General features: G+C 34.7%; 6 protein-coding genes across 9 annotated transcripts in view; 4 read left to right on the top strand and 2 right to left on the bottom strand.

Moving 5' to 3' along the window:
- NDC80_1 (kinetochore-associated Ndc80 complex subunit ndc80) overlaps window positions 1–8533 on the top strand; it is a gene marked incomplete at both ends in the record, with an annotated part of 17144 nt that extends 8611 nt beyond the window's left edge. The window contains 5 exons of one of the 2 annotated variants that reach the window (XM_051216948.1): window positions 1853–2027; window positions 3058–3267; window positions 3849–4046; window positions 6543–6638; window positions 8287–8533. In XM_051216948.1, the coding sequence (XP_051065583.1) occupies window positions 1853–2027; window positions 3058–3267; window positions 3849–4046; window positions 6543–6638; window positions 8287–8427 (820 nt within the window). The remainder of the gene's footprint in view (window positions 1–1852; window positions 2028–3057; window positions 3268–3848; window positions 4047–6542; window positions 6639–8286) is intronic. The other variant, XM_012937815.3, reaches the window with a different exon arrangement.
- Window positions 8534–16677: 8144 nt separating this feature from the next.
- Window positions 16678–27064, top strand: DUSP22 (Dual specificity protein phosphatase 22; the record flags this gene model as incomplete). Its single annotated transcript, XM_012937816.2, has 5 exons — window positions 16678–16719; window positions 21594–21725; window positions 21761–21891; window positions 24967–25099; window positions 26678–27064. 5 exons carry the CDS (start codon window positions 16678–16680, stop codon window positions 27062–27064), a joined length of 825 nt encoding a protein of 274 aa, XP_012793270.2.
- Window positions 27065–40344: 13280 nt separating this feature from the next.
- MS3_00008616 (uncharacterized protein) lies at window positions 40345–50419 on the bottom strand (the record flags this gene model as incomplete). 2 transcript variants are annotated; one of them, XM_012937826.3, is made up of 9 exons in its annotated part: window positions 40345–41052; window positions 42082–42291; window positions 43786–44110; window positions 46426–46556; window positions 48051–48226; window positions 49511–49987; window positions 50028–50095; window positions 50132–50348; window positions 50383–50419. In XM_012937826.3, the coding sequence occupies 9 exons, from the start codon at window positions 50417–50419 to the stop codon at window positions 40741–40743; spliced, it is 1953 nt and encodes a 650-aa protein (XP_012793280.2). In that variant the 3' UTR covers window positions 40345–40740. The 2 variants fall into 2 exon arrangements, with proteins under 2 accessions (XP_012793280.2, XP_051065582.1); XM_051216947.1 differs by lacking the exons at window positions 49511–49987; window positions 50028–50095; window positions 50132–50348; window positions 50383–50419 and having other exon boundaries at window positions 46426–48817.
- A 1916-nt stretch (window positions 50420–52335) lies between these two features.
- PMM2_1 (Phosphomannomutase 2) lies at window positions 52336–67053 on the top strand. 2 transcript variants are annotated; one of them, XM_051216945.1, is made up of 9 exons: window positions 52336–53779; window positions 53822–53898; window positions 53938–54129; window positions 55018–55093; window positions 55739–55848; window positions 56647–59646; window positions 66402–66481; window positions 66518–66621; window positions 66662–67053. In XM_051216945.1, the coding sequence occupies exons 1-6, from the start codon at window positions 53608–53610 to the stop codon at window positions 56755–56757; spliced, it is 738 nt and encodes a 245-aa protein (XP_051065580.1). In that variant the 5' UTR covers window positions 52336–53607; the 3' UTR covers window positions 56758–59646; window positions 66402–66481; window positions 66518–66621; window positions 66662–67053. The 2 variants fall into 2 exon arrangements, with proteins under 2 accessions (XP_051065580.1, XP_051065581.1); XM_051216946.1 differs by lacking the exons at window positions 66402–66481; window positions 66518–66621; window positions 66662–67053 and having other exon boundaries at window positions 53822–54129; window positions 56647–57007.
- Window positions 66285–113715, bottom strand: CSNK1D (Casein kinase I isoform delta). The gene is made up of 8 exons (XM_012937823.3): window positions 113520–113715; window positions 110391–110469; window positions 101166–101276; window positions 96316–96508; window positions 78392–78576; window positions 72003–72173; window positions 69732–70043; window positions 66285–68623 (listed from the first exon to the last, which is right to left on the bottom strand). Exons 2-8 carry the CDS (start codon window positions 110464–110466, stop codon window positions 67647–67649), a joined length of 2025 nt encoding a protein of 674 aa, XP_012793277.1. The 5' UTR covers window positions 110467–110469; window positions 113520–113715; the 3' UTR covers window positions 66285–67646.
- A 12117-nt stretch (window positions 113716–125832) lies between these two features.
- Window positions 125833–144179, top strand: part of KLHDC3_1 (kelch domain-containing protein 3) — a 21292-nt gene continuing 2945 nt past the window's right edge. The window contains exons 1-9 of the mRNA XM_051216943.1: window positions 125833–126143; window positions 126179–126270; window positions 128583–128918; window positions 131426–131946; window positions 134941–135260; window positions 138215–138631; window positions 139618–140323; window positions 141407–142173; window positions 143045–143394. Coding sequence (XP_051065579.1) covers window positions 125984–126143; window positions 126179–126270; window positions 128583–128918; window positions 131426–131946; window positions 134941–135260; window positions 138215–138631; window positions 139618–140323; window positions 141407–142173; window positions 143045–143370 — 3645 coding nt within the window. The 5' untranslated portion in view covers window positions 125833–125983 and the 3' untranslated portion in view covers window positions 143371–143394. The remainder of the gene's footprint in view (window positions 126144–126178; window positions 126271–128582; window positions 128919–131425; window positions 131947–134940; window positions 135261–138214; window positions 138632–139617; window positions 140324–141406; window positions 142174–143044; window positions 143395–144179) is intronic.

Here is a 144179-nt window from a genome sequence, read left to right as displayed (position 1 = left end):
AATGGGTTAGTGTCTGACGAAATCTCAGCACAGATTCAGGTAGCTCGTTTGGCTTTTGCCAACTTGCGTCACCTATGGCGAAGGCGAGATATCCGTCTATCGATGAAAGGACGAGTATATTGCGCGGTAGACCGTTCTGGTTTAATTTACGGCAGCGAAACATGTCCATTAAGAGTAGAAGATACTCGTAAGCTACTAGTATTTGACCACAGATGCCTTAGAAATATTGCTGGCGTCTGCTGGGATCAACGGGTAAGTAATAGTGAGGTTAGACACAGGGTATTAGGGAATGATGGCAAATCAGTTGATGAGGTTGTGAATCTTCATCGACTGAGATGGTTGGGGCACGTGTTACGTATGCCTGACTACCGATTACCACAACGCGCAATGCTGCTGACTAGTGTTGGTGATGGTTGGAAGAAAGTTAGGGTTGGCCAAACCAAAACGTGACATCAGTCTTTGGAGTCACTAACTTCTAGTCCTAGCAATGTTGATAGATGCAGACTGCTTTTTTGGGGTCAACGCGACTATTGTGACCAATGGTTGGAGACTGTGGGTGACATAGCTGAGAATCGATCACAATGGCGTCGGTGTATACACTCTCTGTCTTCCCTTAAACTAAGAGATTAAAATCGCTTTATATCTTTCTTTCTACGAACTAATTCTTTCCTCCTGTACTATATCCTTATATCCAATCTTTCTTTTATATATTGCCACCTCTGAATTAACTACTTTTGTGAATCTGGTGTTCATCTTGTCGTGTTAATGAGGTATGGAAACTTGGACCGATGCATATATGTGCCTGGTCGTACGTTGAAGCTGACTGACTGATATATATATATATATATATATATATATATATATATATATATATATATATATATATATATATATATGCTTGAGTTGTGCTTGTCGTTCTTGCTTCTGGCTGCTTGTGGAATACATTTCCCTCTTGTGCACCTGGACTCCTCTCTCTAGTTAGCGGGGCTGAGACACATCGGTACAGTTGTAGCTTACTGACTGCTAACATCTTATGATAACTTCGTGGGTCGGTACACGTTTTTCTAGGCTCTACGTTGATCATGTCTGACTAGTCGTGGAACGAATAAAATTCAAAAAGCTTTAAACAGGTATTTGATTATCCTTTAAAATTAATCAGCAGTCCATATCCACGAAAACATAAATGATTGGATTTTAAAATATCAAATATCATATTCTATTGAGTCCCATTCCAATCGTTCACAATCCAACCTAGTTAAGAACGATGAAGTGTTTACCACAGACACTAATATTTTTTAGGTATGTTATATTATGAATTAATTGAATTATTAAGATGTTTTATTGCTGTGCTGAAAGCTAACTTCATCAGACTCAAGCAATTAATATGCATAACTCGTAGTTGAAATATGATAGTAAATTTCTTATGAAAAATCATCAGGTTCGTTAAATACATGTATTTAATCACTGTTTACAAATGTCAATATCTCTAAAGAACTTGTTAACCAAGTACAAGTATATGTACTTGTCTTTGAGTCTCAGTGTTTTTGTGAGGTGGCAGTAATAATAACAGGATACCCGAACTGAAATAATTGTTTAGGTTTTGTAGAACTCACCTACTAATTAAAAACTGCGCGTTCTAACTACTAACAATATGTATTGAACGAACTTCACCTTCACTAATTTTCAACACAAAATTTTTAAAATAGTGAAAGAGAAACGATAGAACTTAACCATTAAAATATAAGCGTAAATTTTATTACACAAGTATCCAAAGTAATACGGATGAGAAACCAAGTGTTATTGTATTTCCTATTTGTCCAGTTTTTCTCCTAAAGTAGTATTTCTTTTCTAGTTATGGACGACTAGCTCAAGAATATATTATGCTTCGGGAACGTGTCGATGCTCGATTGCATGCTAAAGATGATTTAATTAAAGAAGTTGAACAAAAAGAATTGGATTATACACGTTCAGAAGGCACCATCGCCCCTACTTTGGACGCTTATAATCGTCTTGTCGGATCACTAAGGGTCTGTACTTATTTATTTATTGTTAAAAAAAGTATGCATATGTTCTAGAAAGACAGTACCTATCACTCCAACTTATTTCATCTGAGAGCGGTGTGTAAAGATTAAATAGTTAAGGCACTTTCATAATGTAGCGAATAGATTGCAGCATAAATCCATCGGACAAATATTCATTCATGTAATTTTTGATATTCAGTTAAGTTATCAGTGTACGTAATCTTTTAGTAGCTTAAATAAATTAACAATGGCATCTCTGATCGTAGAGCTGTGTGATTATTATTATTATGATTATTATTGTTATTATTATTATTATCATTATTATTATTATTATTATTATTATTATTTATTGTTTCATGACTTACTAGTTTCTGTGATGTCCACCAATTGTATTTTAATTTAATTGTATGATCGTTTTGTATTCGTTCCTGGTACCTATTTTACTGTCAGTTTCTAGATTGATATTTGTATGTGAGGATAAAGATTTTATATTGTATATTTACTCTGGTCTTATATGTTTAGTGATGAATATTTCAGTGCCTTGTAGCCGCTGCTTTTTCAATGGGTTTGTTGTTACTGTATGCCTAAGCGATGATTCCACATCTTATTTCTGTACGCACAATCTAATAATAATCTTCTTAGTATGTTGGTTTGTGAAAATTATTGAATTTCACAGTTCATAACACAGTCTGACCTTAGTTAGATAACTTTCGAAACCAGAAGACACTGAGCAGCCTTTTCGTCCTACTGTGTGTTTAATCACTAGTGGGATCGTAGACCAACATTGCCGAAGAGTCCTTTTTAGTAGGAAGCAGATTTTGTTTTTCTGCATAAATATCCTCGTTTTCCAATAACACTGCTACTATTTATCATAGTAATTTTAACTCGTTCTGAAGTAGTCTGTTAACTTGAACGGATGTACCAGGTTATACTTTACGTATAATTATAACCACAATATCGTTAACTTTTTGTCATTGAACTTTTTCGTTTCCAATACATCGGTCGTAAATTCTGCACACTTATTGATCCTTTACAGAAACCACCGTTTTCACAGATCACCAAAAACTGTAATTTGGAAGTTTGCACATATCGCAAAGGATTTGATATTGCTAAGCAATTACCATTGCTAGTTCAAAATGTGAAGGCTTGTGTTGAACAGTTGACTTTGGCTTTGACTTCTAAAGAACAACGACTAAGTGAATTGGTTGAACGTCTCGAAACTCTTCAATCGTCAATCGATAGTTCAGTAAGTTTTGTAAATTCCCATATATATATATATATATATATATATATATATATATATATAGTGAGATTTTATGCTTGTGTTGCCCTTCATCACTTCAGTAGGTTCGACTTTTCTCGTTTCCATGATGACTACTCTATCCAACAAATGCGCAAACTAAGGTTATAAAAAATATTTTGCGAATTTTAAACTACCTCAATTATATTCGTTTTCGAGTACTCTTTATCTTTGTTTTCATTGTTCGAAATATTTCTGAAAGTCCCCGGAATCTGGGACCTTCAATAGTCTCGTTTTGTGTACCAGAAAAATCGTATACACCGATTATTTTCCGAAATTTGTTCTATCGACAGTGAGTCAACGAATTTCAGTCATAAAAAACCGAATATGTTCGATATTTTCATCAACGCAAAAGGTCGACGGTCATTTTAACCTTTCCTTCTTCATTGTCCTCACAGAATTTTTTGATTCACTTGAGAAGAGGTCTTTCTTCAGCACATTAATAATAATAAACATATGTATTAAAATTTATTTACATTGGCAATTCTTAACAGATTTTTGTCTGAATATTATTTTTCACTTATCAGGAATTGCCAGATGTACAAGCTAAGCTGGATGAGGTAAAAATAGATTTGGCTAAACTAGATGAACTTTTGGCGGAAGAATACAGTGCGCATACAAAAGCAGAAGAAGAATATGTTAGTTTATGTTCTCACAGAGCCAAAGAATTAGAACAGTTAAAAAAACAGTTAATTGATGATGAACAACGTCAGACGGAGTTAAGCGTATGTTGTGTACTTGTAACTTTACTTGATGACAACTATGTTAATTTTTATAGCTTGTGTAATAGATTTAACCCTATTTGGATAGCCGCTTAAAACTGGAGATCATTGAACAGGTCTTTCGTCTTAGTAAGGGACCTCTCAACGGTATGCATTCACAATCTCATGATAGTTTAAACTCAAGCTCGAGATCTTGTGACTTGGTCTTGACATCTAGACTACGGAGCCGGTATCCAATAGTTTACTTGTCTAACTCCAGTGAATTCACGATATTGTGCAACTACGTCTAATGTTACTGGTGGGTGACTGTTTCACACTTGACATGGTTAAACTCCACTGGTCATGGCTTTTTACTAGAACTGTCAGTTCATTTTTATTAAATATGAGTTTACTGTATCTATAAAATACGCTGACTGCAGTGTTCTATTTTTTCCTTGTAACCTTAAAATGCTTATATTTGCGTATTTAACTAAAATCCTAAAACACGGTATTAATAACACATAAACCAAACGACAGATGGACACTGTTGGCCAAGATTTTACTTTCTAAAGAAAGAGAGAAGAATTATAACTTTTTAAGGGGAAGTGATAAGTATTTATGCGTTGCGCGTAAATTCTCGATTAGGTTTTGTCAATAAAAGCTTCTTACTCTTGGTTTTCTCGCTCAGTTAGCTGGTTTGGACTCGTATGTAGGAAGTTTGTATATCTATATCAGATTCTAGCGACAACACAGCATAACAAATTCACTTGTGATACCTCCTAATTTTAATTAACGAATTTTGAATCCTATAGTAGATAAAACATTTTCACTTGTGTTATGTTCCCTTAGGTACCTGAATGATTTAGTCGTGTGAAGCTTTCATTGTCTTTCTAAAAGACATCAGTAGCAGCGCATATTTCACAAAAAGTGCCAACTAATTGGGATTTCCTCCCAACTGACTAATAGCTTGTTCTGTTGACCTGGATGGAATTCGATGGGTCGTTGTTATTGTTCGTGATTCTGTGGCTGTTGTTTGTATGTTTGTTTTGATGGTGGGGAACTCTAAAAACATATACTATCCACTTGTCAATTTTTTCTGTTGATTTAATACATGGTGAGACGTTAGATCACCATTCCATGGTGAAATCTTCTGGGTGGCTACTTTCTATAATAAGTCCATTAGATATGTCTTCCCATTTCTCTGTGTAGTATGTGTAATTAAATGGATCTGAATACAGCTTAATATAGTAGTCGATCGGTTGTTGCTGTTTTAATCAAGGATCGAAAAAACATTCACACAATTATGGACAAAAAACCATTTATGATATATTTCAACAGAACTGGTTGTTAGTGAACTATGGTGAGATCCTAGTAACTCTTCTTTCTGAAGTATGTGCTGATAATGATGTTCGCTAGAAAAGCACTGAGAGCTTCACGACCCAACCATCCAGCTCAAAGTTCTGAACATACCGTCAATAACCTCATCCTTAGCTATAGATATTCTCCGTCATTTTAGTGAATAACGGTGGATTTCATAATCTTTTAGTTATCACAACTAGTTAAATAATAATAAGGATAGGAACTACAGTTAAATCTGAATACAAATTTTTTGTGTGTTATTAATAATATGTAGTTAATAAAACTGAGGGAATACAAATTAGATAATCAGATTACTGGAAAAAAGATTAAAGCTAGAAACTAAAGTTAAACAAAATTTCTCAGTAAGTTTAGAAGATGTCCTACTCTACTTGTAATGTAAAAGTGCCTTAAACAGCATCGAAGTTCCAAATCATAACAACTGATTTCAATCTTCAATTAATCCTACAAAATGTACTGAATTCAATGTGTTTTAGATTTGAATGATATTTGGTCTACTCTTTTGATCTATCGACAACAATTGTACCAGCTACGCCTGTTAGTTATATTAGGAATGTTTTGTTTAATCCCTCAATGTAGAATATAGCTAGGAAATATGTCTAATTCAAATATTTTCTTTCTAAATATTGAGCTGATAGAGTTTTGAAAATCAACCCATATGAAATCAGCTTGTAATTATCTTCATTACAGGTTTTTATAAGATCTACATATATGACGTTGTGAAAGATGGTTTGAATTTTCTTAAGGAGATTCTCATTGAAAGTAAGTATTTTAGTAAACTTCATCTCGAAACTATTAGCTTGAAACCCGGCGAATTTCTTTCACTGTTGACACTTCATGTACTTTGCAGTTCTGTACATATTTATTTACAAAAGTCGACTGCCCTATTTCCGTAGATGGAGTTTTTGCCCAGCTAAGCTCTGAATAATTTATTCACTTTAAGCGTGTAATATGCTGTCCTTTTTTATTCATCTACCAGTTCACTTACTGTTTTATGTTATTTACATTTATTTACTTTGCTTAATGTTGACCTATTTTGGTTATTAAAAGGATAGGATAGTTCCGTTGATTAACTTTTACGTGCATTATCGATATTGTTACTGATGATCATTTTGTAAAATGAAGTATTATTTGTTTTTGTAGGGTAAACTTGAAGAAATAATTCAAGAAAGAGTTAAAATCACCTCTTATATTGAAAATATTAGTCAACAATTATCAGTGTTTGTTCCTTACATTGAGGTAATTTTAAAGTATTAACCGTAGAAATCTTTTTATGTGCAATGCAACTTTGCAGTTATGGTTCAGATGCCGATGTATCTACTTCGGTTTTACCATCCAAATGATATCTTCAATGTTCTCATACAAAAATGCCGTTTGATACTCAGTACATTTGATTATTAAGTTATGTTTATCGACATTTTAGTCTCATTTCGTGTGTAAACGTTTCTGTCGATATAAATATTATATCCACTTTTTCTAGACCGAAATAAATCGTGACATTGCACCCCTTAAACTTGTATTACATTGATTTTGAAATTTAGAACGGTGGTTTTTAAGATGTGATACATTTCTGAGGCCTTCTTTATTAAGCACTTAGTACACTCAGTCGTAAGCACTATTTCTTATCCTATGACGCGAACCGTAGTATAGTATAAATGTATATGGGGATGTACCACTATTTCGCGTAACACTTTTTTCAATTTAGATATAACTTCAAGGGAATTAAGATGGTATTTTATTTGGTTAGGCGAAGTGATCGGTCGGCTAGCGTATATAGTCAGTGTTTACTTGGTTCTTAATTGAGTTATTATATTTGAACAATATGAAACTCAGAGTGTATAATATGATAGTGTACAGAAGTAATGTTGACATCTCTTTATTGTTAAGAATTTTAATCATAAAATCTAAGTTCCAATAAAAAATGTAGACTCAGATCTTGCCAATATCTGAAAATTCAAGTTCTCTTCATTACTAAACTGTTGTTCAATGTGATAGTTCCGAGCATTAGCGCTATAACATTCGAGTAACAGCTGGTGATCGCTTGGATTATTGAGTTCATTTTAGAAGGCATTCAGTGACAATTTTCCAATTATATGTTGGTTTTTCTATCTTATCACATGTAAGTTTTATGTGTTATACTCTTTCTCACAAAGAGAAACGTTTTAAAAATATTTTAGGACAATTTTCTGCTTTGTCTTTTTTAAAAATTTTATTCATCAGCTACTATGCGCATTTCGTTTACTGTATTCTATTGAACTCGGTCAGTATAATCAATACAAGACTTGAAATCATAAAGCTTTTGTTTTGCAACAACTATGGTTGATCTCTGTTTTGACTATTGAAAACATCCCTAAAGTCAGGCCCTTCTGCTTGCTTACTTACGCCTGTTACCTCCAATGGAGTATAGACCGACGACTAGCGTTCTTCAACCCAATCTGTCCTGGGCCTTCGTTTCTAGTTCTATCCAGTCGTTCATTCTTCTCATGTTTGTCTCCATTGCTCGACCCTTCTGCGGCCTTATCGGTTTCTCATTTTGTCATCGTATAATTTTCTTCATACCCTCTTGCATTTTCGGAACTACATCTAGTATATATAAAAAGAATGGTTTAATGTGATAACTGAATTACAAACCAAGGACTTTCGAACATTCACTAGTCAACATTTATTGTCTGCCTCTGGAAAGTATTTATGGCAGATAACACCTTTGACGTCGAAAGATGTAGTAGCTCAATCCTTTGGTGTATTGAATATACTGTAAATAAAATACCTATTTATTGATGTACTTAACTTCTATGCACTCTTAATCTACTTACTATTTGTAAGTTTTAATAATACTTTATTTTTGAATATACTGGGAAATCGGTCATATATCATTTTTCTCTTTTAGTCATATTTCAAAACTAAGGAGTCTGCTAATCGTACCTGGCAGATGCATATAAACATACTGCGCGAAGAAGTTCAAAGTGCAGCTCGTCGTATTGAAAACAAAGTTAGAAAAGCACTTGAAGAGAATTCTTTATCTGAATAGCATTTCTCCAAGAGATTAACTTTTTCTTGCAACTAACTTCAATTGATTTTTGTTAATATTGCATTTTATTAAAATGTTATTGTCGTGAGAGTTTTCCAATAAACCGTTCACAATAATGTCTTGTAGCTTATTACAGACAAATCTAAACCTATTAGACACTAGAGCTGAACAGTTTTCAGTCTTCTTTTGTAAGTCTGGTCGCTTCTCACAAAGTAGTACTTATGAAACTGTACTTTCTCTTTTTGAGATTTAACTGGTTTTTGCAATGTAACCTTCACTACTACGAAACTAGTAAATTTGTCACCATAATTAAACCACCGAAGCAACTCCAGCTTGCAAAATGTTTTTTTCGTCATATTTTTTCCCCGTAATCGGCTACGTGACTACAGCTGATTCATACGTATATCCCATAGTAGGATATTTATTTTGAAGGACCCTATGAGATATGCTACACGCATAGTACGGCACGAAGGGACAGACGATGATCAGTAGTGTCTCGATTTCGTCTGTACACGACGTGTCCTTATAGGATCCAACCTGTTTATCTTGAAGCTGGACGTCTACTGAATCTTTCATCCAGTTCGGTAACACTCAGTTGAAAACGTTTCTTGGTACCGATAGTACTGGGATGCCTCTGTAGTTCTAATATCTGCTTAGATCTCCCTTCTTTGGTGTCTTGATGAAGTATCCTTCTTTCCAGTCTGTCGACACTTGTTCTTCCTTCCAAATATTCCTGAGCAGGACATGGAACACCTTTACAATTACCTCTATGTCTGACTTCAGTTGGTATATTGTCTGATCCTTCTGCTTTCCCGCGTCTTGATTTGTCTGATAGCCATCCTGATTTATTTCATCGTTGGTGGAGTGACATCTATACGAAGGTCTGTGTGTTGCTTCGATGTTCGGTGGATTCATGGAGCTGGTCTATTCAAGAGTTCCTCGACGTGTTCTGACCATCTGTCTCTGTCCATGAATTTCAGTGATTGGCTTGCCTTCTTTTCCTTGACCGGTCTCTCTGGCTTACTATATTTCCCTGCCATCTTCCTTGTGTCATACAACTGTCTCATATTTCCTTTTCTTGCAGCTTTTCCCGCTGTTGTTCTAGCCCTTCCATGTCTTCATGCCTGTCGACTCTAACACTTCTCTTTACTTGCCTGTTGCTTCTGCGTATTCAGCTTGTGCCTTGACTTTCTCTGTTCTTGTTCGGCTGTTGTAAATCGCCGTTCTTTTGTTCTTTATTTCTTGAGTCTTGTACAGAGTTTCGATGGAGATCCATTTTTTATGACGATGCTCGTTGCGACCCAGAACCTGACACGAAGTTAGAGCTCCTTTGATCCCTTTCCAGTTGTCCTTCATGGTGATTTATTCTTCTCTCCGTATACCATGTGAGGATTGGAAGCTGTTGTTGATAGTTATAATGAATTGTTTGAGTTTGTCAGGTTGTCGATGGAAGCCTGTATTGAACCTCTGAAATGCTGTTTGTCCAGTTTTCAAATGCTTCTTTATTTTCAATTTCAACTTGGCAACCACCAGGTTGTGATCAGGAAGTTGTAGTTGCGTTTGTGAATAACCTTGTTCAGCAGCAGTAAATTTGCGTGGAACAGAATACTGGTCTACTTACCTGTTCCAAAACTGCACCAATACTCACTAGATGTATCTGTGATTTACAAACTGTAAAGTAGGAGAGTAAGTTCCAATAACAGCATCACTTGGAAGAACTCTTTGTACACATTGAAAGCATGACTCTTCTCCACTCCATATAAATGTTTTATGTATTGCTCTTCTGGAAGACCATAGGGATTTATTCGCCTCTTGAGGATGACTGGATCACCTTGTACTTGGAGTTTTATAGACGGAATTCTCATCCCTCCACTGCACTTAGGACAATTAACAATGTGTGGAATTAATATACAAAGACTTTCCGAAAAAGTCATATTTAAGGCAGTCAAATGGACGTATTGTATTTGCAATTCGTAATCGGCGCGCAATCAGGTACGAAGAAATCATGTTAGTGCAATTACCACAGCTACACAACCGAGCAACTCCTACACTTCGCCGACCCTACCTATTGGTGAAAACTTTACAAGCACGCTTTATGCTGCCCGCATTTACCAGTAAACACGTTGTAAACAAATGTGGATTGTTTTAAAATTATATTATAAGACGTTAATTCACATTTGTACAACATTAGAATCACGTTGTTCAATGTTCTTTTCTCATATTTTACTTCGTTACCTGCCATCCTACCCCTATCAAACGAGAATAAATAGAAAATACAAATAAGCATCATACTTAAATTGCATCACTACGTCCATTTACATCATACTAATCAGCATCATAAATGGAGTGGACGAGAACACAAGTGAGGACAATCGAATGTATTTAAACACGAAATTACAGAACATTTCACTAAAATATGAGAACCATAGAGTAAAGTTAATTTGAAAAAATATCAATCAATTGTCTCAAACTTGACTGCTACGTTTGCAAATATCAATCCATCGTCTCAGATTTCATTGTTCGTGCATTTTCATACCAGTTGCTTTCTGTTTCCGTTCTTTCCTCGTTTTTCTACTGAAATACATTCCATTTTTTTACCATCGTTATATACTACTTGTGTGGATATAAGTAGCTCACACCACATTAACCGACAAAACAGATAACATGCATCAGATATTATTGTGGTAACTATAATCCTAATTATTATAACCACCATCGTGATAGTTAAAATACTAGGCAGCTAATCATAGACATGATGATCGTAACAATATATAGTGAAATAGTTATCAGAAAATTTAACACAATATATGACAATTTCACGATGACAGTAGTCATCAATATACTTAGGGAAATAGGCAACATGATATTCCGCACAATAATCGGAATACTTGTTCGCATTACCGAAAGTAGAATGAAAACAATAGTGGTGAGTAAGATCGGGGCCATAATTGTAATATTTGTACTGATGATAAGGACAGAAATTCGCAGCGGTAAAATATACAACCGTTCACTGAGTTACTGACTTTCAACTGATTTTTCTAACCGTCGCATGCTAATCAGTACATGAAACTTACATTTGAATTAACACGATCGATACCAATCAGGTGACTGCCAATCAGTTAACTGTATATTCAAATTTGTTTGAGTCTGTAAATATGATAAAAATAATGCGACGAACCTTTGTCAGACGTGTAATTAAAGTTAATTTCTCTGAGACTCTTGGTTTCTGTTGTTCACCAAAAATCTCTACTGTTCATATTGGTAAACAATCTGACTCAGCTTGTCTATCTGTGAATGTGCAGGGTATTCAGAACTTTACGCTGTTTCCCCAGCTGTTCAGTATTTTTTTAGCTTCCGTATCATCTTGGCAATCACCAGGTGGTGGTCTCAAGCTATGTTAGTTCTCCTTGTCCTCCATCTATCTGGTTCTCTGTGTTGTGGTCCGGTTAGGCCCATGTAACTTTGTGTATGCGTTTGTGTGGGAATATTGTGCGGCCTATAACCATTTTGTTGAATGCACATAGATTTACAAATCTCTCTCGATTTTCGTTCTTTTCTCCAAGTTCATGTTTTCCCATGATATCTTCATAACGGTTGTCGTCCATTCCGACTTGGGCGTTTAGGTCTGCCATTAGGATGGTCAGGTCCTTTCCTAAGCACTTCGCTATGATCGATTGCGGCTTCCCATAAAACTGATCTTTATCATCATCCTTGTTATCATTGGTTGGTGCATAACATTCATTGTGTATTCCCTCCTTTGTTTTGAAGGATGCTTTGATGATCCTAGGCCCATGAGATCCCCATCCGATAATGGCATTTCATGCTTCTTTGGACAGTTTCAGAACAACTCCCCCCCAGTGTGTGGAGCATTTTCCTCTTTGTGGCCGGAGTACAGCGGCATCTCCCCCGTACCTATCTTTTATTTTCCATCTTGTATCCAATGGGTTTCGCTGATTCCAAATAGTGCCAAGTTGTATCTTTTCATTTCCGTTGCTAATTGACCAGTCTTCCCGGTCTCCCACATTGCCTGGACATTCTACGTATTTATGTTAATTGTTGCTCTGGTTGTTAGAAGGGTCATCGGCCTCGTGACTTCTGAAGACCCTCGGCTTTCATCATGAGGCTTCATAATTCTCCCTTCCCAGGACAGAGTTTAAGTAGTTTAAATTGTTTAATCTGGTTGGCGTTTTTTATCAAGGTTGTTTTCTGCTGGATGTGTTTGCCGACCTCATGCCTAACCCTTCTCCTTTTTTCGTAATTGGAGCATGCAGTGGTACTAGAAAATCTATAATCTTGCTTATGATATCTTTGCACGAACCTTGAATTTTAACAGGTTGATATCGGATAATTATGGACAAACAATGTATCACCATTGTGTTAACCTTATACTGGATGAATCTTTCAATGGCACGATTCTGGAACATGTGGAATTATGGTCACACTCCTCGTACAATTATTCCATTTAGCTAGTTTTATTTAGCAAACCACTTAACTGTTTAGATTCTGCTTGTTTTTTGAATGGATAAGAAGAAAAGGTTTTGCTGAATATTTTCGTATGTTATGCCATGGCTGATTTGAATTTCAAATAAAATACTCTTTGTTGTATTCACAATAATCTCTTTGACTCTGATATTGGCGTAGACAGGACTCATAGAGTATTTATTAGGTATTTCTTGTTGTTACCGGACAGCATACCGAATTTCATTTTATCCACTTATCACAGACAGGACGACCACCAATACGCCAGTCCAGGAAAACCTTCAATATTGCTCTCAACTTAAGATCATCCTGGGGATATGGGGAAATTGATAATAATACTGAGAGAACTTTTTATTTCTTCTCTCAAAACAGTTACTTATATGGTGAACGAGAGCAGGAGTGGGGACGATAGAATGTATTTGAACACAAAGTTACAAAACATCTTAGTATAATCTGAGAACCATACATTAAATACCTAACCTGCAAAATATCAATCGATTGTCTCAAACATTACTGATCATTTTGCAAATTTCACTCAATCGTCTCAGACTTCATTGTTCTTTCGTTTCCATTACAATCATTCTGTTTTCTCGTTCTATTCTATTCGATCTTCTTAACCTTCTGCCGTCAGACATGTCACCTACGATTGATGATATATACTACTTGAATCTGTCGACTTCAGTAGTACACAAGACACTGAGGCTAATCACAAACTTAACCTCCCTTAAATTGCACTATTTTGGAAACTGTTGGTTAGTACAATTATTTAATGTTTTAAATTATCATGTCAACAGTTCCTCAAATTGTCAGTTTTTTGTTTCTCTTTGTCACATGTAATGTTACTCCTACTGTCCTCTGTATCTAAATATGTTTTCATTTATCTTTCATCTGCTCACAGTTATTTTCATCACATCGTGAAAAGCTAATAAACTGAGATCAACTCATCGAAATTATTAAGGTTTATGCTTACTTTTGAAATGGTTACTGTTTTGTGTATCAGTGTGATATTCGAAATCTTGCGCTATCAACTACCAGATTCGATTATCTGGTTGTCTTAATCTCACCCTTATGTTGCCACCGATTACCGTCGATGATTATTTTTACTAAATATAGGTGTATTCCGTGCTTATTAAGTTGTGGATCTACTTTCCCTTGTTATTTTCTCTTTTGGATTCTGTCACATACTCCTTTCACACTCCTCCTAGATTTAAAGTATATTTCAGCCAAATGTGAACCTATCAAAGGCCTAACGTTACAAATGTTTGAAGATTGTACATATGTGAATTATTTCACTTTGTTCTGTATTACTGAGAATGAAACGCATTCATATATGGAACATTTATTGTTGATAAGCCGTTATAAGTCACATGATTTTTATACCATCTCTGTTTTATATTTTCGTAGCTCATTATTCACTTCCAAAGTGAGCGTAATAAACTTTTTCATTGAGTAGAAAGATGTTTCTCAGCACAGTTTAACCGAAAGTCGTTGTTATTGGAGTTTATGCCTGCTAAATATTGCACCGTTCTGGTATTTTTTGTATGCATAGCATGTGGAAGTATTTACTTTATTTTGATTTCACAATTTCACGATAATTATTTTTAAATGTCATACAAAAAGTACGTTGACTACTATTTTGTGATATGTTTGAAACAGTATTCCACACTGAATCATTCTTTAGTTATGGTTTCATGACACTATGATGAACTCTGAATTTTAGGTCCAGTGACTTTTGAGAAAGTTATACTTCTGTTAGCATTATGATCAACACCGTAGAGCTCGTAGATGTATTTCGGAGTGTCGCTAGTTAACTTACTAGCTCGCTCATATTATAATGAAAGTACATGGTCATATATCTCATCACATGGTGCTGCTGTGTCAAATTCTGACTGTATAAACCTAGATGGATGATAATTCTGAGTAGTTCCTAAGATTGTTTTGTAGGAGTTGACCCTAACAGCTCCTAATTTTGACGAGTTATGTTTCTTTGTCTCATTCGAAGTTGAATTTCTTTTCATAGCATATAGCACAATATAACGATATATTCTCAGATAACAATATGTTGCATGACTCATGCCAGTTTACAGACAAGACCAACTTGTTACAAATGCTACCGGCTTTACTTCATTAGGTCACTCAATTTTGTTGATAAATTAGGACGCACTTATGTAATACAAACAGGAGGTAAATTTTAATATATATAAGAATATGATGTTTGTATGACTCTAATGTCCGATATTAGAGTTGGTGCACTTTATGGGGATTGCGTTGCAAAAATCAGTTACCGTTCGAGAATGACTGGAATTAAAGACCAGAGCAGTCAGTCGACTTGAACGCATTAGTTTATGCTTCTCAACAGTGATCTCAGTTGAATTCCGGAGGTATAAGTTATGGCGCAGTACAAAGTCGTATGTTCCACAAATAGTTCAGAGGGTATATAATGTGGGTCCTGAAAGGAGAGAACGAATGTAAGATCCAAACTACGGTTTGGAGTGAAGGACAGCTGTCTGGATGAGTTAGATACGCGCCCTCTCCTGATTGAAACCAAAACAAAGTAATTGGGTAAGATGACGGTTCTATAATTTATCATAAATTTAAGTGTACATTATTACCTAAACAAATATAACCACTCAGCTATCCAACCAATAATTGTTCAATTGATCAAATCTAAACTACAATAAATAAGAAAGTTGATAAAGGATGCAAGAAAATTACCAATCACCACAAATAAATGTTATTCTATCCTGTCTGGATAGATCACGTACAGATTTGTTGAAAAGGTAATAATTGGTCGCTCTATAACACAGAGTGTTTTCAATTCTGGAAGAGTGCTTCAATTCACAACCGAAATGCTTAATTCCAGTCAACACAGGTCAAGCAATCAAAAGCAAGGATAAACCAAAATGGCTGCCGCCCAGACTTAGTATAAAGTAAAACAACATAAGTGCAGTTCGGGAAGAAACATGGGGAATTAGTGAAGGTGTAGTAAAAACGAAAACTATAATAAAATACAAATATTAACAATTCAAATGTAGCCAAAAAGTTAACAATGTACAACTAAAAGAATCAATAGGAACAAAGTGCAAGTATATACATGGAGGGATTTTCACAAACACACAAAGCATTCAAAATGGATCTTACACGAAAAGGCTAGAAGCATGACTGACAGTGTTTATGACTAGTGACGTTTAGTCATTTGTGATGGAACAATACGTGTATTCATAGAGTCTATAAATGACGTTAGTAAGGTGGATTTATTTTGCATATTGACAAGAAGATTGTCTACCATGGTGCTAGGTTCCATCAACTTGTAACGTTTTTTCACACTACTCAATTAGGACTTAACCCAATCCTAACGAAACGGCTAGTGTGCTCAGGATGATAAGATAGCATCAGGAAATTTTTCCATCTCTACATTTTGGCATACTTGTCGTCTTATGGTTCAAGTTGTTTCTGCCTATATATACCCATTATTTATTCTTCTTGTTTTACACTGCTAATAAACACAAGTGTCAGACCTATAAATTTTCGGCATTAGGATTCGTTGCCGTGTAAATGATGATACCCACCAATGTTTTCACTAAATTCCTAGAATAGTTATGCTTATTAACACACTTAGCATTCCGTCTAGCTGTGCTAGATGTACTATCACAACTGTGACCGCGTTTGTTTCAGATATTACATCTAATTTTTTTGGTGGCCTAGCGTACTAACTATCCCAGTTCAGTAGATACAAATAATACAATAATCCATAATGATACTGAGAATCCTATGTGCTGCGAAAAACTGACATCTACTACATCCATCAGATTGGTATGTTTAGTCTCCTATCCCAGCGAGTGAATTGCGCATAAACACCACAGTCATTCACCATAGTTTTATCACCTTTAAATCGAATAGTGTGCTCTAGTTCTTCCTGTTTTCTCAGGCTAACCTAAGATGCCAGATGAGGTTTAGGAAGCCAGACATTTGTTACCCACTAGAACTCTACTGATGTTGTTTAGTATTTGTATGTTGATCAACATTTTTTACTCTGTCTCTTTAACGACATTCTTTTGGAACTTTTAGAATGCCTCAAATAAGGGGTACGTATCCTTAACTTATTAAAGATAATTAAGAAAGAACCATGTCAGGTTATTCTTATCACGAAATATGAGCCGTTAATGATAATCATTATCATGTGTGTCCCTTAATAAGGTAAGTGTGTGAAAATAAGCATTCAAAGGGTGAGAAGTACTAGTGGAATGACTACGGAAAGGGGAGATGAGAAAACACATAGGTCAAACGGCACCGGCTTTATATATCACCATCACAAATTACGAATCCATAGTAATCTCGGAAACATTACACTCATCTCATATTTTAAAGCTGTTGGTTCAAAAGGTACTACAGCCAACACAAATAGACGTGGAGCAGTCGATCGAGAGACCCAGGCCTAACAAGAAAGTGTTTCGCTTATGATGATGCCTGGAAGAAATTCATTTGTTTGAACTATGGGGATGATGCACTTAGTATGAGAGGTAGTAGATCTGTAGATCGACAATATTGTTCGTAGACTAGAACGGGAAGTGTGATAGCGCCGAAGCCTGGCCACATGATAACTCAAGCTGAGTATATTGCCCCAGTTTTTTTACGTGGACATGTTGAATGGTGAACGGAAAGTAGTGAAGGCGAAGAAAGGCTTATATGGCAACATTATCAAAACTGATTTGCTAACAATCGAAAATGTGGTGACACACAGCACCTTACATTTCGTTGTAATAAGTATGTAATTCTGCCAGCATAAGTGTATTTTTCCTTCACAGGTCTCTATAAAGCAGCACACACTGACTGGCACGCCTGAATTAGTCAGGATAAACCACGATGTGACCTTGACACAAGATCACATAGAGTAGTCAGTTACATCATTCCAAGACGGATATGTTACAGCCAGCCCACTATTCAAGCATCGTAAGTTAGTTAGTTAGTAGCCATTATGGTCCTAACACCTGCAGTTTGACTTAATTTATTCTGTTTCACAAACATGCCTGTTAAATTGATTACATACTTCACGTTTTTTTATTTGCATTTTCCTTAAACTTGGCTCAATAATCTTCCACATTCTGCAAAACCTGTTTAAATTTGGCGAATATGATGCAAACATTATTGGAACTTTTGTGTAATTACATTCATAAAGAAATCCGAAATGGTTTCTTCACAACATGTATGTGCCAGTGAGTTGTTTGTGAATAATAACTGAGTTGCGATAGTTTTGTATAATCATTAGCACTAGCTTGATTCAATATTATATTTTTAGTGCAGCGTAGAATTTCTGGCTCAAAGTATCCCAACAAGTTTCCTTTTCTTATTTCTTGATCAATCCTGACAACAAATATTGAGTGATCGCCTGTTAGAAGCTAGCATTACACTCAATAGATGTCTAAATAATGTTGAAATATCTGTTTGACAGTAACAGTGTTCAAGCGTGACACCATCCGCGATTTTGAATGCATGTTGGTAAATAAGTTGACGTTCAGCGGTCTGCTATCAAATCTGCAAGACAGATGATTTATCGAGAAGCCCTAGTATTTTTTCGCTGTCGCCTCAGAACTTCAAAATGTACGAATGCAACTGTCAGCCTCTGATTATTTATGAGAAAGTATTAATACCAACCACTGTTCACACAGAAACCTCAGAATTATTAATCAAATTTTCTCTCATTAGTGCAATATAACTGTGTTGAGAATGTATTCGAACCTGACCACAGACTAAACCTGCAAGGTGTGAATAGATCAGAGATTAAAACCATTCCTTTTCTGATGGTTTTAGTTTCGTGATTCTTATCTTCCTATAATGTTCGCCCTCGATAACTGTCACTTTTCTTCTCTTCAGTCACTGTACTTTAATGTTGACCAAAGAGAATTTCTATATTCATAACTTCCATGATACAAAAGTGTTTCATGTCTTTCCTTGAATATGTTATTCTGGTTTCCAGTAATTCCAAGTATAATGATCTCATGTACATTCAAGATTGTCGAAAGCGATTCACTAGAGCTCTTTTGATGTATTCTCATCATAAGGATTATCACCAAATATGTCATCAACTAACGTTGGGACCTCTTTGAATCAAACACATTAAATTAGGCCTTGTAGTAATATCCCGTTTTATAAATGTTATTTTTAACTCTTTGACATCCATACGTTTAGGCTATATCATATCATCCAACAACCTGTGCAACAAGGAAAACTTTGTATCGATTAAGGGGAAACACAAAGACATATGTTTGAATTTATCCGTCATTCATAATTTATTCTTGCAGAACAGACTCCCAGCAAGTCAACGTAAGAGTACGATTGTAACACAATTCAATAATTTTATTGATTACTCTCTCAGAATGTGGTTTAATCAGCTCTTATATATCAGTGTGACAGTTATTTAAGCGATCTCAAAATGAAGTAAGGCTACTTCGTTTCATGAAAAAATCCAAGGTTCGTCCATGCTTCGATTTGTTTTTGTCATAGTTAAACGGCAGTCCTAGACTTTAGCCATTTGTGTTTTAAGTGAATCAACAAGTCACCTCTTGTGTGATCATTGAATTTTAGAGTAATTACCCTGTAATTGCTCAACCTAGAAGCAAGTTTAACTCATCCATTCTTACTTAGGATGATGGGGACGATTTGTACCTAATGTGGATGATCTATGCGGAGTTTCATTCCCTGAGATGAATAGTTTGCTCATGTGCCTTTCACTGTTCTTTAGAACATGATCATGTTGTAGTAAAATATTTGCACTCCTCTACATATGACTCTCAGATCATTCTATCTAGCTTTATATTATTGGATTTTGTCGGCCTTTACCCCGTCGTTATCTGCCTATTTATTTTGATAGTATATCCCTGTGACTAGATTCCTGTTCCTGTGCATTTCAGTGATTTTTCTAGTTTATTGATATACTGAATTCATTCCGATATGCTTGTTGATCCTCCATTGACCTGAGAGTCAAGCTTCTAAACATTTCCCATTTTCGCAGAGTGTTACGTCTTAGTCTTGCTCTCGTCTGTTATTGGAGCATAGTCGATTGATTTACTCATAACTTACGTCCTTAAGTGAGAAAAAATTAAGATTAATGTGCAAAAGTTTATTCGCAAATTACAAGTAATCGATCCAAAGATATCGTTCTAATAAAACATTATTAAAACTACAAAACAAACCTTCAAGTTTTAGGTTTCCAAAGAGAAACTTTTAAAGGAAAGGCAAAAAAAGTGAAACCAAAATATCTGAGGTTACGGATCAAAACTAACAAGTTAGGAGGTTGACTATAACATATACATCAAAAACAATGAAATCATACGTATTCAGTGAAAGGGAGTACTTTATCTGACAAAGTGAATGAAATCTCCTCTTTGACCAGCACGAACATCGATTAGCGGTAAAATGCCATCAAATACTTTCACGTATATCAATGCATATGGACAACTGTGAACATAAATTCGACTAGAAGAATGTTGAAATCCTGGATAGAAAGAACACTAAGAACACCAGGTTAGTGAACATCCAGGATAAGACGAGTCACTGAAAAATTGCACTTGTAAAATAGGAATGTCAGGAACAGAAAGCGGAACTTACTAAATGGCCCAACGTACGAGCTGTCCTTGACGTTAATGAGCAGGTGGAATGTAAAAATAAAGCATACGTCATCTGAACAAAAGTGAACGTAAAACTGCAACTACATCCAAGGGACATGTATCCGTTTCTCCTGAAAAAAAACATGGACGATTTTCTTGTGAAAAGTGAGTAGCTTATTGCACATTCGGTCAGACGATTCAGAGACAAGCTCTATGAAAATAGAGTTCTACATCCAGTTTTGTGATTGGTAGATTGAAGTAGAACACAAAGCTATCTAATAATGATATAAAAGAAGCTGTAAACCTCTGGCCACCCAAATAAAAATGTCTATCCGTTCAACCTGTAGCGGTAAATAAATCCCCAAAATAAATAGCTCTGTATGTTTCCGACATCGGTTGCTGACCACATTAGTCTTAATGGACTCACTTAGCTGAATGCACTCGGTCATCCAACCGCACCAGATCACGAGTGGGAACGCCATGCTCAACAACCCCTACAATCGCTAGCCAGATTAGATCAGACAATCCCCGATATATTGATAGCCTATCAGATATATCTTCGAACCTTCTCGCTTCTGTCTTTTGATTTCACTTGGTGGGTACGATTCATATTAGGTGTTACTGTTTTGAGCGTTGTCAAACTCCGAATACCTGTGGTATCTTCAAACCCAAGAAGGACTACACATCAATAAGAGGAGACCTAGGTTAAATCAGAAGTTTGCCGGTCGGCACTGTCAAATGTTTTTTTACAACCAACATGACTGCGGCTTCGTGGTTCACAGTACTAATATAAGGCTCGGAAACATGTATTTTCACGTGGCACACAATCTTTCACCTGGATTAACAATGCCAGATGCTTGTCTCGAAACATTTCGTAACCGCGACCATTATTCACGCCAGTTCTACCATTATTACTGTGATAACACGAGTCGTCATTTTTGGTTCATAAAATATTTTATATTGAATGTGGTTAGTTCAAGTGTTTGAGTTACATTCAATTGAGTTGTCGATGGGTGCATAACAAATCCAATTATAACTTATTCATTTCTGGAGCTTTGATGTGTATTCTGTGACTAAAAACAGAAAATGGGTGGATCGATGTCGAGAATAGTTCCTGGTTTATACATTGGCGGAGTTGCTAGCGCTCAATCCAAAAGTCAACTGGAAGAAAATGGCATTACTCATGTCTGTAGCGTTCTCCACTACAATTTCAAGGTAATCTAGTATGCTCATAACTTGATAGTAGTTAGTGTCCCACTAGAAAGCAATTGCTGCTTCGAGCTGATGACGACTCGAAGGAAAATATTGCCAAATATTTTAGGGACGCATCCTTTTTCATTCACGGGGCAAGGGTTTACGATGGTGCCGTGCTAGTCCATTGGTGAGTAAAAAGCCTTTCTGAGCGTATTTTTTCAGTTCTTTGTTATTTATCTTTTAATCTAAGGTTGTTACAGTCATTTTATTTCGTCAGTTTTTTCAAATATTTGGAATTTGTACTAAGCTGGTTCTGTATTCTTTCAAACTTCTCTGTACATTCATTGTAGTCTCACCTTTTTATGTTCCATCTCTGCACAGTGAAGCTACTAAAACCATATGTTTTTTAGGCTGTCGATCTAGACTTCCAAATATACTTAGGAGATTCCCTTTCTTTTGAGCGAGCCGGTTCTACTTTCGTAAATATGTTAAAAAACCATAACATGACTAAAAACACTGTCGTGTCTTTTTAAATAATCTTGTCAGTTCCGTGACCATTGATTAATCACTATCCTTGAAAGGAGCCGATTGTGGACCTTCTAGGCCTGGTGAATTTTGTCGCCTTCGTGTGATATCGTACTGAAGTCCTTTTTATCGGGTGGATCGCAAGCCATCGGACAGATATGAACGTCACTAGGGCTATATTCCAATCAGACTATCCTTTGAAGTTCACTGCCTAGCGGTCATGACACCTTTTTCGGTTACTAATTAGTGTCCCGTTAACTGTCAATTGTCTCATGGACACCTGGTGTTTTGCTACCAGTGTCTCAGATGAGTTGGAACAGCCTCCGTTAGTAACCATATGCAGCTGCTAATTCCAACTCGTTACCACACTGTGGCTACCTGATTTCTGTTGGGGATGCAAGATCCTCAGAGCTTACTTGGTAAATGTCTTATTTTTGTAATTTTATTCTGGAAATTTAAATTTCCTGTCTTCGCACCAAAAGCGCCCATTTTCACCTTCATGTCGTATTTCCCACTTGCGAGAACCTCAAATGTCATTGATTTGTTGTCTCTTTTAATATGCTGTTTTGTAACGTTTCCCAAGGACATTTATATGCTTTATATATATTTAGTTTACGGCAGCGAAACATGTCCATTAAGAGTAGAAGATACTCGTAAGCTACTAGTATTTGACCACAGATGCCTTAGAAATATTGCTGGCGTCTGCTGGGATCAACGGGTAAGTAATAGTGAGGTTAGACACAGGGTATTAGGGAATGATGGCAAATCAGTTGATGAGGTTGTGAATCTTCATCGACTGAGATGGTTGGGGCACGTGTTACGTATGCCTGACTACCGATTACCACAACGCGCAATGCTGCTGACTAGTGTTGGTGATGGTTGGAAGAAAGTTAGGGTTGGCCAAACCAAAACGTGACATCAGTCTTTGGAGTCACTAACTTCTAGTCCTAGCAATGTTGATAGATGCAGACTGCTTTTTTGGGGTCAACGCGACTATTGTGACCAATGGTTGGAGACTGTGGGTGACATAGCTGAGAATCGATCACAATGGCGTCGGTGTATACACTCTCTGTCTTCCCTTAAACTAAGAGATTAAAATCGCTTTATATCTTTCTTTCTACGAACTAATTCTTTCCTCCTGTACTATATCCTTATATCCAATCTTTCTTTTATATATCACCACCTCTGAATTAACTACTTTTGTGAATCTGGTGTTCATCTTGTCGTGTTAATGAGGTATGGAAACTTGGACCGATGCATATATGTGCCTGGTCGTACATTGAAGCTGACTGACTGATATATGTATATATGCTTGAGTTGTGCTTGTCGTTCTTGCTTCTGGCTGCTTGTGGAATACATTTCCCTCTTGTGCACCTGGACTCCTCTCTCTGGTTAGCGGGGCTGAGACACGTCGGTACAGTTGGCTTATTTGGTCATTGTGTCACTGAGTCTTCGTTCCGTTTGCAGATTAGGTGAACTTTTAATCTCTTCAAACGTAGCACTTTCTGAGCTGGGAATCTACAAATATCGTCAAATATATGATTCACCAGGTCAGAGTAGTGTTCCTCAAGAGCTTGCAGAAACCCAATGCTCATACGCGAAACACGTCGCAAAGTCACAAGCAACATAGTCCTATATTTTGAAAGTGCCCTACACACACTCAGTCCTTATTAGCACTTTTTCGTGGACTGATAACTTGCCTAGAAACTGGTTCGTTCCTCACTAGTTTTTCACTTCGATAGACGCAGTCTCATGTTAGCTGTTGACCAAAGTAGGTCCTTACTCCCTTCTTTCCGTCGAGATTTAGGAGACAATATTTTCCATTGGTTTGTAATCGATTTTATCCAACTCTTCCAAGTGGGTTCTTCGTGTTTTCCAGCCTGGTTTAAGCTCCAGGTATCCTCATTTCATCTAACTACTTTTTTCAAAACAGCACCGCATACATAATGGTTAAGAAAGAGACTTTCATACCAAGGACTATAAAAGAATGGGCTTATGAGATCATTTCAAGAAGACAAGACTCCACAATCTCGGTCACATCAGGAGTCTCAGACAAAAAGTCTATGGTACTGCTGTATAATGAGCCAAAGAGTGTCACGAAATAAACATCTGACATTCTTTATTGAGGTTAGCATTAGTAATTTTTGTGCTGGAGTCCATCAGATTACGTTATAGGTCGACCTATCAGACAGGTCATGTATTCAACGATCCACTAATTAAATCCACATGATAAAGTATACGTCTAGACTCGTAGTTCACCAACAGAAAGTTTGACTTTTGACTCAATTTATTAGTTTACTGGGAATAGTCAGATATAAAAATTATTAGCACCGCGACTTAGTGTTTGTAACAGTCAGTTTTCAACCCGTAAATGTGTGGTCTCAACTCCAACCACTTAACTTTGGTTTTGACAGCCATACATAATGCTGCTCAAATCTGAGTACTTGATAACTAAGTCAAGTTAAATTTAATTTCTCCGAATTACAAACCAAACCTGTCTAGGTAACTTCTTTACCCTTCACAGGTTTCGATACATACCTTGTGATTGAATAAACAATTATTTATATGTTCAAGTCATCACAATCCATTATTTGCTAAGTAAAAGACTACCAGCAAGAAACCAAACAAAAGAGTAAAGATAAGGGTGATGGTATAGTAAATTTCAATCTCTTATTTGATCAAAATTATAATAATTATGTATAATAACTCTATCTCTATTCCCATATTACTTAAAAAGCGCTTGTGGCGTCTCTCGTAGCGTGACAATAACTTTGGCCTATCTGATGACCATAACAAATATGCCTCTACCAAAGCTCGTTAGAGCAGTTGTTGGTGCAAGACCATGCGCTTGTCCGAATAGTGGATTTCTGGTAAGTTGAAATACTCTCACACTTATTTTTTGTTCAATGCTAAAATAGATATTTTTGTATCATTCTGCTCTTTTACTGATTCATCGTCATCCATTATTTAATTAAAACTTCACTACTAACCCTGCCAATTGCATTGGTAGAAATGGTCAGTAACAAGTGAAGCAATAATCTCGAACGCTCCTCATATCTTGTTTCATTTGGCAAAATTCGAAAGCAGGCTTTGATAAACAATACTTCAATACTTAGAGAAAACTAATGATTTGAAGCAAAAACATTGTATATGTTTATAAGCAGAGATAGATGGTGGCTATCAGTGGAATACGGGATGTGCATTTCGTTCTATTTGGGACTCGTCATCTGGATGTACCTGCATCCCAGAGTTGACTTTCATTCTGGGACTCGAACCCGCTACTGTTCGCTTCAAATATCATCTCACTATACATTTAGCTAATGAATCCAGATAGCCACTGGCTTGTGCGATGCGATTCAGACACACCCAGCTGACGCAGAGGATGCAAATATGCCAATGTGAGACTAATCAATTGCAGTCCTAAACAAAAATGGGAAGACTTAAACAACTAATATAAAAATGAATCAGTATGTTTATGTTCACTGTGGTATTGAGTTATTTCTCATTATGAATCCATCTAATGGTTTTTGATCCTCTGAAAGAGTTAACAGTTTATTTGGTACCTTCTACTTTGAAAGTCACAAATATTATCCGTTGCTTCTTAACTACTGGAGATAAGTTCCATCCAGATAATGAGATGTTAAAAGTATTACATTTGATAGTTATTCGTTGGTTTGTTCATAGTATGCTAAGTATAAAGATCCCCAGGCAAACATTTACGTCCTAAGGAATTACCAAGGTAATCGAGTTATTACAAACATTAACTCTTGTCATGCAATCCGAAAGTAAGTAGTATACTACGCTTCAGATAACTGAACTAGTCACTAAAATCAGTTAGTCAGTCATACGCAACGTAGAGTCTGACACGTTTCCATTAGTTCAAGTTGCCACATCACGTCTACACAGCTGTACTCCAGAGTTGTATAAGTTTTAACAGTATTAGTGGTAGTAAAAAAATTAGGCATAGAGAATATAATTCGCGGTGAAAATATGATTTCACTGAATAAGAAAATATTTTGTAATAACGGATCTTAGGATCTAAGGAAAGGTAAATAGTAAATTCACCTGTGCGATTGCGAACAATTCTAATCCATATTACCCATTGTCTCTAACTGATAGTCGTTGTAATGATTTCATGCAATTATGTCATGATTCGGTTTAATTACTAAAAGCTTCCTTCCAAACTACTCGTACATCAACTATAGTCACGCATTGCCTTAGTTGGTAATTGGACATTCTTACTACAAATTTCTATACGTAATACGGGGAAATAGAAAAATGTTATCTTCTGTTAGTGCGAATTAATAGTAACTAACACTTAAAAAAATTGTTTTTTATCTGTTTTTACCGATAAATTGCATTTTTTTCAAAAATTAGGTACGTCTTTCATCCTTTGTTTTAAATAATTTGGCGACTTACCAATTTTAAAAAATGTACACATCTTTTAGGAACAATTGATAGAGTATGGCAAGTCTGGTGCTGCTGCAAAAGTTCGACGTGAACTAATCGCATGTTATGGTGAATGGCCAAAGGAAAAAATGAATGCTGATATTGCTGTACTAACAGAACTGCTACTCAAACCAGAGCATACTACCTGTATTGGCGCAAGTGGTGGTTTCACATTGCCGGATGATATTACAGAATATAATGATGATGATAATGGTAACAACAATCAACAAGGATCTCTTAATAATCCCTTAAATCAACAAAATTCACAAAAAAATAATATGAAACCGACTAGTTATACAATCTATTCAAATAAACCATTACATATACAAAGAATACTTGCAGAGAGTGAAGATAATAATCCAGCATCGTCATCATCATCAGTATAAAATACAATATTAACGGAAAATAAACTAATTTTATAAATAACTACGGTTATTCAAATTTGATATTTGTTATTTATTGTCAATAATCACTTACCACTGATATATGTGATTAAAACTGATGTAAACCGTCTGTAAAACAATTATTTATTCAATCTTACTTTAAGTTTGTTCGCTATTCCCTTATTTTTGTTTTATAGATGTTCAAACATGTACTCTTGTCGTTACTGAATGGTGATGGCCTTGTTGTACACAATTAACACTCTAACCACACCTAATATATAAATGAACTTTTAGTTAGTTTTATTGAACAACCCGTCTCTAGGCTTTCCTTTCTTTTTGGTTTCCCTTGCATTTGATATTCAGTTGTTTTTTTTCATAGCCATAATGTAAAAAACAAAAGAATCAATGCTACGATGCACATACTTTATCGCACTTTTAAAAATCATAATGCCTTTGATATATATCCGTTGATTTTCTAGTTGATTTTTACAAATATATCTTAATTACTGGTGAATTGAACAGTCATTTCTGTAATATTAATGTGAATAATCTCATTTTCTAATGTATTTTCCTTTTTGAAAACTTTCATATAGAAAAGCCCTTCGGATTTTCATTATCTTAATGTGATGGACCAAGCCCTTTTTAAAATATGTCATGTTGTTCCAGTGAGTCGTAACCTGTTTAACAAGCAATCAGATGCCACTTTTCTGATATATATAAAGTATCCCTATTTTAACTTTAAAAATACAACTTGAATGGCGAAAAATTTCTTTTCAATTAGCTCCTTATCATGATGTGTGAACAGTAATATTTAATGTCTCACTATAGTATTCAAGAAATAAATGCACTAATTATTTTTTGTAAGCAATTATGGTTAGTGGCTAGCAGTGGAATCCAGGATGCGCGTTTCGTTCTATTTGGGACTCGTCAGCTGGATGTACCTGCATCTCAGAGTTTCCATTTTCTAAATGGTTGGTAACTGTGTTGAAACCTCTGCATGAAAAGCTTGTAAAATATAGTGTTGATGATGTGTTCCAATTTGTTGATAAAATCAGAAATGCAAATACGTTGGGACTAAAGATGACGTCATTGGATGTAACATCGTTATTCACAAACGTCCCACTCATAGAGACTGTAGAATATATAGGTGAACCGCTGATTGAAAATGAAATTGAAACTACTGTTCCTATTAATGTCGTGAAAAAGTTATTACTCAAATGCACCATGAATGTGAATTTCAAGTTCAACGGTGAAATATATAGACAAACAGATGGTGTTGCAATGGGTTCACCACTAGGCCCTATACTAGCTGATATTTTTCTAGCCAAACTAGAAAATGGTCCACTAAAAGAGATTGTTCAAAACTTCACATTTTACTTTAGATACATGGATGACACGTTCATCCTCTGTAAAGATAACACGTCGCCGCAGGAGGTTCTTAGGCGATTTAATGAAGTGCATCCAGCCATTCAGTTTACATCTGAAGAAGAGAGTGATAGCTGAATAGCCTTTTTGGATGTTCTCTTGACTAAGAGAGCGGATGGATCGTTAAAAAGGAAATTATACAGAAGAAATACATGGACTGGGCAGTATACGAATTTCCTGAGCTTTGTACCTCTACAATACAAACGAAACTTGATCAAAATCTTTAGTTACCGTATACTCACTATACGTTCTGCTAATATAGTTGAACAAGAGCTTAACACCTTGCATAATACTCTCAGGGAAACGGCTACCCTAGAAAGTTTATAATTAAATATATGGTCACGAAGGCGAAATACAAACAGTGAAGAAGAAATCCCTGTTCATGTGTCTACAATTCAGAGGGGATGCGGCTAGTGAAATATTAACTCAGAGATTACGTAGGATAATACAAAAATCTCTTAACGCCGGAGAACTGCGATTAGTTTGATAAAGAAAGTGAACTGCTCAATATTGGCCCATTTAATACAAACCGGTTATGGTGCCAGTATAAACCAATCTTTTTCAACTAATTATAAGGTCAGTAATTTTTTGCCAAAACTGGTCAAACATCTGAAGCAGTAGCCATCCGGATGAAGAAACCGAAGCTATGTGTACAGAAGAAATATATTCAACCACTCTCCATCCCCTGGCCAACATCAAGGCCAATTAATCAATCGTAATTTTAACTACTGAATTATCTAATTTGACTACGACCTTTCGCAGTCAATTGTAATTGTCTCTGTTATCTTTATTCATAAATCTTATTATTATTATTATTATTATTATTATTATTATTATTATTATTATTATTATAACTATTATTATTATCACTTTTCGTATTATTGGTTTAACATCATTATTAATCTCCCCTATACAGGATTCATTCACTTCGCATTCATCCCTCCGTATTACGTCTTACTTATTTGATCGAATTGTAATTGCACTATTATTTCTCTCTCACCATATTTGACCCATATTTATTCTGATCATGGATCATAAAATTTCACTTCGCATATACGCAGATTCAAGTGAACATTCTATATGAGTCGTATTAACATTAACAATTTTATTGTATTTTGTTTATCACAATCCTAAATTCACACGCTTTGAACGATGTACTTTGCCCTTAACCTGGCCATTTTTCGGATTAATAATTTGGATATATAATTGTAGAACCTGAAGAGAATCTATCGAAAAGAATATTCTTCGTTCAAATATTAGTCTTTTAATATGACGGGGATCTTTGAACGATTAAAATATTATTCAATTATAAAATCTTCTAGTTAAGCTGTTTTAAATAATAAGTTACAGTTCAATGTATTTGATAATATAAGATTAAAAATAGAATGCAAAATTTCCTAGATTTTAGTTTCCGTACAAAGTATCAAATGGTTCTGAAACCTGAGTAGAAACATTTCTACCATCTAAGATTTATTATCACAACTGACAACGTATATAAATTAATATAAGAAGGAAATAAGTCGTAATGATAAATAAGAACAAATACAATCGACATTTGGGAACTTCTGAAACTTATTTAGAATGTCCAAGTTGGTGATGATCTAGATTAGTTGTTTACTAATTAATAACAAGAAATTGATTAAAGATGTATTTCCTTATACAAGTATAAGTTAGTTATTTGCCTTATCTAGGTAGTTGAGATTTAAAACTCAAAATATCTGACAAACTTCAGTAAATTTCTATGTCGCTAAATAACTTCGCCTTTTATGGTTTCGTCAATAAAATTATATGATTGATAGATAGATAGATAAATAGCACTAAAATTTTCAGAGTGATTTATGGCATACCCTTGTGGGTTTCGATTTAACTAGAGACTATAGAGATTCAATCAATAATTTTAGTTTTAGTGTTTAAAGAAAATTTTCTACACTCATGCATTTTCTTTAACCATAAAAAAACCTAATTGGTAACATTAATGTTTCTTCTTCATGAAATAAAGGCTCAATTCTGAAAAAATCATCTTTCTGTATTAGAAAGCTTCCCCAAGTTGATCAGAGATAATGCAATAAACAAATCAGTGCTTCATGTTAATCAACGCGTTTCTCTATTAAAAGTTTAACAAACAATTACTAATTTTGTAATCTATTTTAACTGGGTGAAAAGTTCTAGAGATCAAACTAAATTCTTTTGACCGTTAGGTAAAACTTTATACCTCTTGATCCAGGAAGCTTTTGATAATGTTACATACGGAATATTAAACATTGAACTTGAACCTTCCAGTGGTATTATCTTCGCAGTTTCTTAATGTCACAAAGATAAGCTAACACTTTAAGCCACATAAATATCTATTTATTAGATTGACCGTTGCCATGGTAATGAGTACATAGACAACACTATACGTTCATCGATTGCAAAACATTCTTGCACACTATCCGGTTTACCTGACCAAAAGTAAATGATAAGATTTTCATAACTTCATTACACAACAGTCAGTCATATGAAACATAGAAATAGGCATAAATATATATAGACTCAGTTTGATTGACAACACCAGTGAATCGAAAATTAACTAGTTAACTTAGCTCACTTGGTTCCTTTTGAAATATCCTTCAAAACACAACACAAATCTCAACTAAATAAACTAAAGTGTAGCCTAAACATTGACTACATGAATTAGATGCAAACTCTTGAGTTCATGAAAAAGATTTGCAGGTATAGTGTGTTTTTCAATTCTCTAAGTTATAGGGTTTGGTTGACTAGTTTTTATTGTTTATCTAGACAACGTCATCAACGCTCCATTTCACGATTCATAAATCAGTTTGTTCTGATGACCTTGTTTGTAATTGGTTGTCCCTGTAATGAACTACATCTACTCATATGATGGCTCTAAATAAAAATCGTACCAATTTTATAGTGTTATGATCATAATTTATTGTATTTATTTTTACTATAAGCCAATCATATTTTTTGTAATGTTCAGCATTTGGTAGGTTTTTGTTTAGCCTAACGGTATTCTGTGTTTCTGAGTGATTGTGTAGAGGAGAGTGAGAAATTATATAAAAAAGAAAAAATGAACTGATAACCCAGTAAATACATAGAATACACTTACATTTAGTGATGAAAGCAACCGACAACAATCAGAAATAACATAAGCAAAAGATTAAAACAATCGGATAATCGAAACTAATGGTTGATAGTATGAAATTTCGACTATGTTATAATTTATTTAGTATCACGATAATATATATTCGCATTAACTATGTACGTAATCCCATTACCTAAGCAACTTTGATTCTTGACCAGAGGATTTCATGATTATGTTGGAAGAAACACATTTTATTCATTGAATTAGCCCTTCTTACTTCTCTAATGATTTAATAAGTATGTTTCATATTCGGATTTTCGAGAGAAAGATACATACACAAACACCTTGCTTTTCTTTAATACTTTTAACATAAAGATCTGTTTATATGCGATATCAGTTTTCAAAAAATATATATACCAACGCTCAAAATGGTACCTCGTTGAATCGGTTACAAACTTCATTAAAAGTAGAACATTTTTCTTCAACATTAAATCACAAGTATAGAAAAGTGATTTTTAGATTATATTTATATAAAGAATGTTGGTTAATTAATGAGTGAATTCAAACCACATTATTAGCTCTAGTAAATTCTAAAGATTCTTTTATAAAAACGAAATTCAATTCACCCTATTCTTATCTTTTAGTTTAGTTGATTGTGTAATGAACAAAAACACAGGCGGGGACAACCAAATATTTATCAGCATAAAACCACAGTGTTCTTTCATCAAATGTGAAAACAATACATTCAATACTTCATTTGCAAATCCTCAGTTATCACCATTGGATGCCGGCTCAGTGGTCCAGTAGGTTAAGCGTTCGCGCGCGAGACCGAAGGCCCTGGGTTCGAATCCCGTGAGCGGGATTGTGGATGCGCACTGCTGAGGAGTCCCACAATAGGACGAAACGGCCGTCCAGTGCTTCCAGGTTTCCAAAGGTGGTCTAACATCAATCGGTCCATGATCTCAATCAAAAAATTCTCAGTTAGTTGTGTCAAATTTCATTGTTCATTCATTGTCATAACAATCGATTCGATCAAACCAACCTTCTGCTATCAGGCATTCCACTTGTGATTAGCGTTACATACTACTTATCTCCGTTGACATAATTAGCATACACCACATACGTATACAACTTTAGTCCTAATCAAAATTCTGTATACTTGAATGTATACATAGAATAATGAGTAAAAGACTTTGAAGAACGTGTAATAACATTTAACAGTATGACGTCATTCATGATGTTAAATGTTAGTTTACAGTTGAAAAGTAGTCACTCATCAAGATTTGACTATTGATGGTTGTTTAAACGTTATCATCTTGGAACTTCTTCATATTTTAGATAAATGGTTAATCTCACTATACAAAATGAAAACATAATATACTGTTAAATGGAGCTTCCGACAGTTGATTGTGACCTCTGGTATACCTTATCATATTTCATCATAAAATCTTTGAAGGTAACTCTTTTTCTCAATACAATTTTTAAGATATTTCAAACTTGTTTTTGCTGCTGAACATAAAGGTCTAGTTTAGTAGTGAACCAACTTAGGCAAACTTTGTTTAAATGGTATTAGGCAAAAGTTATTCACATTTAAACACTGGATCCTTCAATTTTAATGTCAATAAATAAACAATAGTTAAATCCTGTGATGGTGGTCTCAAGCCCAAGCAAAGGAGAAAGGTGGGGTGTAGAGTCAGTGACCCCAATTTATAAAAGAAACCATGGTATTAAACAGATAAGAACACTTGAACGATGTTAACTTTAATCTGAGAGTTTAGAAGTCTTCAGTTAGAAGAATTATAAAGTATTTTGATGAAAATCAAGAGTCTCTGGGAACCACAAGGTCGAGCCCCTTTCTTACAACTAGAGTATCAGTTAACTTCGGTGCGTGGAACGTCCGGACAAATCGGAAGTCGATGGGATCATTCAAATAACTTCAAAAATAAGAAACTACAACTTGGTTTTGCTTGGAATAAGCATTCATGCTCGAGACCAAAAGTCCTGAGCTCGAATCCCGCATGTGGAATCGTGAGTACGCACTGCTTTTTAGTCCCATTATTCTTATTATTACAACACCTGTCAAAGTTTTTGAGGAATTTATTCAGCATCCATCCCGAATTTACTAACTCGTACCCAATTCGTGTTATTCTGATTTATAATTACATTATTATCTCTCTCACCCCTATGTTAACCATATCTATTCTGATCACTAACCTCATAATTCCATTTAACGTATAAGCTTATTTGAGTCCAAATTTCATATTGGTTATCTCAATATTAAGGATTTTATTTTTTTAGTATTACAAATAACCCTAAATTTACATATTCTAATCTTAAATTGTGTACTTTGCCATAAACCTGCCTATTTTTGGATTATTAATTTGGACATATAATTGTAGAACCTGAAGAGAAATTATTTGAAAAGAATATTCTTCGTCCATATATCTATATTTTAAGAAAAAGAAAATTATTTACACACAAGTGGTTGCACTGTTGCTCTCCAAAAAAAAACCACGATAATTGTCCATAAGTTGGGAACCTCATGGCTCCAGGATCATTAAAGATACTTGAAAACAAAGAAGGAAGAAATTACTTTAAATGTCACCCAGCGCAACATCCCCATCAATGAAATTAGCGAAGATGATAAGCATCATTTTAATGAGAGGCTGCAGTTAATCGTAGAGAAATTTTCAGGAAACACCTAACTATAAATATAACAATGAGAAAGACATGTACACATGTTACAAACTTCATGCAGTTGCTATAACAGTAAGAATCATCACAATTCACTTTCATAAAGAGCTGTTAGACGTATAGTATGTTAACCATTTGTATAAGTGTTCCAAAACGAGAACAAATATACTGATGAATCCATTTCCAATCAATTAGGGTTGGTGGACGAATAGAAAACTTGTTAGAAGTTAGGCGTATAGTATGTGTTGTGACTTGTGGACTGAAGATTAGAGCGCAGCGTATTATCGATCGGACCAAAGACGCGTCAACACGTAAGAACGGCCTAGAGTCCTGATTGACTCCGCTTCCCTGTCTAGCCCAGCCAGTTTAGTCCAGAACGCAAGTCTCAGCCTCTGAGATATGAATCATTATATTTCAAGCATACTGAGTTTATATACCAAACAAACCGACCACAACGTACCAATAAAATATGAACAACATTTGTACGGGAATTAGCCAGATGTGGCTGTGAATGAGGGAGGTAGCGGTTAACAGACAGGGAATAGTCCTTGAATGGTAAATCATATAATAATAGTTCATAGGTCAAAATAATGCTCATGATAAGAGGGGCATGAATATGAACAGTTTAGTTACATAACAATTATACGATAAAAATATACTCATAATATTGGTCCATAAATGGATCCCAAAAATTACCATTCATTATTCTTATCGAGATACAACAGTATGTTAACAATTGTATAAATGCTCCAAAACGAGAACAAATATACCGATGAATTCATTTCCAATCAATTAGGGTTGGTGGATGAATAGAAATTTTGTTAGAAATTTCTTTTTTGTTTTGAATTCTTATACTAACTCTCGTGTTTCCACTTTTGTACAATTTGTACCTACGATCAGAAAAGTTCATTATGAAAACAAATTCAACAAAGTACTATATTTCCAGAAGATTCTGTAAAAATGAAATCCTTATGTCATTAAACTATATTATAAATTAATTTACTTTAAGAAAACAATCAACTCTTACAGTAGCCTTATTATTATTATTGACTATAAATTCTTTGAAAATAATACCACATAAATGATGTGAATACAACACACTATGAAATATGAATCTTACATTTCACGTGCATACTAACTTTACATTACCTTTTTTTCCACGAGTTAAAGTCTTACTATTCTACTCTAATCTATACTATAGAATGTAAATAATTATGATAATATGGAATTTGTTAACATTGTCAAATGTGATGTAAATTTTCATTACTGACTGATTAATAACTAAATATGCATTGAAAACTATACGACATAGATAAAGCTGTTTTACATTAATTTAAAACTTCAAATAGGATCACATCTAACACCATTTAATCTCATAATGTAGTGAACGAAAACACAAGTGAGACTAATCGAACATATTGGAGTATAAAATTACAGAATGTTTCACTATACAGTAAATACTTATGCTGCAAAATATCAATCCATTGTCTCATACTTGACTGTTTCTTTTTTGCAAATATCAGTCCATCGTCTTAGATTTGATTGTTTCTGCATTTTCATACTAATTGCATTCGGTTTCCGTTCTTTCTTTCTCGATCTTCTACTGAAGTACATTCTATTCCTGATTGTCGTTATATCCTACTTATATGAATATAAGTTGCTCATACCATAATAGTATTGAGTCAATGATAAAGATGAATCGTTACTCTACTCACATTTATTATTAGTGTTTATTATTGACTGATACTTGTAGATCACCAACGTAGATGATCTATGTCGAAATGATTGGAGGCCTACTCGAGTTAGACGTGAATGGTGTGACAAAACTAGCTAACGTCGAAGTCACATCTCGTGGTCAGCACCTTACGTGGACTACTCCATTGACGTATCAAGGTACCATAGATGCTTTGAAGACTGTACAACACAGAGGACGTTATTACAGAAATATATTACTAAAGTAGATACAAGCGAAAGTGAGACCACTTCCGCATGGGCCAGTCCATGGCATACGATTAACTGATGCGCGTTGGTTGTACATGACCTTGGCAGGGAGCGATGATATGTTCGACATTCAGTGATCCAACTGCCGGATGATTTGGCTAGGGCTCAGTGACATTTCACTAGCCCTACATACTGAAACTTATTTCAATGGAAATGTATCTGGCTGACTTTCTACATAGAAAATGGAATATGTATCGTGAATTTCAGTAATAAACATTATTCGATATAAAAAAAAACCAAAACTGGTGTGTTCTTATTTTTTTTACAAGTACAATCAATTTCATTGGTAAAAACGCCCAGAGTCTTCAGAACTATCAATTGTACTTCAGACTAAAAGTTAAAACAATCTAACTGAGAAAAATGTGTTATTTATTTACGGATTATTTGTAGAAAACATTAGTAACAATAAGGAAAGTTGATTTCCTAACCTGACTTAATTTTAACTACTTATATACCCATAGACTTATCATTAGATAACTTTAAAAGAACGTTAAAAAGCAAAACATCCTAAAGTAACATCCTTCTTCTAGCTGGGAAACTAGATGAACGAATGAAACAAGCAGTAATTATTCCCAATTGTCTACTCTTGTATCCGATTCGCCTAACATCTGATATCAAATATTGAAAATATTCAGCCAAGTTATTTCTCATTACTTTATCATAATGAAATATAGATCACAGGCGAGACTATAATTTATGGACGAACCAATCAGATTTACGATAACAGGTCTTAGATTTTGGCGCGAAATTCATTCATCCATTCAGCTAAATAAAATCTGGTCATTATAGCTGATGTCATTTCGTGATGAAAACCCTAAATCTAATCCCTAGCATTCACCATCATCAGTAAATTATAATACGAATTCCTCACACTAATTGATAAGCTACATTTGGTCCTAGTTATTAAGTAGAAACTCTCAAGGTCACTCTAGCATCGCTCAATGGTCATCCATAAATTATAGTCTCACTGAAGAATGAAAAGAAAAATAGTAAAATGATCATTTGAAGAGAGAAGAACATCATAACAACAATTACACAGAAGTCAAATTCCATTACAAGGTCTATTCTATTTAATTATAGTACTGTAAACATTTTTTAAAAAACAATTTTTTTGTAATCACCACAACATAAACAATACGACCTTAATTGTACACAAAGAAAAATCTAATACACTTGATAATAAACAATCTTTCACTTATCTAATTAGTAATAACAGTGTATATACATTATTAAATACAAAAATAAAATGAAGTAAAATTATGTAGTGTAATAGTTTCTATTTATGTTTGAATTATCAATAATAATGTTATAACGGTTGGTTTTCTGCGTTTACACGTATGGGACGTAAATTTACCTTAGATGAATATCTACACTAGATTCCCTCCCAGTATTCTATTCTACAGGACGTCAACATAACTCAGATCAAGAAAACGTGATTAACCTGACTAGAACGTAAATATATTTCCACACCATAAACACGACCCAATCCAACAGCAATGAGCAATCAGTAATAATAATTATTATAAGGATAGGGGAATATATAACTCATTTAACACCTGTGAGACTATCTACATGTCTGACTAAGCAAACGATCAATCATTCTCGCCTACACATCAAACAATTAGACTAGTTGAATATGATTGTAATAATAAGGATTATTTTGTAAGTAACTCATTATCCCTACTTACTTACGCCTGTTACTCCTCGTGGAGGAGCATAGGCCGCCCACCAGCAATTTTAGTCCAACCCTGTCTTGGACAATCCATTCTCTAAAGCTGAAGTTTCTTATCTCAGATATAGAAGATGGTTCATATACATTATCTCGCACTATTGATCATTAAGTTTTAATACTAATGCGCTTCAAAATTATTCCTATTTTATTCAAGATAAATTTACGTGAATAGGGGATCGGATATCTTATAATTCAACATGGGTCTGTAATACTGTATTATTCTCGACGACCAATAACAAGTAGATTCAATATAGATTTGTATTCGCAATAATTGAACCAACTAACAGGTACAACGACAATATATATATAGCCAAACTGCAATAAGAATTTGTCACAATGCTATATAGTTAAGAATCCAGAATTATTGATACAACTGGGCATATGATAACCAATAGAGTAGAACCAACACATCTAAGAGTCATACAATTTTTATTAGTCGTGAGTAGTTCAAACGAGTAAACAGTTGTTTGAATCTAACGTCAAGATACATTACCGCACTTTTGCAGCTGTTTCTTATAAAAGAAAGCAAGGAGTGCTGAAATGGATTTAATGACAGGTTTATTGCATTCTTTACATTTTATTGACCTTCATTGAACAATTTTCGTTGTAGCATAATACAGTTATATGCATTTATATACCATTCAGTGTGTTCTTGATTTTAAAGTGGACATTTCATTAGTTTTAAAACTAATCCATTTTATTAGTACCAAATGACTGATTTGATTTTGGCCATCAAATCATTTTTGAAGAATATAATTGTTAGGTCTATCGAAGCGTCCAGGTCACCCAACGATTTGTCTACAGTAGCGGTTCTTTATTGAGTAATACACAAAACTTAGTTACAAACCTCAACTTGTAAGGTGTCTGTGGCATTTAACGCGTCCTTTTGTATGAAGCAAAAGGGAGTTCCTGTAACGGTAACATAAAGAATAGTTACAACATACGATAGTGCAAAAGAAAGCTGTGTCTAAACGTGATAACAGTTCATCAACAAGCAAACTGTTGCGTTTAAACAAATGTACAAAACTGTAGATAACTGCTGCAGTGATTGAGGTAAAGTAATCATAATGATAAATACAATAAACGTTATAAGTATATGTGAATATTTCAGAATATTACACAACAAACTTAAGTTACAACATAGGTGTAAATATTGCTGGGAATGCAACTATTTACTGAATGTAAATAAGTAGTATAAAACAATACGCAAAAGAGCGGAAGTGAGTAGGAACAATTTAAAACAAACTTAACAATAACGTTCATAAAAGTTAGTTTTATTTATGCTAATAAAACGCCGAGCACATCCAACTGATTCGCCTCGCTTTGTAATCTAGATAGACCCTAAGCTACACTATAAGATCTGTTCTATGGACACAAGATATAATGTCTGAGACATTCTAATAAACAGAAATTGAAATAAGTAACATTTCGTAACTTAGTGAAATCCTTTTCTTCAGAATAAATAAATAACTAAATAACATTATTTGTTTACTCTGAGAGAATGGACTACACCAAGTCACGAAATTCCAATTTATACATATTGTTATTGCGGTTCCATGGTATCTGGTGACCAATAATAGGTTCATATGCCATTTGTTCCCTTAGGATGCTGGAGCTCATGTACACCATAGGTTTGGAATCAGGGTGATCTAACCCCCCCCCTAGATTGATCCTCCATATCCATCAACCCGGTTAAGGTGCCGGACATTCGCTTTTTGTCCTCTCAATTTTGTAAACAACAGTGATGCCGCAGTGGTGTGTGCTACTTATATCGACATAAGTAGTATATGACGTTAGTCAAGGACAGAATGTCCGGCAGCAGAGAGACAAGATGATCGAACAGTAAAAAATGAAAACCGAATACAATTTGTATGAAAATGCAAGAACAATGTATTCTGAGTCATTTTAAGACAAATGATGGACATCTTGCAAATTAAGCATTTACTTTATGATTGTTAGATTTTAATAACAAGTCCTGTAATTTTCTGTCAAATACATTCTGTTGTCCCCACTCGTGTTCTGTGCACTACATTACGACAAGGCAGTGAGTAAGACTTCCCTGGCAGTGGTTGTATAGGTGTGGCCATGCGAGAAAATTTGGAGGCTTTTTGATAGACAAATTAAATTTCCACCTTCATTTAACGGTATACTTTTTGATTTCTGATTCTAATAGATTATGAAAACTTGACTGATGAACTAATAAATTTTGCTCTCAAAAGAAAAATTTCTAGTGAAGGGGTTGTGGAGATTATTAAGTTCTTGATTGAGATCATGAACCGACTGATGTTAGACCACCTTTGGAAACCTGGAAGCACTGGACGGCCGTTTCGTCCTATTGTGGGACTCCTCAGCAGTGCGCATCCACGATCCCGCTCACGGGATTCGAACCCAGGGCCTTCGGTCTCGCGCCCGAACTCATGAACAGATCTCCCAATTGCGCTCAACAGTTTTAATATACAATCACTGTTTCCGTTTTAAAACCTCAGCTAAAATAACAGACTGTTTACTAAGACAAGTTTTTTTATCCTTTCAAAATTGAGATATATACAAAAATCATAAATGTTATAAAAGGGAAGGACGTAAGAAACTACAACTGAAGCAGTCGGCTGACGATTTGTACATATAAAAAAGTATAATTTTTGCAAAGTTTTGTAGAAAAAAATCTTGAAAAATAGCATCCGTTTTTTCCTATGTATGTTTACAAATTAATGATTATAGAATGATAGTTATTGTATGTAAACATCATCTATATAACATATGTATTAAAATTAAACAGATCAATAGACCATTGAATGGACGCAGTATACAACCACTTGCATAGACATCTAAAATAGCCGGATTCGCATAAGGATTACGTCCATCATCCCATGACATTGGACATACATCAAATTGATATTCATCTTCTGTTAATTCTAATAATAAAGATGCACCTTCTTCTGGTAAAGATGATTCAGCTGTTTGAATTTTAGAACAGCGATTACCACGACCACGTGACATTAGGTATGTTCGAAAACTTAAACGTTTATAAATCCAACAACGAAAATTATTGCTTACCTAAAAATACAAATTTAACAGAAAGAAAAAGAAAAGAAAACGATATATATTTCGTGTTAAGAATAGTCAGCAATAATAATGGTAGAATAGAAAAGGATTGAATGATCCAAGATTTTGTTGAAATCGATAGTTACAATCAAATAAACATCTATACAACAGTGTTTGAACTAATTATTTCCGCTAAGGTTATCCGTTCTATTCTCAAAGTTTAATTAATGTATTGTATCCAGTCGTTGTTTCATTCATTATACACGTAATTACTTAATAAGAAAGTTTAATTTCAGGCCCCAACTTGCAACTAATCTGTCGGACTGCGCTACATTGACATGTTCATAGCATAAAATTATGAATAACTCTAAACAATTAAAATACAATCCTTTATGAAAATAACACTTCGATATGCAATATTATTCTGACAAATGGATGGAAAATGAAAATGCTGGATAAATCGCACGGCTAGAACACTGAAAACGTGGAGCATAACCCTAACTAAAACCTATCTATCTGGAAGTTAAAAGTGTAACTTCTGACCAGGCTAATTATTATTTTCGCTTTATTGTGAAATTACAAAATATTGTAATAAACATTTTTAAGGGAGAATTTAAAATTTCACCTCACTGAACAAGCAAGTGGATATCAGGACTCAGTAGATAAGTGGATAATGTGATGGCGTTTAAAGCGAATGGTACTGGGCTCGAGTCCCAGACTGCACATTACATCGGTTGTCTTCTTTCTTGTTCTAATCGGGGCTTAAACGCAAGAGAATTCTACATGGACTATCAAGCGGTGTAATATTGTGCCATTGGATCCCTGGTATCAGTGTTACTGTCTTAAGCATAGTGGATCAAAGTCATATCATGTCTTTTCTCAGTACCTTTTGTAATGCAAGGATCAATGGAATATCTACAAGTTACGGATCTGAAAACCAAAATTCAAATCAGCCCATTAAATGTGAAATTTTGTGATTTCTGCACCATTTTGGTTATCAACTATAAATAAAGCGCTAGAGTTTAAAGGTATTAAACTTACTGGATCTTCTTTATCATAAGTAACTAAAAACGACTTAGTGTCTTCCATCCAATAACCGACACATGTAATATAATTATCAACAACGTTATATTCAGATATCGGTTGACCTGAAAAATCCAATCGCCAACATTTTTGTACATCAAGCTGTAATGTTTTCGGATCATTTAAACAAGCTTCAATATTAGACTCCCAATAATTGTAACAAAGGACCTTAAGGTAAAAGACAAATATAAAATCAGACTGAATGAATTTCGAATCAATAATAAATGAATCAATCTTTCCTACCTTTAATCATCAAGCAGTTTTCATTATTCAATAAGAAAATGTCAATATTCTACAATATATGGATGACTTAATTAGGCAATTACTGAAATTTTATTGACCAATAGAATAATTATACTCTCAAGTATATTTATTGGTTAATGTCTTTATAAATCCTCCATTCTTGAAGATTTATAGTGTCATTTTCAAAAGTCTCACAATTACAAACCAGCTTAGTATCCGTAATTGTGTACATACTGTAGCGCTTAACTGTTGAGTCATGTTTATGTATTTAACGATAAAGGCAGTGGTCATTTTAATCAGTACAGTACCTGGGAATTTATTTCTAATTTACTGTGTGACAATACTTTTTTGTTGAGATTCATTAATTATGTACTCCTGTGTAAGGAAATTTCGCAGGTTTTGTGAGCTAAACTCATTCTAAAATACATCAGTTGTTTGAAGAAGTCAGTTTTAAGTGCCTGTTAATGATTCGGATATATCGATATACTCCACGATAAATTTACAAAACATCTTTTAATAAAGTTAAATAAACATAAGAGCTGTTAAAACATGGCTGTTAGGTATATTTCCTCATATTTACGTAAGAAAAGTGTATTCTGATAGATCTTCCACTCAAATATATGTTGTAAATAAACGATTTAGGGTTTTTAAGGATTTTGTTAGTATATACCAGCTCTTCGCCCACTTCACTCTCTCCACCTTCTCTGTACTGTTAATTTAGCTTGTTTGTGGAGAATGTTGAAACTCATAGATCACATTACAAAGAAAACCATAAAAAAATACTAGGAAGCATTGAACAGCTGTTTTGTCCTAGTATGGGACTTCTAAGAGGTGCGCAATATTGCAAACTGATTGAGGTTAAACAAGTACACCATTTGATTTTGCTTCAGTGATCCGAAAGTCAAGCGCTCAGCGTGGGAATCGAAGCCTTTGGGTTGGATCCTTTATAGGTTCATGGTAGTCCCTTTTTAGGATGAAGTGACTATCCAGTGTTACTTGGCTTCCAATAGTTGTCTAACTAAAGTTGTTCGGTTATATTAACCGTAAAAAATGTATATGTTTACACTTCACAATGAAGAAAATAGATACTTATAATTCATTTGTTCGAACTCATTGCATATACGTAAATATAGTGAAGTTAAGCTTATGAAAATTAATTATGTAAATATTTTCTGGCTAAATGTGGTAATTCTTGGATTATTAGATAAATGTTTCGTTTTGATACCAGTCTTAATAATAAACTTTCACGAAAAAGGTATTCTGGTGAAATTGTAATCGAAAAATGCAATCACACCTGATGATTTACCAAAGCTTTTCGCGACTGGATGCTTTAGGAAAAAATATTTCTGCCATTTATATAAAACGGATAGTTGTAAATATTTTTGCTAAATGCTAGATTGTTGAAATAATAAATCTTACTTGAACCCATGGTCTAGGAGTCATTCCACCAGGTATTTTGGTTATATACTTTTCTTGTTGTTGACCACGTTGAATGAATTTAAATTTTCCTTGTATAGGACAATTAATTGGTGTTGGTGGATCTTGAACAAAATATTCATATGTCCATTCTATATAATTTAATGTAAATGAACTCCAATGACATGCTTCACGATATAAACGTTGCATATAACTTGCACCCATCGAATGACGCTCACGATGTAATAATGGAAACGGACGACCCATACGAAAACGTATTATATTATGGTGTCTTGGCATAAAATCCATACACATAAAATCTGTTTCACTTCAAAAACAAAAAAATTGTTTTTTAATGGTTAAAGTCCGGTTTATTTCACTAATTGTTCTACACATTTCATGGGAATAAACATTGGATGGGCTTACAAAAGCAACTGATATAACTACATATCATGCATATTAATTGGAATAATAATTTATAGGTAGGATCCGTCGCATATTGATCTCATTAGGAATACTACTGAGAATGATGGAGGGCTGAAAAGTTTTTTCGTCATAGTATGGGACTCTTTAGCATTGCACTAAGGACAGAACCCTAAATATCACTAGTGAATTACTTCAAGATATCCCTAGATTTCTAGTAGGAAATCGAAATCGAATAATTTCAAATATCAATGACATTGGATGGTCGTCGCGCTATGTCGAAAATCATTTAAAGACGGAATTATACAGACGGGCATCTACGTAGTGGTGATAATGGTTAAGGACTCGCCATGGAAAGTGGTGCTAGGTCCGATCCCTAACGGCGTCAACAGAGTGTGCAGCTCAGGAGTTCCATATTTTCACGAAATAGATGTCCAGTGCTCACTAGTTTTGAGTAGTGCGCCAGACGGGACAAATAAGTAATGAATACAAACTACAAACTAAACCAGTCTTCACAAAACCCCTTCAATTAAAATTAAAATTATTTATCCGAGAGCAACTACTGGCCTGTATATTTTTCTTAAAATCAAAGACAAATTTATGGTGCAAAAGACTGAATTCCGAAATCTTGTAATACACTTACCGTGAGTTTATATTTGATTTACAAAAGAAATTTTTAATACACAGGTGGGCAAATCTTATAAAAGGTTATATTAATTTAGATACCATGTCAGGTAGGTAACACAAAAATGTTCTAAAAATTTTTATGACAAAACTGATCTCCGTCAATTGTTAGTGAAATCAACATCCTCTTATTAAAATAACTATCAATTTATCAGTGAGATTATTGTAACTGTGCATAGTTTCTCACAACTGTGAATAGGAGTCATTTCTCTCGTTTTTATTACACAATACTAACTCTGGATTTCGGTCTATTACGTCCGACGTGAATTTTGAATTGTTATTATTATTATATATGGAAACACTTGTCCAAAAACGAAAGCTAAGATTTTATATTCAGACATTTTACGAAGTAAGAAACGTATCTTCTGTCAACGGTAAGTGAAGTTCAGCGGACGTCGCATATTTACAGAACTCATTAAGGATTCGTAGGTTTGTACGACCATTAGTTCACTATGAAGATTATGCTTAGCTGTCTTAATATCAAAAGAAAAAAGAATAATCGCGAAACCAAATTGTAGTCCGAAAGCATTGGATTTTTAAAAAGATATTGCGAAGTTCACTAATAATGACTGAAATCAGGCGACTACATCCTTTTTCAGAATTCATTGAGACCATTTTAGTACCCAATAAAGAAAAACGAACATGTTTTAAAATGTTTGGCACAAAATCACATGTTTTCTTGAAGAGAAATACACTCAAATGTTGAAGGTAAATTAAGTGATGAAGGTGAGTGAAGTAAGGTTTTGTAACCAAGTATAATAAGTTTATTTAATTATTTGTGGAATGTTTTGTCAGATTTTATCGTGAAAATGGATTATAACGTTAGAGTAACTAATCCTGACAGTATATAACAATGTTTTAAGCCAACTTGTCAACTAGAAAAAGGTAGCCATAATTTTCTTTTTAAAGATCTAGTTCAGAAAACTATCCCAATGCCGTTTCTTAATCAAAACTACTAGGATCAACACTTTTAGTTTTTATGGAAAATCCATTTCCAACACCCGCGTCGTAATATTATCAAGAAGTCAACCGCGGTTGTTGGGCAACAAAGAATTAAAATTGAATTTATATTCTAAAATCATGAACTGATCAATGTTAGCACACCATTGGAAACCTGAGAGCACTAAACAGCTGTTTCACCATAGTATGTGATTCCTCAACAGTGAGGATCCAAGACCCTGAATGTGAGAGTCCAACACGAGACCATAGGTCTTGCACGTGGAAACCTAACCTCTAAACCGGCGAGCCGGCATTCGATGGTGTTAATGTCTAGAGTTTTGCTTCGAAACGATAATATATATCAACTAACGAGCTTATGATATCTCTTAGCGAGATACTAATTAGCATTTCTGATGAGGTTAGGTAGTCTGTTTCAAGGTTGTAAACGTTCCGATGATTCCTATCAGCAAGCAAGAATCTTAAGTTTTTTACCAATTAAGTTCGAACATATAAAACGTGAGTTAACATCAACCAGTGATAAAAGCAACAATGGATACATTTTTGAAAAACTCAAATGATTGTATAATAAAAACTCACCATTTACCAAGAGTGATAACGGTCATTAAATAACGAGACTCTTGTTGTTGTCGGCAAACAAAATAAATATGGTCGTATAAAAAGTTTGCTTGCTTTCGTTTCATATATATGTGTGTAGCATTGATATCAACCTGTGGTAAGAATAAAAGATTTGGAATAATTTACACTAAATTTCAAGTCCAATTTCCCGCAAACGGATACTTTTACGCTTATCACATTGTCTGTACATGAAATAAGATTACTTTAACTCACATAAGGACATATGTCTAGAGGAAGTTTGCTGAGACGAAAAAAATACCAAACATTGCTTTATTGACTGAATAAAGTCATTAGATCAACATGAACTTCAATACGACGGAACATGATCTATATTATCGAAGAGGAGGTAGGTTGTTGACTAAAGCCCTCAGCTTTCAACTTCCGATTCAGATGCTCAAACCCCATTCCCACTGGCTTATATACACGGACAGTATAACAAGCCCCTAAACAAACACTAGAGCTAAAAAACTGGTAAATAAACCTTTAGCTGCTCTATCAGTTACAATAAATTTTAAGACCACCTGGTTTTTGATGTTTGAAAAAAATTATTTCCAAATTCTACTACTCTTTATTGATAGATATGTGGGACTTGTGGTCTTGAAGGTGAAGGTAACACCTGTAGTTTTATTTGTTAACATTATCAACCTCATTCATCTAACAATGTGGTACAAACTACCCACTTAGTTCACCAGATCTAAATCAATATGTGCATATGTATACTTGAATATCCATTAATTTTATAACGTAATATGCTTATTGTGACCTAAATTTACACACAAAATAAATGTCAGACCTAAATGAGGATCAGTGATGACTAATGTTTTAAGATCCTTCGGTACACATAGACACTATTATCTCTTTCGATCTTAAACCGAATAGTTCAAACTGTTAAATATAGATAGGTCGTTTTGTAAGACTCAATAAAATCTATGACGTGTAAAGTCTTCTGGACCTACGTTCAAACAAATTATTGATTATTATGGGATGAAATCGCTAACTCACTTCGGCTAAACAAACATTGAAAACTTGGGAGCACACGATGGCTTTTTCATCACATATTTTGGACTATTCAGCAGAAAACGTCCATGAACACAAGCAAGAACATACTCGGGACTCCTAGGGATCGCTAAGAGCGCGTCAACTTTAAGTTACTCAGTTGGTATCCAATGTTCCACATCTCCAGATTAGTTCAGTTGGGGATATTTTATGATAACCATTTAAACATATTGGAAATATGGTTGAAATAATTCGATCTAATTTTCTCAATGCTGATAATGCAATGAGAACATGATTATTATGAAAACGATTACTTGTAATATATTCCTTGTGTAAAATAAATGTGATTGTACAGCTTTAACAATCGATATCGTTGAAAACAAAATTAAATCATCTTTATTTATTTCTTTCAATGAGTGAGTGGATCTATTTCACCATTTAAAACGAAATTAATAAAAATCTGTTAAAATCCCATTTGCCACAAATGTCTTCTTAGAATAAGCACACAACATAGCAATGTTTAACTCAGTATTAAATCGGCAAATTTTTATACACTATTTTTAAAAATCTACCAATATAATTAATCTTACAGAAGTCTGATATTCACTGGGGTAAAACCAATGACCACTAAAATTAGTCGGTAGTTTACATCCCGGTTGCAGTTCACTTAGTTGGCTTGTAGGATCAAATGCAGGTCGCAGTTCTAGTCTGATAGGAGCATTATTGTAATTATATAAAACTTTACAGTCTGAGTTAGTTGACATACCTGAAAAGAAGGCAAATTAAATTAGTTTGCTCAAAAGACATGTGGTTTGAGATACAATTGTTTTTAACGAAAATATTATGGTAAAACTCATACTCAAGCATGTTCTTTTAAGCGAATAGTCTCATATAAGATAATCTGAAGTTAAATACTTATTTTCTGTAAACTTAAGCATTTCAGTTTTTTGGAACGTTGACGGTGTCATATTCACCATATATATTCATGACGCAGACGATTTGATGTGTTAACGGTTTTGTGCAAAGTAGGACGAAGGGACCTTTCAGTGGTAATATTAAATAAACGCAGTAAACTGCCAACGTTATTTGCGCACTAATTTTACTAGAACAATATGGTTAATGTATTTTGGTCGGTTACCTGCTCACAAAACAAAGTAAACGTACCATTTAAATGTAGCAACAATATACCACTGTATTTATGAACCAATAAACCAAAGCTATTTTCTATATTAAACCGACCATTCGTCGGTAAGTCATTCAGATTTAGTTCAGATTCAGTGAAGTGGTTACATTCAAAGTAACTACTAAGATACGAGTTGACCGACACCAGCTTGAAACAAAATGAATTTCAGAATTGACAACCCGGGTTATTGACATTGTAATAACCGACAGCTGAAGCCATTGTGATACAAATAGTACTCTTGTATTAGGAATACATTTTATCTCAATCTAAAGCCCATAAATGAGTTATATCAGGTATCCTTAACCTTCTAAGACAGTGTCTGTTTTACCTATAAAGCTACCACTAGAACGATTCTACTTGTAACTAACCATTTAATATATATCAAATCTTAAAATTATCTTAAAATTATAAATAAAGTCTCGGTATACTGTTTTGTATATACCCATTTTTAATTAACTAAGTCATAGCATCAATCTTTTATAGCCTTGGTTCAGTTAGCACATTGATTGAAGCCTAACAATCACTCAATATTATGAGTAACTGACAAATACTTTTGATAGAGCATTAAACGCTAGACTGAAGTTGGTCAAACTAGCAAGGATTTTATCTTGCAGTAGTTATAGTAACCCAATGTTCGCATAGTGGAAGGTTGGAAACAGTGTGGGAAAGCGAATCGCAACCCAAATTCATTGTATATTTCTATCTACAATTGTCAGTGCTAAGGTCTTCTAATGATGAAAAGGATTCGAATAGACTTGAATGGCTAAACAACACCTGTCAAAGTCGAAGGCGCAAAACGTTACTCTTAATCTGTAAAAAAGAAATTTTGAAAGTCTACTCTAATTTTGAGTTCCACCACCAACTTACCCCAATAATATATATCTTGAGGATTTTGTTGATCAATACGTGTAGTTAAACACCGGTATCGGAATCTCAGCTGGTTAGTATCATAAGCAATTGCAGCCCAAATAGTTCCACTTTTATCTGTCCAGCGTCCGTAACATCGCCAAATATTTGCTTTTCCAAAAACTATATTGGGATCTTCAAGGATCGACTGATCTTGAAAGTTTGGGCAGTAACCAAACGTCTGTTCTAAGATGGAATTATCTCTAAGCGGAGACCCTTGTCTTTGACATGCTTTTATTAAACTAAAAGGACTACTGCATAATCCAGTACTTCCAACAATTCGATAGTCAAAGGCGAAAACGCCCTCAATAATGCTTTTACAATTAAAATCCGAGTAATCCTCACGAGAACGAACGAAGCCCGTCTCTAATTCCGATGTAGCAAGTGATCCACATATAGTAGATTCATTTGATCCGAATTCAGGTCTTTGACATTGACCTGAAATCGAAACCATATATTTTTGTTGAAAAACACATACTTCGTCTATACTGTATAACATTTGGACTTCTGAATATGAAATCGTAGCAAAAAAAGCAATCTTTCGTCCTGAATGGTGTAAAATTATTTTGACGAATAACTTACATGTTTTTATAAACAACAACGATATCCTCTACAGCATCTGAATTTGTATTTTCAGACACTATCATATGACATGATCCCCATAAACTTTCTAAAGTTTGTATAAGTTGTGATTTCAGGATTTGAATAGTTGTTTCCTTCCCATTTTCAATAGAAAACAGAGTTTTCACATATTTCGCAGGAATTTCACAGGTGCCCTCAGTTTCATAATTTACAAATACTTAAGTATAAAGCTGATCATATCTCACACTTACATACTAACAGTGTAACAGCTAGATAATATGACCTCATAGCTTCCTGTTACCAGACGTTTGAAGACTGCGCTATTTACTGACAGTATATAGTTAGTGTACAAACGATTTTCCAACATCCAATATCTTTAGGATAACTTATTATAAACCAGGTGATTTAGTTAGACTCCCAAATTCATCATAGCGATGGAATCAAAGCTTTTATAGCACACACTTGTGACGCGATGGCTCATCAGGATTTATGGTACCATTAGGATTGCTCCACAGGATTGAGCTTCGCCGCTCTGTTTGTTTAAAAGTCTGCATAATATCTGCTTCCCTCAAAATCAAATTTTAACTAACATCTTGTAATTGCGATTGTTTGTTAACGGCCTTCTAGCCACTTGACTGTTCAAAGCCTAGTAAATCTAAATCATTTAGGGAGTTGACACATTTAATAAGTATACATATTTATCTAAAACTATTGATGTCTCCGAATTCAGATGGCACAACACTTTCAGGGTGCCGACTGTAAGTACAGAATCCAAGAGTTCGAAAGCAGGGATTTAGATAAGGCTTCAAATCTGTGATTATTACCCATCTACTGTGTCAATATTACTTTATCAGATAGTGAGTACGATCCATCTGTGTTTGTTTCAAGCGGTCTTAGATTGTTGAGCTTATGCATTTCTTTATATACTGATTCCACGCGCACTGCTTTGCGCCAGTAAAGTATTGCTAGGACCTATCCTACAACTTATATTTCACAATTGTTGTGAAGAACTCATTTACTCGACCTGGATTCCACGTTGCCGTCATCTGTGATGCATAGTGTGACAAATTCACAAATCTCACAGACGTTGCGCACGATAACCTAAATAAGTCAGATTGTAATTGGGTATGGACGTACATGAAATATGACTGCTAGGGATTTTCTATGCAAAATAATCATTCTGTTGTTATGTCTGCGGAAAACTTAGTCAGCAACCTAAGAAAAGCAATTCTGAATGGGTCTTCGACAACAATAGTATTCACGCAAAACGCATCGACATTTGTGAGGCTACGCTAAAACTTGACTATTCTGTGACATCTTTTGTGTTGGATTCTTTCAGCATATTTGTGTTCTCCATCACTGGCTCCCTAGACATTTCTGTGAACCCACGAATCAACACACCCTAAAACTTGGAAATTCAATCACGGTTTCTAATGATTCTCTCATACCTCAGGCATTTAAAGACAGCTCTGACCTCCTACCCAGTTTGCAGGACAAAATGGGCAAGATGCTCTGGTATGAGTTGAACGGGAATTTCAAACGTCCTTATACTAACGGTGGCATGTTTAGCCTTGGGGAAAGACTCTGTAGTGTGGCTTGGAGTCGCGGTTGACTATGATCACCACTACAGGCAGACCACGTGCAACCTAACCGTCAAGATCCTCCTTAAGTCAAATATCAGAAGGCAGTTGATCGCTGTAGTCGAGGTGTATTTCTTGGCGAACTCGTGGTATCAAAAGAATACAGATATCGTGCCAGGTTTCAAGTGTGGTTACTGAGAGTAACCAAATTTGTGCAAGGTGACAATGTCTTTATTACAGTTAAACAAATAAGTACAATAAAACGGTAACCGGTGCGATTGGTTATAATAATTGTTGTTTCCATTAAACCATCCGCTTCCTCTCGATAAAAGTCGGTCACTACAACTCCAAGCATCAACATCGTACAGAAAACCTTTGTCTCAAGCTCAAAAACGCTGCTGTTCATGAGTTTTCATAACTAATGTTTGAACAATAACTAAAATTTTAACGGAAAAGTTAACGACCACTTTACACTAAGTCGTCACATGGCCATCTGACAAAGAAAATTGTAAATTGAATGATGAAAATGAGTAAACAATGATGAATTATTCGAATATTTTTATATTTCGAGAAATATAAGACAGTGTTTTTTTTGTGTTTTAACAATCCACAAAGTAACTATTTTCCCCGTGCTTATTTGGGTTTCCCAAGGTTACTGTTAGCTACGTAGTCAGCGTCATTATATATTGTGATGGGTTGCGTCACAAAGTGTTCTGGAAAATGACAGTTTTGCTGCTCCTTTCGAATCTGAAATGGAAGTATCATTGTTTACTAAATTATAGCACTTACGGTGAAACTATAAATTATGGGTTGCATTTGTGCGACTCGGGAATGACACTGAGAGTTTTCAACTCTCTACGACCAAACGAGGGTTATAAATTGGTGTAAGGAATTAGAATGCAGGTTTACATTTTAGGGTTAAGATTACAAATCAGATTTAGGGTTTTCATAACGAACTGACATCAGCTTTAATGTCAAAACCGTACTAAGGTAAATGGATGAGTGAATTTCGCGCCAATACTTTATACCCGTCTAATTATACCTGGTTGGTTCGTCCATAAATTATAGTTTCTCCAAATTTACACTGCATATTTCGAAATTTATTTTAGCATCATAGGAAACGGTTCATTCGTAGAGTTAAATCGACACGTCATATCACCAAATAAATATTTCAATGATTAACTAATTGTTCTTCTTTATAACTCCAAGGGATTCTAGCTAAACTTATTAGAAAAATAATAAACATATAATAGACTCTAATATGTATATAGTACTTGATATATAAACTTAAGTTAGATATCATAGTATCGTCCTTAGTCGAATCTCTATTCATATCAATATAAATCTTATCCTTCAGATAAGCTCTATTATATGAGCTTTAAGACATAAGTGACCATTATTTTACACAATTATATTCGTTTATACAAGTTCCTTTAATATTACCGGTTTTCTAGTCTTTTTCTTTATTGGATCTACTTAAATAGATACACGTGTATCTGTTGATATAAAAGATCTGTTCTTTTAACCACCCGGTTTGATCATCCGATCTAATTATCAGGACTGTTTGTTATTACTTGCTTCCTCTTAGTTGTTCTGGGAACAGTCTTAATTTCTTTGTTGTTTTTTATACTTCAAAATTTCCTACTGAACACTTCGCGGATGCTAAAAGCTTTTTGCTTATAAAACCATACGTAAAAATGAAAAAAAGACTTAGAATTGGACATTTGTCGTAGAATGACTAAAGATATAGAAATTTCGAATTCACCTCATAGAATCAGAGATAAGTCTCTTGAATTGATTTGCTTCGAATTGTATGTTCTGTAAACCTTCATATCTACTTTTAAATCGTTATAAAAATAATATTCTATTAACCGTTTTATTAGTTGTTTGTTTACTATGAACAAAAAAGTAATATGCCTGTTTGACGTTGATGGAACACTTACAAAGCCACGCAATATTATATCCGATCATATGACTGAATGTTTGCTTAAATTGTGCTCTAATATTCCCTTGGCTGTGGTTAGTGGTTCCGATTTCCAGAAGGTTTCTTCACAGATTGGGACACTCGGTAAGAATTTTTACAAATAACGCTTTTAATTTACGCATGAAGCTACCGAAAAATTTATATATATATTCTCTGAAAATGGTTTGGTAGTACACAGTTATGGTCAGAAAATTAAAAGCACAGTATGTAACCAAGTTTTCTTCGATGTAATTTCATTTCAGAATATTGTTGAGCATGTTGGTGAGAACATCCTTCAACGTTTCATCAATTTCTGTCTCCAGTATATGTCAAACCTCTGGCTTCCGAGGAAAAGAGGAAATTTTATTGAATTCAGAAATGGTTTGATAAATGTGTGTCCAGTTGGACGAAGCTGTAGTCAGGAAGAACGAGATGAATTTGCTGAATATGATGCGGTAAGAATGATTAATATTCACTGAAAATATGTAATCGTTCTTTACATACTGCAAAATAGGCCTTTCACAATCGGCTGTCCAACAGTTTTCCCTTAAGTCTTATTGTCAAACTTCTAAATCGATAGAAGTATCGTAATTTGTCCACTTGTTTCACAGGTTCTTGTACAATTTAAGGGAGCACGGTGTGTCTCTGTAAATGTGCAGGTGATTCATATTTCTTATCGATACATATTATATTACAGTTGCACCCTAGTAACATAAAAAAGTTAGCTGCTGTTGCTTGTCTACTTAGCCTGTGCGTATGACTAAAATTGAAGTAAAATAAAATTGTTATTGTACACTTTATTCAGGATTTCCCGTCATGTAACATTTATGGAACAGTAGTAACAAATCATTTCTTAAAGATAGTCTTTCTTAATACCTCGTTATAAAAGTATGGTTGCATCTCACAGCAATTAACAATATGATTTTACCTGTGAATCTGGTACATGCATCAAGTTTTATTAATGGTACGAACTGCTTCTGGTTTTAGTACATTCCACTTAGCCTTCGTGCTTTGTAAGAGAACTTAAGAACCAAATGTTCAGACCAGATTGACATTATTGAATCGTCTATTTAGACAAACTTTGTCTACACCCTAAGATACGATTTATGATCAGAAATTTTTTATTCAATTATATGAGTGAATTCTTGATGTTAGATATCATCTCATCTTTTTAGCTCTCACTAACAATGTTTTCAAATGAATTAATGTGGACAACATCTATGCCATTACTAGTGTAATCTGTCAATAATTTGGTCTTTTTCCCTAAGCGCATTTATATCACCACCTATCGATGAAATGGTAATGGGATGAATGTTTTCGACCGTTCTATTTTTTTGCTTTAGAAACATAAAATTCGCGAAAATTTCGTCATGAAAATGCGTTCGGAATTTCATTCAAGTCCTTTAGAGTTCGCTATAGGTAAGCTAATTCATACAGTCAGCCGGTTATTTAGAAAGTAAAAACCTGGGATAAACATATATCGGGACACGTTTCTACTCTACACAGTATATATAGTGGTTAAAAAGATAGGTTAATGTCAGTCGTCCTATGCACACTTGTTTTTAAACATAGAGCAAGGCTTAAAGTTGAGGATACAGAATGATGAGTCAGTGTTGAATGTTTTGATATAATCATTAGGCCTCAGATCCAAATTCTGCTACTCTTGAGACAAATATCACTTATGATAGTGAATGATTATCATCGTATATCACGAGTTAACTGAAGTTGAAAAGGTCGACCATTACTTAGTTGTTTAAGGATGACATCTGCACCTGAACGCTTAAACACTAATGGTTTCCTATATATGCTCAAGTCCTAGGCAGGCATCGCTACCGAATTTCATTTTCTCGATGCTATCTAGTTCTCAATTTTCTGTGACTGCAACTATCTCTAAATCGAAGTAGGTGAAAAAGGATTTGACCTTGTTTTTTAACACTTCATAGCTAAATGCTTTGTTATCATCTAAGCCACTGATCACCCGATACATTTCAGTATTGTATTACATTGTTTTATGATATTAATGAACACTTGTAATCATATAGTTTGTTTACATTTCTTTTGTAGGTGGACAAATTAGTATTGATGTTTTTCCAAAAGGTTGGGACAAACGATACTGTTTACAATTCCTGAAAGATTACGATACTATACATTTCTTTGGTGACAAAACAGAAGAGGTAAAAGCATTAAAATTAATGAGTGTTGACATATTTCATGCCTTCGTATTTTTGTGCATAACTGTCACAATTAAACAAATTTGTATACAATTAGTAATTACGTTTTTATGATCCTTTTTATTTGTCCATTGTTTAAAAACACACAAGTGAAAACTTTTATATCCTGTATTTATCGAAATATAATGTATACTTAAACAAAGTCAAACTAGATTGAAATGTAAAAATAGGAGGATAATAATACAATTAATAGTATTCACACAGATGACACAATACATGGAACGAAATGATCATAAAGAAATCTAACGAAATCTGAGGACATTTTTCATATATTTTCGGATTAATGACCAACGAAGAACCAGATAATTCAATAATAAATATATATTTGTGATATCCCACTGAGTTTAAAATTGTATTTCTGAATGACATAATATCAGTCACTTAATTCTGAATGACTTACATTAAGTCACGGAACGTCAGAAATACAATTATCTACTCATTGGGGACATCACAAAAATATATTTATAATCAACTTTCTAATTAATTCTCAATTTATATGAAACTATCACGTTCAACCTTGGTATCGATATCTACAAGTAACTCAATGGTAACGTCTCCAATGGACAGTGAGTAACACGTTTTTAAGCTTTGTGAGGGTAGCTATTTTCCCTCAAAATAGTAGATACAGATTACTGGGCTTCTTGTCATAATATTGACCAATCATCTTACATATGTCTTTGGTTTACTTCGCATTATACAGTGTATTATTGCTTTTTACTTTTAATAATTCTGTATTCTCAGGGTGGAAATGATTACGAAATATTCAATGACCCACAAACCATCGGACATACTGTTACGTCACCGGAAAATACAGAAGCTCAACTCAAAGCGTTATTCCCCGAATATTGTTAAACATGTATATAAATAAACACTTAGCAATATGCAACGACAGCGGTTGGAATAAAAAAATATAAGTGCTAATTTCTAAATTTTTTTATAGACAAAATTTTAGTTTACACTAGACACAGTTTAGTCTGTTTATTTGTTACTTTGACCTTTTGTTTATACTTAAATATTACTATTGTTTATTGGTCATTTATTCTAGTTTATACGTGATGAAGATACTTTATAGAACAATAATTATTGCTCTTTAATATTGCCATATCTTATCTTATTTTGTCTTTTTAATTCATTAGGTTACTTTTCCTGTAGAAACTGTATCGTATGTTCTTGTATTTGTGATTAGATATTAGTTAGTTGAGGTTTTCGTCTGTCTACAGATTTATTAAGTGAGTGGTGTAATATTGAGTATGTGAACCCAACTCGGTGGTTTTGTTCGACCAACACTGCTCATCCCATCAGTCAGCGACTTCAAAAACTCACTCCACTTTCTAGTTTGGTCACCTCTCAGCTTCCTTACAATCTATGTTTTCCACTAATAATCATGGCTTGTCAAAGTAGGTGGTGGTTTGACCTACGTGCCATACATCCTAGCCACCTCATTCGGCGGAGATTCACAGTTTCATCAACCAATTTGCCACCTTTACTTAGCCTCAACACTTCTCACTTCTTTTGTTTCATGACACGCCAGCAATGATTCGGAAACACCCATAATCATAAGATTTCAGCTTATACATATCTCCTATTTTCGTAGAGCGTGTTTCACAACTATAAATTGGAAAACAGTTAGCTACTGCTCATGATACTCGTCCTCTAAATGGTGATCAGTCATCTCACTTTTGTCACAAGTGACGCATGATTTCAAAAGCGGGTTGGACTTTTTGATAGTGTCCCCAGACTTCGTCAGGCTGCAACCCACCAGGGCTGACAAAGCTTTCAGGATAAATAAAGCTGTCAAAACGCTTAACTACTCCACCTTCTATTATTAGTTCTATGATAAACAAAGATCAGCTGCGAAGCAATGTCTTACATTCAAGGATGAAGAAACATGCCTGTATTATTGCTCAAGGTGATCATAAGACTTTTGCATTTTGTCAGAGTTTCCATCAAACAAATTATTTGCCTGAGAGTAGGACGAAAAACTACCACATTCAATGAATATTAAATCGGTAAAGGAAATTCGTTTTTGTTCACTGCAAGTTTACAGAAAGCTGCATATAGAGAATTTTGACGGCTGGAAACAAACATTCAAATTTACAGTAAAGAAATAAGTGATAGAGATAATATACGAAGAGGTAACTCTTCCAAAGACTTAAGACCGCGCAAAATATATATCAGCAGTTTAAAAAATCCTCATAGAATATTCAAAAATGAAAAATACTTGAGCGAACGATTGTTTTCAATAACTTCATCATCAGGCTCTACAGTTATAAGTTTATAATTATGATATTTTACGAAGGCCAAAATAAGGCATCTACTATAGAATTTGACAATGTTATATGTTAAAAATGGTGAAAGTTTGCATATATTACGATATAAATACTTCAAAATTGTGTTATTTGAAAATTAGAAAGGTCATTTAATAATGGTCAGAATGATTTGGAACAGTGTCCGGTCACAATCAGTAGAATAGTGATAAAAAAAGTCGTGTGAATAAAATGCATAGTAAGAGAATTTAATCTTGTCAATTGTGATAATAATGATAATAGTAATATAATAATAACAATGATAATATTGTTGTGTGAATATAATATATAATAAGAGGGGTGTTATCAGGGTAATTACGATAAACAAAAAAGGATTCATGTGAATTGGGAATGATGGATGTGAAGATTAAGATAGATCTAATCAAAAAAAGGAAGAGCGTAAAAGGTTTGTAATATTCAATTTAAGTATCCGGTGATCTAGTCGTAGGCCAAGGTAAACATAGGGGCTGGATATACTTTTTCTGGTTTTCGGGAGTTGATCCAGATGGTGTTGGCTATGTACAGTAACCGTAGTCTAGCACACTGAGGTAGATTTTTTGGAATTTGGTATAAGACAGAGAAAGCTTCATCTATCTTGACGTGATGTTCGCTATCTACCAAGTGAGAAATGATACTGCTGTTGGTCGACTTAGTGACTCCTTTTCCCAACCATGCTGGTACATATTCACGAACACGCAAGGATAAAGCCCTTTGAGTACGGTGTATGTAACTAGCTCCACAGGAGCAGTTGAACTGGTATGCACACATGGAGGAGCCCATCATCGGTAATCTATCCTAGATTTGATGTGAGTACTGGTTTAGTTGAGAAAATTATGTGTAACTTGGCAGTGTGAAACGTTCTTTAAACAGATCTTTTGAGTCGACGTGTTAAAATATCACCCGTTATGTCCCCTTCAAAGCCCAGTCTCAGATATAGGGTGTTTTTACTGAGTCATAATTTCTTCTATTTCTAATACTTTGTGCTAGGAATTTTCTGAAGAAATTATCTGGATAGCCGTTATTTCGTAGTGTATTCTTTAGTATATCTACTTCGCTATCGACGCTGTCCTCAGAACATAATAGCTTGATTCAGTGGCTGAAACATTTAACTAAATTTATTTTATATTGAAGAGGTGTAAAGCTTTGGAAATGGGTATACTGACCTGTTCATCTATTATTTCTAAGTATATTTCGTTTTATGGAACCGTCTATCCTTCTTTAAAGTAGGACATCAAGGAAATTCATACTATTGTCTTTCTCTTCCTCGCCAGAGATGGCGCACTAATCGTATGTGACGAAAATATCGACAAACAAGGGTTGTTGGACATTTTCAATAACGTCTACCCAGCTTTTAAATTCACCAGTCGTTTCTGGATTAATAAAACCTTTAGTGCACCATAGTGTTAAAAACCTAAGAAACTCATTATCAATTATTGTAAGTAATTTTTTAAACAATAAATTTTTAGTCGTTTGTAATTCTCAGTGAAGAGTATCTATTTTTAAGACACACGACCGTTGTCTCTACCTTGACGTGGTGGTCGGGCTTGCCTATCGTGATGAAGCAGCCAAGCTATATTGGCTGGAACAACTGTTCCTCAAGGTCCTACCATATCAGACAGGTCGGTTGAAGAGCGGTGAGACTAAAAGCAACAAACCTAAGGTCCGAAGGCGAAGTCGTACTGCTGACTGTACAGAGGTGTGACAGCAGTAAGGTGTTTCCTTCAGACAGCCAGCAAAACAGCGATGCTGCCTTCCCACAAGGAGGGGTGGGGTTAGAGAAGGTCGACCCTAAAAATGCACACCTCACCTTATACCACGGATATCCGTCTCCGGCGGTAAGGTCCCAAAAAGTACGGAGCTAACACAAAAATTACCCATAAAAAGGTCGTGTGTGACCGACCTCAAGCAGTTGTCCCTTCGGCACTGTGGTCACGCTCCCAGGTCACTAAGACCACCTCTAATCCAATTTCCTTTTCAGGTACCTCCAGAACAACCCTTTCACGGTGTGTGCAACCGGGAAGTGATAACCGCCCTCATACCTCTAACAGCACTCAAGACCGCTGTATTCATAATCAACCTGTAATTTTTAAGACAATTTGTTTGCATTCGTTAACACTAGAGTTCTAATGACATTAAAAGAAGGCTTACAAATTTACTTGACAACTTGTCTTTCTGATGTATAGTTGCTATCTCTCTCAGTTAGGAAAGTAGCTAAGTGACTTGAAATGAACATGATCCTAGGTTTTACTACTGGAAATTCAGTATTTTCAAACTGTCCAGTAATCTCGATAATGCAGTGAGAAACGAAAAATGAAATTTTACAGCTATCCAATAGTTTTTTTTCTTTCTAACTGTGGTCGTATTAAATTTGACTTATATTAAATGATATTAAGAAATTGTAAAATAAAATGAAAAACTCTAGAGTTCTAGCTCGCTCCTACTTTAAATGAAAATACTTTAGCTCGATAATATGGCTTAGACAACGATACATTTATGCATAACATTATTAGCCAAGTCGAATTTTCATAATTTATTTCCCTGTTTAGAATGATTTTAAAAAATATCATTTGATTGATTAGTGAGATGTTGTATAACCCATTTTGATGAACCTTTTAAATTGGCACATAAATCAATGTATTCAGGCATTTTCATGAATTTTTTCGGTTTACGCGCACAATGTTAGTTGGTCCTCTATCAGATCACTGTTTCCTTCGTAGTGTCGGTTGCTTTGGTACCGAGCACTTCTTTTTTGAGCCTGGATAAGAAAACTAAAGTGGTGACCAATTTATAACCCTTAACAACTGTGTTTGTTGTGTTGACTTATTACCATATCTTTTATGGGTTCATGAAGAGCAGTCCATTCAGAGTCTTGAGTTGTCATTCTACACAAACATTAAGTTAAGCTGAAAAGATAAATAGAATCTATTTTACTCATATATTTTTTAATATTCAGATTTATATAGTTTATCTACAGTGAATCACTCTAACTTCAAACCAAATGTTTCATTGAATGGAATAAATTACAGTAAAAAATGTATTATTTATACTGAAATAATAGTATCAATGAAGTACTTTGAGTTGTGGCTCATAATATGAAGTAAAAATATGAAATATTTCACCAAATACAGTATGAAGATTTATTCAGTGTTAATAAATAATTCGGATGTTATCTGGTTGATATTAGCACGTGTAGGTCATACTAAATAATTACTTGTTAACCGAGATAAATGTCTTTGACCTTACGTGATCTCATTTAACTATGAGCGCGTGTGTTTATGATTTTTATCAGGAATTATGAGTCGTGTTAACCCATTGGAGTATGGAATACATCTACACTGATACTAAGTAATTATTTAATAGTATTAACCAGTCTTATGTTCACTAAGCATGAGTGGTGATCAATTCTAAACCATGTCGTTCAGTTTTCAGTCACTGGTGGACGTTATCATGCGAACTTCAACTAGGTAATCTGTATCTACCATTATCAATTAGATTAACTATAAGCGACTTCACAGACTAATACCATATTTGGCTGCCCCTAGCATTCTAAAAACGTAACTTCCACACCAGCTGACGTTGTAAGTTGAGGTAGTCGGTGGTTAGTGATTGACGAAATCTAGTTTAAATTGCTAAATTAATAGTCCGCAATGTCATAGATTTGTAATCCTTAGTTATTACCAAACTATATCGATTAGGTTGCACTGTGGTCACTAGTCTCAATACATTCTACCTGTAATTAGTTAAAAACTTAATGTACCTCGGTTTTATTCTAGTTAGAACTTGTGGATAAGGCTTATGTGTAAACTTTAGTAACAATGTTGAAGCTGTTTCGTGAAAATTAAGAATATCCATTGCACAAAATAACTTCAGCATAACAAATCAGAAATTTGATCAAGAATACTATTAACATTATCCTGTGTTTAATTATGACCAAATCGTTTGAATGATTTTATCATAACAAGTATCATTGAATTGGAGTTATCTGGTGTATTTTTATGTCGATCATTTACTTTGTAACTTACACTTTTTATTGTCACTTTATACTCTGTTTTCCCTAATTTCGCGATCTGAATAGCAAATACATGTATTTGAAATCAATTCAATAAGCTCCCAAATGCTCAGGTACGGCCGAGAGTGAGGCGACTCAGCTTCCCCTCTCCATATGCTCTCACATGGCCATGTGCATACAACCACTGCCAGGGAAGTCCTATTCACTGCCTTCTCGTGGCGAGGGTGTTGTTTACGAAATTGAGAGGACGAAAAGCGAATGACCGGTGCTTTGACCGGGTTGGTGGATACGGAGGGTTCACCTGGGGAAGTTGGAAAACCCTGATTCCAAACCAACGGTGTACATGGGCTCCAGTATCCTGATAGAACAAACGGTGTATGAACCTATTGTTGTCCAACGACTACCATCGGAATTCATCTCCTGACGTTGCTCTACTGCCTTGTAGATCAGACCTTTAGGTTGAAGGGTCCGGGTGTGGGGCCGCCTAAGAAGACCACTTTCGGTTTGGGCACCCGGAAAGTATTCCAGCCGTTACACAAATTGAATGACTTATGTGCCGCATATCTATTTACTGCCTCCTTGTACCGATGTTTATGTGTTTAAATAAATAATCAATAAGCATACTGAATAAACTTTTTGAACTGTTTTCTTATCCACTTTTAACTATGTTCTCCACCACTTAACATGTGATTATATAACTCTATCACTTGAACTACACAAATCCATGAAATAAGCTAGATTACTTAAGAGTATATGATGCTGTGTAACGACTAATAAATCGTTTATATTTACAGGTTTATAAACTGAAGCCTAAATGTTAATATGGACACGGACTTTTCTTAATCAGTAATCACTTTGCTTAATATACTACATTATTAATAACCTACACTTATAATAAATATAATAATGAAATAATGATTTATTTATGATATTTCAATAAGTGAAATTAGAAGTTCCGGTATTTCATGATTTTATTTAAGTTACTTCTCTAGCATAATTTAACTAAATAATCGAAATATTTTGGTATATACACACATACAAATACGACAACGTTTCATACAAAATTATTTTAATCAAAATAATGTGACAATAGCCTAATTAGACCTGTATTGTTATTTCGATTAAACTAAATAATCTGCCTAGTTTTATTTTACTGATGTTAATTTAATTTCAGTTATTTATATATTTACTCTAAACGAATAAAGTGAATGAAGTTACTAAATATCAAGAATTCTAATTTCTAATCGTTAGGATATCATATATATATATATATATATATATATATATATATATATATATATATATATATACCAACCCTTGGTGATGATGAATACAATACTCATATGGAATTATCATTCATCATTGATGTGTTGTCTAATTTGCCGAAACTTTATTTATTTATTAAGTCAGTGTTATGCTAAAACAACCAAAATAAGATATGCTAATGAATGAAACAATGTTAAAACTGGTGATCTCTTCCATCTATTACGGTAGAAATACTTTAAAATCGTGTCATTTTTTTTAATTAGATAGGTCATTTACTAAATATCGTCAAGTTATAATCAATATAACAGAAGTAAAAGAAAATCGTGTGAATAAAAGGCATAGTAGTAATGCAGCAATTTGTTTGTATCTCCTTATTTCTGCAGCAATTTGAAAGACTCTCCCGGTCTCCCACATTGTAAGAGCATTCCATGTACCTAAATAAATGGTTGCTCTGGTTGTCAGAAGGGGCATCAGCATCGTGGCTTCCGAAGGAACTCGGATTTCACCATGAGGCAACATAACTCTTCTTTTGAATGCAAAGGTTAGATTTTTGGATATGGATTCAGATAGCTTCAGCAATACACAATAAACGAACTCGTAAAATATGTGGTGAATTCGATGCGATACGGTGGATAACTTTAAAAGCTTTATTTAAATCAGCTTAATGTCCTAGGTCCTTCGACTGAGCGAGAATAGAGCTTTTAATCACTCATACCTGTAGCCTGATAACGAGGTTATTGAAAACAACTGTTCACCTAAATATTCTCTGTTTTCGAATTTTCCATAAATCTTACCACAAAGTCTGTCGGATTGACTTTAGCAACCCTCCATCGACATCTAAATAAGTGTCTCTACTTGGAAGTATTTCATCCTCTGATTCTTCATAATCTAATTAGTCGTCAATCTTATTGTGTATACAATATTGAAATTTCCGATTTTAAACATATCAAAAATATTCTGGAAATTATCAGTCCGGTATCTAATCAACACATTTTACTATATAAAGACCATAGGACTGCACATAGTAATATTTACATATAAATACCCAATATATCAGTTCGCCTTTATTCTTACCTGTTTATGTAGTAATGGAATTTTTTAATTGTTCAGGCTTTCATATTCATAATTAAGAGTAGACATTTTGTTAGCATTAAAAAAGGTGTATATTTATCTATGCTGATAAATATTTGCACCACATAAACAAATATAAATTGGCCTAAGTTTTATATTCCGTTTACTCCGCTCAAGAGAACGTCTCAAACATCGAATACTGGGTAAAGTGAGATTTTTGCATTAAAAATATACTGCTCATTAGCAACCACTTCATCCTACAGTTCGTTCCTCATGTTTCATTGCTTAATCATAAACTAATCGTTCTCTCATTTGTCAATACACTTCTTCGTAGTTTACATCACTAATTGATCTTAAACATCCATTGCAAACCGAGAAATGATGAACAGTTGTTTCGTCATAATTCGGGACTCCTCAGTAGTGCGCAAAAACGACCCCACAGAGAATCGAAATCGGGATTGTCGATCTCGTACGCACGCGCCTAACTCCTAAGCTACTATACTAAGTTGGAATCCAACGGTCTACATGTCTAACTTCTATCAACTGGCAATATTGATGAAAAACATAGAAATTAAATATTCATCACAAGACCCTTAAACCAATACACCTTTTGTGTCTGGCCATATTGAACTAATTGTTTTCGTGCTAGTCTACCCTGAAGATCAACTGCTATTGTGGTTAGGTTCATCATCTTGAGTGAAAGTTTCTAAGCTAAAACCAATTATTCATTCTACAACCATTTGTTATCTATATACATTGATACAGAATCATTCCGAGAAATTAAGATAGTCTTTTGAGTTTAACCGACCTCCATTACGTCATTCGAGTGAATCTAACAAACAGCATAAGTCGCATAATGATATGAAACTTTGCCAACTCATCACTATTAAACTAAGGTGAATATTATCTAACAAGAAGGATATAAAGCAACCATTTAGCAATCAACGAACTTGAATTTCAAGACATTATCGTAAGTTTTATACAAAATTTTAATAGCTGGGTAGTAAAACTGATCCCCACATCCAATACAGCTCGAAAATGAACGCATGGATCTGTACTTTGTAAACGAATCACATTGAAGATATCCTAAACTAACTACCCACCTGGAAGCGTCATGCTAGGCGGTATAGTGCATATATGACTTATTTGATCCTTACAGCAACTTATCTACGTTTCGATAGGCTTTTCTGATGACATTTATATATTTTTTAAACATTAACTGCATAAGTCCTGTTTTTTTTCCATTTATTGTGCAGTTAGTGACTTCCTGGTTGTCATACTAATTACCATTTTTTCTCAGTTTCGGTCAAATATCCACCCTGTAATAAAATGCTACATAAGAATTTTATCATTCGTGGTCTAAAAGTGCACTCAATGCTCATTATATATTTGTGGAAAACGACTACAACAATTGGTGAAATTATTTACTCAGCAGAATATATCAGCACGTTAAAATGAACTTTTCGCTTTAAATTCAATTCATAGTGTACCTACAATGAAACAGTTTACCACTGGCTAACTAAAAACAAGGACACTTTGAAACTAACATTTCTGGATTTAACCCACAATGAGTAATGATATAATGTAATTTTTGAATACTAAGACATAACACGGGAAGTTCAAGTCAATGATCTAATGCTAAGCAGTACTGGGACCATGAGATGAATCCTAAAGATGGAACGATTAAAAATAAATAAAAATCAAACGAAATTTGCAGCATATAATAGACTAGTATTTTTATTACTAGTAGTAATGATAATATATTTTTTAACATAACTACCATTTATATAATATGTACAAATAAAAAAGCACCCGTTTATTTGGAGAATACATTTGCCCTTTAGGTGAGTAAACATACAAGTTTAATCGTTCAACCATCTTACCGACTAAATGTCATTAACTAAAAGAAGACAATACAAAGATGGTAAGCAAAGAATTTCCAATACTTTTTAATTTAAAGAGTGCTCTCAACACAAAGGAGGGATTTTTAAAATAAATACAACCAATAGGAAGAGAATGCCACAAAAAATGAAGTTGGATTTTAATAGAAAATGGGGTATAAAAGTAAGCGAATAATAAATAATACATTAAATAATAACAAAAGATTAATGGTGGTAATTTAGAACAATTACACACACGAATAACACTTGAGACAAAATAATACAGAATCCTCATTTTCCGTTATTTTTTTCTTCTTAGAAAATATGAATAAAAGTTTGTTAACGGTTATAAAGTTCACTATCAAAAGTACTGATATCGCTGCTTTTAATCAACTAAATACTACTAATGACTAAGGTTACACTTGCATAATTGAAAAACACAGAAAACATACAAAAAGTCAGCTTAAAAAAAAGAAACAATAAATGAAATCCATTCAATATTTGAAGGCGGACATAAAATTGAGAAATGCATTAACTAATCAAAACATGCAAACACCTTTGTATGGACCATGTGTGTACATTTACTAAATGGAGCAATGAATTGAAAGTATATGGAAAAATACATACAATGTCTAATACAACATGAGTTTCAAAAACACCATCATCGCCTTCAGTGATCAGTGCTGACACCGTGTAAATATATATATGTAAATATGCTTGTGTGTGTTTCTTTCTCCACTGTGATTCTTCTTCTTAACGTAAACGAAAATAATACGGAGTAAAACTTATTTTTACACAGACATAAAAAAAGTCAAGCTTTCAGATTGTTTTTCTACACATTTTTCTATGTCATTCTGTGTACTTGTATATTCATGGAATATATGTATATATTTACACAAAAATAAAGACGAAACAGTTTTTATTAGTCAGATAAATTATGAAAAATAGTACAGCATTTTATTGAGTAATTTTCGAGCTGTTTTAAATTGCATATTTAGCATAACTACAGTACAAGGCTAGTGAAATGTATCAAGAGCGAGCAAGTGAACGAGAGAGAGAGATAGTCAAGCATAGAAAAAGACGGAGAAAGTTGGAAACACACTGAGCTATAGAATACTCAATTTAAGTAAAACTACAAGCATTTAAACATTCACATTTCACCAGAACTAAATACTAGGGAACATGTAGGCAGACAATAATAGATTATTATTATTTTCGAAATGCATTACTGCCAACACCACCGACTTGTTGTCCGGATGGCAAAATCATAGGTGTTGAGGTGAAATTCTCATTATTATTAATATTACTTGTCTGCCCACTAGCTGTTGCAGGCACATAAAATGTTTCCGGATGAAGACGTAAATGATACAAATTATGCGGATGATTACCAAATGTTGTAGATGCATTCAACTGCTGTTGATGATGATGAATTTGATGATTTGTTGTACCGCTACTATTCCCACCAATTACTTGACCGATTGAACTTTGTTGAGTTAATAAATATGAATTTTGTTGTGGATGATGTGAAATAGGTTGAACAATTTGACGCGATGTAACAACTTGTTGATGATTAGTATTATTATTATTTATATTGGATTGAGGTTGCGATTGTACTGGAAGACAACAAACATTTTGTGACTGTTGTTGGGATGGATGTTGAATAGTACAATTTGAGTCAATAGAGGGGTATAAATTAGTATTAGGTTGTTGTTGTAGGCCACCAGTCACTGATATTGGATTGTTTGCATTACTATTATTATGATTATTATTCATAAGAAACATGTTAGAAGGACAAGCAGGATTAGCAAATTGTGATGTGCCTAGTTGAGGAGACTGTGAAACATTCTGCTGTTGTTGTACCGTCTGATTGTAATATCCAGTTAATGAATTCGGGATTGGATGAGATTGCATGTGTTGTGCATGATGATGAGCGACAGTATTAGATGATATTTGATTAGGCTGTGGCTGAAGACTCATTACCTGTAATGACTGAGCGACCATATTTTGCGCAGCCGGTAGACACGATGGTGGCATACCACGTGGATAAGCAGTCACTGAGCCTAAACCTTGTTGCGTAAAACCTGAACGAGAATTCATCACTGCTGTAGTTGATGAATTATGAGCTAATTGTGTATTTGCCTGTTGAGCAGTATAACCCGCATTACCAGATGTTCCTTTGTTACGAGCTGTAAGGTGATGTATTTTAAAGGAAAAGTTATATAAAAAAGAAGGACCTCTTCATGCAGTTACATTCACTAAAAACACCAAAAATAAAACTGAAGAGATTCGAGGACACGATGAACAATTTAAAATGATAATTATCTTTATCGCGAACTAAACAACACACGCATAAAAACAATGTTCAAACTATTAAACAAGGAAGATAAAAAGTGAATGAATTCGCGCTATCACAACTAATTTTCAGCAATATCACTCAAAGTTTTAAACCACAGGTCTTTGGTACCGAGCCGAACTCAACCAAGTAATTTGTATCTACAAGCAGTCAATGTCCTAATGGAATGATGTCACACTTTATGTTCGAAAAGATCCTAGCTTTCGGTATACCAATTAACATTGCACATAAATGTAGTTGGTGACTTGGCATTACGTAATACGTGTTATAAAGACTTTAATATATGAATATTCACAAACGGCTTGACAACGTTCCCCAGTACCTTAGGTTATAAGTGCACGTAAAACATCCCTGAATTGTCAGGCGTTCAAAAAACCCCATTATTAAAGCGTGTTCATGAAATGGGGTTATGCTTTCTGTGTAACTCATGTCCATATTAATAACTTTTCAGGAAGAAGATTGGGTGAGACTATAACTTATGGACGACCTTTGAGCGACGCTAAAATGACCTTGAGAATGTCCACCTATATACTACGACTAAATGAGGGTTGTAAACCAGTGAGGAATTAAGATTATTATTTGCAGTTGATAGTCAGGGTTAGGAATTAGATATAGGTTTTTGATCACGAACTGATATCAGCTATAATGCCAAAACTATATTTAGCCAAATGAATTGATTAATTTCGCGCCCAAATTCAGAACCTGTTATCGTAAATCTGATTGGCTCATCTATAAATTATAGTCTCACCGAAGATTGAACTATGAATGAAAATAAATAAAAACTAGAAGACTATTTACTATGAAGAATACCACCTGTGATTAACACTTTGTTTTGAAACCTACTATTTTGTAGCTTTGTGCAATCGATCATTTTTATACCTCTAAACCAACCAAATCTCAGTAGTACATATACAACTAATAGAAAAAAGACTAAGACATACATTTAATTTTTTCATCATGATGATGACCACGACGAGAAGACTGCACGAGTTGTTGTGGTTGGGATGATTGTTGATTTGTAATTAAATGATCATTACCATTATTATTGTTGTTATTATTAACAGCAGCAGTAGTATTATTGATGGAATTTTGATCACTTCCAGAAAATTTTAATAGATTCCAATCAAAAATAAAATCATAAGTAAAACCTTCACGTTGGAATAGTCCACGAAATAAATTTCTTAAATAAGAATAATCCGGTTGGTTATCAAAACGCATTCCACGACAATAGTTAAGGTAGACAGCCATTTCAACTGTAGAGAACATAAAAAGCATCAAGAAGATGGTGAAGTTGAAAATAATAAACAGTTTAACAAATAAAAGAATTTAATTGATCATATCAGGAAGCAGTTAAATAAAGGAAGTAGTATTATCTAAGTTTGTATATAACGGGATTTATAAACATCTAGAGTAGTCAAACACAAAATTTATAGTGAGTAAATGAATAAATATAATTGTGACTGGCAGGATAATTTTATAAGTACGTTTTTCCGAAGCCAAATCCAACTCAAACCTTCCAATGATACTCCGAGGGTCGTGGGATTTGCCTCATAAATGGTCAATGAACAGCGAACTAACCACTTCCTCCGTCAGAAAACCGGATTAATTGTTTTAAACTCATAGTGGGCAATCGACCGTGTCTATGTATATGAGTAAGTTTTGACCTGTGAATCTTAAACATGCGTGTAACGCATACTTGCACCAAAAGTCTAAGGAGTGTTATTCATGTTCATATACATACTATGGAACGCACGGGACTTGCTTTTATATGTTTCATGTAAAAATATGAAATGTATCCCATTAACCACACAACCTAGTGTTCTCATAACTATCAAAGCATCATTGTTTATGTGTATGCCTAGAGTTCACGAGACCCGAGTTGTGTAGTGTTAATTTACTTGCACTGTATATTTGACAGAAGAATCAACACCCACAATATCCTCTAAGTAGTGTCAAATCTAGTCTTTGAGTCCTTAGAGGGGTTTCTGCCTGTTTCCCTCCATAAAACATATCCTAGACCGTGTATGTGTGACACCATGTGTCAATGAATCAAATGCCCAAAAGACGCAATCTGACTCACCTAGAAAGCTTCACTATAATTCAAGGTCTGAAAGGGCATGCCACTGAATACATTTAACCACAAAATCTACACAGTAAGTCAGTGTTCATCTTATATCATCAAGCACAGCAATCAAATGTGATACCATGTTGCTTAATACTATTTGAATATTATTCTATGGCTACTGGCAAACAATAAGTAGTTAGAAGTCTTATTAGGCATTTCTCACGATGAAGGACGACCCTCCAGACAAAATAGGTGAGATCTCAATTCAACATTACAAATCGTAAGAGGTGCTAAACTCGTAACAAAAATAATAAAAACGAACAGAAAAAAGGTTCTCATTATTTAACAAGAAGTCGATAAATATATCCTGGATGTTGGTATTAAGTATTGCCTGGAGACGCGTGCCAAAATAAGTTCTACATTTGGACGTTGCATATCTACAATTCCACTCCCATTCATTATTCAAAATATGATGAAACCTTGTGTTCTTTTTTGATGAGTACCCCACTTACTAGTATTAGATCAACTAAAACTTGTTGTACATCAGCTATTAGGAAGACCCTAATCTAACCGCTACTTAGAAGTTGTAGTCAGTCTTGTTTATTGTAGTAACTGAATAAAGCTATATTAGCTGGAAAGTCTGCACCTTTAAGTCCTACTATGCCAGGTAGGTTGGATGGCTAATAGTCAAACTGGAAATGGTAAAATATAGTCTATGGAAAAGCCATAATGCTAACTATTTAAGGATGTTTCCTTCACAAAATCAATATAGGTAGGAATGTTGCCTTCCCATAATGGAAGGTTAGAAAAAGTTGACCTTAACAATATCATACCTCACCTTGCTACATAGAATTTCGTCGCCTGCGGTATCCCCATAGAATTATAGAGTAAACTTCTGGCTGTCCTTTGAACACTAAGCTCATGGTCTCAGATCACCAAGACCACGGCAAACGAAGTTTCTTTTTCAAGTTCCCAAAAAATAAGCAGCCACAAATTAAAGATTTTCCCCATACTTTTAAAAGCATTTGGGATAATCTTGTTCGCAATAAAACCACATCATGTTCTTTTCAAACTTATCATTTTAACAATTAAAATATAAACTTATTCAGACAGCTGAATTAAAAAAAGCAACTTCAAAATAATGTACCTGGATAACCTTCACATAAAACTTCCACGGGTGTTTGCATCTTCTTTTCGCTGATACGTTCATATTTTTGACGTTTAGTGCCAGCCTTTAAGCCTTGCCATGGAAGACTACCACGTAAGAAATACATTAACACATAACCAAGTGATTCCATATCATCTCGACGAGCTTGTTCTGGAGATATGGAGTAAAACAACAGACATAATACTGAGGCAGATGGACAATTTAACAAGAATAAGCAAAAGCTAAGTTATAGTAATTAATAGCTTAATGGAAAATATCGTTTATAAAACTGGTTCACAGTGACGTTAACTACGAACGCCATTAAATGAGCCTTTGAAATTCAAATTAGATACCTGACAACCAGTTATAAATGTTCATAATATTCTCAGGATACTAATGACGTTCAACAGTAAGTATTCGCTTAACTGTACCTACGTTACACGGAGAATTGATTGAACTTATCCCATATGTGTAAACTGGTTTAAAAGGTAAGCTCTGTGAACTTAAATAATAAGATAGAAAGTATATTTCTTGAAAGGATTTTGGTTAAGCAAATAAGTCAGTAAGAATACAAAACAACTAAGAAATAGCGAAGTATATAATGTAATCTCTAAGTGTATATTCAATTCATTAACCATCAAGAATGAACTTTTATCAAAATTCATCAGTTGAACACTAACAAACGAACGACTGTATTCCTTATAACTTCCTCCTACTATAAGAAAGTTAAGATGCTAAACCAAGCAGGAAATGTCATAAAAGAAAACACTATTATTCCAAACCAAAAAGCCAATAACAGTAATCACAATGTTAAAAATGGCTCAGAATAGAATGAAACAGACATTTAGTATAACATTCCACAAGACTTAAAAATACCGTACAGTTAAGTTCATGTTGTCTATAATTCAACATCAACATGAATCAAAAATTGATATGATTCGAAGTTTATTGAACTAGATTTAACAAAACATTTGATTTTTTCTTTTCCATCAAAAGATAAAATTAACAATAGTATGAATTGGTGAATATGAAAATACACTCTAAGTAGGGGTAACTATGATAAATACATCCAAGTTTCTATTCCACATATCTGAATAAGTTCAGACAATCAGATAAGGAAAAAAAAGGGACAGAAAATTCAAAATAATCACAATAATAAAAAAAAAACTCTGTAAGTCAAGAACGTAATCCGAATCAAATTTACTAATCAAAACGAAACTTGTACAAAATTGTTTATCGTTCCTCTATTTTTTTAAGGTGAAAATTTCTGAATATAACAGAGATGATAAATAAATAATAACAATAATAATAATAATATTGGAATGGTACATACTACACCTATATGTTCATTGTTTACAACATAAGTCATTAATAAATAAATCAGTTCTGTGAAGAAGAAGAATAATAATAACATTAAATAACACTGAGGTATTATGAAGTGAATTTACCCTATAAATTAATTTTATTGTAAGTGATATGAATGTTTCTAACAGTTTAGTTTTATTTCATAAACAATTTTCACAGTAGAAATGACGTATTACATTTCTGAGTTATGTGATTGTACATATGCATATTATTTAATTGAGTGTAATGTAATAGACCATTTTATTTTATATAGAGAGCAATCTATAAGAAAATTTATATGCTCACATAAGTAATATAACAAAGTACATAAACAATATAGATACTACCCAATTACCACTTAGTTCATAATTATGAATATATGTTTTGCAGAATAATAATCTTAAATTGTTTTACAGGAGAACCAGGCACCATTTATGCTCTGTATAGCTTAAATTAAAAATCATTCACAGTCTGAAAATATCTCATCAACCTGACACATGCAGTACGACAAAGGAAGGAGATTATTAATTGTCATGATATAAAAAAAGTTACAACAGTTATCTATCTGTCGATTATGAACTGATAAATAATAATAATAATAAATTCAGTGACAGAATCGTTCTTTTATCACTGATTTTCTGGTTTATTTTGAACAGAAACAGCTGTCATACGAATGTATATGAATACATGAACAAGTGGATACGTGCATAGAAGATATCAGTAGACAATTCTATAAGACCCTGCATAAAATGATTTCTAAATAGAATTATATATATATATATATATATATATATATATATATATATAAAACCGAAAATATATTGATACATCTATCATCACCATCATATCTAGATCGTAAAATAAGTAAAATTTAATCGATTGACCAGATGTCGGGAAGAATTCAAATCTATATAATTAATATACGGGTTTTGTAGAGATTGTTGAATTCTATATAATTAACATCGCCGATTGACCTTAGCTAGATAACCATTAGAGATTAAGAAGCATTGGACAGCTTTTTCGTCCTAGTGTACCAATGCTGAACAGTGTGTACTTACCTATCAAAAGCAATCGAAGATAGTTAAGCAATATAGTGAATCGATTTCAATTAAACAATAAACTACTGAGTATTAACGTAGTAGTCTAAAAGTTAGGTGCCCATCGTAAGAAATAATGTAGGGGTTCGACCCTTGGTTTGTTCGTAGATGAGTGCTGGTGATGAATTACAATGCTGACTGGCTTTTAGTGATTATCCAGCTGGACTCACGTCATAGTGTATATATATATATATATATATATATATATATATATATATTAGTTTCCTGTTAATAAAAAGTGCTGTGATAGAAAGAAAAGTCAAAATTCAATTGATTTACTCATTATGTGTTTTGTTCAACATTACTTCCGTTCCGATTCAATGTGATGATCATTCAGTGTAGTAGTTGTTTTGTCTTTTCATATGATATTTTATTTTGTATAATATACAGTATTCTCATATTTAATTGACATGAACTATGCTTAGTATGTGATTCGTTATAATTGTAATTACTTTTTCATTTATGTGATTTCATCCTAATTATTAATCAAAGTGTGCGTACAATCAATATATAAATGAGTGTATTTTCGACTAGGGTCGTCGTGCTTTGGAATTAATAAATCTTCATTTATACGAGTCTTTGTGTTCTTACTCTAGCGCCGTGGGTCAGTCAGTCAGTAACAACGTAGAACTTCGTACGTACGTACATCAGTTCGAGTTGCCACACCACATTAGCACAGAGATGCAGTGGTCGATTCAAATCCCATAGTGGTAGAGGTAATAAGAGTATAAGCAGTAATCGGGAACATTAGTGTTTGAAGATGTTATTTAAAGAGTATAATTCAGTGTAATAAATTTGGAAAGAGGAAAGAAGAGACAAAAAGAATTCAGAAGATTAGAATTTGGGAGAACACAAAGAGTGGATGCACCTGCGCCATTGGAAACGATTTTGAGCCATGTCATTCAGGGTCTCTAACCATCGGTTGCTATCATCTCGTGGTCCCCAACCAGGTAGTCTACACCTACCAACATAACTCAGTCCACTTGTCAGTGACTTCATGGACTTGTGCCATGTTTTGGTCTGGCCGCCCCTAGCATTCTTCTAACCTACTCCTATACCACTGAACATAGCACGTCGAGGCAGTCGGTTGTTGGACATACGTAACACGTGTCCCACCATCTCAACTGATGAAGTTTCACTACGTCATCAATTGATTTGCCATCCTTACCTAGTACCCGTTTCCTGACAACTGTGTTACTTACTCGATAGTCCCAGGATATACGAGCAATATTTCGAAGACACCTATGACCAAATACTAGTAAACTACGAATATCTCTACTCTAACCGGCCATGTTTCACTGCCATAAAGTAGGACGAAACGAACTGCTCAGCAGTAAACACGTCCTTTGGTTGCTAGACGGATATCTCGCCTACGTCATAAATGATGCAAGTTGGTAAAAGCTAGTCGAGCCTTCTATATCCGTGCTGAGATTCCGTCACACACCAGACCACAAGGGCTGATGAGACTCCCAAGATAAGTGAAGCAGTCGACACACTCAACAACTTCACTCCCTATCATTAGTTCGGGTGTCAATGCAACCCAATCCTGAAGCAACATTTTGCATTTCGAGGGGGGAGAATCGCATCCCGAACATGCTTGCATTGTTGTTTAGAGTGGTCAGAAGACTCTGCATTTTGTCAGTGTCTTCACCAAATAGAACTATGTCATCTGCATATTCTAAGTCAACGAGTGAATCTTCTGGCAGAAGTTCAACCCCTGGAAATCTAGACGAGGAAAGTGTTATCTCTAAAAGTACGTCGATGACAAAGTTGAACAAGAATGGAGAGAGTGGACAGCCCTGACGAACACCACTTGAGGTAATCAATTCTGATGACAGTTCGCCATAAGCTCTCACTCTACCAGTTGTGTTCGAGTAGAGAGCCCTTATAAGGTTAACGTACTTCTTTAGTACTCCTTTCAGTGACAAACCAGCCTGATTTTCTCTAGTCTGCTCTTCACGAACTTTGGTTAAGCGTCGAAGTATTATTGAAGCTAATATTTTAGATACTATATTTGTCAAACTGATTCCTCTGTGATTGTCACAAGAGGACTTTTGTCCTTTCTTAAAAACTGGCACAATCAGTGATTGAGACCAGTCAGATGGGATTACGTCCAGTTCCCAAATTCTACCTAAGACCTCAGTTAATCTCACTGCTAATACTGGACCACCATCCTTAAAAATCTCAGGAGTAAACCTGTCAGGGCCTGCTGCTGTCCCTCGCTTCAGATTTCCTATGGATTTTTCAACTTCGTAAAGAGTCGGAGGACCTAAATTAACTTGCCATTCGGGTTGACTGGAGATCGTGGGAAACCGAAGTGTGACTGAAGGCCAGTTGAACTGATCCCTAAAGTGTTCTGCCCATCGATCCAATCTCCTGGATTGAGAATGAATAATATGTCCATCTTTCTCTGAGATTGTTTCGCTAACGGCCGGGTTCCTAATTCCGGTTTCCTTAACGAGTCTGAACAATTGTCTGCTATTACCTATTGCCGCTGCCTTTTTCATCTCTCTTGCTTTCGCTACCCACCACTGTTCGCGATCATTGCGTAGGCTTCTTTTCAGCTTGTGCCTAAGCTGACTTCGCTCTTCATTATGTTCAGAGTCAGGTGGAATGAGTTTCCAAGCATCTATCAGTGCGATAGATGCTGTTGAGATCCAGTGTTTCTCCCTAACCTTACGGTTTACCTTACTAGCAGATATCACTGCTGTTTCCACAGCTTTTCGGATATCGTTCCATGCTATCTCGGGGTGGGCATCACATACATGGCTGCCTAACTGTTTTCCTAGTTGTTCCTGAAATATACTCTTAGCTTGACTATCATTAGGTAGGCCCCTAAGAGGTTTACTTGCAGCGTCTTTCCTACGTCCAGTAAGACGCAGACAGATACGCCCTCGTACTAGAGCATGATCTGAATCTAAGCATGTGCTCCAGAATGAGCGACAGTCTTCTATTGAGCCCCTCTATCGGTGGCTGATAGCGATGTGATCTATTTGGGTCCAACGTTGGAACGAATTAGGGGGTCGCCATGTGAAAAGATGTTTTTCCTTATGCTTAAAGTTAGTATTTGCAAGGAACAGGCGGTTATCTGAGCACAGCTGCAACAGACGGTCGCCATTATCTGTTCTTTGAGCCACGATGCTATAAGATCCACCCAGGTATCTTTCCCTATCGCCTAGTTTACCTACTTGAGCATTAAAGTCACCGGCCATTATTACTACATCCGAGCGCCTAGCTTTTCGGAGAAGGTGGGAGAGCTTTCTGTAAAACTCATCTTTTACATCCTCTGCGCTGCAGTCAGTGGGAGAATAGGCAGAGACGACGAAGAGGCAACAATCAGCGACGACCAGATATAACAAGTGGCATTCAACTAGCAAGTTATAACAAAAAGTTTGCCTTAAGTATCATAGTTTATAACCGCAAGTAAAGTTACAATGTGCGTACAATAAGTCATCTCATTCATACTTTATATTGGAATAATAATGGAAAGCTCTTAGCATTTGCTGACAATGATACATGACTGTGAACGGATAAGTTTCAGTTTATACATCAATCAAATTATATCATTTATAGATGCTTTATGCAGTCAACATTTTCTTATCGGCTGCTTCCTCTTTAAAAATAGCAATAGTTTTATCATGTTCAGTGTGTGCATGACGATCAAGCATAAGAATAAAAATAAATGTAAAGTCACCAGTCTAGAATTAATTGAGCAGGAGTGATAAGTGGTTACAGAATGTGACGTTCGCTTGTTCCTAGATTTAAACTTTGAACTCATATCGATTTACTTATGTTTAGGTGTGTGTATGTGTGCATAATTTAAAGCCGATTACAACAAGTAACCATGACGTAATTTGTTGACACTATATGAAAAACAGAACATGAAGAAATGCCACATGTGTTTTTGAAGATAAAAATGAAAAATTCATACGATAATTTATCTCTTACCTATCCCCAAATGTGTATTGATACTAGCATATCGAGCCGTCCCAGTAAGATTTTTATTCTCTCGATATGGTATATGTTGACGTGTTCGACTGTCGCGATATTTTTTTGCCAATCCAAAATCAATTAAATAGACGAGGTTGCCACGTTTACCCAAACCCATAAGAAAATTATCCGGTTTAATGTCTCTGGATAAAAAATTTTGTAAAAACAAAACACAAAATATTAAACATATCTATGACTACCCCCTTCAAAAAAATCCTAAAAACAAATAGAATAAACCAATATATTATAAGGCTTTAAGGTACATTTGTTCAGGATGAATTACACAGGAATGACTATGAATCAATAAAGTTTGAAACACTCGGGAACTCTTAACCCAGACGTAAGCTTCAATGTACTGGCTGCTGAGTATAGTAAAGTACTCGCTTATGTTCAGTGAACAAAAGAAAGTTCAAAGAGATACTAAATTTTATTTACATGACAAAGAAACCATAAATATGAATAGTGCACCAAATTTTATATTGACGTTGAATCGACTAAGCTGTCTCTTATTTCCTAATATATATGATATTCGACTGATGAAAATTATCTTTTATTTTATATACTTGTAATCTGTGAAGAGAGAAGAATCAAGCTTCTATATTTTTTTTTTATTGAGATCATGAACCGATTGATGTTAGACCACCACCTTTGGAAACCTGGATCACTGGACGGCCGTTTCGTCCTGTTGTGGGACTCCTCAGCAGTGCGCATCTACGATCCGGCTCGCGGGATTCGAACCCAGGGCCTTCGGTCTCGAGCGCGAACGCTTAACCAACTGGACCACTGAGCCGGCGTCCAATGGTGATAGTGTCTAACATCAACCAATCCACGAATATACGCGACCAACTTCCATTGTACTGAGGTAGACACCTGTCTCTACCCGACATGGATTAGCTCCACTGATCATGGCTTCTCACTAAAACTCCGAGAATTCCCTCACGAAGCTAGTCACTAGTGAGCACATGTTGATTACTAGTATAGGGGTTGTGGAGATTATTAAGTTCGCGCGCGAGACCAAAGGCCCTGGGTTCGAATCCCGCGAGCGGGATCGTGGATGCGCACTGCTGAGTAGTCCCACAATAGGACGAAACGGCCGTCCAGTGCTTCCAGGTTTCCAAAGGTGGTGGTCTAACATCAATCGGTTCATGATCTCAATCAAAAACTTAATAATCTCCACAACCCCTATACTTCTATATTTTGTTGAAAAAAAACGAGTAATTTTTAAGCATGATCTAAAAAAGGGGAACTTTGAAGATTGTTCAACAGTGGATTATTTTATACATACTTTTATTTGTCATTCAGTAAATGCTTGACTACGGTATTTCCATATTAGTCTAATTATATGCCTGAATTTAACTGTTGATCTATTTTTTAAGATTCATAAATTACGGTTAGTTGGTGATTTAAGTGTTTTTCAGTTTTGTACTATAGATGATATAATTATGCATAGATTGTGGTTTTCTATTTATAGTGTGTTGTCGTCTTATAATTAACATATATTATCATATGAGTTTTAGAGTTATAAACTTATTAAGTAAATCGGATTGCAACCCTCGTGTTCCGATTAGATAGATTGGGAGCAGCAAAAGTTTATCATAGGTTAATCATCATCAGCACAGGTGTAATATCTAGGGAAAAGTCATTAGTATAATTGATACAAAGAGGATTTAACAATTTAATGATCTTACTAACTGTCCAACTCTAGTTCATAACAGCAACAGAGAAAACCCTAATAATAATGAAAAGTAAATATTCTCTGAAAATCTGTGTGAAAAAAAACTTTCAGTAAACGTCTTTTCAATTATAACCCTTATAAATTATCAGCAAATAAAAAGTAATTAAGGCAATACAGTTTAAGAAGAGAGAATTAAGATTCAACTAGTACTTGTATATGATTATATCTAAATCCTTAAAAAAATTTGGATATTTAACCCACCAAAAAATAGACAAAGTAAACAACACAAAACTAGTTATATTACACAACGCTACAGAAGTTTACAAATTGATTGTTGATTAATGTATTCTAAATTTAACAAATTACAAAGATAAAAAAAATGTTAAGTCCATAATTTATAAGAGACTTATGTAATTTAACCATAAACTGTGTCACAATATTAATCCAGCCATTTACAACAAACGATCGTAATTAAAATAAATGAAGAGAAATAAATAAGAGAAACATAATTATTGTGAAACAGGTAGACAACATAAACAGTCGGTAAATATATTGCGATGGACTATATACTGATTACTTTGGTTTAATAGTTTATCCACCTATTGAAGGTTAAATAGAAAAGATGATATTAAATGCTTGGAAATTTAAAATATATTCAGGACAACTGAACACACAAATCTTTATTATATGGTCATATTGACGACTTAATTAATTTATAGAAAAATGTGACTGAGTATGATCTATTATAATATTAACGTGATTTTGATGAAAAACTTTGCAATAACATATATGAAATATTTTTCTAATAGTTGAGATCATGAGTTAATTGAAGTTAGACCAACATGGAAAACCTGGAAGCATTGGACAGTCGTATCGTCCTACTGTGGGACTCCTCAGCAGTGTGCATCCAAGAACCGCCTCGCGAGATTTGAACTCAAGACCTATTAGTCTCGCGTGCGAGCGCTTAACCATTAGATGACTGGACCGGCATCCAACGGTGTTAATGTCTAACTTTAATTATACAAATTACTATAATATCCACAAAACCCCTTCTGATATGAAATATTTATACTGTTGATTTATTTTGAAATAATATTTCTCATACATAGCATATAATGATGAGAATTTTTCAGTATTAGACATAGTTACTGATATTATAAGAACCTACCCTGGTAACACTGACTTATAATCCAGTGTGGTACTTTATTATTATATTTGTTTCTGTTTATCTTCTAATTTGTTCAATTGACCTTTTATTTTTCATATAAAATGTCTTAACAAGTATATGTGTGATCAGATTGTTCGGTATGTATTGCGCTAACATATATATATCACATAATACTGATAACCATCTTCTCATTGCATTATCGTAATTTATAAAAGGAACTAATTGTTTTAAACATCAATAAGTTGTTAAGTATAAAAAAGTTATAATATTTACTGAATGTTCAATCAATTATGGTGGCATAATAAAAAGTGATTTGTTTGATATGAAAAAGAAAATTATTCTGTTTTATTGATGAACGACAGTGAATATAAAGTTATAACAGATTAATCGTACAGTTATCGTTAGACCAGAATATATATTGGATTAATTGATTATTTCAACAACCGAACACAAATGAACAACGCATATCAAGTTGTTATGTAAATTGAGATTTATTTATTATTAGATGTTTATAGAGAAGAGATGAATATTTTTCTCTATAAACTGATTCGATACAAAAAAGAATTAATGAAAACTTAGGTAAACTGGATAGAGAGTATTGTTCCAGTGTCTACAACCAGTGTCTACAACGGAATCGGTATTACCTTGAGACTACTAATGAGTATGAATCCAATGGTCAACTTCTAGGCGATTTATGATTTTAAAAGAATAATATTTGAACGAACAATATTCTTTCCGATGAACTCTCTACACGTTTTACAATTATATACCCAAAATTAATAATCCGAAAAATGGCCAGGTTAAGGGGAAAATTCATCGTTAAAAGTTAAAGCATGTGAATTTGGATTGTCGAACAAAATAGAATAAAATTGTTAGTGTTGATATGACTGGTAAAGAATTTTAACTGGAATCAGCTTATATGTTAAGTTAAAATTTAAGATCCATGATCAGAAAAAATATGGGTCAGATAGGGTGAAAGAAATATTGACAATTGCAATTACAATTCGATCGAATATTTAGTAGAAGATGATATTGTGTGAAAAATTAGTAAGACATAATAAGGTGGAATGAATGCGAAGTGAATGAATCATGTATTGGGGAGATTATTAATGATGTTTAACCAATAGTAATAATAATACAAAGATTATAAGCAAAGATGGATAGTGGCTAGCAATGGAATCCAGGACGTGCGTTTCGCCCTATTTGGGATTCGCCAGCCAGATGTACCTGATAAGTGGACAACGCGATTGCCTTTGAAGCGAACGGTGCTGTGTTCGAGTCCCAGAGTGAACTTCAACTCTGAGATGTGGGTGCATCCAGCTGACGAGGCCCAGATAGGACGAGACACGCTCTCTGGATTCCACTGCTGGCCATAATCCATCTCTGCTTATAATGCATGTGATTTAAGGCAATATCGAGGCAATCCGCATAGGATGCACATATGCCAGTAAGAGACTGATAGATTGCAATCCTAAACGTCAATGGAAAATTCAAGTAAACAATACCAAGTGCATTTAAATAATACAAAAATTTGTAAATAAAGAGAACAGAGACAATTACATTGGACTACGAAAGGTAGTAAGTGCAGTAGTCAGATTACGTCATTCAATAGTTAACATTTATGATTCAGGATAATCTTCAATGTCTTCAGTTTCTTACCTCGGGCGTTACCAGAATTTCGTTAACTGAAATCGGTAACTGTATCACAGGCTCAACAAAACACGTCACACAACGATACATTATATGCTGGGAGATATAACACTTGATGGGTTTGATTTATTATTATCATAATTATTATTATTTATTCCGAAGGCTTTTAGCTCCGGGAACAATAATACTTAGTTCTACGTGGAATTGTAACGAAACTATTACAACAACACCCATCTCATAAACCTATGGTCATCGTAATCGAAGGCCAAAACTAATAGATATTTATAAACGTATTCTTCAACAGAACATGCCGTTGCTTCGCATATACAACAGTTATCAATTCAGATTATTCAGATAACATTAAAACCATTACATAAAAACAATATGAAAAAAAATATTTGAGTACAAATACTTTACGTTACATAAAATGAAGCTGAGTTATTCAAGAATAAATAGATAAGCTGGTAAATATTATTGAATCCTGAATAATTAACCAACTGATGTTCTTAACAATCTGCTTAGGTATTTTCCCAGGTAATTAATATTACTAATCGTTGTATGGCTCGGCGTTTACTCTTTAACATGTAAACTATGGCATCAATGATTTTTAGTATACACATTCATTGATTATACTCGAAACAGATTGATCTCATCTGTGTTACCATTAGAAACCACGGAGTACTGGGGACATTGGATTATCATCACGCTACACCATAAATTGACTAAGGTTGAAACTGTACCATCGGATGTTGGCTAAGAAGTTTTAATGACTAAGCATTCCCCGTGAGATCTGAAGATCCTGTGCTATATTACTGGTGAGGTTGCAGGCGCGTACTGTTCAAAACATTCACATTAGGATCAAACAATTTCCCAGTCCTCACCGATTTTTGATGGTACCTCAATTTAAGTCATTTTATGACAAGTGCAACCTGCAGATTGAATCGAACTCCAAAAGTTGCATATATCCATTTAAAGTTTTGTAAGCGAAAAGTTAAACTTCTTTAAAATGAACTGGATCACATTTAAAAATGGATTGAGTAATACCACTTTCACATTATAACAATAAATTAGCCATTATATTAAAGTAAAAAGCCGTAAAAAAAGCATTACACATTTCAATATTAAAGTTAGGTCGTTTTAGGAAAAAACCACAGATTGTAATCAACTATTCATGGCTGAGCTGTAGTAACAGAAGGATTCTATAAGTCAGTTTCAAGAAAGAAACAAAACAAAACAACAAAAATCACCACATAAACAATCATAGGTCTTAAAACATTCTGGTCGGACTCAATTGCTATGCTAGCCATGAGCATATAAACATTGAAATATTTCAGCGAATCTCATTTCTGACTTTATAAACACAGTGCAGTTAATAATAATAATAATAAATAATAGACTTTCTCATCATTTTTATTTTTTGTGTTATGTTAAATAATCACACAGAAGTATCGATAATACTTTCTTGTTTTGTCCTAATAGAACTATTGTGTAACATTTGTCTCAATATTTTCACTTTGACCTTTAAGTTATCAAAACTTAAATGACGTGTTAGTATACAATAATCTCGAATCAGTTAAAAAAAAAACCGGACAAAATAACCACATACAACATATATCCACTAGGTTTTCAAACACATTATTTGTGTCACTGACTGTAGGTTCGAACCGTATCGAATAGGTACAAACTACTTTGTTGGGGTGAGATCAGTGCAATAGCCGCAAATCAGTGATCGGGGACGTTGAGCGATCAAGGTTTGAATTGATCCCAATGAAGCAGGTGAATTCAGTCTTTATCTTGGTCGGCATCTTGAGTTGAATCATATTCTCAATGTTTAGCCTTTCTCACTGTCATTGATAACACAATTATTTCTACTACAATACAACTGAGAGGGGTCAAAACTAATCACTGACTGTTATTTTGATCCATTATATAATTGCTAATTATTATTTAATTTCACTTTTAAATTTACTAAAAGAAAAATCACAATATTGACACTATTCCTTATTAGTGTCTAACTAACTGGATTACTTTGGCCACAAAATTTTAAAATCTCATTTTCTCACAATAAAAGTGCATTGTTGCATACATGAATTTGAGGGTGAGAAAAACACAATTAATTTGAAAGTGATGACCATTGTATCATATAATGTACTATTCAAATTCTTATCAACAAACGCACACACACACACAGAGAGATGATGAAGCCTATCAACGTACACTCTAAAAATCGATAATTTTGTCATAGTATACATATATATATCATATAAACGACAAATAATTTTGAAAACTAAATAATTAATTTCGGTAAAAATCACATGGTTTATTTTTACTTTAAAAGAAAGAGGAATGAAAATAAAGTCAGGAAATTATCAAATGATACTATTTGATCAAGCTATCTAATATAATTTCCTTCAGGATAGTTCACGTCAATAAGAATGTACTCGACAGACAATAATTGACAAGGAATAGAAAACAGAACTAGTCTTATGTCTATATTATAAGATAATCTACACAGACTATTTAATTGCCAAGACGACTACAAGGGGCATTTCCTGGAGTTCTAAGTGAGAAGCCGTGACCAGTGGAGTTCAACAGGGTCTGATGTGAGATAGTACCTCACTGATGAAGTTAAACATTAACACTGTTGAATGCCGGTTTAGTGGTCTAGAAGTTAAGCGCTCGCGCGCGAGACTGATAGGCCCCGGGTTCGAATTTCGCGAGGCGGGGTCGCGGGCGCGCACTGTTGAGGAGTCCCACAGTAGGCCGAAACGGCCGTCCAGTGCTTCCAGGTTTTTCATGTTGGTCTAACTTCAATTGACTCATTAAATCAACTATTAAATTACTATAATATACACAAAACCCCTCTCTGATTAACATTTAATTCTGATCCGTTTAAATGACAGAAGATAATCGCGACGAAAAAAATAGGTATTATATTAAACAAGGTGGTTTATCGCCTTGAAATACAGGTATAGGTGTATCGACACTCGGAAAACGTTTGTTTTAAGTATCTCTAAAATAGTGGTTACCAAAATACATCACATATCCAAGGGAACCTATAAAAAACTGACATACGAGGGGGAGGCAACTGGAGTTTCGTTCATGTATTTGTCAATAAATAAAAAAATATTTAGTAGTGCGTGCACATGCTTGTACTAAGTTTACTCAGAGATTAAGGTTATGTATAAAAATATTACGGAAAGCAATAGCATGTTAATTATTGATCAAGCAATAGTTTTGTACTTAGTGAGATTGGTTTACAGGTCACTTTGGTAATCTTCATGAAACTCGAGTTAAGGGATGACAGAACTGTTCAAAATATTAACCTTTTCAAATGAAGAATTACACAAATATCGGCAACATACAACGGGATTTGTTTTCTTTCCATTATATTATCCAACCCGAAATAGCTAAGTGGACAAAGTTGTGGAGATTGAAACGAACGTTACTGCATTTTAAGTCCCAGAGTGAACATCAACTCTAGCTGACGAGTCCCGAATAGGACAAGACATGCTTCCTGGACTCCACTGCTAGCCACTATCGATCTCTGTTTGTAATGCTTGTAATTTAAGGCAATATCAAGGCAATCCGCATGGGATGCACATATGCCAGCAAGAGACTGATCAATTGCAGTCCTAAACATCAATGGGAAGATTGGAACAACTAATACAGAAATGAAGGGACTTAATTAGATTAGACACAGAAATATATATATACGTTGAGCACAGATAATCCTCTCCAATGTGTAATATTTCTTTGTTGTAACTGGAGTCAACTTTAAGAAAAGGAATATGTATATACATGTAAACAAGTGAACATAATCTTCAAGATGTAATGATAATAATAATAATAATTTACGGCGGGACTATGTTGACAGAAAGAAAATATGCAAGGTATTTACAGTATTTTTGCTTTGACAGAAAAAAACACAACAACAAAAGAACTTGTGATAATTAAATCACTTTTTATATAAGATAAAATGAAAATAATAGTAACATAAATAGTTAGCATAGTTTACAAGCCAATTAATGTATATTTCTAAATAACTAAAAGAAGTGATGAGATCCACATGGAATTGACCACAGCGGGAGATGATGATGAAAATGATTATAATGTTGGGCAATAATAAATTAAGATTTTTAAAAAGTCTGATAATCCACGATAATAATGATTTCTAGAAATAAGTATAATTTAAATCCAGAAACAGTCAGTGAAAAGTAACGTGACAACGGCTGATTCAAGTGTATATCAGTCAGTTACAATCAACGTAGAAACCAGAATACACGTGCGCGTGTTTGTATACATAAGATAAACTTGTCAGAGATAAAATCAGCAAATAAAGAGAAAATTAAATGCAAGGGAATGGAAACTAATAATATTAATATCAGTGAAAAGCCGTGTTGTGTCAAAGGTGTGTGGTTGATAGTCGCTCTCTGCATAAACCATGGACGGAGGTATCTAAATGGAAATATGGATTATAATGATTTTTAAGACCTGGGAGCGTGAATGCAGAGCCCAAAGAATAACTGTCTAAAGTTGTTCATACGGCCTTATTGAGAATATTTCTTGGTGTGTTAGCTACACCATTTAGAATACTCAGTCACCGGCAGAAATGTGTGAGGTAAGGTGGAGTGTGCTAATTGTCTAATCTCTGCCTTTTATTGTGAGAAGGCAGGATTGCAATACATGTTGGATATTTGAGATAAACACCCTAATGCTGTCATAGCATTGTGTAATTAGCAGTACGAAAACCCTCGGATGTTGTTTTCTGCATTTAGTCCTGAAATTATCCAACCAACCAACGTGATACGGTACGACCTAAAGAAACAGGTGTTACAGTCAATATCGATCGATTGGTCTGACTATCATAGTAAAGTGGTACCTACGATAAGTTAGTGAGAACTTAACTATAAGAAACAGTTAAGAGACAGAGGAATCACATCAAAGAATAAGAATGGAATAGCACTAAGCACAACATAAAAAGAAGTTAAGTAATAACTGTATCGCACGCCAGCAAACGTCTTCACTAAATATTAAGGCCGGATATTTTGTGCACTCAAACCTGGAAGTTTGAACTCTCCAACATAGTTCAGAACGAATATCAATAAAATTTTAAACTGATGCAATAAAATGATCTTCTCATCGTTATTAGTTTTCTAGTCTAATTCCATCTAGGCTCACACTGTATATTGGAGCAAGCGATATTTAGGCAGGTTTAACAACGCACATCTGTATTACTTCAGTCAGTAAAGGAATGAGCAGTATGAAACCCTTGATACGACTGCTTAAACGCTCTACCATTAACACTGCACCTCAACTTTATAACAGTGATTTAGTCAATTCAAAATGGTTGCCTAGTTAGTTAGAAGTATTATCAAATTACGTACGATAAATGTTATCCGAAGTTTTTGCTAGTGAATTTGGTTTAATTAACACAGGAAAGATGAAAAGCTTAGCAAACTAGCGAACCAGTTATAAATTATTACAGTGTTAATGAGTTGGACGAAAAAATCTATTAGTGAGACGTTAATATTTCAATTTAGTCAATAAAGAATAAATCTGGAAGTACTTGTGTGCATGTATTCACTTCACCAACTTTTGCTTTAACCAATCGAACACAACTGGTTCAAGCTTTCTAGTAACATAGATTTGTGACCTTTTTCAGTATTCGCATATTTGCGAGAGAGAAGATTTAATACTGTCTTAAATAGTATTAATTCTAAAACGTTACCAACACACATATACATATTAGTTATTGAGAAACAATGCAAGCATCTCCATTGAGATCTCTATCTCAATTAAACAATAGTATCTAACCATCGACTAAGGGCTTCGAATATGATGTACACATAAAGAGATTAAACCCATTTCTTTTACATTATATTGTTAAAATCGAATAATAAGAGATTAAATGTGAGAATGTAATTTCTGTGTTTAGATGAATTAGACATCCCACTAAGGTTATTCAATTTTACTGTGATTAAGACATTCTAAGTTATTTTTGTGAACGTAAAACTAGTTTGTCTAGCATACAAAAAATGAAATTCGATGCACAAAGAACATTGCTAACATGATATGCGAACAGGAGAGAGAAGTTAAAATGTATATTGTAAGAATATTCCTTATACTCATACGACGATAAAGTTTGAAAATTAGATAATACATATAACCTATGGATGGTGACTAACAGTGGAATCCAGAACGGGCGTTTTGTCCCAAATTAGGACTTGTCATCCTAGTGTTAATGTCTATGGAACAATTCATACCCTCTCACTAATAACGGTATAGATAAGTTATGTAACGAAGCTGATAATAAAATATTGGGACAAAACACAATCCATGATAAAAGCTATATGTAAGATTGCTATCCGTGTTTCAATTCTATTCTATTAATCAGTCATATATAGACGCCTCTAAGTCGAATACAACTGACAGTACATTTAGTAATATGATCTGAAAAACATGAAACAGACAGATTTGTAGGCTAAGATATACTTGTTGCAATCATCATCCATCTATCTGAACTACTTCTCCCACTTTCCTTTCTACTTTCATCCACTAGTGTTTACTCATTGTTGTTCGTTGTTTTTATTATACTCACCTTTCTTTCTCTACCCCTTAACAATCTCATTTTTATTGTGTGATACACATTCTGGTATCCCTTTGTACCAATAGTTAAGTTTAAATAAATTAATCAATAAGATATACCCTCCTTTGCATTTTGAGTCTCACTATGCTTTCATACATATATAATTGTTTAATCTTTTTAATTATAATTACTACTAGAACTGTTCTGAGTCCCTTACTATTTATCTTGTTAATTTTACCACGTTTAGCTAATGTGTTATAACAACTAGCACAACCAGAGATGTATACTGAGCTGGTTAACAGAAATTCAGTAGTCACTGATTTAGTCTTTACAATAAAATATAAATTAATACTGTACTGATTGACAGCAAGATTTTGATAAGTTACATTAATGAGTAGAATAGTGTTGGGTAAATGAACTAGACTAAAATTTTTAAAAAAATTCAAGCACACCCTTTTCTCCTCTCAATGCATTTAATATCATCGCGCGACTTCTTGCGTAATGAATACTTATTTTATTTATAGTTCATTGGAAAGAAATGTAAAACTGAGTGAATAAAGTAAGGAAGAAAGCGAGGGAGAGAAAGAGAACGAGAAAAACTTCAACATATTCAAAATATTGAGTTTAAATTCTTTACAGTTTATTACTTTTATTTGTTATCTCAATTTGCCAACAGAAAACTTTGTTTTTGAGTTATTTTATCCCTATTCGTAATCATATTCATTCTACAAAATAATCAACTATATAACAAACAAATAACTATTAGACATGACATTCTTTATATCTCTTAGTCTTTATTACTCAATTTTATGATTGATCACATAATCGCTCATTTTTATAATTAATACTATGTGGTACAGGTACTGTGGAGTGTTTCTTATTGAATTGAAGAAAACAGGAAAGGAAACATAGAGCAATTATAATGACAATAGAATTAAAAGAATCATGAAGCATGTAAAAGACGAATAAAGGAAGATGTGCAAAAAATATATTTAATGTATGGTTTTCATATTTTATGAAAGCACTCTGTAGTTTTGTATTAGACAATAAACTGGTTTCCCTACTAAGTCTTTATTCACTAAAGATACGAGGATATCATGTACATTCTTTTATTTGCCGCGTAAATAAATGAAATGAACCTTTAAGATTGTGTAAAATTATAGATAAATTACAAAACAGTAATCGCTGTACACGAACTAAACAATGTCAGTGGTGATGATAATCATAACAAAAACAAAAGTCATGTTTGTAACTTGAATAAGTCCACTTTTTTCACTCTAGATGTGTCATTTTAACCTAAACTAAATACATAAATTTTGTCTAATACAAACATAACAGACAAGTAGTTGATAACACAGTAACAAATGATCCACGACGGTTATATGAGCTATTTGAACGAAATGGGTTAGAACCAATTTTTACTCAGTCCTTCAAACGCTAAAATTAATAACTATGTCAATTAAAAAAACCCATAAGTGTTACAAAAGAAATACGTCCAAAGGGTTTCGAACCTTTGACCTAGTGACTGAAAGTTGGACAGTTTAACCATTGAACTGCAGCTTCGCTCTAAACCATCACTATACAACGGATACATATTTCTAGGTTCAGTCAATTAGCAATAATATATGATCATTATACAATCTCACTGATAATATTCGTCTGACTATACTAAATATGACTCAATCATGAACATAGACTGCTATCGAAAGGGTTTCAAATTATGAAATAACAAAACAAAAAAATAGTTCCCTATGTGTTTGAAGACAATTTTTAATTAAAGTTTATATAACATATAAACAAAATTAAAGTCTCATTTAATTAAATAAAAACATGTTTCGCCTACAGTTTTTATTGGTCAACAAATTCACTTCTTCATTTTCATGCAACTACCAATTGAAGTAAACGCATAGACATAAGGCTTAATCTATCAGTAATACTGATAATGAACAGTAAGAGTATTAACGATAATAAAGGTATTATTATCATTATTATTCAATTATGTATTATATCTGATTAGTCATTTAAATCAACAGCAAAGAAGAAATTATAAATTAATGTGATACATCGCCATATGATAGACAGAACATGAATATTTAAAAAAAGACGAGGACTTAAAATATATATTTACGTGCATAGAACATAATATAATTTTTAAATAGTTGTGTTCAATTGTTTGTTATAAACACACATGGTGCAATACATATGGCATTATTTTAGTATTCTTTATACTCCATTACATGAATACATCATGACCAAATACTATTGTACCAAAAAAAACATGAGGACAAGTGAATAAATCTATTGATCTTTATTATTATTATTGTTATTATTATTATATTTTCTTTACAAAAATAATAAAAGAATTTTCTCAAGTTGCACAGTAATAAAATTTACTTAGATGGTCACAGTAGAAAGTATATTACACACTACTATCAATAAGGTTATACCTTCCTGATAAATTTAAGGCCGAAATTTATTCATTTATACATTCGTTTACAGATCAATTCATTTGCAGGAAAATCAGATAATAGTGAATAGTTAGTACTTGTATAACATTCTAAGGGCTTTTTAAGTAGTATACAAATAAAATATGATAATTGAAAATGAAAAGTGACATGACTATTGTTCAGTGTATCAATTATAACACAATTATTTTTTTTTATATAAGCATAATCATGTCAAGTTAGGAGATCAATGTTGGGATGAGTTTATTGGTATGTTAAATAGGAAACAAATTGTGAAAATTCTATCAAGTGAGAATAAAAAAGACAAACAATAAAGTAATAATACGTATTATTCAGAGAGTAAATTGGAAATCTTACACATCTGTTAAATTAATTTCATTTAAAAACATATATGACGACGACGTTAATGTATCTGACTGCCTGTTAAAAGCAATAAGAAACTTGAAACATAGGTATGTATTTGTTCACATTCTGCCAAATCAAATCAGTACAATAAGATGAAATTAGAAAGATAAATATCAGAAAAGTACAAATGAAGTGAATGAACATTCAGGTGTGGACAACTAATTTACTGTTTGATGCAAAATTACCAAGTTCTCTCGTAAAATGTGAAAACCACATATTAGATACTTCATTTGCAAAGTGAATTATTAAGTAGGCAGGTAGAAATATACCCTACTAAAAAAAACAACGCCCATATCATATATGAATGAACTGAAGAGGCAACAAACTGTTCGAATACGTGATATATATATATATATATATATATATATATATATATATATATATATCGAATAATTTTCCCGCAAATAATCGTTTAGAACATCAAGTCAAATTTTATTTATCTGTTTATTTTCGATTTAAATTTTCATAGGTAAACGGTCTGCTTCTTCTGTTTGTCCACATTACATTCATAAACATACAGACAGATAGTGTACACATCATACAAATTCTATTAAAAAACAAACTTTGTAACTTTGAAACCGTTTAACATTTTCTAATTTATTGGATCAAATAGGAAAATAAATTTTCTATTCGATATGATCCAATACAATTCATAACTATTCTGTATGAAAGTAAACAAAACCTATCTAGTTAATGGAATATACAAGAGATAATGTTTCAGGTTTAAAACTAGTAATGAGAGAATAATTTATCTAATATTGACTGTCTGAAAGCTGTTGACAATTTTTCAGGAAAAACGTGGAAGTAAATCGCTGAATGTATGGTGAATAAAAAATTTCTAGAGTTTTAGAAAATTGATATATAATGCACCATATCCTACTTGTTACTAATATAGACATATTGTCAGAAGCCTCCATCAGTATCAATGTCACACATTTAAAACGCTAACATTCCTGTTCTCTGCACCTTAATTAATCTTGGAAGTAAAACTTCTTTTTGTATTGTTGTTTCCTATTTAGGGTTTAAGTGTAACAAATTTCTAAGGAGTAAGAAAGCGATTAGAAGTTGATGGCAAGAGAACAAGTATCAGACATATCAAACTATATTACTATTCAAATTTTCTGAGATGTTAATTTATAGGTGGTAACTAAGTAGAAATTTATAAACAGTAACTTATATGATAGGTTAATCATAATAAAATTGAATGTTTGCATAAAAATGATGCGACTTTTAAATTTATAACTGAAAACCAAGTAATTTGTTAATACATTTTAATAGTAGTTATGTAGAAAGAATTTCTTTTAAAAATATAAAAATAATGGTACACAAAACAAATTGAAATAACGTATTTATTGAAAACCACACTTTTATATGCAGTACTCACTTATTTAAATACCTAAAAATCCTGAATATCGTACATTTATTGAATATTGGAAAAACGGATGGATTGATAAACTCACATAATAGATAACAACTAAAGGAATTTGTATTTTATCAACAAATGGAAAAGATACAATTCAAAAAACTCTGTAAATTAAAGACACTAGTCAAAGTACATACGTTTAGAACAAAAGTTTCCCACTTAAAATAAGATAATATTTGACTATTCAAGTGTACTACTTATCGGCATAAAAATAAACTATTTTATCGAAGCAAAGATGGATAGTGACTAGCAGTGGAATCCAGGACGCGCGTTTCGTCCTGTTTGGGACTCGTCAGCTGGATGTACCTGCATCTCAGAGTTGATGTTCACTCTGGGACTCGAACTCAGTACCGTTCGCTTCAAACGCCATCACGTTATCCACTTAGCTACTGAGTCCTGATAGCCACTTGCTTGTGCAATGGGTACTGAGTTCGAGTCCCAGAGTGAACATCAACTCTGAGATGCAGGTACATCCAGTTGACGAGTCCCAAACAGGACGAAACGCGCGTCCTGGATTCCACTGCTAGCCACTATCCATCTTTGCTTATAATGCTTGTGAATTAAGGCAATATCGAGGCATACGCACAGTATGCACATATGCCAATAAGAGACTGATCAATTTCAGTCCTAAAACATCAATGGGAAGATTCAAATAAAAACAATATCAAGTGAATTATTTTATCGAAGGCTTAACGAAAAGTTTTTATTCAGTAGACATTAAAATGTGGCTCTGTGAAACAACACAACATCTATAATAAAGCTCTTATCATACTTTTTAATACAATGGAATACTATTTTTTAAATTATGTGACTGTGGTGATATCATAATTTATGGACGGACCAATGAAGTCAAGAATAGCAGTTCTTAGATTTGGACGCGAAATTCATCAATCCAGATATTTAAATAGCATTTTGGCATCATAGATGATGTTGGTTCGTTATAAAAACATTTACTTTAATTCACGAACTTAATTTATAACTCTAAATCCTAATCCTAATTCATCATATTAATTTATAACTGTCTTAAGACACTGGTAAGTACGTGAACTGTCTTAAGGTCACTCCAGCACCGCTCAAAGGTCGTCCATAAATCATATATTCAGCTAGATCTCCCAACTGAAATGGGACATTAACCGACGAAAGTCATTAGGATTCAACATTTTGAACGTATTACAACATAAAACACAATAAAATAATTCTATTTCAAAAATATCAAATGACTAATAAAACTAATTATACAACTAATATATGGTAAAGTAATGTTTTTCAATGAATAAACAAAGGAAGACACTTAACTTCAGATTAATATTCATTAAAGAATTAATAAGAGAAAGAAGCCAATTCATTCACGCTTATATTATGAAAATGTATAATCATAAATTGATATATATTTTTCATAACAGACTGATAGTGCTATTCTGATGAAATAATTGGTCTTTGAATTTTATCCTATGACTTAGATACATTCTGGATGATGATGAATAGATCGAATAATTTTAAAAAAGGGTTCCTGGAGTTTTTAAAAAAAATTGAATGATGCAACAATTTCATTTTATTAGCCAAATATGTCTGCTAACTACACACTACGCATGTATATTTGGTGCCCCTTTGTACCAATATTTATATGTTCAAATACATAGAAAGTTCTGAATTCTAACATTTTGACATTCTTATCTTCATTCATATATGATGTGGGTGAGATTTTATCGACGATTTACTGATAGTTTTAATTATTGTTTACATGAATCACGACTGTTATAGTAACCGTAGTATTCACATACGCTGAGTTTACTAAATCCCTTATTACGGTTCCGAGCACATCTTTAACAACAGTGCTGTATGAGGATTTCAATTCTTTTGCTAGTAAATATATTTGAAAGATTCTTTGGTTACCAAAAAGCTTGTAAACTATCTTGTGCTTCTCATAGCTCCCTGAACCTGATTAGAAGTGATCATGAGAAAATGTTATCACCATACTTATAGATGTGCTCCACTTTTAAGTTTACATTATTGGATGGTTAGTAGTGTCTATAAAGTATATGGCGACCTGAAAATATCAGTTATGAATCGCGAAAATTGGTAATGAAATATAAACCAATGTTTATTTACAAACAATTCAATGAAATACTTATCAACACTATCTTGGCCTTGTGTTATCCTAGGTATATGTCATAAGCAAACACTTTCACACGATTAGAAAGCTTAATTTAAAGAGAAAATGATGCTGATGGTCTTTAGGAAACCAATAACTTGATAAGTCAAATAAAATGAAACGCCCAGTCTCAATGAAGTACGCTCGAAATTCTAATATGTTAAGCTTATTTCCACATGTATCAACAAAGAGATTCACTATACAAAGCATATTAGACCATAAAATTAGACTAGAAAGTCATCATCATTCTTGATGAAATTGACGATGTAAAAAGACTAACAGCAAAATTATTGAAAGAATATGTGAAATTATCAACTTTTCACTGCTACAAGAAAAAAAAAATCAAATAACTTACCGGTGAATAAAATTCTTATTCTGTATATATTCTACACGTGTAATTGTTTGATCAGCTAACAGAAGTACTGTTTTTAATTTAAATCTTCGACCGCAAAAATTAAATAAATCTTCTAGACTTGGACCAAGTAATTGAATAACTAGAACATTGTAGTCTCCTTCTGTACCAGACCATTTTAAACAAGGAATCCCAACTGGAATAAGAAGAATAAATAGAGCGAGTATGACACAAGCAAAGTAAGAAATATGCTGACCTCATGTGTCGTAAGTTAGTTACGCAACAGTTGGATAGAATGAAGAGCAGGTATTTGTGGATGAGTAGTGAAAACATCCAAGTAGAAACACAGGCCAAATCAAGGGAAAAAAGAATGAATTAACAAAGTGACATATGAAAGAAGTAGATAAAATCGCATTATATTACAATTGGGGAGAAAAAAAGGTGAAAGAAATATTCTAAAAATTATATGTGAAGATGGATAGTGTCTAGCAGAGGAATCCAAGAACAATCAATTGAATGGAACACGTCACTATACATCAAATTCACTGACTTTCACAAAGCATCTGACAGTATGTTAAGGACCTTATAGAACATTCTTCGACACTATGGTGTACCTGAGGAAATCGTCATCATCCAGAATTTATACGACGGACTACACTACAAACTCGTGCATGGAGGACAGCTCACAGATGTATTCCAAGTGAGGACCAGAGTCAGACAAAGATGCTTTCTCTTCCTCTTACTCTTTCTTCTGGTTATTTATTTATTTAAACACATAAACATTGGTACAAGGAGGCACCAAATACATATGCGCCACATAAATCATTCGATTTGTGTGAGGGCTGGGAAACTGCCCGGGTGCCCCGACCGATTTTTCTTAGGGGTCATACCCCGAGCCTTGGACTTAAAGGTCTGACCCACAAGGCGATGGAGCATCGTGAAGAGATGCAGTCCCATGGTAGCCGGTGACCAACGATTGGTTCATACACCATTTGTTCCCGCAGGATACTGGAGCCCATGTGCACCATTGGTTTGGGATCCGGTTAAAGCCCCGGACATTCGCTTTTCGTTCTCTCAATTTCGTAAACAACACCCCCATATGAGAGCATTTCGAGGAGGGCGGGCCCACCCCACTCTCGGCCATACCAGGGCATTTGGGGGCTGGTATTTGACTGAATTATAAAAACCTCCACACCTGACGGAAAGCACGGAATACAAGAGACATCTTGGATGCAACTAGACGATCTGGACTTTGCAGATGACCCAACTCTTCCATCCCATACACACGAACAAATGTAGGTCAAGACAACTAGTGTGGCAGCGGTCTCTGCATCACTAGGTCTCGACATACACAAAGAAAAAATCAAGGTCCTCAAATACAACATAGAGAACGCCGACGCAATCACGCTTGATAGATAAGCTCTGAAAGACGTGGAAACTTTCACATATGAAAAGGATGAATAGCCCAGGACAGGGTTGGATGTAGAATGCTGATGGATGGCCTATGCTCCTTCACGGAGGTAACAGGCGTAAGTATATGTATATATGACCTAAATGGTTTGATTGTGAAACCTTTGTTATCCTAAAGAACATAAGGCCTTTAAAATCCTCCACCTGGGCTATAAATCTCTTCTGTCATCTCGTAGTAGTAATGATTCCTTAATATGCAGACAGAAATACTTCAAATGTACAATCAAATCTATCATGCCCATAGAGAATGAACAATTGTGTAACTTATTCATAATTGTCTAGAATAATCAGCAAAGGTAATGCACACAACAATCACAATACAAATAAGGCCAACAATATATGTGACCGTTTCATTATTCAGTTCAGACAATACTGTGCTACACACAAATCATATTATTTTTAATCGAAATAAGTTAAACAGTTTTTTAATCGATTAACTACTAGTGAACAAAAAATGACTTTAATCATACGAAGATTAATTACTGTTTGCGGTCATTGAAAACAATTTGATCGAAGACTATGACGGATTCATGTAGTAACTTAAGATGAATTCACAAACCACATAAACGTGTATAACTTGTTAAATAGAGAGACTGTGACTATGTACTACATGATATTATACATCACAGGATAAATATTCATTATAAATCAGTGTACTTTAATGTGTCTAATAACAAATACATTTCAGCGAATATTTACTCTTATTTAAGTCACATGCTGTTAATCGGGTGATAACAACTACTTGAAACGAGAAATTAAACAACTATAATTCACTCAATACGGATGACCCTATTCCCTGAATTGTGTGTAAAATAAAAAAACTATCATCTTGTCAAGGTGCAAGTCAATAGATCAAATACGTAGGATGTAACGTCCGATTTATGAATGCAATGAGAGTGAGATGAAATGAATGAATCAATTATACATATCTAAAACTGGGTGAAGAGGAAGACCTGTCTTGTGAACTTTAGGTAAACCATATAGTCTCGGACTGTTCGACCCAGTGGGTTTGAGTGACTCATGTACGTCAGGAGTAAGTATGCCTCTATTTTTTAATTCCTTTAGTGAGTTAGTCAGCAATTTTTCTGCCTTCATATTTAAGTCCTTCACGTCGCCGAGTTTCTGAAACTTCGTCGGATCATTCAAAACCGAGTTCATTTTATTAATGTTATCGGTTTTGTTCATAAGAACTAGCCCTCCTCCTTTGTCCGGCTTGCTTATGATTAGTGTTGTCTTTTCTAAGCATACGTAAAGCATCTCGATGCTGTTTGGTAAGTGGAGTTTTCACTGTACATTTACTATTTTTGTATTGTTGGCAGATGTCCGTGAACGTGGTCTTAAACCTAGTGAGTTCATCAGAAGTAGGCACCAAATCTGCTGTTTGTGTAAATAGATTTTCGAACTGTACATCTGTATCGAATTGGTTTATTTTATTTCTATAGTCACAAAATCTAGGGCCGAGCGACAAAGCCTCTACTTGCACTGTGTCTAACGTAACACTAGAGAAATTATGAACGAACCGCTCAGGGTCCATAGGAAATGTTCTTTAAGGTTTATGAGGCTCCAGTGACTGGAATAATTTTGTCCCCAGTTTTACTGATCTACTTGTTGCCACCATGTTATTATAATCCATAAATTGTAATTTTATTTCCGGTGGTAGGTTATCGACCACAGATTCTCTTTGTTAAATATTTCTTTCCAGATTGTTTATGTGTAAAGAAAAAGTATACTTACTCCTGACATACACGACTCACTCAAACCCACTGAATCAATTATAACGAAATCAACAGAATAACCATTAACAATAAGAAGTGAAGAGTCGTGAGACTTAGCGGTCGAAATATTCGAGGTTCAAACAGTAGTAGAAGTCATAAAACATTAACAGTGACTGAAAGTAGAGGACATAAGCCTAAAACTCGTAAGAAACATGTAAGTTATTTGAATGTAGAGTTGTAGTTCATTATAGATTTACAGGTTCAGTGATGCGCAGTAAGCAAAAACAATAATCCAAAGTAATTGAATATTGGATTATATTTATAATTGTTTGGAGTAATATGATTCACGATCAAACTAAGCATGATACTTATATTATTTAAAGTAACTTATAAGTTAAAGCTACAGGTGCCCAAACCAAAACATGGCATCAGTTTATGAAGTCATTGACGATTGGAATGAGCCATGCCAATATATGCAGACTATCTGGTTGAGGCCTGCGTGATTACCGCAACCAATGGTTATAGACTTTGAACGAAATGCCTCAAAATCATTCCCAGTGGCGAAAGCTCATCAGTTCTTTGTCTTCTCCGAGATTCTGAGCTTTTGAATTCCACATAACTTTTTCTGTTTTTATTTCAGTAATTTATCAGTTCTTGAATCATATCTTCGATATCTAGTCTTTTCTATAAACAATAATATTGTTACGACTTCTACCCCTTTAAGATTTAGCTTAATAATTTCATCTCTATGTGCTAATAGAGTATGGCACTTGAACCGATTTACATACGTACCAGGTTCTACGTCGTGACTGACTGCAGTTCGGAATCTAGGGGAACATGGAGTAAATAAAACTATGGCACTGCAAATGATTCTGAGCCATATCACCCAACGTCTCTAACTATCTGCCACAAAAATTACATAGATCCCAACAAGATTATATGCACGTACCTATATGTTTGAATAGCAATAAAGGTTTTTTCAGTTTAAAGAAAATACAAAACTTAAAGCACTACTTAAATATATCATTAATTTTGGGAGGACAGTTTATGTAATTGAATTGCTCAATAGCACCACTAAATTGAATTCCGAGGAAAGTTTAAAACACAAACCGTTTAGATAAACTCCCGTTATCAGATTGTTCGATTAACCGAATAACAGAAATGAATATACCTAGCCAAGCTCTAATTTCACACCACAATAAAATTAATTAATTAACTGGCAATCACCTTATGAATAAATGACACATGTCATTAATCAGTTGATGTGCCTTCATACCACTGGTTGACCGGCCCTACGCACTTTAAACATAATTTAAAATAGGCAAAGTTAACAAGAGTGTTAAATGTTTCAAGTCAGTTTACACACGCAAAGTTGGGTAAAGTATCGGAAATTACAATAATTGTGTACACAAAGTATGCTGTTAAAACCCCAAAAATTAATAAAGTGGATGAACGTAAGACTGATTTCCTTAATAAATGCTGATCGAATTAACTAAACACCCCTTTTAGGAAATTTTCATGAGAAAATTAGATCGGTCCACAATGACCATCCCATTGACAATAAATGAAATCACAACGTAAGACAAACAAAACGAAAACAAATCATTATATTTGGAATTTAATTACACCAGAAGAAAAGACCACGTAAACTAAAGATAGATTACTTACCACCACCTTGCATAAGCTTGTAAATCTTAGCCTCAATTTGAAGCTGTGGATGTTTTGCTTTGACGCATTCTAATTTGATAGCTACCTCTTCATCATTTGTGATATCGGTACCTATGAAATAGTAACAATAGTAATAATAGTGCTAAATTACTGTAGTTTTACGAGTATGAAAACATGAATATGTTAACACCACATTAGAACAGCATCTAACTCAAGGCCACGAAATAAATCAATCAAAGCTTTAATAAAATGCACATCTTTTTTTAAAAGTTGCTTTGGAGACGACGATAACAAACCTTTTGGTATTGAATCGGTGTCAGATAATAGTAGGTTCACCTGAATATATAATATAAGGTGAAATCAGAATTGAAGGGATTAAGTTCGAAATAAACAGTGTATAGCTTACACATCTGAACGCACAATGTAATGACCACTACAAACAACAAGCTTAGAGTGATAACCGAACCGGTAAACAGCTTGATATTTATGAAAAGCAAAAACTAGTTCCGAGGTTATTTGTGTTAAAGAGACTTACACACACATACAGATATATACAAAACTTTGCGGAATTTACACTACGGGTCAATAAAATGAAGAATAATAAATTAACACCACATACCTTATGGTTGGTGATTTAGTGTGGCATAGTATATATATATATATGATGATTTTTCAGTGGAATGGATTTTGAGGTGAAAACATTACGCTGATATTCATTGCACTACAGGTCCGAACGCCCAGTTCATTCATTTCAGTATGTGTGATGGACGCTACTCACAAGATTGTTTGTACGAATTATGTAGAGGAACATTATCATCGAAGCTCCAACAGTAGTCAGACGAAGAGTTTCAGTACAATGAAAGCACGGTGTAGGTAGAACACATAGAAAGATGCTAAGGGATGACTGAAGGCTAAACATATGTATTACGAAATCAATCTGTAACTTCTCACAATAAGTGTAGATTCCCTCTGTCTATTGCCTTTTTTTAAATAAGTGGTAAGTAAAGTTGTAATTCGTTTTCTTCCCCTATTTATAATGAGCACACTTCAGAAAATAGTACATGAAAATTTATTTCGTAACTGATAGATTAGTTTGACATTGCAGGCACAAGAAGGATGTTTACATTACAATTCAATATATAAATAGTTAAAAGTATCAAAGCACGAAGTTATGACTCATTAGATGAATGTGCACACATGTCCTAAAATATTTATAGTGTATTAAATATGTTAAAAATAATATATTCTTCTCTACACTGTAACTGTACTTCACAACAATAAGTTGTACGCATTACTTTGTACTAAATTTTAAATTATAAGCGGATGCCAACAATTACTATTGTATATGTATATGCCGAATGATCACATTTTTTCTTTTAATTTGAAATTGTACCCAAATAATAGACGAAAAGCCAGCATAAAATAATTTACTATTCAAGGTCTAGACACTGATAAACGTCAAACTGCTAACAACCATAGATTACCGCTAAGTAAACAAAGAAAAATTAAAATTTTTCAACCATATCACAATATGGCAGTATCTTCTTTAACCAATGGACAGGATATAAACAACTGATCATATACTAAATACTTTAGTTCAAAGCGTTGAGTTTGTCAAAACAAAATTTCAATCAGTGAATTAAGACAAGGCGAAATAGAGAAGTTTTTTACTATACAAAAATGACTTTAAACGATACCATATGAAAATGGACAAAATTAACAAATCTGAATGGATATGTGTGTTTCATCTGAAGACGAATAATCAATGGATAATTAGGATTAGTAATGGTTGTTATTCAAATTGATTATTGAAAAATGTGAATTCAAGGCAAAATCATGAGATAAGTAGGACTATGTACAATGAAATTCCACTCGATTAGGTAATATTCGCCATTTTAACTCCGCCTGTAGCTTTTCTAGAGTTACTGTCGGTCCCAAGCCCGGGTAAGGAGGGAGGGTTGGGCATGGGGTCGACAACAACATAATGTAGAAAATAATCTTGCCAATAAAACGCCAACCCGATTAAACCATTTGAACTTCGGCCTGAGAGTTGAAGGAAGAATTATGACGCCTCATGATAAATGCTGAGATTCTCAGAAAGTCACAAGGATGATACCCCTTCTAATAACCAGAGCAACAATTAACATAGGCAAATGGAACTTCTGGACAATGTGGGAGACCGAGAGGACCAGTCAAATGGCAAAGGAAATGAGGAGATACAGGAGATACAAGATGGACAACAAAGGATAGGTACATGAGAGATGCTGCTGTACTCCGGGGAATGCTCCACACACTCAGGGAATTGTTTTGATCCTGTCCAAAGAAACACGAAATGCACTTATGGGATGGAAATCTCATGAACTAAGGATCATCAAAGCATTCTTTTAAAAAAAGGAAGGAATCACAATGAATGCTATCTAATGTTATGCACCCGCCAATGATAGCAGTGATGACGATAAAGATCAGTTTTACGAGAAGTTGCAGTCGATCATGGCGAATTGCCCCAAAAAGTAACTCATCAAACGCCAAAATCGGGATGGACAACACCGAGTGTGAAGATATCATGTGATGACATGAACTGGGAGAAAGGAATGAGAATGGTAACAGATTTGCAAATTTATGTCCATTCAACAAAATGGTTATGGGAGGCATAATGTTCCCACGCAAACGCATACAGAAAGCTATATGGGTCGCACCGGACCACACCACGGAGAACCAGATAGATCATATTTACATCAATAAAAATTCGTAAAGTCAATGGAAGATGTGAGGACCAGGAGAGGAGCTGACATAGTATCATATCACTACCTGATTATGGCCAAGATGAAACTGGAACTAAAGAAACACAGGACGGTTAGAGCCTTCCTTCCATATAATGATAAACCCAGCTAATTAAAGATAACTCTCAACAACAGGTTTCAAGCCTTACAGGATATACGGGAAGAAGAAAAACTACCACGGAGGACAACTGGAAAGGGATCAAAAGATTGCTGAATTCAACGTGTCAGGAGGTTCTGGGTCACAATAAGCATCATCATGAGGAATGGATCTCCATCGAAACCCTGGACAAGATTCAAGAAAGGAAGAACAAGAAGACAGCAATTAACAACAGCCGAGCAGGAACAGAGAAAGTCAAGGTACAAGCTGAATACACAGAAGCAAACGAGCAAGTGGAGAGGAGCATTAGAGCAGACAAGCAGAAACACATGGAAGAGCTAGCAACGACAGTGGAAAAAGCTGCAAGTATGACTAAACTATATGACACGACGAAGAAACTGGCAAGAAAATAAAGTCAACCAGAGAGACCGGTCAAGGACAAAGGAGACAAGATAATCACAGAGATTCAAAAACAGAGGAGCAGATGAGTAGAATACACCGAGGAACTCTTGAATAGACCAGCTTCATGAATCCACCGGACATCGAAGCAGCTTCTACAGAGCTTCCTATAGATGTCACTCCACCAACGGTGAGAGAAATCAGGATGGCAGTCAGACAAAGTAGCAGGTTCTGACAATATAGCAGCTGAAGCACTGAAGTCAAACATAGAAGAAATTGCACAGATGCTTCTAATACTCTTCGGAAAGATTTGGAAGCAAGAACAAGTACCCACAAACTGGAAAGACGGATACTTCATCAAGATACCAAAGAAAGGAGGTCAAAGCAAGTATGAGGACTACAGAGGCATCACACTACTATCGGTACCAGAAAACGTTTTCAACTGAGTGTTGCTGAACCGGATGAAAGATTCAATAGGCGTTCAACTTCGAGATCAATAGCCCGGATCCCGTAAGGATAGATCGTGCACAGACCCAATCGCGAAACTACGGATTATTGTTGAGCAATCAGTTGAATGGAACACGTCACTATACATCAAATTCACTGACTTTCACAAAGCATCTGAAAGTATGTTAAGGACCTTATAGAACATTCTTCGACACTATGGTGTACCTGAGGAAATCGTCATCATCCAGAATTTATACGACGGACTACACTACAAACTCGTGCATGGAGGACAGCTCACAGATGTATTCCAAGTGAGGACCAGAGTCAGACAAAGATGCTTTCTCTTCCCCTTACTCTTTCTTCCGGTAGTTGACTGAATTATAAAAACCTCCACACCTGACGGAAAGCACGGAATACAAGAGACATCTTGGATGCAACTAGACGATCTGGACTTTGCAGATGACCCAACTCTTCCATCCCATACACACGAACAAATGTAGGTCAAGACAACTAGTGTAGCAGCGGTCTCTGCATTACTAGGTCTCGACATACACAAAGAAAAAATCAAGGTCCTCAAATACAACATAGAGAACGCCGACGCAATCACGCTTGATAGATAAGCTCTGAAAGACGTGGATACCTTCACGTACCTGGGAAGCATCGTCGACGATTAAGGAGGATTGGCAAAGCAAGGACAGCATTCCTAAAGTTGAACACCATATAGAACTCAAAAGAACTGTCGGCCAATATCAAAAGTCACAATCGTCAATACGAATGTCAAGACAGTCCTACTGTGTGGGCCTGAAACATGGAGAACTACTACAAGCATCATCAAAAAGGTACAAGTATTTATAAACAGTTGTCTACGCGAGATACTCAACATCCATTGGCCGGATATCCTCAGCAACAACCTACTGTGGGAGATGACAAACAAGCTTCCAGCTGAAGAGGCAATTAGGAAGAGACGATGGAAGTGGATAGGACATACATTACGGAAATCAACAAACCGCATCACGAGACAGGCGGAAACTTGAAATCCTGAAAGGGAGCGTAAAAAAGGAAGGCCGAAGAACACACTACGTCGGACAATGGAAGCAGATATGAACGAATATGGATGAATAGCAACTGGAAAGGATTGCCCAGGACAGGGTGGGATGGAGAATGCTGGTGGGTGGCCTATGCTCCTTCACGGAAGATAACAGGCGCAATTAAGTAAGTTAATATTTCCCGGGCAATTTTGTTTAGACTTTAAATGGAACCCATCTTTTAATTATCACGTGGTTTCAGGTAGTCCCTAATAAATCCTGCTCCTTGATTTCATGCTACTTGGTACTCGTCAGCACGATGCAAATGTAATCCTGAGGCAACAGATGTTTCCTGTAGAAATCGAACCCGTGTCACCTAGCTTCACAATCTGCGATGCCACAACTGACCTCCTGCAAAATTGAGGAATTTACAGATGATTGATCACTCACCAACATGATATTTGTCTTATCCTATGATGCTTATCGAATTCTACACATCAGTTTGCAACATGACCATAAGTCTAAGTAACTTGACACACACTAATGTTGAGATATTTGGTTGGAGAGAATAGGCAGGAAACTCTTAACCTCGATTTTATGCGAGTTGGCACTCATTACCAAGGCGTGCACTCAGTCTTGAAAGAATTGATGATCCCTGTAGAATTAAAACCCTTCTATAGGTAACAGTGATTTCGAATCATTTAGACTATTAGTTACATTGCAAATTTATCGATAGAACTCAACCAAAACCAAAGAACTAGACGATTAACACTAAAAAGTGTCTGATCAATTGTAATTTTTATAATTAGATAGATAGTTATACACTATGATATAAAACAAACGATTTTACTCGGCTTCAAAAAACTTGCGATCTGAGGTTAGAATGGATACAATATAAAATACATTTTAGGATGAACGGTATTCAATTAGTGATAATAGTACACAATAGTATACTCGAAAAAAATTAATTTTGACTCTAGTTATTCACATACAACTAAAGAGTAATAGAATACTGACGAAAAACCATTATCTAACAAGAGGAGAAAATGCATTTGTTAAACTGTACGTCCATAATAATTGCGAAAACATTTACACAAGTTTTGCCGTATGATAGTAAACAGTAGGTAAAGAGGGTAGAAGAAGGGCTAACAATTTTTTGCAAAATGTATATGCTCCGTTTCTACAACAAACATGAATGGGAAAATTAATCACATAAATGTTTACTTGTCAAACTTCCCACACTTGAACAAGGAGTCCCATTTATATTTGGAAATGATCTACAACTTCCCGTCATTTGAAGATACTTGACTTTTGTGTGTAATAAACCACCGAATATTACATGTTCAGCAAGAGGATGTTATAACATGTACGCTGAAATTAGAATGACTTCAGTGTATGTTAATCTTCATTCTAGGAAATCAAACTAATCCTTCTTTAAAACGAGCAACAACAATGCTAATGTCTTGAAAAAAAAAACAATTTATTTGCCTAATCAGATTCTCGAGCCACTTTTTTTAACCTTACATCAAGCTTATGGTAAATTAAGTGAAGGAGATGAAATTTATCTAATCAACTGACTGTTTTGTGATACTTTGAATAACAATAAGAGAATAACACCAAAAACAATCACTAATTTACATAAACTAACATTTTATATGATTACATCATAATGGGTAAAGTACTTTATTCCTTATTCGTACAATTAGATATTTAAACGTGTATAATGATAAACAACCGGAAATCGTTAGTCTTTCATAGTCTCATGGTTATAAAATAATAATAATAATAATAATAATAATAATAATAATAATAATAATAATAATAATAAACAAATACCATTGGTATTATTTATACTACAAAAAAAAATCAACAAACGACTAATCATTATTGATTATTACTCCACTACTCCTAACTTTATACTGAGATGATATGAAAGACAATGTTTCCAATCAATCAATAAATTACAATGGCTGTACTAGTCACGAGTTTAAACAAACTTTAAATAAACGACAATGAAAAACGAGATAGTGACAGAACACATGTTTATAGTTTGTGCCCGCACACACACACTTTATTTCTTTGTACGTGCACTTATACGCTCAACAAATACTACTCCTACTACTATTTGTAAATTTAAACAGGTATTTATTTTATAAACAATAGTTATTACCTTGAACAAAGTTGACAAAAAGAAGTGAATTATTTTCTTATAAAACAAGAGTAAAACCATATAATCAATAGAAATAGTGTTGTCTAATTGAAACATTAAAATGTCACTCAAATTATTGGTCTAGACAATGAAGAAAAAAACAAGGCAAACTATATATCCGTCACATTGGAATATTGAATGGGAACCTAAACACAATATTAAATTAACTTAAGGATATAATACACCACTGATAATAGAGAAAATAATAAGTTTGTCAAGCACTAGCGTAAAACGGTATTGTCATTTTTAGTGTTAACTAAATTATATGTAATAACAGTTGATGAGTATTTTGATACGCATATACCTGATGTTCAATGTTTGGTTGAAGGCTATTTAATAAAAATACTTGGATGGTAACAAAAGAGCATTTTTCTAGGAAACAGATTATAACAGAAGTAACTTTTAGATCAAGCATACGACTATATATTTAAACACTGAAGAAACTAAATCCCAGGAAGGTATGGGTTTCTTTCATTTCTAAGCGTAATCATACTTATGAATGACAGAAAACACAAAACAGGTTATATATGGTCTCAAAATTCATAAACAAATATCTAACACTCAAGCGTCTCAAGACAAAGAGCCTAGAATTGGTCTTGAATTGCATTAGGAGTACAGATGCCTAGCTAACCACCTTGCACGCTCAGTGTACGAATGGTAAGAACATGTTCATGGGTCTCGTTACAACCAATCAACGTAGGCGGATGGTTACATAAGGTAGTGGAAGCTTCCAATATAGCTCATAAAAATACTGTTGGTTTTGCTTCTATAAATTTTGTACCAACATTTTTGTACAATACTTTTTATCTTCATATAATTATTGTAATTAATTTGCGCGTCAGGTCCAGTAGTGTTCTATGGAGGAGGGGGGCTAAGAAACGTTTATAACTGGGGGTCACCAATTTTATATCCACGGAGCCTAATTCTTATACTCAAAAGACGATGAACTACTGCAATTCCCACAAGCGAAGTGAGAACACCAAGACTGGTACAAGTGAAGTTTTATTAACCCCCAAAACACGACTATTCTAGTCGAAAATATACTGTTATATATTGATTTTTAAACCTACTGATTGTTAATTAGGAATAAATTACGTATATATCATGCTCAATGTCATCCTGAACATAGTTCACGTTAATTTAATGCAAAGAATATCATATCTTGAATAAATACACTGAAACAAATCAACGTTATAATGAATAAAATATATTGAAAATAAAACAAATATTTGTTATATCCTGACGAGAATTATGAATGGTAACTTTTGGGAGCTATTTATGGACCGATACGATAAATATATTTTTATTGTATGCTTATTAGGCTAAACTATGCATATTCATGTTCCTCTTATTAAAAGCTTTATTTTGACCCATAGGCTTATTATGACTGACATAGACTATTATTATATTTACCGTCCTTGAATTATGCCCAGTCTATTAATTACAGTCTCTCACATTCACAGCCACTTTTGGCTAGATCTTGTACGAATGTTACTTTCTACTTTATGGTACGCTGTAGTCTGTTTGGTTTGTATATAAACCCAGTATGTTTGAAATAAATGATTCATATCGTAGAGGCTGAGATTGGTGTTCTGGACTTAACAGGCAGGGCTAGACAGGAAGAAAGACCGATAAAGACTAAACTGCTCGTACGGGTTTTACGCGTCATTGGTCCGGTCAATAAAACATTGTTCTCTAATTGGCGGCATCACTACGTTATATATTAGTAAAGCACAAGGTCACAAGTTACACTAAGTAATCATTATATTAAATTCAAAACGGAAGTAATATTGAACAGGAATTATAATCAATTGAAAACGTAATTTCCACTTTTTATCCCGTCGTATCAGAAATGAGTCTTAAAACCTGGGTATTCTGTGTCGTAATTTACTGTTTCTCGTCACTGGCATTATATTTTTTGTTAAAACCGATGAAATCATCTTTATATTCGAATTACACAGCAAGACATATGCCAGACTGAGCCCGTTAGGGAGTCATCAAAAGAAAATTATCATTTCATATGAAATTTAATTGATGGATCGTATGGCCATTCTAGAAATACATTTTATGCACACAGATAACAACATGAACGGCTGATAAATCAGTTTGAATTAAAATATGCACACAATAATTCAAGAAACACATTTTTCTTAGAATAAAATTATTAGTATTATTGTTATTATTACTAGACACAACATGTGAGAGACTTTGAAAAGCAATAATTAGCATTTAGATCCTTAGTATGGCATATTATTCACTTGAACCTACCTAAGTAAATTTCACCAAATGATCCACTACCAATTTTACGACCAAGGCGATATTTATTGCCGACTCGTAATTCCATTAGCTATAAAATTAAATAAACACAGTTTTATATTGTAGCGAAATAATTATATGATACTAGTAATTAAAAATTAGCTATACTGATAAAGGTAAGATGATACATTTACCAAACATGAAGGTTGATCCATATCAGAGCTTATAGTACTGTGATTACTGGGAATTCGGTATTTTCATCACTTAAGGAAAATATATAGATGTGTAAAGAGATTGAACATAGTGAAAGGGAAAATAAATACTACATATAATATTTGGCGCGACTACTTCCGCTGATGCCAAGTCCTACTTTGTTTGCGACTGATTAAATAACTAAAAATTAAGCACTCCTCTGCTCTAATGTCCCTTGCTATGAAGGCCATGACGAGGCTGATAGGATGGATATATATGTAATCACAGGCTTAGTTAACAATTAACCAAACCTAGTTATATGAGTATGACGCGTCAACGATCGCACATTCACAAAAAACATACGATTTCACACCACTATAACACGCAGTTCTATAATTAATACACATTATGAAAGTCAGCACACAAAATTAGGATTAGATTTTTAGTAACCTCAAGGATGGGGCAAGGAAAGTAAACATAAAAGCATTTTTTAAGTCTTTCCAAAGAGCATGCAAATACCTTTATGTAAAAAGGTAATGGTGAATAGTATTTGAAAAAGTTGTCCACAACATAAGTAAAACTCAGAAAATTTAGCTGTGACTAATAAACGAAACGGAAATCGCACCGTAGTTCCCCAGAAAATTCGGAAATTCATAGTTGCCACCATGTAATTATACTTTTCATATTTCATTTTACGATTAACAAAAGGAAAAAACTTACTCTTGGTAGAGAGAACAATAACACCAGTACGAATATCAAATACACAGCTCAACTTGTGAGCTAAGTCTCAAAATGCACCTAAATGCGTTTTACACTCAAGTGAACTATCAGTGAGATTTATCCCAACAAATTAACCCACTGAACAACTAATGACGGTTAATTGATACAACTACATTCTGGGCACCAAGTCTCTCAGTAAGAACCAATTAACCCTACATATAGATGCTCTTCGACACGGCAAACACAAACACAAACTGAATCGACTGTCAGTACCCGCCAATCAGAACAACTTTAGACTGCTACTTCTTTTGTAAAATAAAATTAGCCTTCGACTACGTCTTAATAAAATCACATGTATGCCTCCACATCAAAAAACGCAAGGAAAGTGAAACTGGGATGTCTCATCGAGATCACTTGACAAACTAAACTGCTATTTGTAAAGTTAGTTAGAAACCTTTAACTAAAATATCAAACGTATTTTCAGTTCGAGACACCCTATAATGATTCCTAGTTTCCCGTATAGATGGCAGTGACGACTATTAAAAACCTTCGACATAAAACAGTGATATATTACGGAGGTTTAACCGACGCCGGGTCAGCGAATCCTTAAGGTGAAAATACTAAGGATTGAAACTAACATAATGATCATGGATAGCGGCGAACAGTAAAATAAAAAGAGATAGAAACGAAAGCAACAGTAAAGTCGTTTAAAACCAGCGAAAAAAACAGACTTATAAGTTAACAGCTCTTGACCCTGTCATAGGAAAAAAGGAGTCAAACCTACTTAGAACAAGCAGTTCACGGGGTATAACACTGATAAACAGTTTAAACGAGATATATATGCCCCAGCTTGTGGGTCACTTACAAATGAACGACTAAAAACTATACACCAGCTATATTTGAGTTCCCTACCATCCATCGGTATATTAACTCAAGATTAATTCTATGCTGTTACTAAAATATACTGAGACGGTCTACCCCACAATAATTAACTTTAATGTGTCACTAAACGAAAGCTGGAAAGAACGACATTACCGGCCATATGAATGACGGATAAAAAAGTGTAGACGAACTACTATGAGAGATTTTGAGAAGTAACTTGTTTATAGACGTACCATTGATGGTCCGTTAATCTAACCCCAGGTTGAACGAACGAATGCACCAGGAATATAAATCTTTTGTTTTGTTCTGTGTATTACAACCACGCTAACCCCGTCTGAGCGTCGGTGGTAATAAGACATATGTGTATTGAATCAAGTGAATTTATTTCAAACATTCGTTTACTCCAACGAAAGAAGCGAAAAGGCTAAGTGTAGCGGAGATAGCAAGCGTGCTAACTTCATTTGATAAGGCGTGAATCATTATCCGTAGCCTAACAAATATAAGCTAAAGATACGTGATGAATTGGGTAGGCAATACACACACATCCAAAATAGAGTTAAGGGCGAATAATTGACAAGTTCACGACTCCTTATGAGAAGGATAGGGTTTTTATGACGGTATAAACGACTCAATAGCCGTTCATAAGCTAGGACGAATCACACAGGTCCATAGTAGTGCTAGACACTACAACCTACCTATGCTTTTCCCTAGTACATAAACTCATAGTATAGACCACATGCAAGACGATGAATGAATTGGCTTCTAAAAAGCCTGAAACATTCGCCACCCTGGTAGTATGCGTGTGGTATTAAAGAATTGACCTATCCACATTGATAGGTGGTTTTTACAGAATTCGTGAGGGATTCAAAAATAGCCAGTCTCTTTGAATATGATACTAAGTCACAGGAACTAGGCCTCTGTAAAGAAACACCAAACTATCAGTATTGCTTTGCTAACGATCACTCTTACTGCAAATATAATCTCATTACAGGATGACAAGATCCCAAATTCACAAATATCCAACGGAAGCCCTCACTAGCTGACCACGGATTCCCTGCTGAATTTCCAGATCTCAATGTTTCAAACTAGTGACGAAAAGCCCTGAACGTAGCCCAAAAGGCTTCGGCCACACAAACGACCGAAATGTGATTAAAAGTTAATGCATGCACTTCGGAAAGTATGAGCTATGAAGTAAAGATTGTACTTATTTACCCACCTGTTATGAGAACTTTCTGATGAACAACTTTACTAATACAAACAAAACACTGTTTCAATGACACTCTTAATGAATACGAAAAGTTCAAAAGATATAAATAACTTTAGAAATTGGTTATAACAAGGACCCACCAAAAGCTACCTGACCAAACAGACCGCCAGCCTTGTATATGATGTAAACAACGACGTTGATATAAGAAAAACGGATTACAACAGTTCAAAGACGATATGTAAAACCAGTACTTCAATGCAGCTAAAGTCTTCGAAGCTCTGATTCCGGCTTTAGATAACAGTCTTGTTCCTCAGTGTCATCAGTAGTTTTACGGGCTACTCCTATCCAATACTTCTGATCGACATAACTAATAAACCTTGAACTTGTAAAATAGGTAAATATATCTCATTGTTAATTCAAGACCGTACCCAGGTTATTGTTGGTAGTTACTTAACTTACATTACTACTTGAGCCTATTGCTCCCAGAGTGATAAAGGCAGTAAATCAGGAATTTCCAACCATCTCTGTCTATGCTCTCCTTTCTAGTTGTTCCCAAGTGCTACTCGTGGTCTTCATCTATATCGCCTGTTCCGAACACCATGATTTAAGTTAACCAACTATTTCTCTTTTCACTTAGAACTTCAAGTTAGGGATTACTCTGAAATGCAGCTTAATTACTTCCACAAAGTGGAACCTATCAACTTTTAGCTTCATTTCCTGATTTCCTTCTTAACTGCAAGCTGGTTAATCAGTTGTGAGTAGAAATTTGCTGACAGACTCTTAATAGTTTGCTTAGTGTTCCCTGCGGAGATAGTCATCCATAAACACCCGTACTTATTTAGTGATGATATTGTAGTTCATTGCGTTTCGGCACTATACGAAGAACTGTCATAGCATGTGTTGAAAACTCTAACTTTGATTCTAAAAAGTGGTCCTTCTAAGTCCCGGATACTCCTCACTGATCGGAATGTACCTCTTACTTTGCTAACCCGTGCCTTCCTATAAGCATCAAATCTTTTTTTATCAGTACCGATGCCCAGGTATCTGAAAGCATCCGCATTTTCCAGTACTTTGTGATCATCTTCTGGTTGATTGTTGCTTACTGTGTTGTCTTTCAAAAGCTTGAGTTTTGCTTGCGAACGCTGATAAGAATTTTTTAGAGGCTGATTCTGTACCGCTGTACATAGGTTAACAGAAGTCGTCTACGTAGACTTAATAACCCAGCTGAGTTCGAAGTGTACTTTTCTATGCTCCTTTTAGTATGCGTAGATCTTTGTGGCTCACCAAGCAACAAGCATCCTTGTCTGACAGCAGTCACACCCGAAATGCATCTGTAACCTACCGTACGTGCACGATTTGCAGTGCGGTCCGTCGTATGAATTCCGGATGATGACGATTTCCTCAGGTACACCATAGTGTCGAAGAATGTTCTATAAGGTCCTTAACATACTTTCAGATGCTTTGTGAAAGTCAGTGAATTTGATGTATAGTGACGTGTTCCATTCAACTGATTGCTCAACAATAATCCGTAGTTTCGCGATTGGGTCTGTGCACGATCTATCCTTACGGGATCCGGGCTATTGATCTCGAAGTTGAACGCCTATTGAATCTTTCATCCGGTTCAGCAACACTCAGTTGAAAACGTTTTCTGGTACCGATAGTAGTGTGATGCCTCTGTAGTCCTCATACTTGCTTTGACCTCCTTTCTTTGGTATCTTGATGAAGTATCCGTCTTTCCAGTTTGTGGGTACTTGTTCTTGCTTCCAAATCTTTCCGAAGAGTATTAGAAGCATCTGTGCAATTTCTTCTATGTTTGACTTCAGTGCTTCAGCTGCTATATTGTCAGAACCTGCTACTTTGTCTGACTGCCATCCTGATTTCTCTCACCGTTGGTGGAGTGACATCTATAGGAAGCTCTGTAGAAGCTGCTTCGATGTCCGGTGGATTCATGAAGCTGGTCTATTCAAGAGTTCCTCGGTGTATTCTACTCATCTGCTCCTCTGTTTTTGAATCTCTGTGATTATCTTGTCTCCTTTGTCCTTGACCGGTCTCTCTGGTTGACTTTATTTTCTTGCCAGTTTCTTCGTCGTGTCATATAGTTTAGTCATACTTGCAGCTTTTTCCACTGTCGTTGCTAGCTCTTCCATGTGTTTCTGCTTGTCTGCTCTAATGCTCCTCTCCACTTGCTCGTTTGCTTCTGTGTATTCAGCTTGTACCTTGACTTTCTCTGTTCCTGCTCGGCTGTTGTTAATTGCTGTCTTCTTGTTCTTCCTTTCTTGAATCTTGTCCAGGGTTTCGATGGAGATCCATTCCTCATGATGATGCTTATTGTGACCCAGAACCTCCTGACACGTTGAATTCAGCAATCTTTTGATCCCTTTCCAGTTGTCCTCCGTGGTAGTTTTTCTTCTTCCCGTATATCCTGTAAGGCTTGAAACCTGTTGTTGAGAGTTATCTTTAATTAGCTGGGTTTATCAGTATCTGGAAGGGAGTTTGTGTTAAACCTTCTACTGCTGTTTCTCTAATTACTTGATGTTTCATTAGCCTGGTGATTGTTAAAGAATCCCACCTTCCAATATGAGGTGAAATGACTGTTCTGGATAAATTCCAGCATCTCGTGAAATTTTGTTGCTGATTCTTTTCTTATCTCTTTCTATTAGTTCCCTATGTTTTTCTCTTGTTTTATTAGATCATATTATCCTTGGTAGCTATTGGTGAATGTTGCGTCCAAGTTTTTGCTCGTTCTCGCTATTGAAGTACGGTATATCGATCTATTTGCAATTCACGAACCCGAATTAAAAATAGAACCAAACTCCAATTTAGGTACCAATGTTTGCTAATAGTCGACCCAAATGTCGTTCAAACAATAATAATTATAACAATTACAAAACAAACTTTCAATTTTGTAGGTTCTCGGAGCGAAAACTCCTGAATACCAAACCAAAGACAAAGAGAAACCAAAATGCCCGAAAACAAACAAGTTCAGAAATTATGTAAAACAAATATACACGAAAACACAGTAAAATTATTAGTATGCAACGAAAAGATTTTAGTCAGCCAAATTTCTCCAGTTCTTCCGTGACACTCCCGACCAAAAATATTGGTTCTTTTCACAGAAAAATAAACAGGCGGCAAGAATTTGAGTATATGCATCATAAGCAATCAACAACAAACATTCAATATACCAACAATCTCATGATCCCTTGGACTTACACCAGTACGCCTATGGATCTGAGTAGCTACTTAACATCTAGACGCAGATTTCGAATATCCTTCTTGAGACTCCTTGTCTAATCCTCAATTCCATCGGTCTTGATCTATCACTGCTATGTATCACTTTCCTTACCAGAGCTACTAACCATTTGTCTTTCTCTAAGAAACCAGAACATGACGTCACCAAGTTACTCTCCCCTATGTTCCTCTTTGGTCGAGTCAGTTTGTGTCTACGGTGCCACAGGGAAACATATTTCCTAGACAAACGTCTCCACAATATTTGTGCTAACATGAACAACTGCAATATCAACCAATTAACAAAATGCTCCATCCTCCATAGAAGCTCATATAAGGTAACGCAAATACGAATAAGTAAACCCAAATTTACCGCGAACTCTTTATTCTGATTCCAAATCCTAACATTGTTAGACTCGTCTAAATCTTTTAGAAAATGAATAACTGTAACACATGGCTTCAGGCACAGTTGCGTGTTCACACACAAACAGCTATTTGAGTCCGCAGAAGAACATAAAACCCTTTTTCTCATGATCACTAGCCACAAATTAAATCGTATGAACGACTGCTCGGTAGTGTTATTGCGTTAATCCAATATAGACATCAGATCCTTTGTAAATAAAGATGAATTGTCCACCATCTTTCCGTAAGTTTCATTACGATACCCATCAACACTAACATTGTATTGCCGTTTATTAAGCGGATTTTCCAAACACATTTCTTCGTTTACTTCTGCTGTTACAGAAAACTTTGACTGAAGCGAACCATGTTTATCAATATGGTCTGCATCCTCAAACTCACAACTATATTATCTTTCTAGATCCGGTGGAACATCATGAGAATGAAACGCTGTACTGGATTTACGGACCTATAGGACTACTTGGGACCTAAGACCATCCAACCGAGGGGCGTACGCGCACCAAACGAATGCTCCCGGTTTCCCGGACGCTGTTCCAGAACCCGATGTGCGTCTGGAGTGTCACACCCAATAAACACTCTTACCAGATTATTTTGCAACGTCGTGAGGGTGCTGTTTTTCAAATGCTTCCACCATCCCGTCATGAATTGATCAAGTTTGTTAAAATACGGAAGATAAGATATAATGAACTTTGTAATGTTACTTACCAAACTGCCCAGCGCTTCTTCAGCTTAGCTACCAGCAAGTAGTGATCAGAAGATACATCTGTTGATTTCCCTGTTCCTATGTTTTACATGAACCTTCTCATTATTTTAATGATGCACATGTGATCAATATAGTCCGGTGACATCTATATGGCGTTTTTAAGGTAAGGTTGTTTACCTCGCAGTCAAACTTCCTTCACCTTGGATTGGAACCAGTACTAACTCAAAACGGGGTTCAGGTGGAGTTATTTGACTTGAAACGATACATATCTTTTTATTGACCGCCAGTAAATGGGACAGAACAAAACACTTGGTAAAGAGATTACCTCAAAAAGCATCTACAATAAGTGATCTCTTGACAAACGATCCGAAGTAAGTAGGTTGTAAGGACAGATCCATAACTTTGTTGCCGGAAGCGAGTTGCCCTTTAATATTGACCTGGTGTGCCGTAATTTTCTTCAGGTCGTCCCTTCGTCAGGTCGGTTTTTAAAGCTCAATCAAGTTAAGGTCTTTAAAAGATCTCTCCTGGCTTTTTGGTAGCCGAAGGAAAATGTTCCATCACTACAAATTATTCCTAAAAGGTTCTTCTCAACAACACAATTTTATCTGTTTTATTCTTTGAATCTCCTCTAACAGAAATGCATTCACTTTAACTGAACGACACACCAAAATATTGTAAGAAAACTGACACAAGGCGATACAGTTTGTTTTAATGTTAAGTGGGCATCATATAACTTCTTTCCTCATTTTGTCTATTTGTCGTATTATTCAGCATTTCGTTCGAAACTCTGACTGCGCTCATTAGTTTTATAAAATTGTAGTACGATTCGGCATTATGTTACATGTCTGTAGAATAAGAAGTGTTGGTTTTGCTCCTCGCTGCTATATTTTGCTCGAGTTTTTCAAACATGCTCCACTCACCATTGCCCGCTTCACATTTACATTTCGTTCTTTAAAATAGAGTCAGATAGAGGATTTTCGGTGAAAAGAATGAATATTGGACGGTCAGAAATGTTTTCTAGAGATAGATCACCTCCTTCATGTTTCAAATGTCATTCTGCTGCGTACATCATTTCCCATTTTTGAGGAATTAGTTATTTCAAATAAAATGTTGATATATTCATGTCGAGGACATATTGTGATATAGCTTCGAGCTTCATATGGATTGATATTATATCTTAGTGGTTTCATAATTAGCGACAGTGAATATTTCATTCATAAATACACTTGTTCAGAAGATCGTGCCTGTACACTGGCATGCCTCATGTAACAAACTGTTATTTGAGAATAAATTATTATTATTATTCTAAACATCTGTGAACAGTACCGCATTAATTACTGAATGAATATAAGAACCATATTCACACATATGTCAACAAAATCACACCTTTAGAATGGGCTGAAAGCTGTGTTAAATCCAAAAATGTACATTAGTGCGTTTGTAGATTCACTAACATTCATTTGGTTTTAAGTTCACGTTGATTTCATTCTGAAATCTTTAAAATGGGATGCTTCGTCTAAAACAGACGTACGAACTTATTTATAACTGAAGGTTATGCATTCAAATAGCCGTAGTTAATGAGCTTGAAGTGTTTGTTATTAGTAAATTATTTACATATTTCACTTTGATTTCCTTCATTTTTCCTTTATTCCTTTCTTTGATGTCAACTCAGTATTCTTCCAAATTCTACGAAAATCTGACAAATATGGCACATGTTGTACGAACATTAATAAAACTTGTATAACTACATTTCTGAAGAAACATGAAATAGTTTTTTCAAAACACTTGTGCACCAATAAGTTGTTCGTGAATAATAATAATTTCATGTCTAGGAGGGTCATGCTAGGTTTTGAACAAATAAATAAGTCGATCACTTTTTAGACGTTATTCACACATATATTGGGATTTCCCAATTATTTGCCCTATACTTTAATTAATTATGTTTGACGGTGTATAGTGACACTGACTCGTAACCACATTATCCCCGAGGCTGAACATACGACAACTGAGAAGATTTACATTAGCTATTAATCAGTTGAAGGAAATCGGAAAATGCGAACGCGGAAACACTTAATCGACACTTAATCGGCACGGTCAGGACGGTAAGTCATGGGTTTTTGCTCACAAGTTACATATTGTCGAAGATTTTAGATGTCGTTATTTGTCAGCTATTAACAATAATTTTTCCGTCTCACGTCAATTTTCGTATTGTTTGTGCCTGGTACATAGCTTTTATTCCAGTCCATTAGTTGTTTGACGTATTTGTCGCTCACAACCTGAGTGAATATGTAGTCAACTTAATGTGGTTATTTGTAACAATCAAAACTCAGGTAAATGAAATTCACCATTTATCGAGTAGGAAACAGACCACAGTCAAAGTTTTATGCAAAAATGAACTCTAAGAACTTTTACTTTCGATTCACCCCCCTAATTATGATGGTGATGAACATGGATGTTAGTAGTTGTTTATAAAATATAGGTTGGAGCAATTAAACTTTACGAATGTTATATAACTTGTTAATATACATCCCTAAACAGTCCTATCCATTATAAGTATAATCGTTTTCGACTAAACTGACATATTAATATGTAACGTATCTGAGAAAAATTATATGAGTAACAGTTGACGCTGATAGCTTTTTCTGCTCGCTTCACGAACATATACAGGAACTGTGTATAACATTACTGTAAGTGCAAAATAAATTGGTCACTTATTTTTTTTAAGTAAAACGATGCGCGTTTCTTTCGAGTATGGTAACTAAACCATGTCGTAGTTAATATTAATTTATGATGTGTTTCTGATAGGATTTACGAATTAATGAAGAGCACTGTTTAAAACAAATAAGACACCTATAGGTACATTCTGTTAACTGCTATTTCATTTACTAATGGCGAAGTTCAGTCGTTTGTTTCGCGATTGATTTGCTGTTTTTCAGAATTGCATTAAGCTGAGAAAGTCCTCATACGTTTTCTGATATGCAACTTATGGCTTCTGTCAACAAATTTAAAGGCTCAAACCTTTCTAACAATCATGTCTATGCCAGTGAACAACTTAGAGAATTTCCGAATATGGAGAATTATGTGGAGAAACAATTTACATTTTTGCATTCCGATTCCAATTTTCTATCGCAGATAATACTATGCAAAAACAACCGTTAGAGAAACCACATTCTTACCTACTTATCGGTGATTCGTAAGCAAAAATTGGCTTCCTCGGATCTGTACATACTGTTTGCTTCGTCTGGGTGGTGAAATTGTTCTTATCATGAAAGATGTGAGTGTTATCTATCTTCCATCGACTGCAATGTCCAAGAATATGATGAACTATACAGTGTATATTTTTTATTCGATCGAGCTTGCCTGGAAGATATTGTCTTCTTATGTATGCCAGAAGCATATGATGGCAAGGACACGGGCATGTTTCAATCTATCCACAATTCAGGTTACATCTGCTCGCAATACTTTTTACTTCCAGGCTAACAGAACAGGAGGTCCTCGACCAAAATTATCCTCAAGATTTACCCAAATCGGACAAACGTGAGTTTAGGAAGTTACGAAACAACAATCGATCCAACTTGTGCCCTACATGACAGAGAGAGCTAAATCAATATTCTTCGCAATGATTTTGTGGTTTTGCTGCAGCAAAAGATCACTTAAGTATGAGAATACCTGTCATTCATGCAACCCAGCGGACAGCCAATGAACCCACAACATTTGAAGTGCGGTCGACGGATGTTGATACAAACCTGAGGTCTCTAAGTCATGGCAAGGCATTAGGCTGTGAAAGTGTTCACCCACTCACACTAAAGCAGCGTGAGCTCCACCGGCTAGTCCGTGTTACACCTGTTTAGCCTTTCACTAGAACCTTAATAGCTGCTGAAGTGTTGAAAGAAATAAACTACTTCCCCCACTTTCACAGAACGTAGAAAGAGCGGGTCTCAATGTAAACAGTTGTTATCTGTTAAAGTTCATAGACAGTCTGATTGTCAACCAGGTAATAAAACATACTGAAAATAATAAAACCTCATACGAAGCACAGGACGGCTTTAAATCATCGAGGACCCACCGTGGCATGGAACATTCAAATGACACTGAAAGCAGAAAAAAATTTTCAAACCATCCAACACCTTACTTCACGTAGTTCTGAAAGTAAATGTGAAAAATATGGATTTTAATGATTTTCCTCCGCCGAGTTTACGGAACTACGTAAAACAACATATACTGATATAAATTTAGCAGTGTTGCGTTAGTATTCAAAGTCTCTCAAAAAACACATCAAAATTCTCTTTTTACCTCATTTTTATAAACGATATCTCGGATGACTTCAATACTTTGGTTACTATTTATAGCCATGAAACCAAACTACGTAAAGTTGTTACGTATACGGATCAATAGTAGTATTACAAAGAAACTGTAAATCACCAACGTGGATGATCTATGTCGAAATGATTGGAGGCCTACTCGAGTTAGACGTGAATGGTGTGACGAACCAACTAACGTCGAAGTCACACCTCGTGGTCAGCACCTTACGTGGACTACCCCCATTGACGTAACAAGGTACTATAGATGCTTTGAAGACTGTACAACACAAAGGACGTTATTACAGAAATATATTAGTTAAAGTAGATACAAGCGAAAGTAAGACCACTGCCGCATGGGCCAGTCCATGGCGTATGATTAACTAATGCGCGTTGCTTGTACATGACCTTGGCAGGGAGCGATGATCTGTTCGACATTCAGTGATCCAACTGCCGGATGATTTGGCTAGGGCTCAGTGACATTTCACTGGCCCTACAATACTCCCCACCAGATTCAACGGCCGTTTGAATCGGTACCAAACATGTTGGGAGCAGTCGCGCGCCAGAGAGTGTCAAACGAATATTATAAATTCTCCAGGTATTGCTTATCTGTAAAACAAATGGAAAGGAGGCGGCAGAAACTGGTCGGGAAACAGCGAGTTATAATATGTTAGTAGGACGTTGGTTAAACGTAAAGCGATTAACCATAGAAATAATGAAAAGAACAAAACGTTTTATTGTTCTATCAAGTCGCGCTGAAATATATAGCCTTGAAAAGTAATTCAGTTCCTCCGATGACAAACGTTAAGTCTGCCGCAAGAGTAATGATGCTATAGCGATAGTAGGATAAGTGTATTATCAATCGATATCCATATTTGTACTGTCATTAGTTTAAAGTTGTAAGTCGGACAGTGTCGTTGACAGCTATTAATTAGTGTCAAATTCTAGTTATATCTATATCTAACAGACTAACCGTAAGTACAGAAGTATAACAGTGAAGAGTGGTCGTGATTCCGTTGTGCGAAGCTATTGACCAACTTGTAGTCACAGTTTGAAAAGTCGATGACTGCTGTTACAGTCAGTAAGGGTTGAAGGCTACAAATCGACAGCAAAGGTGGCACGATGAAGTCCCTAAAAGATGAAAAACGGTGAATGCTGCGTGTTTGTTCGGTTAGTGAACAGAAAACTATCGAAAAGAACATAAGAAACCAAGAGTGTCACTCTGGACTCATGTCAATGATACCCGTGAAAAACGCTGTCAGTGTTGGGATAGAGGCGACAATATCGTTTTCAGTTTGCAGGAGATTCGCTCGACTGCATAAACTGATGATTCGCGCGAATGATATTGTCGTCAGACCACCAATTGAACTGGACAGGTTGTAAATCGTGGAGTAGTTGAACAGCCGATTGATGTACCGGAATCATCTGTTAATTAACAGCCACGATGAAACAATACTTCATAAAATGAAGTACGACATCGAAGTAGAACAACTACAATAGTTCAGATGTGTTACAATGTCAAGTCTAAATAACATCGTTCTTACGTATATTGACAGTTGCACTGAACGTTCGCTTAGGTATGATTAGCGTAACAGTTGGATGTGTGAATAAAAACATATACGAAAACTATGGTTGGGTTCGTGGAGAATTTTCGAGGACGTTTAGATATTTTCCAAACCCGTATCGCATGTAAATAAACCGAAAATAGAATTAAAATGACTGTCGTGTAATAAGGAAATCGAGCCATGATTTACCGTGTGAATTAATAGCAAATACAAGGGGTATAATAAACATTAATTAAAATGGTGACCACCAATGTAACTAAGGTTTAGAGGGTCCAGGTAACGTGGCCATTTCGTAAAAGGCTGATACAAAGAGCTTATTACCTAGCGTTAAGTGACATATTAAGTACGACAACGTGTGCACTTGGGACATGGACTAAGCGTGCTCGTGTACATGCAATATGTTTTACCATAGTATGTCGACTAACGAGTCATAAATGTACATGATTTCGACTAAAACTTGACGGCAGTGACAGAATATATGACTAGTTTACGTGAAAGCAACTACGAAATGTTATCACGCATCATAAATATAGTACGAAATAATCTAATGAAATTATGAAACTCGCCTGGGTTACTCTTGCCTTTAAGTAATGAAGTAGGCAGTAGTTTGAATCTGGATTATGTACGAGGTACTGTTGATTAAATTTTTCGATTAACACAGCGTTGTAGACTGACGAACAGTCTAAACGAGATCTAAGATCGCAGGAAATTTATAGTTCAAACTCACCGTGAATTTTTAGCATTCGTATCCTCTGTTTGGCCATGGAACTCAGCAATTGGAAATTAGGCAGGCAGTGGTAAAAAAAAGCAGAACATTCTAGTGGATAGTGGTTAAGCAGAAAGATGAATTTATAGTCGATAGTTAATCTTGTCTTATTTATACCAGTGGATAAGGTACAAAGAGATATGCGTTCGTGTTGCCTTGTGGCTATACTCACGAGTGGTTGATATTTTAACAGACATATTACACAGGAGCATTTACATGCTGCTAATGCTTGTTAAAGAACCACGATAGCCGATTATAATCGTAGTTGATTGGTTAGTTCTGTCGATTGAACGAATTATTTAGGTTTAAATGCTAATCAACATTGACATGAAGCAACGAAAGTTCACAGTAACAGATTAACATAGGCGATGATAAAAATGAAAAAGAATAAGTATAGAATACAATAATAAAGATTATAGTGATAGGTTGCGTTATTCGAAGTCTTGCTCACCAGTGTAGATCACCAACGTTGATGATCTATGTCGAAATGATTGGAGGCCTACTCGAGTTAGACGTGAATAGTGTGACGAACCAACTAACGTCGAAGTCACACCTCGTGGTCAGCACCTTACGTGGACTACCCCCATTGACGTAACAAGGTATTATAGATGCTTTGAAGACTGTACAACACAAAGGACGTTATTACAGAAATATATTAGTTAAAGTAGATACAAGCGAAAGTAAGACCACTGCCGCATGGGCCAGTCCATGGCGTATGATTAACTAATGCGCGTTGCTTGTACATGACCTTGGCAGGGAGCGATGATCTGTTCGACATTCAGTGATCCAACTGCCGGATGATTTGGCTAGGGCTCAGTGACATTTCACTGGCCCTACAAAACCATACATCATTTAGAAAAAACAGGTGGAGTAAAATAACTCAAAATGAAGCATTCTGAACACCGCACCAATGAAATTTCTTCACGAAAAAACAGCAATTGTGCTGAGCCGTATATGACGTTTTACTCACTTTTTAAACATCATGAAGTGACCATCCACCAGCTATTTCAAAATCGTGTTCTACCTTTAAAAACCAAAATACTGTCACGCGTTCTCCCCGGTAATAAAGTGATTTTTGGGAGGGAGCCCATCAGCTCATCAAAGGTGACTATAGATTTAAGGCATGAAATCTAAGTGAACCACTTCCTGAGGCCTACGTATTATCGCTTTATTTCAGGTTAAATAAAGACGAAATCAACTTGTTTACAGAACATCAAGCAGCCCAGAAAATGTAGGCATTGTTTTGTTACAAGAAGGCCAGTTAAGTAATTCACATCATTTAATGCAATCCTTTTTCATATATCATCATGCATTGAATACACATAACCTATGATTTTCGTTGAATTTTACACTTTAATTATACTATCTTTATGCAATTTCTCGTTATCTCTCTTCAAATGTCAGATCAACCGACAAAAAAGCCTATTGAACAACACTGAATATATAATCAATGCCTCATAACAAGAGTGTGTTAGAAGAGGCTGACTAGTTCATATCATTTCAAGGCTCAAACAGAGGATTTCGACTGTTTGGTCTCATCAATGAGACCTTAGGTATGCCCTTGAAAATTTATGGGGCTGATTTGACACTAGGTTTCTGCTGAGATATTGAGTCCCAGTGTGTAATGGAATCGTGGAAAAGACTTACTGATGCTCCAATTTCACGGGTTAACCATCAAGCAATTTGTTTGGAGGATCGTATATTTGTTTTCGGGGGTTTTAATTCTCAAATGTTTGATTTAGACTACAATGAGCGTCAGATAGACACATTTATGTGGGATATTCGTAAGCTCCATTTTTTATTGGTGTGATTTCGGTAGAAAAAAATAAATGGGAGCAGCTCCCTTGTCCTCTCTTACTGAAATCATGGGACTGTACTCTCAAATCTTGGGGACCTGATCCCATCCTAGAAGTAAGTAAAATAACGTGTGATTGGATTAGTATTTTTATTTTCAATGTAAGTCCAGGCAACCCAACTTTATGGCTTGGCACCTGCTCACTCTTGTCACTATATGGACACTTATGTAAGAGGTCCTCCATTTAAGAAGCCGCTTGATCGCTCCACAAACCGAAGAGGTATATTCAATCCCAATAAGTTAATTTTCGGGCGTAAACATTCGTGTTCTTTAAACTTCTCGTGGGTTCTAAAATGCTTGTGGGTTCATAGAAATGGCCGTATGTATTTGTTTGCCCTATGTCTTTGGGTTTGGTCAGTGGGCTGATTTAGGGAGTATGGACATTAAATTCGTAGGTATAGCACTACATGTACTTGGAAAATTGATCCACATCGTGTTTTTGAAGTTGGCGTTTGGTTGGTTTGATTTGTGTAAGCTTGATATTTACTTAAGGTTTCAGGCTGAAGTTTCCTGAGATTTAAGGAAGTTAAGTTTGAAATATTTTAAATATCGGTTATACTATGTATGAGTGAGTCACTGAAAATCAATGTTTTGTTTAATTATTCAGTTTACACTAGTTATTTAGCATATTCTTCCGACTATTATACAGGAATATATGGTGACGGTACTAGTGCGCACGGTTAGGTCGTTTGTTAGCCAATAAAATTACAGTTTGACTCCCGCGTTTGATTGTTATTCATCATGTCATCACGAAGTTGAACAGTGATAGCGGTAAAAATTAACACTACATTCAAAAGAAGCTCAACCACCAAGTCCCACGTTTAACTATCTATACATACCGCGCTTTGGGCAGCCGGATAGTATCACCAAACACGGTGGTCTGAAGCCAAGTGTATGAACATGTAACCGGTAAGTAATCCACATACATCAATTTATGTATAGCGCTCATATAATAGTTGGATATCTCAACATTCTTACATGGACAAACCTTCTAAATTGTGTTCAATTCAGAATGGAGATTTGTGGAGATTGTAGTTATTTTAATAGTTGAATTCATGAATCGACCTAAACTGGAGTTTCCGTGAAAAGCCTCTACCAGTGGAGTCAAATCCGTGTCGGGTGGAGACAGTTATCCACCCCAAACAATGATTAAAGGAATTCGCAAGATCATGCATCATGCCCCAAAATGCCTCGATACAGTTGAGGGTGGGGAGAGTCATTTCCCCCTCTTAAAATGCTCTCACATGGTCACGCGTATACAACCACTCCTAGGAAAGCCCTATACACTACCTTCTCGCGGCGGGGGTATTTTCACGAAATTGAGAGGAAGAAAGGCGGATTACCGGAGCTTTAGCCGAATTGGTGGATACGGAAAATCCACCTAATGGAGTTAGAAAACCCTGAATCCAGACCAATCGTTCACATGGGCTCCAGGATCCTTAGGGAAGAAGTGGCGTATAAACCTATTTTTGACCACTGGCTTCCGTGGGACCTCATCTCCTATCGTTGCTCCACTGTCTTGTGGATTAGACGTCTAGGTCAAAGGCTCGGGGGTGGCCCTCTAAGAAAACCACCTGCTTCGGTCTGGGCACCCGGACAGTATCCCAGCCCTCATATAAATCATTTGATTTGTGTAGCGCATATATATTTGGTGCCTTCTTTTACCAATCTTTATGTGTCCAAATAAATAAATAGGGATCGATTAGAGTTAAAAATCAACACCGTTGAATGCTGGCTCAGTGGTCTAAAGGTTAAGCCTTCGCGCGCGAGACCGAAGGTCCCGGGTTCGGGTCTTGCGTGCGGTACCGTAAGTGTGCACTGATGAGACGTCTCGAAATGGAACGAAACTGACGTCGAGTGCTTCCAAGTTTTTAATGGTGGTCTAGCTTAGATCGACTCGTGAATTCAATTACCAAAATAATTGCTGTGAAATCCAAGACTTGAGATTACATAATTTTGTTTCATTTAATTAACGATAAAGCAAATTAATAATAACAGGTAAGATAAAGTTACGTGTCCAGGTATCAAATACGTAAATGAAGAGACAGTTGGGCGTAAATGTTAATATGTATCGGCGCTAGCACGTGATATGTAACTAATTTCCTTCAATATTTGTTTCACTTTTACTAAGAACATGCTTTGAGACACCTGGTACAATAACATTTTTGGTGAATTACATCAACTGTGACTATATATCTTGCTTATCTTACTTGATATCAAATTATTGGAAAGTAAAATCGAATATCATTAAAACAGATTTTTCAACGTACCATAGTTCGATTGCTGAACAATCTTTAGGAAAAATCTCTTAGAATACACTTATTTTACAGTTGATTACACTGACTGACATTTGTTTTCTGTATTGTAGAGTAGTGGTTCTATCCAACCTAGTCTTAGATTCGGTCATACTGTTGTTGCTTGGCGTGGTCGAGGTTGGCTTTTCGGTGGAAGAATGCAACAGCGAGTATGCCCTAATCAGCTGTACATGTTCGATCCTGGTTCGAAGTTTCTCTGTCAATCGGTTAGTCGGTCTGCATTGTCCGGTAGCCTAAAATTAAATCATACTTTCAATGCTAAAAAGCTTCATCCTCCCTGTTGGGCTGAAGTAAGAGGTACGGTTGGTAGCGTACCGAGTGCTCGAGATGGTCATTCAGCTACTGTTTTAGAAGATGCAATGTTTATATTTGGTGGCTTCGAGGATATCGTAAGTTTCTCCACGTTAATTGTAACCTCAGTTATGCGGTCTAGTTTACCAATAAATATTGAGTATTTTGGAGCATTAATTTCCATGTTTATTTCTATTTTCATCACAAATGAAATAATGTTTTTTATCTTATTCTGAAGTTATATTCAAGTATCGCTGTTAACTGCGATGCTTCTTATTGTATACGATATTAATATTGTACCTCTTAACTACGTTGGCAAGTAACTATTAAATACCATCACGTTTATTTTGTGTCTGTTTAGCCGTGTGTTGACAGTAAAACTTATCCACAGCTATTACAATTAGTCACGAAGCTACCCAAACTTTTGGTCGCTTCGTTTGTAATTTTTCAACTTGCGTTAACTGAATTTTTAAGTTCCATTTAAAATACAGTTTGATGAAACTCTGTGATTTCTCATACGCGTTTCTAATTGAAATCACTTGAACAGGATTTCTTAGGCAGGTATTTCCCCATATTTTTAATACAAATGGTAGTTAGTTTCTGGACACAATCGTAGCATATCGTAAATAACTTACCAAGTAAAAAACGGTCATATCGTCTATACGGACTCTGAATCCGTAATAATGCATTGTATAATATAGTCAGGGTCCACTTATTCGTGAATAAGTGTTCTCGAACATTTAGCCAGGCTTAGTGAACAAATGTATGACCATTTTAATGCGATTACTTTACTGTCACGCAAAACACCAAAGGCAATTAGTAAGGCTATAAAATTAGTCTTTTGATTTCATCATGGACGTGTTTGTGAATAGGTATTTGAAGATTTCCCAAGTGTTGTTTTGTCTGATACTTACCACCCACTTCATAAACATCTTTCTTGCATTTCCGCTGGCATGACGAGATGCTGTTTTATTAGAACCCATCCACTCAAGAAAAATTCGCAAACCCTACAATATCGTATTAAACGCAAATACTATGCAACAAACAGGTTGTAAAAGCTAGGCTAACCAAAAGCTTAGAATCAAGCCCACTGTTTATTCACTGTTTCATAAGCTCTTTTAAACAGTTCATTGGATTATATATATGTTTATTTACTCATTTTACGCATATATATATATATATATATATATATATATATATAGGAAGTTTAAAACAAAATTATTGAGATATTGTATGCTCACAATTCCATATCTGTACTACACAAATAATATTGAATAAAGCTATTATTATTATTATTATTATTATTATTATTATTATTATTTTTATGTACTAATATAGAGGTTTTTCCCAGCAACTAAATAACAACTATCAATGTAATAGTAAGTGTAGTTTTGTAACATCTCAACGTGTAGAAAATTGTATTTCTGACGCTTAGTGACTGAATGTAAGTCAGTTCTTCAGCGTAAATAAATAAGTGTCAATTTATTTTTGTGATAAGCCTCTCGTTTGTGACTACATTAACCTCTTACCTATTGTTGTTAAGCTCAATGTTTACTAAAGTCTTATCTGCAAAACTCCATATTTTAGGGAGAGTTTACTTTTTATGGTTGTTTGGCAGCTTGTGCGTCTCAATAGTACAAAAGTGTGTTAACTATCAATGACCGATCTATGAGTGGTCCGAACAGTGAACAAGGTGTCAATACATCGTTTCAAAGTTATCATCAATTACGTTTTCAGCTCTTTGCACCGAAAACCTGTGGATATATTTAGGACTCCACTGTAGTATTTTATATTAATATTTTACCTAGACTACAAATCAGAAAATTATAGACTTGTTATTCTGTATGGTTCGTACTATTTAAACACTACATGTATTACATATCCTTGTATGATATCGTACCAATCTTTTGTTTGATGTAAAGACGGATAAACTACTGATAAATAATTACCGCCAACCTTTTCATGGCCTGTCTTACTGTCTATCTTTAGTTAGATACAAAACCCGTTTTACAGTTATATGTAGTCTAAGTTTAATATGTAAAGGCATTACTAATCTCTAGCATTTTCTTCATTTTGCTATATGTCTGTTGGACCTCCCTCCTAATTTTTCAAATAATTGTGTAAGTACAGAAACCATTTTATCTGCTTAGCTATAGGTAAACTAGATGTTCATATAAACGGCAATTGTTGTGACTGATGCGATTCCACCATTCTGAGGTGATACATGGATCGTTAGTGACACTTCATGATCGTCACGTTTTATTACGAACTGATTTGAATTTAAAATGTTAACCGTTAAATTTTTGTTCAATGAGACCTTAATCACTTAGATCTGAATATCTAGAGTTCTACCTCCAGCTGAGTTATAGGTGTGCACTACTAAAACTAAGACAGAACGGCTGCTTAGTGCATTCTGGTTCTCAGTAGTTTTTCAGTATTAGTTAATTCGTAAAAAATCTATCTCAAAATTGAGCCGATCTCCACGACCATAAAACCAAGTACATTAACTAAACTTTGAATAATAAGCCTTCGAAAAATAAAGTTCCATTTTTCCTCACTAAAACATCTCATTTATCAAATTCTTCTAAATATTTTTATCTTTCAGTTTAATAATTATGACAATTCAGTTTATCGACTGGATTTCATTACTTGGAACTGGACACGTATAGAAATTCGTGATGATTTGTTATCGTTTTCAGATCTTTCCCTTAGCATTCCATTCGATACGAATAGGAGTCGACAATTCGGTATAGACTCGCACGAATATTTGAATGGCATTTGGAATGATAACATATCACATGATCAAACATCCCATCCTAGAACTCCTTTACCTCGTGATTTCGCATGTCTTACTAGTCACCAAGGTCGTATATTTCTGTTTGGTGGACGAAGTAAATCACCTAATCACCCATCATGTGATGTCTATGATTCTGCTCTATGGGAGCTTATTCCTCTTGTCAATGTATCAGATTACTCCTCCTCTGATACGGCGAACATTTCGGAAGGACAGAAGCTAACTCCGGCAAAATGTAATTTTTGTGGTTTAGAAATGATCGATTATTTGGGTACTACCTCCGGTGGGTTACTTCGCATCCTGTGGGAAGAAGAAACAGGAAACTGGTGTGGGTATGTGTCGATCAATTTAAACTATACATAAATTATTTAATATATATATATATATATATATATATATATATATATATATAAGCCTAGTTAACTCATTGTTTCAATGATAAGATCTGTGGTCTCCAAACGTAGTTTCAAATGTCTACCACAAGCAGTTTTATAGAATTAGGTTGCCTCTCTTTAATATTGTCTAAACGGGGCAATTGTGTTATTACGGTGGAGCGTAATCATAATGTAGATTTTGACTGCATCTGGAAATATAAACAGTTCCCGGACTTTAGTTAAATTCTCAGGTATTTTAACAGCCAAAACTCGACCACAATACTTAAAGATCTCTAGGGTTAATCAATCAGGGCCTGTTTCCCTCCTCTTGCTTTACATGGGCTATGGCTTTTTCTACTTCTCTAAGAATCGAGGGATTTATGTTGACATTGCTTGGTAAAAGTGAGCAACAAAATGGTGGTTAGAGAACAGTTAAACTATTTTTCAAAATGTTCATCCCATCGTTCCAGTTTTTTGGGTTGAGAGTGAATCATTGTCCCATCTTTTTAAGAAATATTCTGTCTAACATTAATTGTCGTCGACTTGGTAATCTAACTTTCCGCTCACCTGCTTTTTTCTTTTATACTTGTTCAACAGTGGTTTCAAAGTAACTTGTCATTCCATTTTATTATTATCAATAAAATCTGATGGTTATATCCTTAAAACGTTTCTCTGTTCTCCACAGGCAAGACATCTTTTTTTCATTAGTTAGTTACTCATTTGCTCCACATTCAAGAATATTAAAACTCAATAGCTACTCGCTTAGTTCATTGCCTTTTGGTCCTCATTAATTCCCGTATGCAAGATTTTTCTTTAAGATTCGCTTTATCTAAGAATAGAATATCGATTTGTTTGCTTATTGTTAAGTATATCGAAGTTAGAAATGATTCATTTGGATATTAGCAATTTAGATACTGGAGTTTTTTAGTATGCTTATTTTAAACAAAGTAAGTAATCCCAACGACCATTAGGATGTATGTAGATTTATCCCACTAACATGTTCAAAAGTAGTACTTGCTCCAAATGTCATTATGAATCTTATCTATGTTTTTAGTTAATGGAACGGGTATAGCTTTTGAAATGAAAGTCGCAAAACTGGAATGTACGTCTCTTTAAACTGATGAATTCAGCTTTATTGTGATCCACTGGTAGCATTACATTTGTCCCTCGTAAAGTTATTGCTCCAGGACTGTCCTGCGTCAACACCTGAACTAAGGATAGGGGGTGAAGTAGTCGAACGCGTCGACAACTTCACTTATCTTAGAAGTCTGATTAGCCCTAATGGGTTGGTGTCTGACGAATTCTCTGCACGGATTCCGAAAGCTCGTTTGGCTTTTGCTAACTTACCTCACCTATGGCGAATGCGAGATATCCGTCTATCAATTAAGGGATGAGTATACTGCGCGGCAGTCCGTTCTGTTTTAATTTACGGCAGCGAAACACGGCCATTAAGAGTAGAAGGTACTCGTAAGCTACTAGTATCTGAACACAGATGCCTTAGAAATATCGCTCGCATCTGCTGGGATCACCGGCTAAATAGTAGTGAGGTTGGACATAGGGTATTAGGGAATGATGGTAAATCAGTTGGTGAGGTTGTGAATCTTCACCGACTGAGATGGTTGGGCCACGTGTTACGTATGCCTGAATACCGACTACCACGACGCGCAATGCTGATGACTAGTGTTGGTGATGGTTGGAAGAAAGTTAGGGGCGGCCAAACTAAAACGTGGCATCAGTCTTTGAAGTCACTAACGTCTAGTCCTAGCAATGTTGATAGATGCAGACTACTTGGTTGTGGTCCGCGTGACTATCGTAACCGATGGTTGGAAACTCTGTGACATGGCTCAGAATCTATCACAATGGCGTCAGTGTATACATTCTTTGTCCTCCCTTAAACTGTGAGATTAAAATTGCTTTATACATTTCTTTCTACGAACTAATTCTTTCTTCCTGTACTATATCCTTATATACAATCTTTCTTTTATATATTACCACCTCTGAATTAACTACTTTTATGAATCCGGTGTTCATCTTGTTGTGTTAATGAGGTGTGGCAACTTGGACCGATGCATATATGTGTCCTACTTCGTAGCTGGCTGACTAACTCCTCTTAAAGTACGAGTGATAATTTCTGTTTATTTTCGTTACAATTCCATCCACTTTTCTTATTGTCATATTTTAAGTCTTGAATTTGTATGTATGACTGGTTTTCATTGATCAAATGCATCTGCTTTTATTTTATCAGTGTCAGAGAACCATGCGTTTGGTATTGTGTTTTCTGATGCGATTTGCCGGAAATTTTGACCTTGATGTTTTTGCGTGTTATTATTCGTCACAAGTGTTTATTGCATTTTAAGGATGATTGTTGTGGCAAGTGGTCGAAACTTAGATACAGAGCCCTTCGAACAACAACCAATTATCTAATATTACAGCTACATTAACTCACAGGTGATGTAGTGGTCTCATATTCAGAAACTTCCCCACGTACTTCAGTTTGGGGAATCAGATAGTTTTATTAAAAACCGAGTGATCGAAATGGCATTTGGTAAATGAGTTACATTAAACATTTGTGGAAAATTCTTTGACTGGGGCTGTAGGCGACACGATTTTGGATTTTTAGAAGGATTTGAGTCTCCTTGGAGTTATAAATATCTCCTATTCTTCAATACGAAGAACAATGGAAATATGCTTAGGGTTTACTTTTTGGTCATCATAAGCTGTGAAATATTATTTACCGTACGATACAGTATCTGATCACGTATTTCGGTGATCACTTCTCAGAAATACTGTATCGATAGGATTTAATGAGCACCAAAAGCCATATAAAACTAGCTTGTTCGTTGACCCGTAACTAGTTGGTGTTTCTTTAGAATATAGAGCAAATTTTTGTCCATATAACTGGATTTCGTAGTAACTTATCCCATTTACTTTTTTGTCCACTTCTTTTTATAGACCTGAATTCTGGGCAAATTCTCCCTCTCGTCCATGTTGTTTGTGGAAATTTATTCATAGTAATGTAGAAAACAGATCATATACACCAAAATATGATAAACTAACATCAAACTATCATTCCCGTTGGTCAAGTGGTTATGCAGTTTGGATAATTCGTCATCCAGGTCATGGTTTACAATCACCAGAAGTTCTGCTTTCACAAATATTCAATAAAGTTAATGGATTCACATATGATCCAAAGTCATCATTTGTGGAGTCGTCGTCATCATCAACATCATCAAAGTTAAATTCACCTTACGGACGTAGGAGTCTTTCACATTGTAAATTCATCTAATTTTTCTCACTGCACTGAAAGTTTTCCTTTGTACAAATCTTTGTGGTATTATAGGGTTATACAAGGTTTTTTGTTGAAACGCTATTTTACCACCTAGAAATGAGCTCGTTTACTTCAATTGAATGAGTAACTTGTGTTTGGGATGGATGAAGCATCTTATTTAAGAAGAAATAATAATCATTGATCAGTTTGTAAATCTGTTGTGATGCAGATAATGTGTTTATCCATATTCTGTCTCGATGTGTAACATTTTGGAATAGATGGATTGGGCATTGAATATGAAGTATATCTATCCAGTATTTAGCTATTTCCCAGGACATTTTTAATAAATGAATGATTTCTAGCTGTAATCTGTTAAATGTAAGAAAACCAGTTATAAAGATTTCAGTCTGTCATGCGCAACGTAGAACATGTTACATATGTTTATCAATTAAAATTATCGCAGCGCAGTAAAGGAGGATATCAGAGTAGTAATAGTGCAATTGGTAATAGAAAAAAAAACTCAAGAAAATATGTATTTGCGTCATAAAACATTTCTAAAAAACCTTAAAATCTAAGGAAACAATCAGTAAGTGGAACCGCTTCATTGCTAACAATTCTGAACTACTTCACTCCATTTCTTACCATTGATTACAATAGTCACACGGACACAAACTAGTTAGTCTGAAACTACCTACACAGTTCAATTCAATAGTCAATGAATTCATGAACTGGTCCCATATCCTGGTTTGGCCGACCATAGTTTTCTATCAGCCTACTATACTAGCCATCACTGTGCATCGAGGTAGGTGCTTGTTGAGCATACGTGATACATGTCCTAATCATCTCAGTCGATAAAGACTCACTACCTTATCAATCGACTTGCCATACGTCCCTAGTATCCTACGTTTAAGTTTCAACACTCCTCACTCACTAGTCCTAACATACACGAATAATGCTTCAGAGGCATCTATAATTAAGCTCTATTAACCTGCAGCTTTTCAGCGGGGTGTTGCATACTTATGCTTATATTTCGTAGACAGTCCGACCTGATTACAATTATTACAATGATTGCTTACGGTATATAATATTTTCAAAGTTGGAACAAAGTTGTCAAAATGATTTATTTCAAACAGGTGACTCAAACTACATGACCAATGATTAGCTAAGTAAGAAAATGAATAAGTGAAAATAATTTAGCAAGCAAATATGTGTCTATATGTCTTTGTTTATTTTATTATTTATTTCAACACATAAACACCGGTACAAGGAGGCACAAAGTATATATGCGCCACACTTCGTCACTCGATTTGTGTGAGGGCTGAAATACTGCCACTGGCGCCCAAACCGAAGCTAACAATGTATGTATATGTGTTTGAGTAACTGTCGGTCCGTTAGATATGTTGTGAACGAGAACACAGGTGGGGGCAATAACTATATTTTAATACAAAGTTATAGAATATGTTGGTTAAATGCAAGAACCATACACTGAATAGTTCATTTTCAAATTTACACCATTTTTCCTTCACATTGTATGATTCTTCCAGTTCACAATTCCTTTCTATTTCCTCTTCTATTCTCTTCAACTTGTTCTTCTTAGCCTTTTGCTGCCAGCCATTCAACTTTTGATTGGTATTACATACTACTTATGTCGACATATATATGTATATATATACTCTCATGTCTTAGAAAAATTCAAACTTTAAGATTTACAGAAAACCTAAGTTGTTTTATGTGTTCTTTGCTGCGATACTTAATCACAAATATTACAATTAACTAAACACTGGAATTATTAATTATGCATGTTCAAAGCATTTGATTTTTGTTATGTCCTTATGCTCGATTAATTATATTACGTGATACGACCGTCAGTTAAAGACACCGACCTATACGACCAGACTAATGATGTACAAACCTGCCAGAGCAGACTAGTAATATATTTCAAGCATAGTGTGCTTATATACAAACAAACCAGACGGCATCATACCACAAGTAGAATATAACAATTATACAAGATCAAACTAAAAAGTGTCTTTAAATGTAAGAGTTTGTTACTAATAAATTGGAAATATCTTAAGAATAATAAACAGTATCATAATAGTCAATAGGTCAAATAAATGCTTATAATAAAATGAATATAAATATACGTATAATATAGCTACTTAATAGTTACAACAGGAATATATTTATAGTATTACTTACTTACTTACGCCCGTTACTCCCAATGGAGCATAGGCCGCCTAAAGTCCCCCCGGGGGCTACTGCCGGTCCCAAGCCCGGGTAAAGGAGGAGGGTTGGGCATGGGGTTAGCGTCCTCATCCCGTAGAAAACTAACTCGCCAAAAAACGCTAACCAGAAAAAATTATTCAAACCTTTTAAACTCTGCCCCGGGAGTCAGAAGGTCTTCATTTAGAAGAACTATGACGCCTCATGATGAAAGCCGAATTCCTTCGGAGGTTACGAGGCCGATGCCCCATCTGACAACCAGAGCGACCATTTGTTTAGGTACATGGAATGTTCGTACAATGTGGGACACCGGGAGAGCCTTCCAAATTTATAGTGTTAGTCCATAACTAATTCAATCATTCTGACTTCTCTCCTTTTATCAATTCTGGAATAATAATGTAAGTGTTTGTATGATTTTGATTGGAACTGTACCGATTCTTCATACTTTGACTCGACGATATAACTCGATTGTCTGGTTTCTGTATACATACCAATTATCATTTCAATTGTCCAACCTTTATCTAACCTTATATCAACACACATGTGTACCTCATTGTGTAATCATCTAAAATATACTTGGTCCTGTTATTTGTTTTAGTTTTCTTACAGCATGACTTTCAAAGTATTTTGGTCTGTATACATTTTATGTTCTATCTTCACTTTTGCATTACATGTCATACATTTAGTAGCAAATTTCCAAAAAATTATTTTGTTAAATTTTAATAAAATATTTAGGGTCCTACAATGGTAATTTATATATTGCCTTTGGTGCTGTTCGATCACAGACAGGTCAAAGTCTCCAGCTACACTATCAAGATGTTTGGCGCTTCAATTTGTCTACCTTGTCTTGGATACAACTTTCCTATATGCCTAGTATGAAATCATCAAATCTGCACATCCATCTACCTTCTGCCCGTAGACGTGCTGTAGCGTGTCTATATATGGCTCCACCTAGTACTCATCGCGATTATAATCCCACGTTAATCAAACAACAACCTCGGGTATTTGTATTTGGTGGAACACAACCAAGAGCACTTAATGAGAAAATATCTCTTGTCAACAATAATGGCCATAACGATTCACGATCTACCAACGAGTATTCAACATCCTTTGGAATGCTTCCTCATAGAAGTTTATTCAGTCTGAATTGGGGTTTGTGCATTTTACTACTGATTTTTCCTAATCTTTTTCATAAAACAATTTGAGATGTTTGTATTCATGGTATTTATTTGCTACTGGGGTAGAAAAAACATAACAAACTTCACGAAGTACATTAAGTGTGTCTGTATTATTATAATAACGTAACAAGGTTGGATTGAGATCACCGTCCCATGCTGGATACTAGATACCGACTGGACACGGTACTTGATCACGTTATACTCAAATAAGTTGTTTGACCAAAGATAAGGTATAGGCCAAAAAGCACAGCATAAAGCTCTCAATAAGTGTAGTTGCTTTTGCGCATAAGACAGTCGCGTGTATTTATTGTAGCCGGATATGTTTTTTCCTTGCTTATTAACCAACCATGTCCTACTTTCACCTGATCTATTAATTACACCTTCCAATGTCATTAAAATCTTAATTTTAGATTGTTTTTTGGATGCCGACCCAGTAGTCTGCAGTTTAGGTGCTCATGACGAGACCTGAAAATCATGAATTTGATCACCAGTGTAGTCGTGAATACTCGCTACTGAGGAGTCCCATATTAAAATGAGACAGCTGTACAATGCTTCTCGGTTTTCAATGGTTGCCTAATTGAGATCAATCTATGATGTAAACTCTGGAAATTCATCAGTCCCACCGAACCCCTCATGCTGACGAAGACTTCGCCATAAAAATTAGAATTTTTTGTTCGCGCATGTATTCAGTTGAATTAATGGTTTTGTTCTCTAAAATCTATTTTGTGATTGTATCTCATTTTCCTCAACAAATTACCAATTTACTCAACTATTTAAATCATGTAGTAATTTGGCCAGTTTTCATGTCAACATACTATGAATCACTTTTCATATAATGCCATAAATCCTTCTTTTTATTAAAAAACAATCTCACTCTATAGATATAATCATAATTTAGTTCTGTCAAATTTTAATGATTTTTTTGTTTTATATTCCTCCTTTTGCCTTTTTAAAAAAAAGGTAATAATCGAACTCAGAATGAAGTACTTGGCTTGAGAAGAACCAGTTCCTCATTGAAACCATTTGTTTCAATTTTATGCGTCCAATCGACTTCTCCGATTCCTGATCCTGATCATGGTAATGTCATATCTTCAAATTCTACCACAAATTCATCTCTGTCTACTTCTGCAACACCATCGTCGTCCTCTTCATCACCATCAAATACGCCAGTGACAACTTTCTATCTTATTATTATCATTCCATCCTATTTATGCAATTCTCATTTATTAAATGGTTTGATTCCGTTGCTAATTAATGATTTTATCCTGTTGTCTAACTTATTTGTTATAAGCTTTGATGAATTGTCTCAATTATTTAATCTAACAACTAACATATCTGATAATAATAACAATAATAATAATGATTCGCCATTTATTAAATATTTCCAATCTATACATTCTCATCAATTCAATCACATGAATCCACATAGTACTAGCAACAACACCAGTAATAATAATAATAATGTTACTGTTGATGAAACGATCCATCTATTTCATTTGGCCTGGTTAACTATAACAAATATGTTCTCCGCTCATAAAACAACGAGTCGCAGTGATATTAGTAATGATACCAGTTGTGAAAGGAATTCTACACCCTGTTCATTATCAAAATTTCATATTATTTTTGTTGCAAACTGTCCAATGTCACCTGGTTGTCTTTTGTTTAAGTACGTTCATTAGTTTTTATTTGTGCGAATTTGTCGGTTAATTAGTTTATTTTTTTATCATTGGGAAGTGATGAGTTATGCCTAAAAAGCGGACATCTAGCGCCTAAACCAGGTCGGTGGTTACAGCGGGTTAATCTAGTAGAGTTAAAAAACCTCAATTGCGAAACATTAGTGTACATGGGCTTCACGATCCTGAAGGAACGAATGGTATACGAACCTACTTTTGGTAACTGGCTAACATATGACGCCAGCTCTTGATGGTGTCGCAATCCCTAGTGATCTAGTTCTTTAGGTGAAAGACTCAGAAAGATACCTTCTTTGTTTAAGACCCCCGATCAATATACCAGCCTGAACACAAATTTTATTTGTGTATACTGTTTTTCGTACTTAGTTGTACCAGATTTTATATAGAATAAATAAAATCCTAAAATGGTGAAGTTTACTGTTGATGGTTCACTGTGGCAATGTATATAATTGGGTAAAATATTGAGGTTTCAGGAATTTACATTTTTTTACCATCAAAATAGTGGTCATAACACAAAATACCCAGTAAAATTATTGGTCAGTAATGTTATAAGGGCTTCATTGACAGGTACAATTACTGAAATATTAGTTGATTCGTATTCCCGATCCCCCGAATCCCAACTTTACAGATTTCAGGTGAAAGGGCCACTGGTTAAATAATTTATATACACTAGAGAACAAAAACTGTTATTAATGTTCTTAAATATTTAAAAAATAGTAGCTGTGTGGTCTAATGGTGAAGCTTTCCTTGTCTTTCTAGACAATATTGTTAACACAAGCTTCAGATAAAACTGAATTATTCTAATTTTTCCACATATAAGTAACAGCTTCTCTGGTCAACATTGATTTCAATTAGGTAAGAGTCAATAATAGTCAGTTAAGATCAATATCGACCAATCAAGCCTTTAATTGCACAAGGGGAAATTTGAATAATTCGGTTCTATCTGAAGCTGGCGCTAACATTATTGTTAAACCTTCCAACTCAATAAACACAACTGCTCCAGAATGTTTTTCGGGAGTATTTTCTACTTGCGTTATTATGTACTTTTTGTGTTTTAGCTCCGAAACAAATCAAAACTACAAACCTTTAATATTAAAACAATACACATTTTCTCAAAATTCACATGAAATAATTAATTTAGAAAAACCATGTTGTATTAATCATGCATCTGATATATACACATCATCACAGCTAATTAATACCTGTCTCAATTCAGTGATTTATGGATTGTTCGAAGCGGTAGAACGTGGATTAAAATATACATATTCCAAGTGTCCTACTACAACAACTAATTCATTGTCATCAACAGTGTGCAATTCTACTATGTTTCTTAGTGATGATGATGACGATGATAATGATAGTCAACATCATCATAATTTCTTAACTTATAAAACATTTTTTATATACTCTGATATTGATATGGAAGAATTGGAAAATTATGCAACTCATGTTTATATTGATGTAAATCAGATAACATCTTATGTTAAAACTAGTACCTTAGGTGTCATTTATAATGACATTAATAATAATAATAACAATAATAATAATAATTCATTCTTCTCATCATCATCCACTTCAAAATCGACTTATAACTCCAATATACTATCTTATCCAAATAAAAACTCTGTACAACAGACTGTAGCATCCGTTTTATTGAAATATTTACATTTTATTCAAACTTCATTTCATTTAATATTTGACGATAATAAATTGTTATTGAATCAACAAGAAATTTTACAACCTTTATACACAGATCCTGTTCATTTATACAGTGACAACAATAGTAATACATTTTCGACGCCTCCTGTACATTTCACAATAAGAGGTAAGTATTTGTGGACGGTAAGTGTTTATAGTGAGTATGAATTCTTTTAGTCAGTTATAATCAACGTATAGCCTAGTACACATGTGCATTGTCTCAAGTCAACATATCACATAAACACGAGATGAATAGTAATGGAGTCGAAATAAATCCAGCAGTAATTTTAGGGAGAAGACTGAACATTGAGGAAATGGTTCATGATGACAGAATCGAAAAGTATGTCTAATGAAATATTGATATTCAAGATCTAGAGTGAGGAAAATAGTAAATAGATCTAGGCATCTATGGTCGATTCTGAACCATTTCACCCATTGTCTTTAATCGATTAAACCAAAATCTAGCATTAGTTCATAAAGTTATTGACCACTGAACTGAAAATATACGTAAGTGCAGACAACGTGGCTGGAGTTCGAGCGGTTATTGTAATCTATGGTCGGAGACAGGATAACATAAATAAAAACCAGTCACAATGATGCAGCTCTGTTCATTATTTGCATTCTCTTAGACCGTTAGTCTTAAGATTATCTGGTAATGTTTCTGTTCCTCGAACTCATTCTTATCAAGTCATATTTCCTATGTCCAGCGTATTTTTATCAACACTGATATTCTTATCAATACTACAGTGGTATTCATCTTGCTATGGTGATATAAAGTGTGGCACATAATTGGAAGTTTTCAATATTTCTGCTCATAACTGATCAACTTCACTTGCACACGATATCAGTGATGAATTGTTTTTAGGCCAACAACTCTCACCACTCTATCTTCCTTCACATTCATTGTTTGAATCCTTACCATGTCAAAAATGACCTTAATTTTATTGTGTTTATAAAAATTAAATAACTTTTTCCAAAAATTTGTTCTCAATCCACAGATTCGTCTACTGTAAATTCAACTAGTGATATTTCCGGTAGATATTTAGAGTCATCTACATCAAATAATAATAATTCGCACGTCGTATCAGGATCTTCACATTATTTCCTCAGTGAAAGACTTGCGTTAGAAATACTCAACAATGAGAATATTTTCAATTTTACAGGAATTGACATGTACAGTGGTGGTAGTAGTAACGAGAATTTTTTTACTTTAAATCCTCCATCTGCAACCGTTGAAGATGAAATTAATGATGATGATGTTGATCACGATGGTGATGATTCTGTGGATTCTGATTTTCGGAAATTAATTGTATACCTAATATAGGAGTTTTGTCGAAGGGTACAGAAAGTGAGAAATTAGTTTTATTTGTATATTGTATCTAATATTTTTTAATAAATGGTTTGATTTCAGGATTCCAAAACATTCACTATTATAAGACATTGATGAATAGTTGAATCCGATAAGTAATATGTTTCTAGATATTTATGATTATCATACTCATACGTGAATTTCCAAACGTAGCAGTTGGAAACATAAACATTTAGCGTACTTCACAACAGGTAGATTTTGGCCAGCACGGAAATCCAGGATTCTTGCTCTGTCCTATTCGAGACTCATAGGTTGAATGTACATGTACCTCAGCGCTGATATTCACACCGGGATTCAAACGTCACTGTATTCACTTCAAACGTCCTATGCGTTATCCACTGAGCTAGTGAGTCCAGATGATCACTAACTTATTCAACGGCCTTGATGTTTGTATTATTATTATTAGGAAGCGTTTAAGTTAACCCGTTGTTGATATATACTGAGTACTAATCCAGGTATGAACATCACTGGGTTTCAAGTAAATCCAGTCGACGACGAAATTCGATTTCTGATCTCCACTACCAACCATAATCCATACGTTCTAAATGTTTTGTGTCTTGATATCTATTTAGAGTCGATCCGTGCAAGTTAGTATTAAAAACTGATCGAAATTCAGTTCTAAACATCAACCACAGGATAACTCAAACTCTTTTTAATAAAATTATTTAGTATCATTTTTCTAATGAACAGAAAATACCGTAACTTTATCTTTATTGGTACCTTTACATACATTTGCATACAAGAAAAATGAGTTGCAGTTAACA

The sequence above is a fragment of the Schistosoma haematobium genome, chromosome 6 (assembly GCF_000699445.3).
Source record: "Schistosoma haematobium chromosome 6, whole genome shotgun sequence".
In the NCBI taxonomy this organism is placed as follows: domain Eukaryota; kingdom Metazoa; phylum Platyhelminthes; class Trematoda; order Strigeidida; family Schistosomatidae; genus Schistosoma; species Schistosoma haematobium.
Note: the sequence above shows the minus strand (reverse complement) of the source record. Positions and strands in the feature narration are given on the sequence as shown.

Excerpts from the sequence above, each read along its gene's own strand:
- PMM2_1 (XM_051216946.1), top strand. The coding sequence starts at position 53,608 with ATGAACAAAAAAGTAATATGCCTGTTTGACGTTGATGGAACACTTACA. Across the intron at positions 54,130-55,017 it reads AATTTGCTGAATATGATGCG|AAACATAAAATTCGCGAAAA; the intron begins GTAAGAATGATT and ends TTTTTGCTTTAG. Across the intron at positions 55,094-55,738 it reads TCCTTTAGAGTTCGCTATAG|GTGGACAAATTAGTATTGAT; the intron begins GTAAGCTAATTC and ends TTTCTTTTGTAG.
- CSNK1D (XM_012937823.3), bottom strand. The coding sequence starts at position 110,466 with ATGGAATTACGAGTCGGCAATAAATATCGCCTTGGTCGTAAAATTGGT. Across the intron at positions 96,509-101,165 it reads CAAGCTTATGCAAGGTGGTG|TTGGGATTCCTTGTTTAAAA; the intron begins GTAAGTAATCTA and ends TTCTTATTCCAG. Across the intron at positions 78,577-96,315 it reads AATAAGAATTTTATTCACCG|AGACATTAAACCGGATAATT; the intron begins GTAAGTTATTTG and ends TTTTTTATCCAG.